General features: G+C 40.3%; 1 protein-coding gene across 1 annotated transcript; it reads right to left on the bottom strand.

The window, feature by feature from the left end:
- Positions 1–26,521: 26,521 nt before the first annotated feature.
- ATP10A (ATPase phospholipid transporting 10A (putative)) lies at positions 26,522–135,873 on the bottom strand. Its single transcript, XM_054272323.1, has 21 exons — positions 135,431–135,873; positions 93,857–94,061; positions 76,451–76,536; positions 69,927–70,033; positions 69,694–69,825; positions 67,210–67,343; positions 65,364–65,616; positions 55,040–55,257; positions 53,336–53,530; positions 51,304–51,865; positions 45,920–46,023; positions 45,622–45,748; positions 43,332–43,516; positions 41,634–41,955; positions 39,277–39,353; positions 35,872–35,997; positions 31,456–31,656; positions 29,181–29,261; positions 28,986–29,090; positions 28,450–28,637; positions 26,522–27,756 (listed from the first exon to the last, which is right to left on the bottom strand). The coding sequence occupies exons 1-21, from the start codon at positions 135,871–135,873 to the stop codon at positions 27,051–27,053; spliced, it is 4,557 nt and encodes a 1,518-aa protein (XP_054128298.1). The 3' UTR covers positions 26,522–27,050.
- Positions 135,874–144,179: the final 8,306 nt, after the last annotated feature.

Here is a 144,179-nt window from a genome sequence, read left to right as displayed (position 1 = left end):
GCTTACCTTGATTAAAGTGACCCCCAGGATGACCTCAGATCCACCCTACCCTTCCTCTGTGTGGAGCAGCTCTCCTAGTGTGCTCTCCAAAGAGCATCTTAACCCTCAAAACTGCAGAACTGCACTTCCCCTGTGAAGAACTTGTCAAGTTGTGCCAGAGGGTAAGAGGGCCTTGAGAACATCTGGGTTATAATTAAGCAGGAATTTCCAGTAACTAGACCTAAGTGGCTTGAACAACAAATTTACTGCTGATAAAGTGAGATGAATTTACCAGTGTAATCCTCTGTGTTTTCTTCTCTCCTGAATAAAATGTAACTTTGTAATTTATAGTGAGGGAACACTGGGAAAGGCTCATTTTCACTTGAGGGCTAATTGCAGACCAAATAAAAGACTTTATCAATGGCAATACCCAGCAGCATTACAGTTTACCTGAGTGCCAGGCTCATCAGAGAAATGTAGGATTTGAGCTGCCAATTAAGAAGTGCAAAACAAGATTCAGGGCAAATAAACCATCACTCATGATGGTTTAAAATATCCTATTAAAGCTATAATGAAAGTATAACAAGAGTTTGCAGCATGGTCTGTAGTTTATTTTTCCAAGGACCTCCTCATTTGGCAGAGGCATGTCAGGATAAATTCCCAGTGGTCAGACTCAACACAGCAAGTCACTGATATGCATAATGTAATATTCATAACATTGAAACATTAATGTTACACCTGAATTAAACACACCTGGGGCTGCTTTCTGGCATTGGGCCAGCCGGTCAAATCCAGCCTCAACATGTTTTTCAGTCTCTTCCTTTTGGAACAGGGGACGAGAGGTACAGCCAGACTGTGCACTCAGAGTGGCTGCTGGAAGTGGCTTTCCCTGACTAGATGGACATGTAGGGGTCCCTGCTGCTCCCCCTGTGAGACCCTGGAAAGGGTAGGCCATGCCTCTTCTGTTGCCTGCTTTCTTACCAAAACCACTGTCTACTTAGTCCTTGGCCTTTTATTTTTCTCTCAGCTACCATAGGGATGGTACAGAACATATCTACACAGGTGGAAATTCCTTGAGGTCTCCTCCTATGATTCACATCTATAGTAATATTAATGCTGACACCTCCCACTTGCCATAGCTCTGCTGTGTTACAGTTAAATGTCATTTTTGATGAACAGTGGACAAGTTTTTTCTCCCTCAAAGCATGGGGAACTGCTAAAGAGGGGGTTCCCAATACACATGAGGCTCTGAGTGGCTGATTTTTAGTGCTGCTCCTGTCTGACATCACACAGCCCTTAGCTGCTGTGTCCTCATCCCCTCCATGGCAGATTCTCTTTGGAAGGAGCCAGTGGACTAATTCAGCATGTCAAAGCTAATGTTGCAAAATCCTTGGGTATATCAACATTTCCAAGCACAGCCATAAATGTCAGCAACTCCAGCGATGAGATGAATTACAGCGAAATTATGGTTTAACCTGTCATGAAGACCAGGCTCTGAAATATTGGTAATCTTGCCTGTGTTTTGCAATGTATGTCTTCAGCTGAGGTCACATTGAGAAGTAACTGATGGATGTTTAACAGAATAAATGGTACACAGCCTGGTGCTTCAAAACTCTTAATTTTTGCTTGTGCTTAGAATATTTATTTATTTATTTTCCCCATTTCATTTTGCAAGAAATGGGAAAATCCCTGCTGTATGAATATCCCTATAAAATGCTGCTGTCTTTCAGCATTAATATCACAGGTACAGGGCTTTGTCTCACTGTGGCTGATCCTGTATGTAAAACAACCCAGCTAACCTTGTAAGGCCATGAAAAAGCTGTTGGTCTTCCCTTTATCACTGTTACCCAATCCATTAATGAGATGCTAATTGAAAGGTCTTCACTTATGGTCTAACTCTGTTCAGTAAGGTCAGGGTTAAATGTAAATGCTTCCTTAACTGAACTCCTCAGGATTCCTTCCCTTCCTCTGGCAAAAGGACTTGTGAGATGGGATTCAAGCTTGATGTCTTTGATGTGAGGAAGAAGTCCCAGCACTTATTTCTGACAGCTTTTTCTTCCAACGCTTCGAGTCCTTCTTAAGGCCCTTCCGAAGGCTTCAGGGGCCCCTTTGCTCTGGTGCCAGCTCTGTGTGGATGCAAACCATCACCTCAGGACACTAAATTGTCTGGCTTGCCAATGTGGAAATCTGTTTCTGCTTCAGAAAATGGGGTCTGATTTGTGAGGGCATTTGGGAAAGAATGGGAGGTGCTATCTTTGTGACTCACTCTCTCAGGCAAAATGCAAAGTAGGGTAAAGACTGTATAGCAGCAACAGGGAATAAATAGATTTCTGTTTTGCATAGCTGTTATCCAGGGATACAGGGCTAGAGCAAACATATTCAGTGATAAGGCTCCTTTTTTTGTCTCATCGCTGGGTGTAAAAATCACTGCTCTAAGAGTGAGCAGGAAGAATTTGATGTGAAGTGGTCAGAATAAATGAAGATACATGAACACAGACCAGGGTGGGTTTGTCCTGAGAGGAGCACCTGCAGTTCTTGTGAAGAGAATGACAGGGAAGTCTCTGCAAATCAAGGTACTTTATTTTTTATTGTAAGAAAATAGAAAACCTGAGTCACAGTGAAATGAAACTCCCCATGTCTCCCTAGAAATGGTGGTTCACACTCCTCCAGAGGTTCTTATTCCCTCGATGGTCTTTGAAGGGTAATGAGGTGATCAGTGGAGGACTCCTTCAGCTGTTAGTCTTCCCTGGACTGAGTGATACTGCAGAGAATTAAAGCTCCCAGAAGACAACAGCCATTCCCATGATCTCAATACATTTTATTTCTGTAAGTAGAAGAAAGGCTACATCAGAATCATTCACCCTTCCCCCACTGCCCATAACTTCCCTTATTGCTGCTGTATAAATTAAAGCTTGCAAGGGTTTTTCTCCTAAGAAGACTCTTAGGGCAGGTGCAAAACTCATTAAATGAAAACAAAATGTTCAACCCTTCCCTGTTATTTCTCTCTCCATCTGGCCTGCTAAAAAAAAATCCTAAAACTGAAATAGAAAAAGGTAGGAGTTTCCTGTTTTGCTCCCTAAAGGGAAAGGCCAAGCTGAGCCCTGGTGCAAACAGTGAGACCATCCACCCAGCCTTCAACTGGGGCTGACCAGGAAAGGAGAAGCAGCCTCAGAAGTGGGTGCAGGGATGCTAAGCCCTGTGCTGGTGCACAAGAGGAACGAGGCATGTATCTCCTCTTCAATGCACAGCCCTAGGCCTCTGCTGGGTGCAGACTATGTGCAGGCAGTGGGTCCAGCAGCAGCTTAAGGTGGCCATTTAGTGACAGCAGATGCACTGAGACTGGCACCAGCCGTGGTGTGATGGAGTGAAATCCCTCAGAGATACATTGGCTTCATGGAAACACGCAGCAAGTTTGCCTCTGCAGTGCTTAAATGGAGTTATAAACAATGGAACTGCAGAAGGGCCTTGAAGGGGTAAAATGGCCATGGAATCCCTAACAGAGCCCTTTACCATTTCAAGTTATGAAAACCCAGTACCAATGAAAATTACAGCAATTTCAGGTTGACTATACAGGGGTCCATGGGTGCTGAAAACAGCAATATTCCTGAATGTAACTTGCCAGCAGTGTTGGTAGGGCTTTGGTAATAACACCAGAGCCCACATGGCAGTTTTTCTTTGCCCTGGTGTGAACTAATGTCTTCATAACTCTCTGTCAGTGAATTGTATGAGCTGCAGTTCAGAGCAATCAGTCTCTTGGGAAGTTACCATTTGACTTTCTCACTTGCCCTTACTAAGTAATACTATAAATCTTTGAATCATCTGGCTGCCTTTGATCTGGCTGCAAGTGTGTGGAATGCTTGGTGACTGGAGTGGAGGAAGGAGGGAGAGAAATGCCTCATTGCTGTGCTAAAGTCATTCAGAGTGTTGAAAAAAGAGAGATGGATATGGCTTATCTTCCTAATGAAATTATTTTAGTTTGCAATGTTGCAATTTGTGTTATCACACTTCAGAGCTGGGGAGGAATAATATTTTTGCAAGCATATATTTTCTGGGGAAAAACAAAAATATGTTTAGTTGTATCTTTAAATAGCTTCAAAATAAGATCTTGTCAATAGCAGAACTCACAGGTTGTTTGTAAATAGCACTTTGAGACACAATTATAAAAAATATTTGAACAAGGCAGATTTGAGGAGACACATGCTGCTTGCAGGTGGATCACCCATGGCAGAACCAGATGATAGTGTAGGGTATGCTGAACTTGCAGCATAAAACCCCTGAGTCATGAGCCCAAGTGATTGCAGTACAGAAAAAGCACTGGATTTCCCAAGGGTGGGATTTATCTCATTGAGTTCAGATCTTGCACAGTCATCTAGAGTCCCTTTAGCAGATAACAGGCTCAGCTCATTGCATGTCTGATGGAACGTGGAGCTGACCTTGCTTTTTGTCCCTAGTTATCTGGATGCTGCTGTCTGCACTGCCCCTTCCCACAGGCCAAGGAACAGTTTCTCATCCCCTGAGCATTTGTTACCTATGTTTTTGTGACACAGTGAAGTGGAAGAACAAAGCCAAATCCTGTAACTGGCTTAACATGGGCTGTATTAACATTTGTAGGAGATATCATCTGGTGGGCAGCTCTCTTGGAGTGGATCAGTCATTACTAATGAGAAGCACAGCAAGGTTTGCTGTGGGAGGTGCTTTAGTGAGAGTAAAGCACCTCAACATGGTCTGTTGAGGCTACACTAGCCCTATTACACCATGCCAATGTCACAGAAAGCACATTGCCCTGAAAACTGTTCAGAAAAATGAGAGTTATAGCTGTGCCAAGCGATATATTAAGAAAAAAAGGAAAAGAAGGGCATTGTACTCAATATTTGCAAGGCCATCAGTCACATCCATCAGCAATCACATCTATTAACATGATTACTATTGATAACATACCCTTCACTTCTGAGCTTCCCTAATTTGAGCATTCATGGAACTCAGGTACCAGCTGAAATGCTTCTGATTTTTTTTTCCCCCGAATATTACTAGATGAGATTATTATCTTTGAAAAATGCCTTCCTCTGAGAATTTAATTTTGGCATCCTTTTTTGGTAATATTTAATACTCTCTGACTGTCTGCAAACAAGAGCAGAAATGGGAGAGAAATGCATCCTTGAGCACACGTTCAGTGCTCAAAATCAGCTGCAGCACCAGATTTGAATGACACAGCAAAGCAGGACAATCACCTTTTACTCCTGAATGCTCTTGAGGTCAAAAAGGAGAAAATGCACCATTCAGCTATAGAGACTTCCAGTTTCTGAGGCAATCACTTCTTTTTTGCTGTTATCAGCTACTTGTGTTACAGTCTGTTATAAAAAATTACTCCCACACCCTTTATCTCCTTGTATTGTGCTTGTTTATGCAGTTCTGCTGAGGCACTTATGAAACAGAGGAAGCTTGAAACTAATCTTCTTATAATATTACACATAGACAACATGTGTATGTGTGAATATAGATATATTTTTCTGGAGGCTGGAATAGTCAGGCATCCCTGAATACATTTATCTATCTTCTAAGAGGAAAAGTGTATCTTACTATTAAAAAAAAAAAAATCTATATCTATACCTGTGACAGTGTTCACAGGGGTCTTAGGTTGAGGGGAGAGACGTGGATCTGACTCCACATTTCAGAAGGCTTGATTTATTATTTTATGATATACATTACTTTTTATGATATACATTATATATTACATAGTATAAAACTATACTAAAAGAACATAAGAAAGGATTGCATCAGAAAGCTAGCTAAGCTAAGAATAGAAAGGAATGATAACAAAGGTTTGTGTCTCAGACAGAGAGTCTGAGCCAGCTGGGCTGTGATTGGCAATTAATTCTAAACATCCACATGAGACCAATCAAAACCCACCTATTGCATTCCACAGCAGCAGATAACCATTATTTACATTTTGTTCCTGAGGCCTCTCAGCTTCTCAGGAGGAAAAAATCCAAAGGAAAGGATTTTCATGAAAACATGTCTGTGACAATACCTGTACCTGTACCTATGGCATAGAATCAAAGAATGACCTTAGAGATCATCTTGTTCCAACCTTTGTTCCATGGGCAGGGACACCTTCCACTAGACCAGGCTGATCAGAGCTCCATCCAACCTGGCCTTGAACACTTCCAGGGATGGAGCATCCACAGCTTCTCTGGGCAACCTGTTCCAATGTCTCGCCACTCTCAGAGTAAAGAATTTCTTCATAATATCTGATCTAATCCTACTTCACTTCAGTTTGAGGCCTGGTACCATCACTCTTGTAAAAAGTTTCTCTCTCTGTCATGTGGGTTCCCTTCAGGTGCTGGAAGAACTCAACCTTCTCTTTTCCAGGCTGAACAATTCCAAATCTCAGCCTTTCCCTGTAGGAGCCTCCATCAATTTGAGAGGGATGCTCTAACCAATATGGTGGCCCTTCTGTGGACTCACTCTAACAGGATGATATCCTTTCTGTGCTGGGTCATACCCCAGATGTTCCCAGAGCTGGATGATATCTATCTATTTCCACAAACACTGAAAAAATACAGAGAAATAAATGTGTGAAATGGACACCCCTATGCAAAGCAGCAGTGGGATCCTTGCCTCAGATCTTACATGGGCTCAAGCCTCTGCAGCACAGAAAGGCTCAGAGGGAAACGACGAGTCCAGTCTATCTCTGTTGTCACAGACATGTCCATAAATGTGAATTATGCAGTGCAGTTTTCTGGTTACCTGCTCCTAAAATGTATGTTGTACATAGGTCTATGAATACCACAGAAGAAAAAGGGAGGCATGCCTTGTGATTAGCTTTCCAGCCCTTATGGGAAATACTATTTTCTGCTTAAAATATACCAATGTTTTGTGGTCTTGAATTTCTTATGAAAGAGGAAGGCTTTTGATTTTCAGAAAGGAGGACTGACTGGAAAACAAGTTTGATTTGCAATTTTTGAGGAAAAATATTGACATTTTATTACATGCCAGGACAAAACTATCCCCTTCCCATTTTTTGTGAGCAGTAGGGAAAGCATATTTTGTGAAACACACTTTAATGTATTTATGCTTTAAGGCAGGTGAGACCCAACACATTGAAAAAATGTGCTTGGTGAAAACAACAGGCAAGAAATCCAGGTGCCAGACTAGTGAAAATCAGGCAATGAAAGCACTTTTCTCTCCTGTAACAGAATCAGAGGTGTAAGTTACAAATACCACACTGCCTGCTTTCCTCCAGTAAGTGGGACTCACTTCTGGGACTGCTCATCTAGGAGCCACATGGGACATTTGGAGAGGGGAAAGGTTGCTTTTCTTTGGGAAGGCAGAGAGCAGATGCTGTGGTGCCCTTTCTACCTGTGTGCTTTGATTAGCTCCTTCTGCAATGAGGAAGTGCTCCCCGCTTCCCACATTTGCAGCAGAGCACTCCCACAGTGTAAAACAAGCCAGGGGATGCAACCTTCAGGCCAGCTAGCAGGATCAGCTTACCAGCCCAGGGCCAGTGTCTGAAGACAAAATGACAGCAGGAGGGTACATGAGAAATACTAATTCCCACTAATGGCTGGGAGCAGAGGCATGTGCAAGTTTGATTTGATGCATTTTCTTTAGTAGTGAAGCAGGTCATCTTGGATCTGCTCCAGACAGCTTATTCTTGTCTTGTAATAGAGTGAATAAATATCACTCCTTGCTTGTAAGGCCAGGTCCAAGCAGGTGACTTTCCCCTGGGGAAGCTCCATCAACCCCTCTGCAGCTCTACCAAGTGCCTTTGATTAGGCTGAGTGCATTATATAGCAATAACCTTCTCCAGTACTTTGGAAAACCTGTATTAGAACCAGCAAATGGGGTGCTGGCAGTCTGGATTGATGGACAGCCTAGGTCTGATCACAGCAGCAACATCAAAAAGAGCAGCAGGATGCCATGCTTTGGCAAATGCAGCGGCAGGACAAGAGTAAGAGTGAGTGTGTTCAAGGAAGCTCAAACAGATTGCTGCAGCTCCAGGCCTCCCATGTGTAGGCACAGACCACGTTACTGAGCAGTGGGAGAGATCAATCCCTAAGAGAGAGGCCACCCCCTGCTTGCCTGGGGCAGCTGCTACCTTGCCCCTGCCCTGGAGCTGCCTCTGCCTCCAAACACCCTCCAGGGTATGGCAGCCACTGCACTGGGGCATGTGCAGCTATCTCAAAACACCAGGCATTTCTGAGGGTCCTTTCCCAAGCTTACACAGCAGTTCAGGATGGACATGCTGACCCCTGCAGTTCCCAAGCACAACCAGATTGCTCTGGTCTGTTGGCCCTCACATCACTAACTTTTTAAATGAAAAAAAAAATCCTCAGAAATGCAGAGTTTTACCTTTAAGGCTCACTTTATCATTCTACAGGAACAGTGGAGATTTCCTCTACAATGAATAGAGAAGCAGGTATCCCTTTCCCGTACCTACACTGCTTGACAACAGCAGGCCACAGCTTTGCAGGAGCAGGTTTTCCAAAGTACTGGAGAGGGTTATTACTACATAATGCACTCAGCCTAATCAAAGGAACTCGGTAGAGCTGAAGAGGGGTTGATAAATAGTTGTGTGGAGCAATTTGCACATCCAAGAGTAGGTGGGAGCCAAACCACTGCTGTGGGGGTCTCCTGGGGGTGCAGCATTTTCCTTGAATCTCTTCAAGCACTCTTGATACTCCTCTGAGGTAGATCCTAAAAATGTTTCACAACCAGCCCAAGGGATGTCCTCCAGCCTTGGCACAAAGCCTGTGACAATTTTGTTTTTCTAACAAGGAAACCCTCTCCAGGAAAGCCTCTGATCTGACACTGGGGAGTAATACTCATCATTTAGATCCTTTTAAAAAGGATGAAGAGCTTTGGGACTAGGATGGGTGCATCTGAAATAAGAAACCTTGGTCCTTTTGAGTGCTTACCTTGGGTGTGTTCTTGGCTGCTCAGCTGGGAGGTCCAGCCAGCAGAATTTTGGAGGCAGGACATTTGCAGCCCTTCAGGGAACTTAGGGTTGAGAACCACTGTGCTGACCAACAGCCCTCATCCCTGTGACACAGGGCTGCCTTCTCCACCTTAAAGGTAATGAAATGAGTGAAAGTCTATCTAATTGAGCTTGGTCTGCAAACAAGGCAGGTTGGGGAAGTCTAGATGGTCCCTAGAGCACCATATGATATTCAGGTCCAGTTTTAATTATTTTTAAAGCAAGTATCTTCAGTTTAACCATGTAAAAAGCTTCTGAATTATGTCTACAAACCAAATAGGTACCAAAAGGAATTCCTGCTACACATGAAAGATTTCTGCTGCTCGTTGCTAAAGGCAATCATCTCTACATCTTTGCAGGACTTGTAGCCTCAAAGATCAAGAATCAAATTTCTTAGTCATGTTTTTGTCTCTGAAATCCAGTACTCTGCTTTTTAACTTTTACCAGCAAAACTCTGTAGTTTCAGAATGCAGATGGCAGCTCTTGTGCCTCTCTAGGCTTAGCCCCTTTCTTCTCCTTCCTTTTGTGTGTTTCTTCCAGTTTTAACATCTCCACCGACTAAATGTTTTATATGATTGTGCTCCATGATGAGCTAAATGTTGCTATAAGTATTAAAGGATTGCTATAGAACAAAATGCCCCTCTGGGTGAAAATACAGTAGTTAAATGTGGAAAACCTGTGTCTCTTCATGCAGTCAAAAAACAATTTAAAGCAGTGAGGTTTCAAAAGTTCTTTAGTTGGGCAAACATAGTGCATACTTTTGTTATCAAAATATACATGGGTCACTATTGCCCTTTGAAATCACACAGGGTCTCTGCTGGAAGATGACTGAGATGAAAATTACTCTGTCTGGGATTTCACATTGTGCTTTGTTTTTGCTCTCAAACTGAAGGAGAGGTTAGAGAAATGCTGATGCTAAGGGTACTGGGCTACCTCTGAAAGTCCTTCAGCTTTTCTTTGATGTTTTCTGGCCAAGGGATATAAGGCAATGGAAGTCAGGCATAGTATTTGCTTCAGGTCCTACTAAGTTGCAAGACACAGGGTTATAGAGATATTATTGAGCCCTAAATTCAGGTTGTTTTCTGAAAATAACATTCATTAATCATGGTTTTCTTCTCTCCGTGGGATATTTGTACTTGGATTTCTGTTATCATCAACTTCTCAAAAATTAAAAAGTTGAAGTGTTTAATGCTTTAACACTGTAAACTTTTAAGGCCCTAATTTTATTTTTTTTTTTTTTTTGGAGGAAAGGATCTTATGAAAGATGTGCATGGCTTGCAAAAATCTAGTTGGAACATGTGGATTTTGGAAAAACCCCATGTCATTTCCAACTGTTAATGTCCCATCTGCCTCCCTAAGACTCCAGGCCCTCTGCAGTTTCTTATCTCATCTCAGTCTTGATGCAGCTTTTTATATGATTGCCCCTGCAGGGACGAAAACAAGCCCCACTGACAAATAACTACATGCACCACAGACATGCAGTTTCTGACCAACCTCCCCATCTGTACTGAGGGCTGAGGGCCAGGTGCTGAGAGCTGGGACCAAAAAAACCAAAAAAGATAAAACTCTGATTTATTTCTTTTCTGTACACCTGCACACAAGAGGGTGCAGAATATCCTTGCCATGGTGATGCAAGTGCACAGGTTGCCAGATAATTTGAAGGCTGGATAATAAGTGCCTAAGTGCATTTTTTAAGGAAAGTGCATATGTTTCTCAGTGCCTCTAACAAGCTGCAGAGGAGTAGCATGGAAATCGGCATCCCCCTGCCCCCGCTGAGCCTAGAAAATGCTATTTAGAGCAGTTTGTTGTAATTTTAGTGGAGAGATTTGCTTTAAAAGCTTGTGCTCTCTATAGTATTATGCAACATATGCCCTGAAAGGCATGTTATTTAATCTGTTTTCTTGTTTGTGTTCTATTTAATGCTAAAGGGGAAAAAGGGAATACAGAGGTTTTCTACTGTCCTCAGCTCAGCAGCTTTTTGAGCAGGACTGAGAAGCAAAAAAGCAAGTTCTGCTCCAGGAAATACGGCACAGGATGGATGCATTTTGGACAAGCAGAAAGAAACCTGAAGGTGTGGAGCCAATCTCTGGCTAGCCCTGCATGCAGGAGAGGAGATTGTGCTGCTGGTTAATGTAAAGAACACAAGGGTTGTGTGGTTTGGCATTGCACAGGCACTCCAGCCATCTCAGGGCAGCTGCTGCTGTGTGGCGCCACTGGTAGCAGCAGCACAGGTCCAGCTCTGCCTCCTCACATCTCAGTGATGGCCTCAGTCCAAAACTTCAGCCAGAAACTAGTGAAACTTGGGAAAAATCTGCTTTTTTAGCACAAATAAAAGTGCAGGATTGCTTCTGTTGCTAACCTCAAGAATAAATGGCCCTGTCTGTACTAATTTATGAAGAGAAACCCACGACAATTCCTGCCATGAATTCCTGTTCATTTTGGAGCAGTGAGGTGCTGCTCCAGAAAAAGCAGAGTTTTGTTCCTTGGTTAAGCTGCAGGATTTCTGCCTGGTGTTTGGTTTCTGGCCTCACCCTGCACTTCTCCCATGGACTGAACTGAAACAGTGACATTCTCAGAGGGCCCTGGGGAGCACCCTCAGCCCTGTGTTCAGACACAGCTGCTGAAACATCTCCAGGGTGGTGTTTTGGGGCTTAAAAATCTCTCACTCTCAGTAAGGGCAGCTCCGTTTTGCCAGCAAAAAGAAAGTGATTCCCAGGAAAGTAAATACATTAAAGCCCTGTTGAAGATATTTTCCCAAGGAGAGACTGGGAGGGCATGGGGTTGAGGGAAGGTAAAAAGGGAAAATACTGAATTCACTTTTGAGCAAGCATTATACAGAATAATTCTTCTGCCACTGTTGGTCTCCAAATCTTCACAGCAGGAGACCCCTGGGTGAAGCCCAGAGATCCAGCAATTTTCTCATCACTGGCCATGACTTCCTCCAAGAGAACTAGTTCTGGCTGGTCACTGCAGGACTTCCCCTCAGGTGTGGAGCAGACATCCTCCTGGGCTTCCTCATGCAGGTCCTGCTTTTGCACTCCACAGCCTGGTTGGTGCACCCCCTGCCCTTTCAGCAGCCCTGACATTCAGATGGTGTAGATTTAAAAAAAAAAAAAAAAAAAATTAAAAATTTTTTTGAGGCATTTCATGTTCAGGAGAAGGGCAGGAATTTTCAGGTTGAATGCAGGAGTCTTGGCACCCTGTATTCTGCATCTGCCCAGGGTGCCCTCAGACCCTCATCATTCATTCATTCCTCAAGAAGGAAAACCTTTGCTGAGTTTTCTCTAATGCTGTGAAGCTCCTCTGATGTTATGGCCCATGGTGGCTTTGCAGCTTCACTCCCCAGCCCTGGCCCAAGCACATCTCACCCTCCTAGAAAGCTGAATTCTTGGCTGTACTGTCACAGCCATTCCAAAAAAAAAAACGACAAAAACCAAAACCAAAACCAAACCAGCCAACCAACCAAACAAAAAACCCAACACAAAAACAACAACAAAAAAGCCCCCAAACAAACAAAACACAAAAACCCCAACAAACAAAAAACCAAACAAACAAAACCAAAAAAGAAGCAGCAAAAAGCAGTGTTTCCCACAGGCTTCCCCAGCTGCATGATGTAGTTGTGATCTAAATACCCCAGGCAGCATTTTCAGAGCTTCATGTAAGCACACAGCTAATAAAGGGATTTTTATTGGCACAAAGGATCCTTTTCAGTCAGTGGCTGAAAGAAATAGGACAAACCTGGGCATAAGGAGGGGAAGTGCTTCAGCTCAAGCCCCCTAAATCCCTTATCTTTTGTCAGATTATCCGAGTGCCACAAGTGACCATACTTTGAAAAACCCTTCTTGTCAAAATTTCTGATAGCAAAATCCCTCTTTAATCTACTCTGAATCAGGTCCTGCTGGCTTTTTTTATGCTGCCAGGGTATTCCCAACAGTGACATTGCCCAGGAGGATGACAGGCTCATAGGAATAATGGCAGCTCTGGTGAGCCAATGCAAAAATGGTCCTAGATTTTGTTATATGCAGAGTGCTGCCCAGAGGGGTGGGAATTTTTTCATGGAGCGAGGCTCAGACTATAGCTTCCTACAGTGAGAGGAGGGAATAAAACAGGGCTCTCATTTTTTAAGAGCATGAGGAAGGATCCACCCCTCAGACAGAAGTTTTCCTTCAATAACCAAGTATGACTACAGGCCACCCAAAAAATAAAAAATGGAAAAACAAGGGAGTGGCCAGGCTTAAAAGCAGTATTTGGGATGAGATGCTTTGTAGTCATGCACTGCCATGTTCTGGGTTCTGGATCTACCTCAGGGGTGTGTTGTGGTCAGTAACTCTCGAGGTACCTCGAGAGTTAGAAAATAATAATAATTTAATAATAATTTAAAAAATGCACAGAAATCAGCTGGCACCTTCCTAAACCAATACAGCTTGCAGGAATCAAAGTAAAGAAAAAGTACTTAATTTATTTTCCTTGGATATCTTTTAGGGAAACAAGCACTTGAAAAGCCTGATGGTATTTGACTGAGTAGATGAATAAATGTGTGGTGGGCTGATCCTGGCTGGATACCAGATACCCACCAAAGCTGCTCTATCACTCTCCTGCTCAGCTGGACACAGGGGAGAAAAACATAAAAACTAGCTTGTGGGTTGTTGTGGTGTGTTGTAATATCCTGTTTTAAACTTCCAGGTCACCTCCCAGGTGTGGCAATACCTCTCTCCCTTCCCCCTTGCCCCCTTACTGAGTGAGTCCTGTCAATCAGGCTTAACATTCCAGGAAGGTCGTCGTGTGGTTGGTCAAGTTCAAAAGATGCCCCTATGCCCAGAGGTCATTGGCCTGTCTGGGCGTCCCTCGTCCGTCCCTTGAGACACTCCCCCTCCCACCTGGTTGGTAACCCACCTGTCCCTTCCCTCCCCCTCCCCCTGGAGCTTAAAAGGTGGATCAGCCCACATGCTTGGCATTTCTGTTGGAGCTGTAACCAAGATTCAGACCTCTGTGACCTTGGAATAAAGCTCTGGATATTAACCCTCCGGCAGAATCCGTCTCCTTTCTCCTCACCGTCGCCTGAAGCCTTCCCTCCTGAGGTAAACAGAGTTCCTAACAAGCCTGGACTTGTTCAGCTGCCCAGCTGCAACCTCCAGCAAGCTAAAGGTGTCTCTGGGGTGATACACCACAGTTTCCGCCTTTGGCCGAGCAGCAAGGGTCAGACTGGCCCAGGCACAATCTACCTGGTAATATTGGGATTCATATTCCAATAGTGGGTCAGGATAAGGCCGGGGAGAAATTACTCACCAGTTACCCTCGCAAGTAAAACAGACTCAGCTTGAAGAAATTAGTTTAATTTGTTATAATTTATTATCAGCCAAATAAGAGTAGGGTAATTGTGACAGTGTTCGCAGGGGTCCCAGGATGAGGGAAGAGACGAGAATGTTTACTCCATGTTTCAGAATGTTTGATTTGTTATTTTATGATATACATTATATTAAAACTATACTAAAAGAATAGAAGAAAGGATTTCATCAGAAGGCTAGCTAAGAATAGAAAAGAAAGAATGATAACAAAGGCTTGTGTGTCAGACAGAGAGTCTGAGCCAGCTCACTGTGATTGGCCATTAGTTAGAAACAACCACATGAGACCAATCACAGGTGCACCTGTTGCATTCCACAGCAGCAGATAACCATTGTTTACATTTTGTTCCTGAGGCCTCTCTGCTTCTCAGGAGAAAAAATCCTAAGGAAAGGATTTTTCATAAAATGTGTCTGGGACAGGTAATGAGGAACAAACCCCAATTTTAAAACAGCTTCCCCTCACCTCTTTCTTCTTCCCAGGCTCAACCTCAGTATTTCATGAACTTCTCCAGCACAAGTCCTTCCCACATGTACTGTTTCAGCGTGGGTGCCTTCCATGGCGTGCAGTCCTTCAGGAACAGCTTACCCCAGAGTGGCTCCCACGCTGGAGCAGGTCTGCTGGCAGCACCTGTGACCCAACGGGGCACCCACATCACAGGTCCTACCAGGGCCCTGCCCCAGTGTGGGCTCCCCCAGGATCACAACCTCCTCTGGGTGTCCTGCTCTGGCATGAGGCCCTCCATGGCTGCTGGGGCATGGCTGCCTCACCATGGCCTTGGTCACAGGCTGCAGGACTTGATCTGTCCTGCTTCACTGACCTCAGCTGCTGCACGGCTGCTGCTCTCACATATTCTCACTGCTCTGTTTCAGCAGCTGCTGCTGAGCAGGGAATTTTGTCCATTCTTGAATCTGTTATCCCACTGTCACCAATGGGCTCGGCCTTGGACAGCAGCAGGTCTTTACTGGAGCTGGATGGCTCATTGGACACAAATGAAGTGCCTGGCACTTTCTCACAGAAGCCACTCCTGCAGTCCTCCATTGACAAAACCCTACCATGCAAAACCCAATATAAAATTAAAAAGAAACCTGACATTTCTAGACACGCCCAAATTAATCAATTAACTTGAGAGAAAGCAAATTAAAATACTGGTATTGTATTTTCTGAGACCCCCATTGAAGGGAGGAATAATGAATCTGACTCCATGTTCTTAGGATAATTTATTATTAAAATAATGTATTATTTTATGATCTATAGTATATAAAAGAATACCATACTAAACCATACTAAGGATACAGACAGAAGGCTAAAAGGTACTAAAGAGAACTCGTGACTCTCTCTTCAGAGTCCAACACAGCTTGACCATCATTGACCAATAAGTAAAAACAATTCACATGTTGGATAAACAATCTCCAACCACATTCCAAAGCAGCCAAACACAGGAGAAGCAATGAGATAATATTGTTTTCCTTTTTCTCTGAGGCTTCCAGCTTCCCAGGAGAGAAATCCGGGGCAAAGAGATGTTTCAGAAAATATGACAGTGACATGCTGGTAGTGTAATAATAAAAATGTCATGCAAATTATTATGAGTTGTGGAAAAAAATTCTGGAGTGCCCCCAGGTTAAGGTAGCTTGTGGAGTGACAGGAAAAAAAAGGATCAAGCTTTCCCCAGCTAACTATAGCTTCATTGTTTAATCAATGTGCCTTCTCAGGTTGGTGGAAAGAGATGGATTATTGTGAACAGGGGTGTAAAAAGAGAAGGGGCGTGTGTGTGTATGTGTCTCTCCACAGATGGAGAGGCTGGATGCTGAGCATAAAACCTTCACTTTCAGGGTAGTCTCAGTCTGTGCGTCTAGTTTAGCTTTTTTTGGTTTTTTTTGTTGTGCCACATCCCAAGCTGACAATCAACAGAAGGTCATGCTTTGGTATCAAGCTTGTTACCTTCTTGGAGCAAGCACATGTGGAACAAACAAGAAGGGGTTGTTCTTGTTGCTGTTGGGTGCTTCCCAAAGGAGAATTTCTGTCTGGAGAGGTGGTTGGGAATTTTGGCCATGAGGTGGGAGGTGGCATGAGAGTCAGGAAGCTGCTCTGTGCCTGCTGGGTTTCATTTCACAGTTTGAATGGGAGTCATCAGTCAGTTTTCCTCTTGGCCCAGTGGCTGAAACAAGCAGGGAGCCTCCATCCTGGTGGTCTGACAGATGATCAGTTCAGTCTATAATTCTTACACGGGCCTTGAGGAAATTTGCTCTGGCCTGCAAATACAAGAGGCAGCCTTGCTGGGTGCCAAAATGAGATGTCAAGTTGTGCTGTGCCTTTTCCAGTGAGATGAGAAATATGCCTGGGACATGAACACATTCATCTTGGCCTGCCTGCAGCCCCCTCAGGGTTTTGTACAAGGGAGTGAGCCTGGCATGTGTGCACTGAGGGGGCTCAACCAGGCCTGAGTGCCCAGCTCCTCTGCACCTGCATTGGGCTTTTATCCACACAGCAGGGAGTTACACAGGCATGATGGCAGCTGCCTCTGCAGGGGTGACATCCTGTCCCTGCCAGTAGCCTGCAGAGCCCACGGCAGCATCTGTGGCACAAGCACATCTTGTCCTCCACCAGGCTCTGCTGCATCCTGTGGCACCCCACAGCATCCTGCTGAATCCCATCTCCTCTGTGCACAGCCTGCTGCCCTGTCACTGCAGCAGAATTCCTTTCCTCTCTCTGGCTGTGCTGGTGCAGGGAAAGGTGCTGCCTTCCCGACCAGCCCTGCCTGGCTCATGCAGAGATAGCAGCCAAATGTGAGTGGAGTGGTTTATTGTTTATTCAGTTGTGGCCTTTGACTGAATGTATGTACTGGGGTAATTTAGTGCAGGGACATGGCTCACTCCTCGGCCAGTGCATCACTGTGTCTCCTCTTGGGTTACAAAGGACTGCAGAGAGGAATGCTGAGTGCCTAGATTTATGGAGCCACACTTTTATCAAGGAGATGAAAAGAAAGAAAGCACCTTACTAAAACTCAGCAGCATTGTGGCATCTTTTCTTTTTTAATGATAGAAAAAAAAATCTCCCCACTATTACACTTTTTCTCCTGGCTTTCGTGTCATTTCTTCATTGGGTCTAAAGCTTGTCTGCTTGCCCTGCACTGCCAAGGCTAAGCTCTAGAACAGAGCCACCCTGCATAGGAAACTCTGAGTGCCTGGCGTGGGGCAGCAGACAGGCTGCCTTTGTGTGCTGGTTTGTTTTGGAGGTTTGTCACAGGCTGACACAGACAGGCACTGCCTGTGCCCAGGCACCACCCAGCCCCTGGCTGTGCCCTTGCAGGGACCCTGGGGACCCTCGGGCTGGGGACAGCTCTCCCAGAAAGCCACTCCCTTAAAAACGGGGGGTGGGGTGGGGGGTGTGGTACAAAAGTAGTAATTACGTGTAGGGTGAGTTAGCAGTGTGTGTGCTATTTTGGGAAACTCAATTTTCAATGTAGTATGGTCTTTTTCCAGATTAACAGCGGTATAAAAATATCCTGATCTTTTAAATAGTCTTCACAAACCTGTCTCAAACAAGTCTCTTAAGGATAAGTCTCCCTTAAATCTGAAGCCAATATAATTGAAAATATTACAGATTTTAGTTAACACTTTCATTTTTGACTTTGTAAGGAGCAAAATGTGGTTTTCCTGGTTGGAGACCCTTGAAGCTGAGCTTTTGTCTCAAGACACCTAGTTACAGGTTTAAAATCTCCACATTGCTTTCAAATAAATATACAGGGGGTTTTTTGTGAACTTTTTTTTCCTCCCTCTATGCAGAAGCACTTTCTCTTTGAAGATAACAAGTGGCTGGAAATGAAAGGCAGGAGTGGGAATAGAAGGATGCAAGGGCTTTTTGGACTTCAAGCAGATGATTAAAAAGAAAAGGCCACAGTGTGGTAATGCAGTCACTTATAGTCCTTGGGTTTTTTCCTGCTCCAAACAAACACCAAACAAAGAAATGTAAATTGCTTCTCTCTTCAGACAACACTGAATTACCTCTAAGTAGTGTTCAAAAGTCTATTATTTAAACATGATGAAGCCTGCATGTTTCCTTCTGCTTTCTTTGAAAAATGAAAGCGTTCTCCTCTTCAAAACACAGCAGTGGGCAGTGACAGCTCCTGAGCACAGAGTCACCCCTGGCCTGGCCCAGCCAGGGACAGTGACTGAGACTGTGCTGGAGGTGCCAGCTGAGGAGCCATCCTTCAGGGTGGACCAGGATGATGAGCTGAAGAGTTGTCCCTGGCACAGGGCTGCCAGGCAGGAGAAATTCCACACTCAGAGCAGTGCTGGAGAAGAGAAGGAGATGGGATGAATCCTATTAATTTTTTTAAGCAGGTTTTCTTTGCACATTCCACAGAATGGAAAATACTGATGGAGCACCTGTACCTGTAAAACTGTTCACTGGTAAAGCACCTCCTGGTGCACACAGATTGAAGACTGATGTCCCAGAGCTGTCCCTTGTCAGTCACCCTTCCCGAAAATAGGATATTTTGTATTTTATTTTTCTAAAGGCCCCCAGGACAAAGAGCAAACCCTGGGAGGAGAACATGGGATGAATGGTGGTAGTGCTATGTGGAGAAGTAATATTGCTGGAGCAAGTTCCCAGTGAATGTTTATATCAGACTAGGATGAGAGCAGGGAGCTGCGGGGAGGAGAATGGTCCATGGGTGCTAGTTTGGAAATGTATTTGGACATGACTTTCCTCTGCTTGTGCTGCTGCCTCTGGAGGGGAATGTGTGGGGTGCTCCATGCAGTGAAGAAGGTGCAGATTTCCAGGGGCTGGGAGAGGGTTGGGACAGTCCCCCACTCCCACTGTGAGCTCTTCCTGCGGACAGGTAGGGACAGAGGTATCCCCTGAGACCCCTCAGCATTTGCTGTGTCCCCAAAACCTCATGGCAGGAGTCACCACTCGGCTCAGTCCTGGATGAGCAGGAGCCATCTGGCAAGAGGGCGGTGGCTGGTGGGCTACAACAGCAGCCAACTGAAGGCACTGAAACCACATGGGGTATTTTTGGAAAAGCTGACATCTTTCTTTCTCTCTTTAGCACTGAATAATCCAAGAGCCTGGCTTCCTTGCACTGTGGGCCTTGCTGAAAGCAGCACTCAGTGGACAGGAAACGCTGCCACCTGTTTTTGATGGTTACAGAGACCACCAGTGCATTTGGATCTAATGAATTAATTCACTCCTAATCTTCAACACAGAAAACTTCAGATGAACTGCAGGTCTTGGTGCCTAATACTGACTGGTAATTTCCATGGTCCCCAGGGGAGAGGAGTCTTTGCCTGTAATGCCTCCCATGATGTCATCATTTGCCCTCAGTTTCCAGATGATGCCAACTCAAACTTTCTATTTCCCTCATCTTACCAGGAGCTTTGAGCTATAATGGTTTTATTGAGTTCTTGAGTGTTAAACAAAACAATCCAGTTATGAAGTTAATTGTGTCTGCAAAATGACAGGGATCTTACAAACTGCAAACACCCAGCCCACTCGGGATAAAAATGGTTCATGCAGCTCTAACAGTACACACAGTTGATTGAGAGTTTGTTGGTAATTTGGGTTTTTTGTAAATATAACCCCCACATTTTCATCAGCAATTTGATTTAAAAAAAAAAAGAAAAAAAAGGAAGAGCTTTGCATTTTCAGATTTTTAAAGGGAAAAGCTCAATATCCCTCTTCTTGCTCTCAAGTTTTCCAGGATTTGCACATAAAGAATGGGATAAGAAGCAGTGTCAGGCCCTTCAGTAGGCAGTTGTGGGGGTGTGAAGGACATGCCAGCCAAAATACTACTTAAACAAGAGGCATCTCTGCTGTTTTCATTAGCACATTTCTGCTTTGTTTCTAGGCATGCTAATGGTGAGCAATGTCTCTGTTGTGGTTTGGGTTTCTGAAAGTCCAAGTAGATTTTTGTGGGCATTGTGTTTTGGGAAGGAGAGTGAGGAAGGGTGCAAAGGTAGGAATTGTATTCAGGCAAGTCTGGCTGCAGGGACAATTCAATGCCTTCATGCATGTAAAATGGGTGGTCCAGGAATAAACTGGAGACTTAAAATTGTGCAGATTTTGGGAAATGTGATGAACAAGCACCAGCAATATACCACGGGGAATTTTGGGCCAGGAAATGCTAACTTTAGCTACAGTAGTGCTGAGTGCGGGGCCAAAGTGAGAGGCCCTTGGTCCAGCTCTGAATCAACACTGCCTCTGGAATCCTGCACCCTGTCCTGGCTAGGGGAACTGCCCAGATAATGAAGAGGAATTTAAATTCCAGCATGAGAATGGGCACTCCACCCAGTTTGAGCAGCTTTTATTCACCTTGGCCAGCTCTTCACTGACACTTTTCCAAGTCTCTCAGAGGGCTGTTTCAAGCATTTTGTGTTCACTAGCAGACTATTTCCATGTTGTGTTTCCATGCTGCAAAAGCCATGAGCAAGCTAAATGCTGATGCCTTTAACCTGCTTTTCAGAAGGTTCTTGTTTAGTTGTACCTTTCACAGGGCCACATCACAGACAGTGCTATGCAAGATGAGCTGATGAAGCAGGACTCTGAGAGCTGACCCAACTAAAGTCCTTCCAGCAGCAGAGCTGGCTGCAGGACCTGGCTGTCTTTGCCCACGCTGGAGAGGATATGCTAAATCTCATTTTGGAAGGATTTATGTAGCACTGCACTTCATGTATCAAGGGAGACATTACTGCACAGAGCAAATATCTGTACTTAAAGCCACATGGAAGCTGCTGCTCAAAATAGAGATAATTCCTTATGCAGCTATATAGAAAAACCTTCCTTAAAAGTTAGTATTTTCTTTTAACTGCTCTTCTTCCATGTAAATAAAGTATAGTCCTCATGGCACTGTTGCCATTTTCAACAGTGGCTTCTAATTCTAGATTTTGAGATTTAGGGGTGGTCAGGCTCTCAAGAAACCACAGGAGATTTTAAAGCACACAAAGCACCATGATCCCCTTGAATGTGTGATACACTGCAGGGTTTCACAGCCCAGGACAGCTGGAAAACCCTTGTCTGGATATGGGTGTCCAGACCCAGAGACATTTGTAAATCTTTACCTGTTAAATACCTCTTAAGCCAGGGCAAAATATTTTGCTGTTGTGTTTTCAGCTGAAGATGTGTGGGCTGTGACCACACAGAGTGTCCTTCCACAGAAAGGAGCCTCAGTGACAGGCACAGGGGGTGAGCAGTGGAGCTGTTGCTGCTGGCAAAGGTGCCTCTCAGCCCTGGGCAGTGCCCTCAGTGCAGGTGCTTCAGGGTCCCTTCAGGAGGGGACTGCCCGTAGCATCTTCCATTGCAGGAGGTGCAGCCATCCCAGGGGCTTTCCCATGGCCAGGATTCATTCTGGAGAGTGTGGGAGAGAAACATGGAGGCTTCTATGCAATGGCACAGGAGATTCCCTATGGAGCAGGAAGTTTCTCTGCCATGTTATCTGTTGATTCCCCACCTTCTGTGGTCTCAGCCTAATGAGCAGTGGAGGGCTGCTTGCCCTGGGAGGGCACCAGGGTCCCTTTGCTGTGGCTCCTGCCCTGGTTTTCAACAGAGGGAGGAACTGTGGGACCAGCAGTGGGACCTGCCCTGGTCCCTGGCATAGGAGAGCTCCTGACCAGGGCACAGCCAGCACATTCCTGTTTGCAAAGCAAGTGCTGACCTGCCTCCGAGTCAGCGTTAGCTCAGTTCCAGACCCTTATCCATTCTCAGCTGCAACTAACAAACAAATTCACTTGTGGTACAGCTCCAGCAAAATTTAAGCTAAATGGAGTCAAGTCCAGCAGCAGGCAGAGAGCAATGTGCAGAACCTTTGCAAAGGCAAAATAAGGCAGTTGGGAAGCTCTGAAGAACCCCTTATCTCTCCACTAGCCATGGGACTTCTGAATAGCATCCAGCAGTGCCTTTCCTTCCTCACTCTGCTACACCTGCATGCCCCTGCTTCTCATGGTTTCTGCAATGTCTTTAACACATACCTGTTACTGTGCCATCACAGTACATGGCTTTATCAGCATCATTTTCAGAACTGCCATGTGTCCTCCCTTACAAGAGCACATGGCTGCATTTAATGCTGGGCTGAAAAATGCCCACAGCATAGATCAGTTTGGATCAAGAACCAGCTGCTGCAAAAACATGAGATTTTAAAAAATATATTTATTTAGTTCAAGTTTTGATGCAGATTTATGTTTATGTTTTATAAATTGTCACTCCATGATGATTCAAGCACACACAGTTCTGACAGTTTATTTTAAGCTGAACATCTCCATTTACCGAAACCAGTATTCATGCAGAGCCCTTTTATGTGGCAACTTGAACGAATAAACCTTCTCAAATCCTCCATATCTTGTGTGTGTGCCATCGGGCAGTCAGTGATGTTTAGGATGTATAAGCCTGAAGTGAAGCAAAAAGTGAGCATGAAAAGTTGGCTGAAGGCACAGCAAAGCAGTGCTTGTTGATTAAGTGGGTAGAGCCTTCAGGAGATGTACTGGGAGCAAGCACAGACTGCTGCCCTGAGCAGTGAATTGGGTGTGAATAAATGGTAAGTCAAAGTTCAATGCAAGGTCATTGGGGAAGTCATGTAATAGAAGCAAGAGCAGTCTCTGAGTAATCTGAAAAGGTCTGAGGAAATTTTATTCAGGGTGTATAGCTGTGGTTTCACAGCCAGAAAAGGAGGGTGGCAAGCAGATTCATGACTGAGCACACGGAACAGTGATGTATAGCTGGAAAAGCCTGGAAAAAACACTGGAAGGTTGTTTTGTTCCTATTTTGACAGTCATATGCCCAGTTCTACTGCCCTGGCATATGTGTGAGATATAATTTCTGAGATTAGAGAGTCATGCTGATAGAACACTCCTGTCTGTTTCTAAAAGATCTTTATATATCCAGAAGGAATTTTGGAAATGGATAAATCACTGAGAAGTTGGTTTACATCAATAAGACTAAGAAGTATGGAACTCTGTGATGCTTAATTCACAACTCTTCTTCTCAGTCATTAATTTCACCTGGGCTACTTCAGCTAGCAACATCAAGCAGACACAGAAGTGCTTGCAGAATTCAGTGCAAATATTTCAAACAGTGTACTAGGGGCTGTTGTTGGTAAAAGACCAAACATGGGTACTGTTCTAATTGCCTTGTGGAATCTTTTCATAAATAGTTGCATGCTTTTTGTGGATTAGCCTCACACATTTAAAGCTTTGTTTTGCCTGATACAACAAGTGCTCAACTGCATCAACAGGAATGACTACAAGTTTTTTCTATTTTATTAAAATCCATGTATACAGCTTCAAAAAGCAATTAGTGTTTATTTAGCTAAAATGTTTCAAATATTAATAGCAGCTTCAAAATGTTGACAAGTCCTAAAACCCAGCAAGTAACATGCTTTGATGTGTTTGTCTTCTGGCTGCTGAAGGGAGAACTGATTAAAAATGTAAATAATTAGTTTGCTTAATATTTTCTTTCCAAATGTGAAATGTTTGGGCTTTTTCCCCCTCCAAACTGTGGTTTAAGTTACAATTTATTGATGTTATTTTACAATGTATCTCCCAAAAGAAAATGGAGACAACTTGCTTGCTAACATCCAGCTGACCTGGTTCTTGCCTTCAGGTGACTCTCTGTGAGGGTTTGGGACATGTTGGCCTCAGTGTGGCACATCTTCCTACCCATCTGTAGGCACAGCAGCAACCCTGTGAGGCCACTGCTCCATTCAGGTCAGCAGGATCATTTGGTTTATTCAAGATCAAATTAATAAATTTTTTAAGGATTGCTGCCACAATAAGGATATGTTATCTTTTAGTATGAAGGGATTAATTTATAGCTTAGGTATTTCAAAATAAATCTCTAAAGATTTTTTTTTTAAATTTTTATTTTGCAAAAATAGAGCAGTTATGGAGGCCTGATTCCCAGCTGGGGTAAGTCATCTTGCAGATACTGGAGATACTATGATGTTGCAGCAGCTGAGGATTGAGATCTAGAGTTTCCCTAAATATATGAAGCAGATGTACAACTCACACCCACAGTGGCAACTTAACACATCTATCTGGCAGTGCATGAGCACCTCTCAGTCCCAAAGGAATCCTTCCACGCCTTACCTACAAAAATAATCTTTGAAACACTGAAAGCACAACAACCAAACCAAATCTTGTACTGCAAAGGCATGGCCAGAGATGAATTTAGGTTCTTTCTGAGGAGAGTACAATGAAATACAGCCTTGAGCCAAACCCCAGTGATGCTCCAACCCTTTCTGCTGCTAGAAAATTCCATGAAGGCCTGTGGGACATCAATCCTGCTGTGAAAAGGAGGTGACTCCTGATGCAGAGGAGTGAAGAAGCTCAGGAGATACTCACCTGGCTGTTAGGGCTGCTACTGAGAGTAACTGAGAGAGGGCACACACCTGCAACATCCCTGGCAAGCTCCTGCTATGAACCCCTGATACTCTTAGACTGAATTTAACATCCTGCAAACCTATGAACTCTGCCCACCTGGTATCTGACTCTGTGTCCTTCTGTGAGATCCTGTTTTACAAGCAGATGAAGGTTTCTAACCAGATGGCAACATTCACACATTTCAAAGTGTCATTTGACTTCTCCTCTGACATTAAAAGACGCTGCATCTCCACACATATGAGTTATTTACCATGGCAATCTCTGCACAGGACATGTTAAATACAGCCAGCTAACCTTGCAAAAAGATTACCTGCAAAGTCATGCCAACAGTTACTATCCAGAGTGAGCAGGCTGGTAGAGCAAGCAGAGATACCTGAACAGGGGCTTTGTCCCTCAGTTAGAGACCTTAGCAAAAGAGGTTTCTGCAGCTGAGCTGAGTCCTGCAGGCTCCTCACCAGTGACTGGAGAGTGCTGTGACAGCACAGCATCTGCCCTGCCTCAGAGGGCTGTGCCAAGACCCACACTCCTGCCTCCTGTTGGCACTGACAGGGCAGATGCCCACCTGCCTTTGTGGAAACTGAGTGGCCACTCAAACTGCCTCATTTCTGTCACAATTTCTGTAGCACAGGAATGCCAGCACATTTTCAGCCAGAAACAAATGAGTCAATAGATGTGCTTTCCTCCACTAAACCCATACATATAAACCAATGTTCCTCTTTATCTCAAGGGTAAAAGGAAGAAGTTCAGCTTCGTTTTTTTTAAATCAATCATGCTAAAAGCTGTTCACAGGAGGCTGCAATAGTGAGTCCCTTAGTGCTTTTCCCCTGTCCCCAGTCAATTCTAATCCCAAAATGCAGTTTAGTTACATGTGGATGTGTCATGTTTCATGAGGGTAACATATTTACAGGCTTACTGCTCTTATTTACATTGCTTTCATCTCTTCCTTTCATCGGCACTTTACAGTATCATATTATCAATTCAGCCTTTGGGAAAGAGGCCAGTGTATATAAATCTCTGAAAAAAAAAAAGATCCTGAGCGAATTAGCAAGTGACAGATGGTGGGTACTGAGTCTTACCACGCTGAGGCAATCCACGTGGCAGGCAGGTTGCCAGGCACAGAGCATGGCACGAACAAGTTGTGGCCTTAGAAAAACTGATGGCAAGCAATAAAAGGCCACGAAAGCCTTCAGTGAGGAAAAGAAGTGCAGCAGATAGTTCACATGTGGTCATGGTGAGCAGGTGTTAAAGAACCAGCAGCATTCCAGGCTAAATCCCCTGGGATCCATCAGGCTGGCAGCCATGTACCCCTGGCAGTCTGAGGTTTACAACCACGTGAGGTGGGCTCAGAGATAATCTCAGAAAGCAGTGCAGCTTCCTGCTTTTGGGACTGGACATAGCCTGCTTTGCACCAGGCTCAAATAGCGCTGCTTATCATGTACCCTCACAGCTGGTCATTCAACTTCACCACACACAAGGACTCCATTCAAGCTGACGGAAACAACAGCAAAGGTGTCTCACAAAATTCCACTCTGCCAGTCCTTCACCCCACCAGCAAGCACAACAGATCTCTTCAACAGCAGTGGCTGTGGTAGTGCTCCAGCACCCAAGATCACAGGCTTCCCAGCTCAAACTCTACAGCAGACATGAGGCACCAGTTCTCTGCCACCAAATCCTTCCTTACAAACAAGCAGCAAGCTTTTTGTACAGCATGATGTAAGGCCATGCCCAGCCAAACACCAGCTACTGCAAGGGAAGGGCTGAGTTACAATTAATGCCAGACTGGGAAGTCACTTTGCAATATGGATGTCATTTATTTATTGTTTTATCATGACACATCAAATGCTATGGCTGCAATATCAGAACATGGTGTCATTTATAAAATACCAGTATTATTAATGCGGTGGTAAGATATTGTTAACATTTACAGAGAGGTGTATAATAATTCCACAGCTTTGTCTCAGTGACAAAATACACTGGCAAGTAGATGATGGATGGAATACAGTGACTCTTTATTATCATGGTTTTTCCTCCTCGATTACTGAATGGCCTATAATGATATCAGTAATTGTTGCTGAATCTAATCCTTTCAAATATGGAAGATAGATCCTTTGCTTTTACAGTATGTGTCAGAATGAAAGAAAAGCATCTGAAAAATAAAGAAAAGGCATTTCTTTACAAAATGAGATGAAAAAATAAAACAATATAAATGGAACTTTCAAGTGTTTCTTTTTATATTTAAAGCTCTTAATAAACTGTATTTAAACATTCTTAAATAATCATTCTGTACCTTTGATTTTCTGTTTCACCTTCGGAAACAAATAGAGTAATCTCACTATAAATGTGTGCAAATAGAAAATATATAAATATATTTAAGGCCCACATCATAAAAAGGTGGTCTCAGAATTGTCATTTTTACAATGATCAGTTGGGGTTCCTTTCATTTTGTCCTGCAAGTTATTTGAGCTCTCTTCTTTTAAACCTTTGAAGTCCACATGCAAAGAAGAGCCAAGCACACACATACTGTCCTGTGCTTCATTTTGTAAACTGCTTGATGACACCTGTAAAACAGTCCCAATGTGACTGAACAGTGGAGTTGATGTGATCCACTTCAACAAACTGAAGTCTGCTTGGTCGACTGCTGAGCTCCACGGGAATGTTGTTCCCACAGGCAACGACTCCACCTCTGCAGTGCCACACTGAAATTCCCGAAACCCCACGGACCTTTCCAGAGCAGCTGCTGATGAGGGGAGCTTGTTTTCCTCATACAGCACAGCACCCTGGGGAGAGGCAGCCGCAGTCTGATCTGTTTTGTGGTCTGCCTTTGTGTCCTCTCGGAGAAGTGACTCCCTTGTTTGAGGAGAGGCTGGCAAAGGAGTGCTTTGGTTATCAGCCTTGTAACAATCACTGGTGTTTGAGCAGAGGCTCGGGGAGAAGCTGTCTGCAAAGAGCCGTGTCTGGCACATTGTCTCCTTTACATTCAACTCGGTGAGGAGCTGGGCACGAGTCTCTGGGGACAGTTTACTCAGCTGGCGTCCAAGCTGAAGCTGGGTTGGGAATAGTGTTCCCTGAAGGGTTCTGTACAGGAACCTGCAAGATGAGAATGGCCATGTGAGAAGAAATGAAAGAAGGAAATACTCAATACATTATTAAGGGAAAACATCCAAGACAAAAGTGCAACACAGAAAAATAAGAGAGTTCTATGTGCTGTTCCTATGCTCCACACCAGAAAGCTTGCAGATGGACAGCTCTGGATGCTGGGCTAATATTTTGATTAATAATTTAATTAGGCAGTGTAATAAATCTGTATGTTTAGCCAGTGATCCACCTTGTGATTACACACAGTCTTTCATCTTTCCTGATGAGGAAAGGCAATAGGGATAAGTCTGCAGAGCCAGTTTCCTACATCTGCAAATAAGCAAGTATGTTCACAACAAACTATCAGAATCTGGGTACTGTGACTTTTCTTTGAGGATGGACTGAATCCAGAAGCATCACAGAAAACCTCACAGGGTAGCAAACCTCTGCATGGCCAGGAGGTTTGACCAACAGACTACAATTATCCCATTCCTGTGGTCCTTGGCCAGGAGCTGTGGTCTGTTCCTGTGGTCAGGAGCACAGAACAGGTTAGACAGCCGGATTTCAAATAATCAGCTGCTGAAAGAAACTCAATTGGCTGTTAGGCAAAACAAAAGCTGGGGAGTGTAAAATGTTCTTGCTCTCCCAATCATATGCATGAAGTGCCTTTACATACAGAAAAAGACATGAGAGAAGATACAATACCTGGGCAGCAATGCAACAACTGGTGATATAATGCAAGTGAAATAGAACATAGGGTCTCCCATCAGCCTTTCCATGGTCCAGTAGGGATTGGATGGAGGATGGCAGACTGGGCAAGAAGCATTGTAAACCAGAGCCACAAAGAAAAATAAAATTATACTGAAGATGCAAGATGACCAGTGGAGAAAAGTCTAGAACAAAAACCAAAAACATTAACAACATAAGTATAATGATTCTTTATATTCTGAGAAGTTTGCTGTGACTTATATTAAAACTTCTTAATTTCTGGAGTCAAATCTATGCACAGCAAAGAGTTTAGAGTCTTGTATATTTAAAAACTCTTATAAATACAACACTACAAAGCTGTTTGCAGATCATATTTTAAAACCCTTTCCATGCTTTTTTAAAATGCCTGCTAAAAACAGAATGTGCTGAGGGAAAGGAGCAACCATCTTATGTTTTTGAAAGGTGGCACTAAGAGAAGAATTATGTCTATGCCAGTGGCTGGCATACATCTATGTAGGCTGTGGGTACCTTACCCAAGTTTTGGTTTCAATAGCCAAATGCAGGATGATGGTGAAAAGAGCTATTGTGGTGATGGGAGTTCCCCAGGAGAAGATATCCACCTCTGAATCATAGTAAGTCTGTAAGAAAGAAGACAGAATTTAGCCCAAGCTGTGTTGCCAGTTCTCCTCCAAATGCTTGAAATAGAATGGCTTAAACCAAACACTTACAAAATAGGGGATGAAGAAGCAAACCAGGCTTTGATACATAGCATCAATCATGTTCATCCAAAACATGTGTGGTTGGTACTCCTGTGTTGTTAAAAAAAAACATAAAGAAGATCAGATCATAATGAAGATTCTCTCTGCCAGGATAGGTATTTCGAGGGGGATATTTCGAGGGCAGTTTTAAGGGCTTGGGAAAATAGCTTCATAACTTTGCCAATCATTTAGCTACCCTGGGGGATGAAGCATGAACAGTCTACCTGCAAGTCACTCTGTTCTGGGATAAAAGTATTTTGCCTCTTTTTTCTTTTTTTTTTTTTTTTTCCCTGGCAGAGGATGTAATTTTAATCTGATGCTCAGGCCAGGAAACATTTATGAAGGTGCCCTTTTTTATGCACTACAGTCAGACCACTAATGAACAGGAATAAATGGGTTCTACATCACATAGGCATAAGCACAAACACAGGGTATTTATTGGCAGAAAACAGTAAATGCACATGTACTTAGAGAACATTCACAACAAAGGTCTTTAGTGGCAATTCATGCAGCAATTTATGCTACAAATATTTATATAAAACATATATATAAACACATCTGTAAGTATGTGCATAAAATTGCTTGCTAAAAACCAATATTAAACTAACATTTTGGTTTACAGAAATATACAATTGCAGGGATATGGATGGTCATATAAGGGACCTAGATATAAGGAAAAATAGTTTATAAATGGAAAAATGGTTATATAATTTTGGTATATATTCTACATCTCCAATAAATAGCTTGATCAGGTCTTCTTCCTTTTGTGGAAAATATCATTGTAGACTAAAAATGGGAATGGAAAGATGCTTCGAAAGAATTATGATGTTACTTGGCCTCCTGAACTAGCATGGTTAATTATTGCATCAGGCTGCTCAGAGGAATTGTGGAATCTCCAGTGCTAGAGACATTCAAAACTGGACTAGATAAAGACCTGAGAAACCTCATCCTGGTTTGAAGCTGTTTTGACCAGGGGTCTGGATCAGATGGCCTCCAGAGCCATCTAAACTATTCTACAATACTATAGGGCCTTTTTGAAAGAGATCCCACCTCAAACAAGATTTTTAGGTTTTTAAAATCCCTTTTTAGGTAACTATAAAGGGAATATGATCAATAGATTTTAAAAAACCCCAAAACCAAACAAAAACCCAAAAGAAACAAGCAAACAAAAAAACTTAGAATGATTTCTGGGCTTCTCTATGAGAAATAACTGTTCTGTGAACCTGGGAGACTTCTCAGTTTGCCAGCTGAAGACAGGCAGACATAACCTCCCAAGAAGCCTTAAGGCATTACAAGATTTCTATCATCCTAAAAATGTGCAAGAGAGGAAGGTATTAATAGTACAGATCTTTCAAGTGCGATGCACTGAAACAGAAGAAATGTAGAAAACAACAGATGAAAAGGACAGAGTTTTGGACTAATGGACTAAAATAAGTTATACTCAAATTCTCCTTTCATCTTTCCAGGAGAGTATCAAGCAATGCTACTACATGTGTGGGGTACCAAATACAGGTGTACACTTGGAGGCAAAAACCACTTACTGTGTCCTCTAAGAGGACAGCTTTGTAAGACATTTTTAAGAAGGCTTTTGCCCTCAAAACAAGGTCCTCCCCATATAGATAGTTTTGCCAAACAGCAAGATTTTCCCACGGAACACTGTACCTGTAATTACCAGGAATGGTTTGGCTCAAATTCCTCCTGCAATTTCATTTTGTTTTCATTGTGCAATTCAAGCAGATGGGGACAAGGTGTTTTCAACAGATATTTCAGCTGAATCTGTCATCTGTGACTACCTCCCTCAGAGACTAAGTTTAAGTGCTTACTACCAAGGCCATCTTTGTCTTCTTTTTGTAAAGGGCTGGGAAGTGAAGTTTTGAATAAGTACTGTGAGGTTATTCTGTAAAAGCCTGCACTAGCTACAAAGTGCAATCTGTTTTGGTTTTTTTTTTTCGTTATTTGTGAGCCTGGACCATGAAGGAGGTGTTCAGTTTAGACTGAATTAAATCATTCAGCCTTCTCTCCTGACACGTATTAAAAATATGGCTGGCTGGGGCTTTTTTTGTTAGTGTGTCTTTTGTTTAGGTGTACTTTTGGCATTTTGACTCAGATAAGAAGTATCACAGAGCAATAACACTAACTTCTCAGACTGTATTTACCACTCATCTACTCTTTGGGAGCAGGGCTGGTTTTCAGTCGAAACTAAAGATGTTCAGGAAAGAAACTGCAGCAATCAAGAAGTTTTTACCTCCATATTCTGTCCGCTTTTATAAAGCTGAGGTACAGCAATTAACACTTCAGCTGGCACATCCTTATCCAGCACACCAGTAACCAGTTGTGGAAGAGAAGAGAAGAATAAATTAAAGAAGATCAGATACCACTGATCAATCATTGATGAGCCAGAGAACCCGCAGTAGAACTGGTACCAGAAGAGAAGGGCCACAAACATCTGAAACAAAACAAGTAATGCTGTAAATATAACAAGATAAGGAGGATCATCATCCCACTGTGTTCTGAAACCATTCTCATTCCAGCTCTGCAAGAACTTATCTATGAATGCTGAACATGTGAGCAATCCTTGTGAGGATACCTGCTCTTTAACCCACTTTCTGATGCATGGACCACTTGGCTAAGCTGCAAACACCTGGCACACCTGCAAGTCTTTGTGCTGCTGCAACCTCAGACCTTGGGCATCACATAAAATTAACTTTCAGTTCAAGTGAAACACTGAGGTGCAATTTAACTAACTGTAAAAAGCTCTCCCAACCACCACTGACTTCTAGGTAAATGAGTACTGATGTCACAGCACTTACACAGCTACTGTAAGAACAAGAATTGCCACAATAATACCCTCTGCTGGCTGGAGATGTTTTGGGAGACTTCTGCAGTCTACAACAGATAAATGCAGGGCCTTCTCTCAAGATCAACATGAAACCAGTAGCAGTAAGGAAGGTGAAACTGTAAGGTTTAGAAAAGTCATCTTAACTATTCAATCTTTGTGCTTTGACACTCAGCAAATTAGCAGTGCTGTAAAGATTCCTCAATCTCCTTCTTCAGCTCAAGGAAGGAATCAGATGCATACACAGATGCAGAGGGGTTCATATACTTGAGCTGGAATCACCCAAAAAGAAACAAACCACACAACTCATTTTTTCTACAATGTCTTCAGCATGGAGAATCCAGAGGGCTCAATAAAGGTGCTGATTTCAGATGCTGATGAAGGACTTGAGGCCTAGAAAAAGATAGCCAGCTTCCTAGAGAAGGAAATAAATTCCTGGGCTTGGTTCCCCTAAGACTAAAATTTTTATTATTCTTTGTAAAGTGATTAAAACCAGAAAACTGTTGGAAACTGTTGAGGGTTTTCCTACTTTAAAGATGAAGATGGGAAATGACATAACCTCTCCTTTCACTTCCTCTTCTTTTTGTATTCTGTTCTCAAAAAGCTTTCAGTCAGATGGAGAATGTTAATCCTTCATGAATTTTAGATATACAGAGGAAAATGCAGATCTGTTCTATCTGTGTGCCCAAATGTGGTTGAAAATTAAACATAGGAGGAAAAAAAAGGCTATGTTGTGCTTAGTCAATGAAAGCTGCTTTAAGGAGAGTAAACCTGTCTTGTAAAGGGGAATTGCCACAGAACAAGAGGAACGTCCTGCAGCACACAAATGTACATATGTGTATGTGTGTGTGTGTGTATGTGTGTATATATATATATATATATATATACACTACATTGAAGTGTCTTGTATATGAGCAGCAAATACAACTCACTGTTAGTGAGCCCATTCTATAAATTACCCTAGGGAAAGTTAAATGGTAGTATTTTTGTAAGCACAACCTCTACAGATGCTTCTGTAAATGTAATTCAAGAAAAATATCTTTCTATGGCCCAAACAAGACTGAGTTACCACAGCTTACCCTCTTCAGTACAGTTGTCTGGGACACAGCAGTTTCATTCCCAAATTGAACATATTTTGAAAATTATTTCTTCTCCACACCAAAAACAACAACAAAAAATTCTTGAGTAATTTCTCAAAAAGAAATTACAATAAATATGTAAATTTATGTACTTTTTTATCACTCTTTTAAAACAATATGCAGCTAATTCTGAAGATACTAAATTTTCTCTCTAGAGCCTTGCTAACCTGTCTTGGAAAAAATTTGGCTCTGACAAAAATAGATAGTTTGATGAAAATACAGTCAGCTGAAAATCTTCCTTCCAGTTCTACTATGGATCTTAATAGTGCTGTTGAAGAAAGCTTTACAAATAAATGAGGCTTAAATAATATTTTTTTTCTCCTGAAATTTTATTTTGTATTAAACAAGTTTTTTAAATTTTATTTCAAATGTTCTCTCTTGCCTCTGTGTACTACCTCTCTGAAAAAGACAAAACAAATTTACATAAAGATTTTAAGTAAAAAATCTTTCCCTTTCTCCCCTGCCAGATGAGACTGTTTTATGAATGTGGTCCCAGAGAGAATTTCTCAGTGAATGAAGTATATGTTAAAAAATTTTTAGTGCTGCCTTGCAGAGACAATGTATAAACAGGAAGATGTGCAGGTAAAATTTGTTTACGTGAAATCCCTTTTCATCAAGCTCAGATATTGCCTATCATGCTATGTTTTAGTTTATATTTTACTTGTATTTTTATCATCTCCATGAAGCTAAACATCTTCTTGGAGAAGTCATCTAAGTTTCAAAATGGCTTTTGCAGCAATGTGAAGTTTAAATTTTAAATTACCTAGGTTCTAGTGGAGAATGGAAAATTTCACAGTATGAACAAATGGGGAAAAGAAACCACTTAAGCAAACAGAAAACTTGCAGAACGTCTGTGGTGCAGCTATCTTGACTCTCTGTAGAGAATCATCCAGAATAGTCTCCTTGCAGAAGATTCAGGTGCTCCTATCTTTCCATTTTTGACAATCTTTCCTTAAGGGCAGGCACTGTGTCAGGCATATTCATGTCTATATGCTGGATATCCAGCTACAGTTTTGAGTCAGAAGCAACAAGTATTTCTCAGGAAGCTTTGAAGGCTGCCAAAACACAGCCAACACAAAGAGATCTCTTCAGTTATTTTCTAGCCTTGAGGCAGTAGCTTCTGAAAATGTCTTATTAAAAATGGCATGAGAAATAATACTTGTAATCAAGGGCAGTTGTACCACAGAAAATGGAAGATTTTACCCAAGCTGAACAAAAGCATTATACTGCTTTTGTATACAAAAGTATAAGCAGCATCTCTGGCTGCTGATTGCTGGAGTGTCTTATGTGCATTACTTCTGGGTTTATTTTTTTAATTTTTAATATAAGATGGCTATGCATACAGCTCTTGGAAGTTCAGATTTGATAATGTCAATGGGTACCTTGGAAACATCCAGCACTGGGGGTGGGAGTACAGATGTTCAGCATCATTCAGGATTAAGCCTTAAAACTGATGGATCTGAACACCACCACGTTTCACTGCTGTACTTCAACAGGTGGCTCTCCACTCAGTGCAGCCTTACTTAAATCTGCTTGCTATTTCCGACTCAAGCAGCAGCTCAGATTACAAAGTCCCTTCATTCTTCTATGTCTGAAAGGGCACTTGCATGCAGTCCCTGCTTTGACCACAGAATGTATTTTAACATGCTTGTTTTAACAAAAAGACACTTCATTAATCCTTTAGCACCCTTAGGTATTCTGGTGATGTTCAAAATTTTGAGCAAATAATGGTTTCCTTCTGATAAAAATTGAGGATTAGATTAAAATTGGAAAGCAACTTTTACAAAACTGAAAGCCACTTTTCTTCTGATACTGAGGACAAAATCCAGTCTCCTGCACACAATTCATACATTGCCCTTTGAAGCAAACAGAGATATGAGAGCTCTATCTCTCCTCTTTTTCTTGCTTCTTCATATGCCTTGCTCCCAAAGTGATTTGTAGCTGTTGCAAGTGAGCAAATATATGTGCCTGCCAGTGACTCCCACCCAGCTGGTGGTATTCTTGGTTTCCTTGTTAGGCTGTTTTCAATCAATCATCTTTGTACTCCAAGATCAATGCAAAGGGCCTTTGTTGAGGCCAAGGAGTTGAGCTGCTTCTGGCTTGATGCCCAGTACTGGATTGAGTCCTGTTTCATGCACCAGGGAGGAAACACAGACCCGTCGTCTGTTCTTTACCACCATGTGCTTCCTTTCTAATGAACTCTTTTGATTAGTTGGAAATAAGATAAATCAAGGAAAAAAACCTTCCCAGTCTCTGCATCTGAGACACAGAGAGGACTCAAATTATCTCAAGGCACCAGGAAATATGTACAGTGATTCATAAACAATGATGAGATACAGTCAGGAAGAGAAAACACTCAACTGCTACTTGGGACCAATGTTGGATGACTTTGGCATTGAAGACTCCCATATCCAGCCAGCTAAATTCTGCAAAACTGCTCAGTAAAGAAACTTTTCTTCAGCAGTGCTTGTTATTTGTGTTACCTAATTTGCACATTCAGCAGCACACTGTAGCTGTTATGGAGTGGGTCCTGTATTTCTGCAAATGGCAGCCAGCTGTCTTTCAGCTCTGCAAATTTCTTTGCAGCTTATTTATAAACCATTTGAAGGCTGACCTAATGCTCACTTAGCACAAAATAAACCCTGGAAACATGTGGTGCCATAAAGCTGCCAAGTCAAACACTTACTGCATTTTTGTAGAAGAAATACAGCACCATGTTGGCGAGTCGGGAATAACACCAGTGGCCATGAACAAGCAAAAGCTTCTCCAAGTGCCTGAACCTCGGGATTGCAAAGTCGCTCGCCATCACCGCCTTCAACGAAACAAAGGTTGGAGTCATTATTGTACAGCATCCCTTCAACACTACCAATGAATCTAGTCGCAGTGGAAGTTGTACTCATGAAGAATGAAATTCATGACAGTGCTTATGAAGTGCAGCTATTGCTGCATGGATGTGAAATACCCACGAGCAAACTCAAGGCAACCTGGTCCTCACCCAGAGGAGATTACAGCCTGCATTGCAGATGGTGACAAGCAACAACAAAGAGCTGGAGGTGGGAGAATGGCTGGCAATTGCAGTTGCACGAGCATGAAAGCCCAGGGTTCATGTGTGAAGACCTTGGTGGCTGTATCTTTCTCTGTAAAAACTACAGTGCACTTACAGGGCAAAATGAATTTCCAGAGAATAAGATAAGAACAGCACAATTAAGTGGTTGCATCATAATGATTTGACTTTAAAAGAAAAAACAACAAAAATATTAGTTTTAATTTAATTTGCAGACCTGGTTTATACAGTTTACTTGGCTGTCCTGAGATATCAGTATTTTGAGGGATTTTTAAAATCACACATTTTCTGTAACTATGTATGAGAAAAAATCACACTAGATGAGAGTCCTCTGGGACTGTGCAGACTGTCAGATGACACTGACAAAATGAATCACAGTTTCTCTCTAATTCTGACTAAATTTCAGGGTACTGTATATCTAGATGAGACCTACTTGTGTTATCAGGGGTGTTTCATGATTTTCCTTATCCCTAAGATCACACTAAGATTTAATTTAGTATTATTTTACATTTCTCTTTCTGTTTTGGTATCACCTTTTTTCTCACAATTCAGTTCAGCAAAAACAGGAGGAAAGGTGAAAACCTCCAAAGGAGCAGTATCTTCCTTACACTCTGCTAGATATACTTTGGCTGTATTTTTAAATGAGAGACATACTTCCTTTTAAGTTTTCCTAATTCTCTTTCTTGGTAAAACATCAAAAGGGCTTAGTTTTCCCAAGTAGGTGCTTGTAGAAGCTAATAAAATAAACTCTAAAACAGTATGCAAGAGAAGGTGTAAAAATGCATTGCAATTTAAGCAGTAGATATATATGAGGACTGAGAAATTTTTTAATATGTTGACACATCCTAGGATTTCTCAGGTACTGAGACACACTTGTTATAACCTCCCTGCACTGAAGTTTGATTTGTCTTGCAGACACACAGCTATCTTGCAGTTTGAGGAGAAAACAGCTATGCTATGTCTGCTTCCTTGTCCTCCACCCCATCTCAGCCTATTCCAATGTCAAAACAAACCCGTTAGCTTCGTTTGTGCTTCTAACACAGTACTTCTCAGCAGGCTCTGAGAAGTGTCACGATTTTTTCTTTTTTTATTCCATTTTTATTATGGTGAGGAACATAGAGAGAAAGATATGTTATCCAATTACATTTGCATGTTTACTTAGGCTCAAAATACCCACTTGATTTTCACATTTATTTTTTTTTACCTCCAGCTCCACATGCTTCCACAGAATGTGAAAAGAAAATAAATCAGACAGTATTGCTGTCTTAGGCATCTAAATGCTCAACACCTTCTGAGTACCTGCATGTGTGCAATTCTGACAGTTGTTCATAATAAAGAGGTCTGTGTGGGTCCTTAGGACTCGCAGTAAGGGAAGGGATCTATAAACATTTTCCACTCTGCTGAACTTTCATTTAGAAATAAAACTAGGTAGTTTAATGAGTTAATGAGACAACAGCTTTCAGACCTGGACACACTGCAAAAGCCAGAGGATTTGAGAACCAGTTATTATAAGTGTATGAGCTGAACTGAAAGTGGCATAAAGGGGCAAAGAGACAAAAAATGCTATGAAACAGTTTATGTCTGCATTAGGAAAAAAAGTATCTGAATTAATACATAGATGATGGAGCTTATTGGTAAGTTCATAAGAGGTGGTAAGACCCAAGAAAAATGTTTGCAGCATATTTTTTTTGAATTTATGGGTTTGGAGGGGAGCCCACAAAACCAGCCTTCTCTGAGCTCTCTGGAGCTTGGACTGCCTGCAGGATTTGAAGATGCATACACATTGAAAAATGCATGATAAATAAGAAAAATATCCACTGACTTTTCTCCAGTGACCTGTCCTAGCTTCTGCTGATCAGGAGTCAGAAAATGCAAAAAGTTGATACCCAAGTTCATAGCTCAATTACATTTTTGTTTTATAAGTTTTTTTGTGTCGACCCAAATAAATTACAGCATTCATGAAATCCCATGAAATAAAATTCTACAGCCAACTTGTGCACTGTGTGAGGGAGGCCTCTCTTCCCTTTTGAGCAAAACATCCAGCCAATGTTGCAAAAAATGCAATTTGGGTCAGAGAACCACCCACTGGTAACTAAGTTAAGGAGCATGCTCATCTGTTCAGGTCCTCAGGATGGAAACACTTCCCACTTTCCTGGTAGAGCTATTTGACATATACTCAGCTACTCTGTTTTCTCTTGCAATCAGCCTGCCCAAATACAAGGCAGGTTGTGGAAATAAGGTATCCTCCTCATTCTCTGTGTCTTACTGCCACGTCTGGTCCTGACACTGCAACTGATGTAGAGGAAGCTGAGATAATACATACATCCTATACATATACATCCTCTCTTCTGGGGATGAGAGAAGTACCTCTTACACAGTGGTAAACGTAGTAAACCCTGGATGGAACACATTCAGGAGACTACAAGGCAAGCACCCTCATCCTGCTATTCCCTGTGACTGGAAATGTGGCCAAACCAAGACTTGCTATAAGGTGTGAGGAGCAGTGGTTCTGCGAAGGGCCACAATTTCTACTTTATTTACTGTTTTTCTGTCTGAATAAGCTGAGTGAGTGAGATGTGTGGGTGGCTGGGCTAAGGGTCACCACCACACTATACAAATAGCTATTACATCAGTTGTACTGGCTTGTGCAGCCACTCCATAGAAGAAGTATACCCAAGCAATACAGGAGAGAGGGGAATAACATGAACCTTTATTTCTTAAATAATGCATGGCTGAGGGGTTTTTTTCTCCTTTAAACAATTATTTAGCTAATTATTTCTTTAATCATATTGCTTAGAGAGATCTGATAATTTCAATTTTCTGAGAAGGCAGAGTGTTTGTAAACAGTCATAGATCTCAGAACATGTGTGAGCTCAAACTCAAGCTGAGAGAGCCCTTATAAGACAAAACTGGCACTCCTCAGCACAACTTGCTGCTTTTCCTTTATTTGTGCTGACTATCCAGAGGCAGTCTGAACAATCTGACCGATAAGAAGTGTTTCATGCCCTCATGGATGAGCAACATTACCTGCATGCCTTCTTGACCAGAAATCCCCACACCAACATCTGCCACTTGGATCATGCTGACATCATTAGCACCATCACCTAAAGATGACAAAATGCAGTTTTGCTGTCACTAGCAGATCAACAATAGCTGGCAGCAACAAAACAAAGGAAAACAGTTGTTATTGAGTGTTGGTTGAGTATAGTAAGAGAGATATTTACTAAGTATTGGTTGTTTATAGTAAGGGAGATGTGCTGTAGGAGAGGATACACCTTTAAAATAAAAAGTTCAAAGCTTGCAAAGTTTCCAAGACATTCTAATCTTTTTAGACCTTTTTGTCACAGGAAAATAACAAAACAAATCCATTTCTTTTTAATAATACCTAAAATTCAGGTATGAGGCTTGAACTGCACCAATAGTAAACAGCAGAATGATGAGAATAAGCATCCCAAATACTTCTGCTTCCTGATTAAGAGTCTGCCTGCAATCAGGTATGACTAAGTGCAAGAAGGCCTAAATCCAATGAAAATGTCTACACTGTAAAAAATACTAAAAAAAGTTAAAAAGTAGATGAATGAAAGAAAAAGTCAAGAGAGTAGAGTTGACCAGTCTGAGATCTTCAGTACATGCAAGGCAATTTAATTGGAATGGTTGCAGAGCCACCACCCCCTACTCTGCTTGCAATCATGATCCCACAAGTGATAGGTGCTGTAGACAGGATACCAGAATGAGATATGTATCTAGTTCTTGTCCTCTTAAATTTACAGCCAGCGTACCTATGGAAAATGACACTGTGTTAGCTTATAACAAGACACTTGCTTTTAAACTTCAGTGGCTGAGGTGCACACCACATGTCATCAGTTTCCCTCCTGTTGGCGTGTGTAAGAGTGGTAGCCACTCACCAGACAAAGCTGATGTCTTTGTGACTGTGTGATACACAATCACAAGGTTGGAAGAGACCTTCAAGATCATCCAGCCCATGCCCTAACCCCTCAACTAAACCATGGCACTGAGTGCCATACCCAATCCTTTTCTGAAGATATCCAGGGATGGTGACTCCACCACCTCCCTGGGCAGACCATTCCAGTACTGTATCACTCTTTCCATAAAAACTTTTTCCTAACATCCAACCTATATTTCCTTTGGTGCAGCTTAAGACTGTGTCCTCTGGTTCTGTCAGCTGCTGTCTGGAGAAAGAGATCAACCTGACTACAAGGAAGCAGTCCTTCCTTTCAGGAAATTGTAGAGAGTGAAAAGGCCACCCCTGAGTCTCCTTTTCTCCAGGCCACAACCCAAATTAGCTTGTGTTAGTTAAAAGGGAGGATGCATACAGCTAGGCTTTAAGCCAGAGCAGGAGCTTAAGCTCAACTCATAGGCTCAAGATGCTCAGAAAGAAAGAATATACAAGCTGCCCAGTCTCCACTAGTGTTTTTAAGCATTCTGGATAATTCAAGTTTATGAGTCAGATGTTTTTTACAACATATGAAAATTATTAACAGTCAGATAGCCAAAGATATAAATTCAGTGGGAGGGAGGAATATTTGAGCAAGATATAATACATTCAGCATGAAGATTGTGATAATCAGCACATATTTGGTGATGTTGATGTACAATTTTTATATGTACTTAGGGTTTCTCATGGGCAGGTCCCACCCATGTGTGTTCCAGATATAATTAACCAACACAGACAGATGAAAACAAGTGTATTTGTGACAGTATATGCTGAAAGCATATCTTCAAATGAAACATGAACCTAAACTTGAGCTAGGGTAAGAAGAGCTGATTGACTTGTGTAAAAATCATAGAAACAGGGAAGATCCTGTCAAACTTAAGAGAGATGGACTGCCAAAATCTCCCCTTTGCCAGTTGAGTGATTAGGTGGGAAGTGTAAGTGTTGTTATGATACCAGTTGTAAATCCACTCTCTATAATGACAAGGCCAAGTAATAGCCTGTGCTTATGGCTGCCTTGTGATGATAAAGACAGAACCTTGAGTTTAGGCATGATTGGGTGAAACAGCACTGAGCACAGTATTTTTGGGTGCAATACAGTGATTGCAAAATGGTGTTTTGCACAGCATAAGATAACCCAGTTCTTCACAGCTGTGTTTACACATGTCAAAACCTCTTCGCATAACTAGGTCCTGATTACCTAACTTCTGAAGGAAGAAATCCCAAATACTACTCCAGAGCTTTATCCTAGTTTTGAGTAAGTATGTTAGAATAAATATATTAGAATTGTTCAACATGTTTTCAGACAAAACTGGAAGGCTGCTTCATTTGTGAGGCAGCTGGGAGGGTCCTGTTGCATGTCAAAAAAAAAATCAAAATTTTCAAGACACAGTATATATCAAGGCAGACTAGTATAAACAGAGGTATTTACCTATTGCCAAGGTCATTGCTTTGAGTTTGTCTCTGACTAGTTTCACTACCATGCTCTTTTGGAGTGGAGTAGAGCGACAGCACAGGACTGAACGGCATCGCTTGGCTAGTGCAAGAAATTTATCTTCTAGTGTGGGTTCCAGGGCATATGCTAGAGTCCTTCCATCGATAACTAGGCCCAAGCTGGAAAGCACAGGGGAAGAAGGTGGATAGAGAGGGGTGAACCCAACAGTCATGTTTCCAGTAGCTCCGTCTATCGTGTTGTTTGAAAATTTAGACTCTACGCATTGCAGACACTGCTCCAGCAAGACAGCACAAGTCTCCTGAAAAGAAATTCAAAATAAAAATGCTTGAGGGAAAGAACATGTATTGAAAGGCTTCTGTTTGCTGTATGTTTAGGCATAACTAATATGGGGAATGTATTATTTGCTGTGCTGGTAAAGTTTTAATTTCTGATAATCTTCTACTTGTTCTGAACACACTTAACTCTTGCAGAAGATATAACAAAAGTAAAGAGTAGAAAGGCTTAAAATCTAATTCTTCTTTAACATGTACTTTTGTATGCTAAATTTCTTTTAGCTCCTTCTCAGAATAACAGTGCTGAGAAATGATATATAATCGGTACCAAGTTAAGTATGGTGATGAACTCCATTATGATGATGAACACCATGTATACACCCACAACTCAGATCAAAGAGTTATGCATTGTTAAAGGCCAATTAAAGGTTATTTAAGCTGAAATCTCTCTCCTAGCCATACTCAACTAGAAGATGTTATTGAGAATATAAGAACATTTAAAAGAAATGCTATTGGTCTTACAGCAAAGTATGACTAAAAAGAAAAACCATGGAAAATTAATTTACCAGTTCAGTTGATACACCCAAGAATGGAAATTGCTGTTATCTTTTCTTCCTTTTTGAAAGAAATTGGAGCTGAATACTGATGGCCTACCTCTCCTCTGCTGATCTGAAGTCCAATTTTATCACCCCATAAAAGGACTACAGCACTATCAGTCTGGTTCCTTGTATGTTAGACCATATCAGTAAACTCTTTGTGACTGCTTGCAACAAGTTGAGCACAGGAAAGATCAGTAATTCAGAAGGATTAGAAAAGGTCTGTTAGGAAGCAAGGCATTATTGTAGATGTGGTTTTCTGCCTCTCACTGTTAGCGTCAAAATTTAAATATTGCTTCTATCTTCAGAGAAAAAGCCACCTGAGAAAACATGAATGACTGAGTTATCTAAATACTACATTTCAGTGGCATAAAATAAAGCACAATTTCTCAACAGGTTATTAATTGCTTTCTTTCTCAACATGTACTTAATAACAGGGTACTTTTAGACCCATTAGTGCCAATACACAGAAGTAGGGATGTTTTGAGAATGCATACTGAAGAAAGTGATTTATGCTGCTATGGCATATTTTCATTCATGGTGGAGTTCACTGCACACAGTTATATGTTTTCAGTAAGGTAATGATACATGAGGCTATGGTTTAGAAGCATGATTCACTGAAAAGTATTCAAAGACATGTCCTACCTGAAAATTATAGCTGAAGCAGGAAAAGAAGCAAATAAAAAAAAAAAAAGAAAAAAAAAGGAAAAGGAAAAAAGCCATCAAACTTTTAATTGTACAAGTTGAAAATATAGCAAAACTAGTAAACTAGTTAATTAGTCAACTTGTATATTGGATCTGCTTACTGGTGATTCAGCATTCAAAGTGATAATTTCTTCATCATGATCTAGTAGCTTGCAGGCATATGCAATATTAACAGCTGTTTCTTGCTTGTCTCCAGTAAGAACCCAGATCTGCAACCCGGCTTTGCGCAAGCTCGCGATGGTTTCTGGAACACCATCCTGCAAACGGTCCTCTATGCCAGTTGCACCTAAGCACACAAAAAAAGTAAAACATTCCATATTAAATGAACATTTAGGGCTGCCCTTGAATTTTAAGCTTAGAATATAAAAAAAAAACCAAAAAAAAACAAAACCAAAAACCCCACAAAACAACCAGACCAGCAGCCACTTTTACTGGGAGACAGCTAAACTGCCAATGGTTGCAAGATTTAGGCAACTTTTGGGGGGTATTGAGGAGGACAAAAGGAAAGTAGCTGTGGTAAACAGTTGTAAATAACAATCCAGAACTCAAAATGTCAAAAGCCACCAGATGCCACTCCTAGTTCCAGAGGTTCCCAAGGCTTATTGTCTCTATGCTCTGTATCTATATTATTTCTCCTGAATGTTGCTAGAGAAGCATTGATTCTTGGAGATAATTTCAGTTCCTAAAGGTCTTAACTGCCTTTTCTCAGCAAGAAGAGAGTGGGTCACTAGAAATTTCTCTTTTGAAAGGGACTAATAGCAGGACTGCAGATTGGCAACAGCAGATTAGACTGCAAGCATAAACCTTTTAGTGCCTTGTTGCTGCTCTTGGCTCTTGCAGAAAGATGCTGGTGCCCAAATGAGATATAGCAGAGAATAAATCATAAATCTGTTGACCATGACGTGACAGTAAAATGTGCATTTTCATGCTTCCAATGCATCTTTCTACCTGTTACAAGACATTGGGTATCTGTTTTAAGCTTACATAAATCAATTGACTGAGACAAGATTTTCATATATATGAGAAGTGGCAAAAAGGCACTGAGGACCAAGCTCAATGTCACCACTGGTACATCAGTGTTCCACTGAGTGTCAGAGAGACTTCAATGTGAGGAAATGCAAGCCCTGCCACTAGCAAATGAGGAAGTGACAGACATACAAGTTATCTGGAACAACAGGAAAAACAAAACAAACTTTTCTCAGCTAATTATTTCTTCTATGATTCTTCCTTGAAAAAAAGAATTAACAACAGAAGTCCCCTTAAGTCTGAGCACCAGCCATTTACATGAAAACACATTCTTAGGGAAATGTTGGGAAAGTTATTGTTATCCAAATAAAGAAAAATATATTCCATACTGAATTTTTACTCCCACAACCTAACGATGACTGATCATTGCAAGTTACAAACCACAGTACGAGGTTCTTAGGGAATGACTGAACTGATCGTTTACTACTGGCCAGAGCTCACTTTTTTTCTTTTTTCCTTCTTTTTTTTTTTTCTTTTTTTTTTTTTTTCTTTTTTTTTTAATCTCAGACTGCAGCCAGAGCCAACAGGTACATCCATGGTGGGATCTTGATTACTCTGGTCTGAATTAGGTAACTGATGCCCCCCTTTAAGTCAGAGAAGAGAACCAAACCAGACACTTTGAGGCCATGATTCATCAAATCCTCAAGCAGATATCTAAGTCAGACCAAATGAACTACACTTTTTTGTCTTCTCTTTTTGTCTTCTCATCTATATGTCGAGCCTTAGAGATCTGCAGTAGATGCATTAGAAGTTGGGCGAGGTGGATCTATCTCCCAGATCCATGCTGGCAATTGGTGAACATCTTTCAACATCTCAACTCAAAAGAGTATGATTTAGCTCTTGCAATACTTTTTTACATACACTGGTTTTAACTGCAACCCCTTGCCACAGAATACACAGGCCCTGAGTGCATGTGCTGAACCTGATGTATATAAAAGTTGATGCCTCTCACAGATGCAGTTTGTGAGCTTTGCTTTGTGTGTCTCTGGTGCCCCTGGAGTTAGGGAAGTCTCCGACACCTTGAAGCAGCACTGAACTAATGAAATTCTGTAGACACCTTGGGCCAAGTGCTCCTCTTCTTTAAAGCAGCAGTTCCCATTTAGGATTTGTGTCAAATTCATCCCTGCTATTACTACACTTACTTCACTAGTGATAAAATGAGGAGGAGCAGGAAAACAGGGTATGTCATTTATGTTAATTATATCTTATTCCTTTGTGGTGCTGCACATGACAGCCATGATAAAGTCCCACAAAAGCCAATTTCTATACTGTCAGAAACAATTTAAGGGAAAGAACGGATTTCATAGCCAAGCTTTCAGAATTTTTATCACATTTTAATTTCATGTCCAGCTCTCATTTCATTACCTAGCAGATGCAGATTCTTCTCTAACCGCAGTGCTGACTGAAACAGAAGTTCTTCACGATTTTCAATAGAGGATTCTGCTTCTAAATGAGTTTTTAACCAACAGCCATACTCTTCCTTGCTGAGAACCTGTTACAAAGAGTATGTGAGGGCACAGTCAACACAATGCAAAGGCATTCATACTTTACTGAATAAAATGAAAAAGAAGTTAGGAATCAAGAACAACAAAATAATAAATACCTTCAGTAATCTTTGTAAAGACTCTCCTTAAAAGCTAAGTAAAAGCCTGCATTTACTTACTCTTTTTGCAATACAGAGAGTCCGCAGCCCATCTACAGCATAAAGATTAAGGTAATTCTGGGTTTTGCTTCGTATTTTTTTTTGATGTTTGCCCCGAGGGTCATCTAGATAAGAATAAAACCATAAATTACTTGTTGAAAAATAACAACAGCTGAATTGCCTCAGAGAATAAAAACTTGTATACAGTGCTTACTGTACCAGCACTTTATAACTGATACTTTTAAAGATGTGTTGATATTTCCTGGGAAACTCAAGTTGTTTGTTTTTTTCTTTTAATCTTTTTGTTCTCTTTTCTGTTTTTCTTCTTTTAAAAAGTCACTGTGAATGTATGTGAGAAAGACCTTTTTTCTACTCAAGTATTTCTTTCACCTGAGTATTTTAAGAAATCACGATAATCTTCACAGCAAACAATACTGTCAGAAATAGAAGTATGATTTCAAATACGCTACTAGCAAATGTTTTTTCTGCTTCTCCACAGCTCATCATGTGTAGAAAAACAACACTTAAAAATAGCACTCAGTCTTCCACCAAGGCTAATATCTGGAAAGAAATGGAAACAGTGCTCTGTTTTGAATATCTAAGTGCATGAAGGTCCTTTTGTCTGTTACTGCTGTACTGATGCTTCCTATCAGCCTAAATCTTGCAAGAAGTTCTGGGTGTGACTGTGATTTCATTTAGAGCAGAATTTGTACTTGCAGACCTCACAGCTAGCTTCTACCTTGGATGCATCAGCAAGACTTCCACTTAGCTTTACCCTTCACATAAAGCCATGTGTAACTACTCAAAATGAAGACTGAGCATCTGTTTCTTTTCTCTCTTTAGCTGGGACTGGTGTAGTGTGCTCACCCTGTGATCAACACAGAGTACTAAATATGATGGCAGCACATTTTGTTCCATCTTATTACATGAAATAATGTCTCCAAAAATTAAAAACAAGTGATAATGCATCCTTTTTATCATCCAGGATTGAGACAAGTTCATGAAAAAGGTACTGTAGTAGTAATCCTTAATAATATGAATTTCAAAGTTAGCACTTCAGTAAACATACAAGGGGGTAAATTTTTAGATTGGAGCCATTGAGTGAGAATGACTGGTATCTTCTGGCAGGTTTCCCTACTCCCTGATGTGATACCCTTTTTTTTACTAAAGTTTGAATATTTTTGGGGGATGTAGAATCACTTCAGGATATAATTCTGTAACTGGAGCTGTTCCTAAGTTCACTATTTGAGTTACTGGTACCTGCACAGTAACCAGTCCCTGAGTCAGGTGACCGCTCCTCCCCCCAAAGTCTGGGCACCTCAAGAGACTTACTACGTACAGCACTGAATGTGCTGATGTGCTCTCATACTGAGAGCCTGTGGGCACTGTGCCACTATACTAAGCACTTAATACAGGTATATATATTTTGAATGCCTAAGTATCTTACTGTTTATAATTTTCAGTGCCCATTTACCCAGTGTGCACTCATACTGATCTTGCTATATGTTAACTGCATACGTATATCTGTCTATAAAGTTACATAGCATTCAGCACTTTCATATTTATACAGCAGCAGACTGCATAATTGGGCTTCCACACGCTCCAGGACAAACTCATACATGTATTGATTTTGTAGAAATAAGGGAACTGTGAGTTTGGAATCCAAATATTTGGTTTTTGTTCCATTTATCTCAACCATGTATCAGAACATTTAACTCACTGTACAGCTAATGTCTCTACTTTAAAGACTTTTCTGTTCTCTCTAGGTCTGCAAATCCGAGAGTATAGATACATAGTTGTTCCTAAGGGACTCTGTAAAGATTGTGGTAATTCCTGCATATGTTCATTTCAGCTCCATCTGATTAAAGTCATGTGGTGAACACTGACTGGTAGGAATATTCTCATAGGCCTGTCCATCTACCTATTAATACTACCTATGCTATCACAGTTGATTGTCTCAAAGGGACAATACAGATATATTATTCCAGAAGGACATGCCTACAAGTATTATTTGCAATTGGAAAGCCCTTTCTTACACTATATATGGAAACAGGCATATGAGGAACCAGCAGCCTAACACAGTTTCATTTTGCTATTTTTCTCTTAGTGCATTATAACCTTTTTGGTACATGTGACTTTGCTGTATAATGTAAGGGGTTTTTTTTCCTGGGAGAAGTATTGAAGCAAAACTTCTTTGAGGCTTCTTGTATTAGTGAGGTTTTTTTAAACTTTAGAACAATAAAGCAGGCAAGAATTCTTCCCAATTTATTGTGATACATTAACATTCTAGAGAAAAATGCAATATTTTTTGCATATCCCACATGAAATTATGTTATGGGAGTGGCTGTTTCAGTGGCTCGCTGGCTTCAAATGATGCAAACTTCAATAGGTGCTTAAACACATCAAAAGCTGTTCCTATCCCTTTAAGGTTAAGTGGTGTTAATCATTTCAGATCTAAATACCACAGGTGCTAATGCAGTGATGATAATGTTAAATACTCATACCTCCTTCAATGAACAAAGACAGCAACTCTCTACAACAAGAGATGTCTATACCATTTTCTGTGCAAGTTCTCATTTCCAGCATACCAATGACAGCTAAAGCCCTTTACAGCTGTTCATATGCCTTATCAGTCCTACCCTGAGATTTATCTTGTGCTCAGAAGTTAGGAGGAGGGAAGGGATATCATGCAGACAAAACCCAGTTGCGGAGATGCTCTTTTTTAGCTCTGAGCAGTGTGACCACATGCCCCATGTCAGTAAAAAAACAGCAAGAAGTCCCCTCCAGAAGAATGATAGAGAGCTAGTAGCCTTCTGCTTCTTCATTTCCTTCCATAATCTCCAGCTGCAGCAAGCCAGTGCAGTCATTGTTTTCTCAATGATTTATGTTCACAGCTCCTGTGCGAGCTGGGTATTGACTCAAACAGTAACTTTCTTATTTATGAACATGGTGACTGTCGAGATAAAGTGAAAACAATACACTCTTGGGAATCACTTCAAGGCTTTTGGAAATATCTGTTTGCTATCAGAATACACTAGGTTCCACAGTCTTAACTAGATATACAGGCAGAGCAAATGGAGTCAATTCATAATATTTTTAAATTTTGAGGCTCATGACAATTTATACTTTTCTGTAAGACACAAGGAAGCTAAAACATAATACTTCTGCTTCTGATTTCAGCTGTTTCTCTCATCATATTCTAAAATACTTATTCTTCCAAATAGGAATCTTTGTTTCATGCCATGTGGTGTTTGAGCTGGAAGATTACAGACACGGTGCTGCCTTGGTCCTTCAGTCTAAGGGTAGAAGTTTCAAGACACATGCTTAACTAGTGTACAGTTCACATGTCCCTAAAGCACTAAGAGAGCAAAGACCAAGTTGTGGGATTAGCTGTCGTGTGCATTCACTTTTTAGTCATTTCCTTAAAATGATAAATGACTGAATTCTTGTAGCATTACATCTCCTCTCACACACATGTTCCACCATCACCAGTGAACTGGATAAAACCAATGACAGATCCCACAATACAGATAACAGCCACAGCATAAATCTTTTTAGGCTCCCTCTACATCCATTGACACTAGGATACTTCAGGCAGAGACAGCAAATTCAGATCCAGGCGTGAAAGATACTCAAGAGAAATGTCAAATGCTTTACAGACAGATCTGCTGAAACATACAGAATTACTGAAGCCAGCAGGGGCTTAAGAGGACTAGAAAAAACAAGGGGAACTGCTTATGGTGTTCTAGTGGCTGCACTTTACATTGCTTGCAAAAGCAAAGCACACCAGAACTCAAGAGTTCAATTTGGGCTAAAGAAACCCCAAACAAACAAAAAACCCAAATCAAAACAAAAGACTTCCTGCACGATTTCAGAACCACTTTCAATTTGCTTCCCTGTTATGATGGTGGAATCTGTATTTGCCCAGCTACAGACACTGCTCATTGCCACAGTGACTTTCAGGAACTCTGCTTCTTCTCTGGCATATATCACCTTTGATGATGTCACCATTTTTAAATTTTCTAACTGGCCTTATGGTTTTTACCTAGGTGGGTCCTAGACTTGCCTGAAATTTCTCTGAAAATTCTTTAATCCATTGAGTCTACTGTGAATAGACATTGTAGCTTTGAACACAGTCTGTTATATGGCGGCAAAAAATTTAAGATCTGGCATAAAATATTTTTTCTTTTCTAAATGTTCAGTTCTCATTCTGAGAAACTCATTTCCAATAATTATTTTCTTGGTATTAGAAATTTTCAGTGCTAAAGATTCTCCATTAATAGTTTGGAAGGAAAGAAGTTTCCATACATGATCTACATGCCTTCTGTAACATCAGATCTTTAATAGAAAATTATTCATGAATATTTTGTTGTTAGTTAAGGACAAGTTGTTCTTAATTTTTTTTGGCTCAGCTTTGATTTATATGGCTGAAACCAGAAAACTAATGCCAACATTTTTTCTGTGTTTCGTTAAACTAAAATTACACAGTGTAAGCCTTTCACAATTGTTTACTCCAACTAATGTCAAAATAACCACAAAGTCAAAGCTTTAGTGAAACATGGGAAGTACCTTTAGCACTTTGGGGCTCTGTCCATTCATATTGGAGTAATCTTTAAACACTGCATGAAATTCAGAGTTGAAAATACAGTAAATTAGATGCAAACTGATTAATGCAAAGTGAAACCCATGAGTTTCCTTTAACTTCTGAAAACTTACAGAATTCTTCTTGAAACCAACTGATTACAATTAGCTATTTAAAGTTGTCCCTGCTTCCTAGGACATTCGGGTGCTGAAGAATTCTCCATGCTTTAGGGAAATTCCATGTTCACAGCTACATGTCTGTTTCTTGCTAGTCAATTATGTATTTGAAGCCAAGATTTCTTGTCTGAACAGCATCTCTCCGTCTTTTGCACAACCTTTCTGTTTTGATGGCTGATAGATTCACACTGCCCTTTGGCAGCATAGTTAAACACGAAAAAATGTGCTGCTTAATGCAACATATTTCAGCAAATGGATGTAAGGACTCACAAATGAAACAAAGGGAAATAGGAATAAAAAGTACTTCAGTTTCATATAAAATATTAAACTGTCCAAGCGTTGTCAGGCAGGTTTTTCTAAAGAAATGTAAATTGCTTTGTCTGAGTTGTAAGAAATTCCTTTAAAATAAAGCTTGCAAGTAGAAGACCTTCTACAGAAATTATCTTCATTCTTGTGAAGTAAGGAACCAGTAATTTGTTATAGAAAATCTGCAATAATTACAAAGTATTATAAAAGAAGAGTAATGGTTGCCATTCTACAAAATTAAAAGCATGCAAATCTACTTGCTAGACAAGGCATTAAGATATTATGAGTTCTTCAGCAACTGAGTGGCTCCCAACCCCCCAAAAGGTAAGTAAGAGGTGTACCTGAAGAGCAGGGGAGAAGAAGATCCATGACAACTGAATCTGCTCCTTTAGTGTAAACATTTATTTCATCTGTGAGAGGATGCCTGACCACTACTGACATCCTCTTCCTGACGGAGTCAAAGCCCAACGTATGTAACACTTCAAAGTTTAAGGTTCCCAGGTGAGGTAGCTCCACTGATACCTGGTCAGACAGCCTTCCAACCAGAGAACAGTTATATGCCCTTGCTGCATAGACGAGAGCAGCTTCATCCGGACTCTCTGCTTCATAACGGAGTTCCCCTTCCTCAGGTGCGCCCCCCAAAGCTGTCCTGCCTTGCTGGGAGCTGTAGCCATTGTTATTCATCTGTGCAGAGTATGCCAGCTTCTCTTCCAGTTTTAATAAAGTGCTATCCGTAGATGTAGATGAAAGCGTGCTCAGACCAAATCTGTGCATTGATTTGCTTGTAGCTAGACTAGAGGAACTGCTGCTGTTAGATCCGGAGGTCAAGCGACTTGGAGTGAATCTTCGTATGAAGTCTTCAATGGTTTTTACTGGAGATTTTAGTTCAAATCGGTCTCTAACCTTGAGACGAAGAAAAGCCACCAATGAACAAATGCCAAAGAAAAGTTGAACGAGAATTCTGACACTGATAGTCAGTCTAAGCATCTCCAGCTAAAGAGTATAATTTCTTTGAGGACAAAAAGTAATGGTATTTGTATTTTGAGAAACGAAAGTAAATGGGCAACACTGATATAACAACAACAAAAAACTCACTAGAACTTCAGAATTATACCTGTGTGTGAAAGCACATATGTTTGTATTAAAACAGTTTTTTCTTCTTTCACCTCTTCAGCTACAACGAACGGATAGTCTACCAATGTTGCACCATCACCATCAGCAGTGCATACTAGAAGCTACCATTAGTATGAACTTGTCATCCTTCATTCATATTCAGAGAAGGTAGTGAAAGAAAAGTTTATGCAGAATTTTTCTATTGAGCAGGGTGGTATCAGAAGTAAAGTTTAATGAGAATATGCCAACGTTGAGAATATTCTGAAAAGACACATGTTGCGACAAGTAATTTCCCCTGTCGCTTTCAGCATTGAAGCATTTTGCTTCAGACTTACCATTCATCTCAGTTCACACAAATCTGTTCTAAAGATACAGTAGCAACCCTAGTAATAGCATATTCATAGTAATATATATTACATTATTGTATAACAGTGTAGCATTCCTGAAACAGCCAAACTGAGCATTCTCCAAATGTTTCCTTGGCACAAAGCCACATCATTTTGCAGACTAGTTCACTTTTTATTCCAATCTGGAACAGAAGCAAAGCACAGAATTTTCTCCAGAATGGAAATTCCAGCTGCTGGCGAGCTTTAATATTACATTCCATTATAGTTTTGTCTTACAGATCATCTTGGGAACGCATTCTTGAAAGTCTCATTCATCAATTACACTAGTTAAAGGCCAATTTAAGCCCTAACGATCATTATTTCTCATAATGAGCTTAAGATGCATCTTTTACATAATTTGAAAGTTTTAAGTGATGTTTTTCAGGTATATTTCTCTTTTTAAACTTTTAAAAAGGGTCTCATCATTTTCTTAATTTAATCCATATATATGAAATATTTATTCACTGACAGCTTATATCCCTTTCTGGTAAGTTTTGCACATTTACAAATTAGTTTCCACACATGCTTACATATTTATGCTTATTAAATGAATAAATTACAAGAAATCTGGAGAGTTTCAGAGGTATCTTGATATTGTCAATGAAAGAATATCTTGTCATGGAGGCAAGTGAAATAGCTGACACACTCCATTCAGCTAATGCATTATTAAACTCACTCAGTTCTATAAGTCATCACCACCCTAGCTGTTTCTCAGTAGAACAGGAGGTTTTCATTTCCCTAGCTTGCCAGGGATAATTTAGTAATTGGCAATAATTAATTTGACAATTTAGTATCAAGGCAAATATAATAATTTGATAATTTAGTATCAAGGCAAAAGAAGCCTGAACTCTCTTCTCCTTTTTCTTTAACTTACCTTCTGTCGGGGCTGATTAGGTGCAGTAACCACGACCGTGTTACAAATAGTCAAAGCTATGAAGAAGTCGAAAACGTCACACAGTTCTGGACTCAGATGGGATAACGGCTGCTCGTGGCTCCTCATGACCTCCAGATGCTTTGCACATTCATTCACCTTTTCTAACAACCTAGGGTCAGGTGTGATGTCCTTCTCCTAGTAACAAATACCAGTGATTAATATCTGTGCTTCTACATTTCCAAAGCAGCAACATGCAAAGCATCCAAATTAAAGCAGCAACATTAAAGCATCCAAAGCAGTGTCAATATCAAGAGTTTTGGGGTGGCCTTACACCACAGAGTAGAGGCGGAGAGAACTGTAACACACCCATTCTAGACAATAAACAGTTAACAATGAGCCTACTGGTAGAAATGATGTGAAATATTTATAGCAGCAATATTTACCTACTTTGGAGGTAGTGGAAAGGAGGAGAGTTACATCCTAATTTTCCTCCCTCTTTCCTGTTTAATTCAAGACATTTATTATCTAATACTAAAGTATGGCACACTGCAGAGACCAGAGGTGTGGAAAAAATAGACAGCAATGACATTTAAAGTTTGGCTTTACATCAGCACAAGAAAATAAAACCATCTTCAATTGTTTCTTAGAGAACAACAACCATCCACACATTTGAAATTAATTCATGAGGGTTTTTTACACTGAAATATTGAGCCCTTTCAAGTCTATTTAATCGGTATTTTCCACTTATTTAATATAATTCTTGTCAGAGCAAACTCCAGTATTTTGTAACACAGAGGGAGGCAAGGATACAAAAGATTAAAAGATAAACTGATCTAAGCCTTTTTTCTCAGTAGAATATTATCTCTTGATGCTCAGCAGCTGATGAATATGAGCAACCAAAGAACTCCATGTATAAAATCTGCAGCTTGGAATTTTATCAAAAGAGCTTACTCTTCTTGAATGAAATCAAGAAATTCACCAGTGCAAAAAGCATCTTTCTTTGTTTATATTTGTAATTTGCTTTAAGGGTGAATTTTTGTCAACAATGCAACAATGCAAAATCCCTGAATAGACACAACTTGGCTCCTCTCTCCTCTTATTACCTTTTAGCTGATGTAAAACTTACACAGAGTCACAGCAGTATAAAATAAACCAAATGAAGTTGTAAGGACATAAAGTAGCCAACATTTTGAAATGTAAAGACGTTTAGTTTTCAAAATACAACACATGCAGTCGACTGATAACTACTGAAACACACTAAAAGTAATGCTATGGTGTATGTCAACAGTGTCTAAGAATTGTAATACATGGTGTCCACCCCAGCACTTGATAGTTTTAAAATTCTCTGACAAAATAGAAAATAATTTGCATATGCAAACAATTCAAGTCCTTGACCTCAATGCTATTCTGAGCTTCTGTAGATAAAAGGAAGACATACATTTTCTTTCCAAACTCAAATGATAACTCAAACCAACGTTTTCAGATTGTCTTTACCTTCAGCTTGTTTGTGCAGACAAGGCATTTTGATAAGATCTATGCCAACACTTCATTGGTTTTGTACAAACAGCTGTGACTACAGAAGGAAAACACCAAGATGAAATCTATAGTCACACAATGTGCTATGGATTTCTTTGCCTTTTCCTTTCCAAGACACGGTTCTATTACAAGATACAGGACACTGTGCATTTAGTTCTCATGACTTACCATTGGGCTACTGAATGCAGTGTGCTTTGAGAGTATGCTGGCTCTTTTTGCTTCAGCTCTGCTCCCCGTGCGCCGGTGGGTTTTGGCGCTCTGGCTCCTGTGAATCACTTTGATGCTCTGATGGCTGCAGATACTGTCCCGCTGGGACAGAGTTCCTCCTTTTGGGGCTGCCTCTTCTTCTTCTGAATCAGGTTCTTGGTACATTGCTAAGCGTTTGGCTATCAGTAAAAAAAAAAAGAGGGACAAATGTTGCATATGTTAAAAGTGGCTTAGAAAGAGGGAGAGGGACATGGTGACTTTTTTTCAGGTGATCTGATTTTATATTATGCTGTGCTTTCTCAGTAATAATCTCCATTATTACCAGGAGATAAAGTGTAGTCTTAATTGAATGGTAGTATCTAATGGAGGATGCAGATAACATAATTAGAAATGTAACACAATGCACTGTCTCCCTTATCATCACATTCTCTCTGAAAGGCAGTTAAGACTCTGCAGTAATTCAGTGCATCCCTGAAGACTATTCTCCAGCTCTGCCTGATGAAATCAACCAAATAATTTGGTCTTCACTTGAAATCTGAGTAGGAAATAAACAATCCAGAAATTTTTCATGTCATTTCCGACACAAACTTCAAATTAAGTATTTTCCAGCCAAAATGCCACATCTACAGAGTACCAGTTACTGACACCTGAAATGTACCCAGAAGACCACACCTACAGAGCACTACTGGTTTTGTTTTACACACAGAGATGAGGTACAGACAGCATTAAAGCCTTGCTTAAGCTCAGGGCCATTTGCTGCAGAGCGGAGACATGAACCCAAATTCCAGCCTAGTGTCAAAACCACTGTGGAGTCTGTGCCTTCTTCTCTGCATGACAGGACAATGCAGCATGCAGTATGAAAAGCAGGGGACCGTCACCTACTGCAACACTTGTTCCTATCACCATCTGCTGCAGTGATCAATTCCTGGTTTACACAGAATGAGTTTTTCCAAATGATATATTTTAGATGAATACTTCCTCAGTGAAGAATCCAACCAAGCCAAATAATACTAGAAAACAATCCTGGCAGTTAGATATAGAGAAATCAAAAAGGAAACAGAAAGCAGAGCTGTGAAACAGCTGTGGAATCCCACCCCTCTAATGACAGGCTGTATAAAAGCCTGTTGTACAGGCTATATACAAAAATACGTACAACATATTTTTTCATTCCTAAAGACCGTGGACATTTAGTGTCTGGATGATTCATCAGGCAGACAAATGCCACTCTAACAGCTATCTATTTATTCCTTCATTATGTATTCATTGAAAAGTTTTTCATTATGCTTCCAAAATAATCCACACCATACAGTACAAGTTACATACTTGTGGCTCAGTTTGTTTCGGTTCTCCAGTGTAACAAATTAGATTTTCCTAATAGCAAATGATAAATCACTAGCATGTAAGTTAATTATTCAGGCCTTTAACAAACAAAGAAATTATTTCAAAATACTTCCTGAGAATAATCTTGTATTTTATGGGGTGAGTTTGGCACACGATTGCTTTTAATGTAGCTAGCTTTACAAACAAAGAAAAATCCACCCTCACTATCCACTGCAATTTCCAAACATGTTTTAGCTGTCAAAAAGCAGTTGGAGGAGTTGAAAGCAGACCACACACAGTACATGGTGATAGCTCTATCACTACAGTATTATGCATCAGAGGTTTTTTCAACTCCATTTGAAACACGTATAGGCTTTGTCTGAAATCCAGGAAACAGGAGTTTCTCAGTCCTGGCTGTGTCTGCTCACCTGGTCACTGCTCTAACTCTGTGCCCAAGGATGCAACTCCTCCACTGCACTCTGGCTCCTCCTGGCAAAAAATTCAGGCCATGGATGTAGAGTGGATCATAGCACATTTGCAGACAGAAAGGACACACTGCAGTTCACTTCTGCCGTGCAACTTGAATAGAGCCCTGCAGCCCAGGTCCTGAGGCTGATGGTGAATGACTGGAGAGTCTCCTTCATTAGCATTATTTGGTGGGATACATGTTCCTCTGTGTCATGTGGCAGGAAAGAGGTTGAGCAACATCACGTTCACTGCTGTGTAGGCAGCTGCTCCTTGAGGCACACAGCTTCCAAGAGAATACCACAGCCCTGCTGCCTTTTCCTTTCAGGACCTGCCTAGTTCACTGATTTGTATTACAGAACCGACAGGACAGCTCAAAGAATTAGGGAGGCCACTGGTCGCCTTGGCCCTTTTGTTGCATAGTAATTGGCTACAAGCAAATTAAGTTCATTTCACCTCCCAAGGCTGCTTCCTGCAATTTCATGCAAGTGCTTTGGGCCAGTGCAGTTCTAACCTCTTCCATCACTTCTGCCCACTAGTTCCCACTTTCTTCTGCTCTGCAAGCTTCTGTGTATTTTCCCAGTGGAAATGCAGATCCCTATAATGTGAATTTAATTCAACTGATTATAGGTTTGTCTCTATCAGAAGCAGTCTACACTGAGGGCCCAAACTGAACGGCAACACCTACTAAGCAGAGATCCAGGCCCTGGATCAAGAGGAGAAGCAGACTGTGCCAAACTGCTCACTGCTCAGGAAGGGAGGAAGGGGCCATGTGGATATCACAGTGTGTTAATTTAAGATGATGCCTCAAGAACCAGAATGGAGCACCACACTGAAGAGCTCTTGTCCTTCTCTCCACTGGGGAGGTATGATGGAGTGCACACCCCAGGATGAGGCCTGTGTGAGGGCAGTGCCCAGTCAGACAGAGCAACCTCTGCCTTCATGATCTTCTGCAGGCTTCTTGCTACACACTGCTAACCCCAGGCTGAAAAAACATTGCTCAAGATGACACAGCAGTAAGCTTTTCCACACTTTACCAACATTTAAGATTTAAATCAATTGTAAGAAAAACATTTCTGTGGCTCATTTTCTCTAGAGCCTTCAGCAGCAAAACCAGCCTCAAGCAGAGCTGGTGCCACATTTGGACATGGCCACTCTCAGGAAAAGCATAAGAAAAGTTTGGATTTGCCACAGGGACAATATTTTCACTATAGATGCTGGACATTTGAATGCTAGACCGAAATCTGAGCTGCTTCTTGTCATAACAGGTAACATCCCTTGACAGGGAAAGAGATGTTGCAATTACTTCAGCTTTACAAAATGTGCCACTTAGTTGTTCCAACTCCCTTATAAGCAGAGTTTTTTTTTAAAAGGATACATTTTCTTTAATAATCACACCTACTTTAGGTTTCTGCTCTGAAAATATGTCTTGAGATATAAGACCTCAAAGATCCTGAACTGAATATAATTTTATTCCCTGTATAAAAACCCTATGGTTAAGCAGAGAATTCATTTCATGTACAATACAGTTATCCCTGCATACCATATCTCTGGATTCCTCATTGCTCTTTCTTCCATTTAAACATATTTTGTTTATTCAACATAGCAAAAGCTGTTTCCTAATGCAGCAGTTTATTTATTAGCATTACACTGATAGTGTGGTTCTTTTTAGTCTCTATAATAATAGCTATCTCTTGCTCCCTATACAGGTTTTATTGTAACACATCCATTTAATTGTCCTTGCCCCTGAGAAAAAGGAGGAAAAGGGAAAGTAGGAACAAGACTAGAATCTCATTTAACCAAATCAAATGCAATTCTTTTGATACAAATGGTGTTATTTCAGTTTATACCAAGGGAAACCTGACAGCAACAACAAAAAACAAGCCTGAGCACCTTTAAACATTTTCTCAAGTGCAGTCTTACACATTATGCAGCAAGAATGAAAGAGTTTAAAGAAATAATGAAGCGCGGTTCAATCGTTATGCTATGGCTGAGGTTCACACTGCTTCAGCTGCGCAGTGCGTGCCTCTCTGGGAACATGCTGTTCTCTCCACCCACTCAGCTCCTTCCAATTGAGAACCTTTTCCTGTGAACATTATAACCTGAGAGACATTGTTGTGGGATAATTTTCAGTTTCAGCACTAAAAACTGATGGCCTTGATCGTTTTTTCTATCCAGTTTCTTATTAAGGGCAAAGACACAAACAACTTTGGTAACACAGCAATGCAATTTATGAAAGTCAGACTGCACTATCCTGTACTCCACTTTATATTTATGACACAAAGAAGAAACAACAGTTAATACTTATTCCATTAACCTTCTTTTATCTTTCATAAGACTGCAGAAGCTATAAATAAAACTCCTGTAATAGCTGCCAAGTATTGAGAAGATAAATTCTTTATCTTCTTGAAGATAAATTCTTTAATTTTAAAAATCCTTTTCTTTAATTTAATTTTGATTTTGGGTTTTTTTTTCTTTTTTACCTTCCATGCCATATATGCTCTGTGACAAGGAGCCCATTTCTCAGGCTGACAGAGACTGTTGCCACACAGCCAGATGTTCCACTAACTTGAAATGTGAGATTGGGAACCTGTAAAGAATTTCCCTTCAAGCAGCATGAAACTGCAGACCCCTCAAGCCAGGATACTTAAGCCACTCATTGTGTGGGCACTATTTCACCACGGAAAAACTCCATTTTGCTTCAAACCAGTCAATAAGGCTGCTACTGAACTGTCACTAAGTAAATCTGTATGTGCAGCACTTATACCATCACACCCCCTTATTTACTTATTATTTTTAAGTGCAAGTTTATTTCACTCTGAAGTGCACTCTAGTGTCTATGTAAAGATCGAGAGAAGCAGCTAGAATGCTATAAATTTGTACAAGTTGGCTAACATAATCCTAATTTATTTTGCTAGAACTTGCCCATAAGAGCAAGCCTTGAGATAAGAAAGCACCAAGATTTCCCTTCCTCTAACCTTTTGACCTCCCCAGGGGCTTAATAACCTTAAGTCCTTTATTAAGAACCCTTTACTCAGAAACTGAGATGATTCCTTTTTTTCCTGAGATTTTTCAGAGAAAATATCAGTGTAGGTATATGGTTAGAGAGAAGTAGAGAAGTAGTACTTGTCTCTAGGGATGAGTTATTCTGTCTTTTATAGGATTTAAAGTGGGGCACTCACTCCCTATGTACTGAGTTCTACATCTGCTCATACTGGCTCTCTCCTTAGTTACCAATTAGAAATTTTTAAAAAGCAGTAAGAAAGGTAAAGAGAAACGACAAAAAAGCTACACAGAATGCGTGAAGCACCCAGTTCCGCTAAAGATTTTCAGCTTTCCAGGAAAGGCTAGATGGACTATCCTGGTTTCTAAAGCTCGTCAGATATTAAAGGTGGCAAATGAGAAATCCCTTTGGAAGCAACCACTGCATTTATGGAAAAGGTTTTTCAATTTCTATATCCTAAAGAAAAAATAATTCTCTAATATGCCTGGACTATGCAAGCTATGTTCTCATGACTGCACACAAAAAGAGTGAGAAAATTCCACTACAAAACAGCCCCCTGAAGTAGGAAAGATTTTTTTTAACATAATGTATTTTCCTGTAAAAATTACTTGCTAGCCAACCTTCATCAAGAAAAACTGGACAGCAGTAAGAAACTCATTCTCTCTCAGATTTAGTGATTGAGAAACTTTGTTAAACAAGAGAAAATCACTGAGATTTTTATCATCTACCTTCACTTCCATAAACATTTCTTACTGTTATGTTGTCTATAGTTTTTTCAGTCATTGGAAGGAAAGGGGAGGAATTCAAAGAATGAAAAATTCAGATTTTTCAGATTTGTGTGGTTGTATTCATGGAGATTCAATTTGTGTTTTGTCAACAGCTTCATACAATGGGTAGCTAAAACTAGAAAAACAGAGATTACATCCCATAGGCAAGAGGGTGATTAATGCAGCATTTGGAAAACAATTACGACAAATGTCAGGCCAAGACCATCTGGTTGTAGCTAAATCATGTAAGGACTTTCAGAAGCACAGTGGGCTTTTGGACACCTACTGTCTCTGGGATTAGCAGGCAAACTTGGGGCATGGCCAGTTCTAAGAATTGTTAGGAGCTGCCTCCTAGCCTGAAAGAAGAGTGCTGGTATGGTCATGCAATTTGACATATAAGGAAACAACACATTTTCTCCTTGTTTTTAATGCTAACATGTTTTGGGCTAGAAGATACTACTGATTGGAAGAGTAATTCTGGCATTTAAGCAGAGTATAGTGCCAATGGGTATTCTGTAAATACCCAAGACACTTATGAATGGGAAAATCATTCTTCTACATGGAGTGGTCCATGGCATACCCTGCTCCTAAATTAACACTCTGCCAGCCAAGAAGAACCTTTGGAGAAGATAATAGCCATACAGACATGAGGTGGGAATTCTCTTTGTCTGTACAGAGAATTCTACACCACAGAGAAATAGGTATGATGGTACTAGAGAACCATCATAGATATCTAAAAAAAATCTGATAAATTACATCCCAGAAATGTTTAACTTTCTCCAGTAACTGTAAACGTATCAGACTACTATCCTCCACACAAATATCAGCAATTAGGTAACTAGTATCCCATCCTTGTCAATATAGTCTCCATAGGAACTAAATGTGCAGTGCAAATTCCCTTAGTTTGATCCAAATCAGTGCAGAATCCACCACCAAAATACTGTAAATGGCCTCAACAGTGATGGGTATTTCATAGTGCTTCCATCATGGAACTATTATTACATATGCTACATTCCTGGATTCCTCTTCAGTGCTAAGCTTCTGCAAAGCAGAACCTATGAGTAATACTTTGTATCACCTCCAGCTGATTCTGTCTCACACTAGTGCAATTTATTGCCCTCCATTATTTATGCTTTTGTCACCTCTTGTCTAGACTATAACAATGCAATACTCCTAGGCAAAGCGCCATCCACCAGCCATAAGAAACTTGGAGCTTATGGAGAATTCTGGAGGAAAATGTTTTCTCCAGAACATTCATGAAAATTTGCTTCCCATGCCTAAAAATGTATTAAGCCTCATTCAGGGTTTCTGTTTTTATGTTAAAGCATGTAATAATTGCTTCAACCCTGCACAAGGTCCGCATAAACCTCTGTGATGAAAATCATAATTAACAGGTCCATGTCTGATGCAAAACAGAACTCTCCCTCATAATCATAAAGCTCACCTTTCACATGGGGAATTTGTACAGCTTTGTGGTGTGAATTTACAAGGAAAAAAAGGATGGTCCCACCACTCAAGAAAAAGACATGCTGCCTCAAGTATGCCAAACTGAACACAGCATAGCATACACCTTTAAAGTAGCTCCCAAACCCCCAGAATTGTGTACTGCATGGGTAGGGAGAGGAGGAAGGGGAAAGATCAATCTACATGTCAGGGAACTCATGTGCATTGCTTAATGCACTCCCTGAGTGCAAGGAACTGAGATATGACAATGTCAAATGCAGTATAGTAACAAGTAGAACAGAAAAAAATGGGATAATTTCTCATAACTCTGAATAAATTTTAGGGAGAAGAGCTTATAAAGCAGCATAGAAAAAATTTATGATGGCTATTCACAATCTGTTGGTTGAGTAATTAACAGATATGCAGTAGTCCTAGATTATGCAGAAAAAAAATGCCTTAAAAGAGAATAAGAGTTCAAAAGTTCGGAAATTTCAGACCTCAATTTGCCAGTGTAGACATTACTCTCCTGCTCTGTGTGTGTGCATGGCTTAGCCCAAGAACATAGGGCCTCCAACTGACTTCAGTGGAAAACTCGCCAGAAAATCTTGCCATGGGAAAAAAAGTCTGCTACATCTCAACCTTGTTCTTGGATATGGCTGAATGGTGCTGTTATAACTGAAATTTCTCTCCTAAAATTTATGCCTGAGGCAAACGTCTGGCATGACAAATCTGAAAGAATAGTTAAAAGTTTTGTCCAGCTATCCAAAACTGAAAACAGGATCTTATCATGAGCAGGGTCAAACAACTGGAATGACAGGCACTGCTACCCCACCACAGCAGAATAACAACTTAAATGAAAGAGCTCAGAGCATGGTTATTTCCATCCTTAGACATCTACTTTTACAGTTCAAAATGACCTGTTATTGGCAGCTTTTGCATCCTGAACCATGTACAATAATTTTAAATTAACTTCTTCATATAGACTGCTACTCAAAGTTTGATTCCAAGAAATAAACCACTGTGCAGAAAAAAAACCAACTTGGATATGTGAAGATGTAGTGTCATCTTTGAAACAGATCAAAAAAAGCAAAAGCATTTTACTTGATTTTCTAGCATATATGGCAGACTCAGATCACTCCCTAAGTGAAAGATTTTAGAATTTTCTATTTCACTAAATGTTCAGCAAAACCTGAGGTGCAGAGCAGGATGGCATCAGTTATAATGTATACAGGAAATTCAGATACTCTGGTATAAGACATAGAAAAGTGGCTGACAAATAATTTGCAAGTAAGCACACAGCAATGAAATGTTGTTGATGCCCACCCTAAAACCAGAAAGAGCTGTGATAGACATTTTATCATATCTAAACAAGAACGCTTCAGCAGCAGAAAAGATAACAGATGGTTATAAAATCAAACTGCAGATTAGAGCTAACAAAATACTTGAATGAAGCACAATATTTATTATGGTATTTATACTGATTATAGAGAACAAAATAAATAGAAACTATCACAATTTATATAAAGAATTATAGAGAAAGACCCATTTTCCCTTGGAGGGAAAATAACAAAAGAATAAAATGCTGTGTAAATGTTCTGTGTCAATTTAAAAATTATATTTGTCTGAAATTTTATACTGACTGGAGTTACAATGAAGCCCAAACAAAGCCATAGGTGAAAAGAAGGACTGAAAAAAATCAATCAGTTTATGTATCTGACACTTTTGTTTGTACTTACATTCACTCTGTTTTCTTTAACTTTTATATTGTAATATGGAATCATAAGAGGAAAGCATGCCCAAAGATAGATTTCTGTTAAATTCACTAAATCTGAAGAAAAAAGATCTGAACATTCAATATTCAAACTTAAGGGCCTGAGTTCAGCTGACATATCATCAGATGATACCAAGCTCATAAAAATACCTTTTCTGAGCTGTTTTAATTGGCAATAACGTCATTCTTGAGAGGAAAAGAACACACTCTGTGTGTTTATACTCTGAAATCAGTATAAACAAGCAAACGATCAGTGGAAGAGAAGAAGCAAAAAGGAATGAATTATCAAGAGTGTCACAAGCAGATTTAGGAATCCAGTAACATTCTCTAAGTTCTAATTCTTTTCTCTTTCTTACATACTGCACAGAGGTAGAAAGTCACAGGTTCTCCTTCAGTCCTTTCTGTAACACTTGTAACACTACCCAAAGGTCTAGTTTCTTGGAAAAAAAATGTGCCTTCAATGGAAGGTCTCAGTACTGCTTTAAAGTAGGAGAAAAAAAAAGAACAATCCACTACTTCAAAATATCTTTTTCCTGTTTAAGATCTTGTCATCTTTCTAAAGCATGTTTTAGAGTTCCCAGTCTATTTTGATTCTTTACCTTATTCTGCATCTTATTTGTAAGCTGAAATTCTCTAGTGTTCTTTGAGAAAACTTCCTAATCAGAGATATTTGTGTTGTGTAGAATAAGAAACTTATTTTTTGCAAACAAGAAAATTGTAGTTGTCAACATTTTCTTGCATACAGAATATGATTTGAAGAGTTAAGATCTGTTCTTTCAAAAATTATAATGGCAGCATGTTAGAGAAAAATAGCACAAACTACAAACATCATAAAATAGGAAATTATAATTTTAAAAGGATGAAGAAATAATACATGGATGACAGCTCTCACAATGCCTTGTGAAAAATACTAATATTTTAATGTTTTAAGAGGCTGATACTTGAATGTGGATATTCCCTCCACTGCACTGTTCATAGAGCAAACATACCTGACACAGACACTTTTCACACAGGAGCACTGAAAACACTCTGACAAAAGTAACAGAAAATATGCAATTCTATCCAATTATGTTTCTTGTTAATATGAAAACTGGTATCTTTGCATTTATTTCTCAGTACAGAAGAATAATGTCATTGCAGGTATTCAATCAGACACTAATCTGGCTGTATGCTTTAAAGCGTTATTTTACACTGTATACTTAAACACACCAAAGAAGTGGGATACCAGCAGCACCATTTGATTTTCTTACATCAGCCATGCACTCAAGTGCTCTATTACATCAGGAGCTAAAGCCAGAAGCTTTAAATGTCTCAACAACATACTGGAGATATTACAGAACACTCTGGTAAGACTGTCATTGCTAGCTGAACACAGCCATCGAATTACACTGATCTGACAACAGCTGTTAAATTTCTTTTGTTTTCCTTTTTGATTTAAGATTACAGCAACTTTTATGACTACTTCAGTTTGCCCAAAGTACAACTGTTAGATAGAAAACGAGACCATGAGCTCACCGTTATCATCATGGGAATACTCTATTCCAGAAACAGTACATCTTCGGAAAACCATCTTGTTTTCTGTCAGTGTCCCAGTCTTGTCTGAAAAGATAAACTGCACCTGACCCAAGTCTTCTGTGATATTTAAAGCTCGGCACTGCAGCTGAGAGTCTGTTTCTTCATCATATAAATCTTTATCTTGATGAATAAAGTATACTTGGCAGATTTTAACTATTTCAATAGATACATACAAAGAAATTGGAATCAGAACCTAGAGTACACAAAAGGAAAGAATTAGGAGAAAACAGAAGCAAGAACACAATTATTAAAGCTAATTAATTTGGTACTCGACTGTAACATAAAGAGGGTATGTACTTTAAACATTTATACTAAAGTTATTATCGTGTTTAAAGGGTTTATTTACTATGTTAGATGAGGAAAACCTATGTTGAATTGCAGAGCTGGAATGCATTATTATGTCTAGAAAACTGATTATCAAAACATGGACAGAAGCAAATATTTCTTAGGCTAATAAGCTGAGCTTTAAACTAGTTGGGGAAGGAAAAGAAAAAAAAATTCCAACCCAAATCAGATCATACAATCAGAATACTGTAGATGTGAAAGGACTGAATAAAATTGTTCTGCATAAATAGACTGTTTACAAATTCACTTTGCAGGAATACAAGAAACAATGTGAGAAATGTTAATCTTTTCATAGGAACAATATCTTTGGCCTTGACTTTTGTACTGCAAATTATTTGAATGAAGATCACATTTTATAAGTGCTGAAGAAGGAGAGATGAAAATATTTTCAACTGTTTCTTGAGGATTGTCAAAACTACATAAAATATCTAATTTTTACATGAGCTTTTCTCTGCAGATTTTTTTCAGGATAGAAATGCTGGACTGCATACATTGTTTAGTTTTCTGAATTAGATACATGGGAGAAATTATAGCATGGCTGTGGGTGGTGAATGCGGTCATTTAAACAAAAACTACAGTGAGATGTAGGTGTTTAAAGAAATCAGTAGTGAAATTTTTTAACCAGTATCATAACTCAATCCCTCAGGGTAAAAATTATTTTTACAGTCTTTTTCATTCCCTTTTATAAACAAGTTGCTGCCTCCAGTAAAGCAACCTCCTCCAGTGTCCCACTAGGCAAACTTCCATATATCTCAGTGACATGAGGTTCTTTTACTTCTCTGAAATTAACCACCTCTACCATTCAAGATGTTTCTCCTAGGGACCAAGAAACTTTTAACATAGTTTGTTACCTGGCTGACATACGGTTTTGCTAAGAGAAATATATCTGAAAAGCTGTTAAAAAGTATAAAATTTATTTGCATAGCAGAACACTGTGCCCCAAGGGGCATCCTCAGTCTTTGAGGTGCTGTTCTGCAGTAGTTAGATAGGAAGAGTAAAGCTTGTTTTCTGCTTCATGGGTTTGTCCCTCCCCAGGTGCAGGACCCTGCACTTGCCTTTGCTGAATTTCAGGCACTCCTCCTCTGAGCATCTCTCCAACCTGCCAAGGTTCTTCTGAAGGGCTGCACAGCCCTCTGGGGTACTGGCCACTACTCCCAGCTTGGTGACAGTGAACTTGCTGAGGAGGCATCTGCCCTTCATACAAGTTATTGGTGAGTAAGTTAAACAACCCTGGGCCCAGTATTGAACCTTGGGGGACATCAGTAGTGACAGGCCTCCAAATAGACCCTGTGCTACTGATTACAACCCTCTGGGATCTTTTTAGTGCTTGATTAGCTTCTTACATGCCTTAGTGGTGAAATGAGTACTACATATATTGCATGTATGTAACTTTATTGCAACCAACTAGGAAGAGAGGTGACAGCATGTACAACTTGATTACCTGAAACACTATGATCATTGTCAGAAATAAATACACTGAAGCTGAAAGAGGTGACAAATATTTGCCATCGGGCCCTGGAACATCAAAAATTGGTTTCTTCTTCTCACCATATTGCCATACCCATAGACCATGACCTGCAGAAAAATTGGAAGAGAGAAAAAAGCAAATTAACTCCAAGCAAAAAGGCTTCTGGTATGACTTTGTTCTTAAGAGTTATGTGGGAAATTGTTATTTGTTTTCAAATATTCTGCATGACTTCTGAAAAATGCCCCAAATCCATGGGCTTTTCTTCCTTGGGATTTGGAATTTGAGAAAGGGCTTTGGCTGTCCTTAAGCCATGCAAGACTAATTTCTCATAACTTTATCTAAATAAAGTGAGCTGGCTAGTCTAAATTAGTAGTTTAGACTGTTTCTTCATCACCAAAGAAAACGACACTTCTTCAGAAAAAGATCTATTTCAATGATATGCTGTGTGTTAAAATGAAAGAACTCAACTGACTGGACTAGATATATGTACCAGTCAGCTATCAGTAAACTAGCTTTAGAAGAAACTTTAATTTTACTGTGCAAATTATATCCACCACATGCACAGAACTAATGAAATAACAGTATCAACAGAGTCAATATCATGAAAGCTGAGGAATGAAGAGCAAAAGAAATTACATGTCGTGCTCAAAATGTTTTCTTTTTTTAATTGACTGTGCTGATAGCTAAATAAATATAAGATTTTTATTGTTTTGGGAAAATTACATTTTTGGTAGAGAGACAGAACGTTGCCTTTTTAAGTATAGCATTAAGATTTAAAATCCTAAAATCCCTAAAATGGTATGCCTGATGTTTTTAAGGCATAAAAAACAAAGAAGAATTCTTCTGCAACAAAAAGCATTCAAACTATCACTATATAGTGAAAATTTTTCTGATTATGAAAATCAGAAATAAAGGACAAAGGTCTACTTCAAAAATAATCTTCTGTAAATCATTCTTTGACAAGATCCTTTACATATTGATGCATAAACCCAGTACACTGAGTGCCTGAAAAATAAAAACACATAAGTGAGCACATTATTTTGTCCCTATCCTATCAATATGAGATCACACACATGATGTCTTTATCGATGTATGTATTTTTATTCTTGAGAGCAAAAATAGAAAGCTCCACACGAGAATGACCTACATTAAGGTTTGTTTTATAAATGTCCTTATATTTTCGAAAGAATTAAGTGTCAAATCTCCAGTTATACTTTATAGACAGAAGGTGCGAAAATAGCCTGATTTCTACAGAGCACCAGGCAACTCAAAGGGCTGGAGCAAATTTATTTCCAGCTGTTTGCGGCTACCAGCACCGCGAGCAGTTTGCTCTGGCCCTCTGCTGGCGGCTCCCAGCCCTGTAGCAGACGGGACAGCGGGGAAGGTGCACTTGTCACCTACTGAGTGCCACCTCGGGGAGCCCCAGCGAGGCTGAAGCCACTCACAGGGGACACCCGCTGCTGCTGCTGCTGCTCTGGGGACACCGCACAGGGCGCACTGGCAGGAGGACAGCTGCAGGCAGCCTCACCACGACACTTCAGCCCTGAGGACTGGGCTCCCCAACACTGAAACTCTACAAAAATGGGCCATGAACTCAGTGGAAACAAACAAGCTGGCTGGTTCACAACTGGAAATACTCATCTTTAAGCATTTAACAATACCTGGAAAAAGGCACAAAGAGATATATTAAAGTGGCATAAGATTGTTATTAAACTACACCATGGTTGTTAAGAAACATTCTGGTGTTTATCCCACATGACTCACATGCAAACATTACAGAACACACAAATATTAAGGAAATGGAATTCACATGCCGTATATAATTTTTTTTTTGTGCCAAATGTAAAACTCAATTCTTCCTCACAAATGAACAGAAAAAAAGGCCTGAGGAGACATAACCTGAACTGCAGCATTTCCTTAAACCCTCCCAGAAGTTTAGAGAGTATTCTGCTTGGATTTATGCAGACTTTTGCTTATTTCTTCTATGTTATGACTGCAGCCTTAGGGACAGTGAGTCCATGTTGTGCACTGTGCTCTCAATTTAATAAGGAGTACTGGGGAATACCACTGTGCTGATTTTGTTTACTCTCTGCTCATAAATTACTCTACTGCCTGATTAATGGCAAGTTACACTTTACCACCTGTAATTTTGAGGAGACTACATATAAACTGGGGGCTTTTTTGGGCTTGACATTTTTGGATGCTATCAAGGGTAGTATAATCTAAGCCTTCAGATCTCTGGTACTAACAGCATATATTTTATTGAGATTAAGAAGGTATTTAGATCAGGTTGCATATCAAGACATTTTAATTTTTGACAAAAATAAGTATGGAGACAGCTTTATGGATTTTATGTGTTGGCAGACGTATGTTTTTGATAAAGCTACGTGCATGAATCCCAAGACAGTGTAATATTTAACTTAAATAGCAGTGTTTCTACTAGTGAAGAGCACTTACCAATGGCAGAAAACAGACACATGATTAGAAGTATGAGGACACACCAAAGGACATCGGCATTCATCTGCCTTTCCAACTTACTGCGCTTGTAACGTGGTCCATTATTATTTAACAAGGCTTTGGTCTCATGCCCTGCAGAAAGAATTGCACCAAACATGTCATATGGACCTTGGCTATTATTGTATAGCTATAAAAAGGTGGTATGTCCTGTAAAACAGAAAAGCAGCTCTTACCTGCATAGATTACTATTCCTGCAACTTCTTCTGTGTTTCTAACGGTACATCCACGTAACAAAAGATTCTCTTTGAACAGTCCATCCTTTTTTCCACTTCTATGAATACTACAGAAAATTTAAAAACAGAACAAAATACAGCATGTCAAAACATTAAGCTTGTTACATCATACTTGTAATATAAAAAGCCCAAGATCTTCAGCGTTTAAGAAGTTTTTCAATTTGATGGCAAAATATTTCATTGGATCCTCCTCCTGGGAAGGTTCTCTGTTGGATTTTGAAAACTGAGATTCCTTACCCAAGGATCCCTGACATGCATCAGCCCAGCTGGAGCAGCACCAGTTGCTGTTGGATATACAAATGTCTTGGACAAATGCTCACTAGAGATATGTGGGCCAAACTGACAGCATGTGTGCAGCCTAGCTAATGCTTGGAAAATGCACTGGACTTCCTGTGCATGTGTAAACTGACTGAGCAATTACAGTTAATCCAGTCCACCTAAAGGCAGCTGTGTACTGGATAGAATTAACCCACTACTCACATGTGCTTACTAAAGAAATCCTAGAAAGCAATATGGTGAAATTGGGAAATGACTGTGCTTCACAAGTAGCGATACTGAGGAAGATGTGCCAGGGGTAAGACACATCAGTTCAGTGAAAAGAAAAGGAAAAGTATTCCGTGTTTTTATTCCATGTATCAGTGAGAATAAGAGAAATTATTTTCAGAACTATCTCACCAACTATCTAAGAACAGCCTGCACCCTGAGGATTCTTGTTGACTAACACCAAAACACAGGAGAAAAATGGAATGAAGTCACATTTCTACTACAACTTATTATCTGCTGGGCATGGACTGACTGGAATTTCAGCTGACAGAGAAATACAAAAAATAGCCTTATGAGAATTAACAGGGAAATGCTAAAAAATAATAGTAATTAAAATTTAGAATTTTTATTATGTAAAAAAGACAAATCAAATAATAATTTAAAACTAATTTCAAAAGAATAAAATTTCATTTTATCAACTGAAGTACCCCAATGCCTCAGGGAAGGCTAAAGCAAGTCTGGATTGTTTAAAAGTTGCCCTCACTTTCAGACCATCAAAACCATCACACTTTCAATATGCTACACTAAAATTAACATTGTGCTGCTGGAACACCAAATCTTATGTCTACCTGGATTTGAGCACTTAAAATCCTCTGTCCCCTGAAATCTGTAAACTGGCTTTTAATTGTCCTTTTCATGTAAAGGTGGAGTTCTTTTTATTTGCTTCCTATTTTCTAAGCCTTCGCATCTGGGTTATATATATATGCTTTTCCCTGTTAGGTACTTCTCTTGTACTAAATGAGGACCAAAATTGTAATTGAAGTACATACTTCTAGGATCTCAGGCCTAGGAGCTACACCAAATATGCTGAGATTTGTAAGAAGAAAAGCTTCACATTGGTGAGTTCTCTGTACTTGTCCCAGTCTAGTAGGACTACTTGCAGAATAATCTGTAATGCTGGTTATGCTACATAACCTCAACAGTCAATGCTTTTAGTGAGCAGAATGTACCTGTGTGTATACACACACATATATACAGCCTTTTTTAGTTCAGCACAATATATCATACCCACCCTCTGCTCAAAATATATACATATATATTGAAAGTATTGGTGCTTCAACAAGTATGCTTAGCTTTCCTCTGCAGGGATGGAGAAGAAGCATTTGGTTTGACTACTCAGGTAGCAGCTGCACTGATAACATCTGACTAGACGCCAGAAACAGAGAAAGAAAGAAGTGGATAACACCAAATTTGCAATTCTAACATGAAAGTCAAAGGTGGTTTTTTAGTCAGGAGACAACTTCCCCTGCTCAGCCCATCCTCCCTGTCAGTCTCAGACAGAACAGAGCTTTTACTTCTGTTCTTTTCAGCAAACCTCCTTAACCCACTGTCTCACCTTTTGCCAAAACAGTATCAGCTGGGGGGCTGCCCAACATCCCTCTGGCAGAATGTCAGTAGGTGTCAATTTGTCTGTGCTTGAACTATGGGAAATAATTTCTTAATGATTCCATACTGTCAAAATTACACTGCTACCAGGATTCTGTCATTCCTCTGACTTTTAAGGCTAAATTCTGTATTAGGCTTTCTTATAAATCATGAGAATGTTTGAATTTCCAATAAAGTCTCCAAATGACAGTTATGATTCCTGTTGATAAATGAGACTTTGTAGAGATAAACCTTCCTAAATGGTCCTTGCTCTGGCTTATTGTTTTATAACCTTCATTAGTTTTTTTACACTTAACAGTAACAGTGGACTGTGCAAGGTATATTGCACATGGCAAACTTCATATACAATTACTTGTATATTTGTTCTATAAAATGATATATTTGTTCTTACTATCTTAGAGTACAAAACAACTCCAAAACAATTGTGCAACATCTGACGTTAACCTGTAGGTGTTAAAACCCCAATCTACCGCCCTCACCCACAGGCTGAGCCTTCTTAGCACATCTCATCCTTACATGCATTTGCTACTGCTTTTTACTTTTCTATATCCAAATGAAGTCAGAGAACTCAACTGTCACTCACCAGACCTTTATAAAATATGGATTAAATAAAAATCTGGAAGAAAGAAGTCAGCAGAGGCTGGAGGAAACTCATCATTTGCCTCTTGTCTACAGTCACTCCCAGTGACTCAGTACCACAACATACACATAAAACAGTTGGGCACTGATGATAAAAGGAAGGAAAAATTGCAGACATGAAGGTCTGGATTAAAAAATAATGAAAACTAGATTTAGATAAAACTGCTCACTTTGATAACAAACCTGCCAATTGTAAACTTTGGTTGGAGAGACAGCCTAGTTCCTATTTCTAGCCTTGCAGAGTTATAAACCTCAAGCCTGTTAAAAAGGCTGAAGAGTCTGTTTTCCCCTTTCAAGATTTTGGCCAGTGTAAGTTACAGGCAGAGAAGGAAAATTTTCTCTGTCATTCTTTAGAACAGTGTCTGGCTGAAGCCACTCAGATGCTTGGAATGCAAAGGCTAAGCTGTGAGGAAATGCACTGGCAAGTGCAATGGGTGGGTGCACTGTTCTTTTTCTCTGCAATTTCTCACATGGATGACACTGCAAAAATGTGGTATCTTCACATCTAAAATACAAATGCACCACAAATTAGGAGAAGTGGGCAGATCATTTGCAGTTAACTACTATTACACTACAGTACTCTGAAAGTCTTTATACAGAAGTAAGTCTCTGGTTTAATACAGCAATGCAAAAATTAGCTCACTTCAACTTTCTATTGTTTCTATTCAGCTTTCTAACAGTTTCAACTTATTACTTATGTGTCTTGTTAACTTACTTGTTAACTTATGTGTCTACCAGCATTAAATAACAAGGTAACCAACGATAACTGTATTCAAAAGAGAGTATTTTCTTACAAATTTTGGTTTATCAAGTGTCTTACAAAGGAAATGGTAGAGCTGGCATTACTTTCCAAGGCTTGACACTCCCAAAGAAAATATTCAACAATCTTAAACATGACATCAGTTAACATTACCAGACAGAAACTTCCTGACTCTCAATTGATGCAAATTAGTCTAGGTTGCTTTGGGCTTTTATTGCAGGATTGGATCTGTTACTATAGCCATTAAAGAGACATCACTATAGATTTATATTTGTTTTTTCTTTAAAAAGTTGTAACATGGTTTTCTATTAATTTGGTTTTGTTACATTATGACAACCTTTCAAATAGAAATACACACATGCATTCATCTCCTTCTTCTTCTTACAACTCCAAGCTATACTTATTTTTGTATGATCAGATAAAATTTTATGTTCTTGTCTAAGAATAAAATTATTATTTTCAAAAAGCTGAAAAGTCAGATTCCCAATTACAACTTCTCTTTTCCCCTTGCCCATATACACACAAAAAGGTACAAACAAGATTTTAAAGCAAATATTTCTATTTTTGGAACCTGGAATTGGATTTTTGAATGTTTGCCATGCATACTGTACATAATCTGGCTAGACACATATGGGCAGGGGGCATGTTAGGTTTTGTTCTATTCCCTTACACAGAATATGCTTATAAGGGAAATAAAAGTGAGGGGATGTGCTTGGGTTATTTGGGGGTGCAGAAACTGTAAAAGAGAATTAAAGCAAGCACCTGAATAAAACTGGTAGTCTGCCTGTGCATCTGCACACCCCAAGTGTGTTCAATGCAGATTGTGCCAACACAGCTGAAGAATTCAGATGCAGTAATGTGCATGTACACATTTTCAGATACAGGACAGGGCTAGGCCCATCTCAATGCATTTTGCATTGATATATTTTTTTTTCATTATAATTTCTCCTTTTATCCTGGCCTGCCTCTGTTACATTGGCTACCAATAGTGATTTTTTTTCAGGAAAACCGTGGACAACAGAATTTTTTACATGTTTACAGCATACACACACAAAAATATTTCTATTTCCTGAAAGATTTGTCAGCACAGACATTAAAACCAAAGACCACATTTCATATAGGAAAAAAAAAATCTGAATCAAACCTGGAAACCTACTAAGTAGTCAAAATGTCAAGGAAAATTTGGTAGTAATGTTTCAGCACAGCTTTCACATACGGATTGGTTGAAAGTCTATTATTTCATGGGATTCCTATTTAATATTTTGGTATCATTTCAGTTGAGCTATTATTGGCTGGTAGCTATTTGATCCATTATTTCAAGCAGCAGCTACCAGTAAAATTTTGAACAAGAATTAAGATCTGAGTTTGACATGACAATGCCATGTTTCAATTTAGATATGTTAATTGCTATTCATCTTGTTAATGTATTATTTGAAATAGACTCCTGATTCCATTATACTAATGAAGGAACTCTAGAAAGTGTGGGGGGGAAGCCTTCTTCTGTGATAAATTAAGGGACTGAGAATTTATTTGTTGAGGGGTTGCTCCCCACTCTCTAATTCTAATGGCCCATGGGCCTTTAGCTGTAAATCTCTTGGAACATAGCTGATGAGAGCTGGAAATCACCTGATGCTTTCTGCCAGATTCAAAATTTGTGTCGAAACATATTCACATCATTTGTGAAACTACAAAATACAAAGAAGATTAAAAATAATCAATACTAAACAAAAATGTTTTCTGCTATGTAATTCAAATGGTTCTGTAACTTACATGCCACAGCCTTTTCCACATATAGCAAATAAGTAAATATATAATGGAAGAAAAATTTATGCATATTTTCTACAGTATTCTGCTCAATATTTTGGGGACTAAGATTCACACATAAAGTGTGCTAGAAAAGCTGCCAAACTTTCCATTTCCATATCTGGAAATGGCATGTCTACAGTAGAGCAGGCTCTCTATTACACACCCTCATGCAGTAATGTCTAATACTAAACTTTTTTCTTCACATGAACTGTAGAGCTTTGTGCTGCTAAATAAAGGAACACATTTTCCCACACTACAACTTGATGTAGTTTAAAGAAACTGTCCTGATTTACACCAGTTGACAGTACATCCTACACAATCTGTGACATCTGAGAGTAGTAACTATGGTGGTAAATGGCATTACTATAAAAAAACTCCCCAAGCTCCAGCAATTTACCTTGTGACATTTACACAATTTAATACTGCTTATCACTCCTAATCAACATGGGTGGTAAATCACTGTATTTGAAATGGAATTAGTGTCAGTTTAACTCTCATCATTAAAATTTGGGCAGAAATTATGTATCCTGGGCTCTCACTCTCCACGAGGTTAACAGACTGTAGAAAATAAGTCATGCAAGAGTGCATTTCCTAAGCCACCACAATCAACATACCCTTACACTACAGACCAGGCTCCATAAGAAGCAAATCCTAAAACTTTTGCACATCCTAAACCATTTGTTCTTGCACATCCTAAAATATTTGCCTCTGAGCAGGACCGATTGGCAAGAGATGAGCACCCTGTTAATGTAGTTCTGTTTATTTAGAATTAAGTCAAGTGAGCATAGGTAATATGGTAATGTACAGGCATACCCATTGTGTGAGCCAATCACTTCATTTTATCTGAATGATAAGAAAGGAATAGTGCCATAGCTGGAGAAATATCAGTTTTGCCTTCTGATTTTCCTCAATGACACATGTATTAAAAGAAACATGCAATAGACCCATCTTCATGAGTGTACAACAGATTGTGCTTGTTTGTTGCCTCTCTTGGACTTGTTTTCTATTTCTTCCCATTTCCAGATGGGCTTTTTTGATCCATGGAGGAAAAGGAGAAGAGTGCCTGTAAATGCAGTGCTTCATACATTCATTTCTGTAGTGTAAGCTGACTGAAGGTAGCAAATAAATCCATCCTAAGGAATGGAAATATGAGGTTCCCATCTCACCTTGAAGACAGGATCCTCTAAAAGAGCCTTAAATATGCAGCTCTATTTAGATGTGATGATGATGCAACTTACAGAAGACAGAGCAAAGCAAACAAGCATTTGTTTTATTCCATATTAGAGAAAAGGAGTGTATTATAGTGAAAGATACTATATGAAATACTCACATGTAACCTCGAAACCTACTTAAGTCATTGTTTGGCTTCTCACATTCAATCACACTGGTGAACTTCAAGGGGTCAAATTCTGAGTCCTGGAATAATAAGAGTGTTCATTATTTACAGCAAAGACATGAAAATTATATTCAAAATAACTTGCTTTTCTAATTTTTGTAATATGATACAGTCCATTTTTTTCCCAAAGGCAATGAAAGCAAAGATGCAGACCACTGGCACTGAAAATCAAAGGGACCTGAGGAAAAAAATTCCAAAGATGACTCCCAAAATCTCCCACACAAGGATTGCTTCTGTTCTGCAACTGGAATGTAGCAAATGATTTTGATCTGCAGTGGAAAAATGAAATTTACCTGAAAAATCTCAAAATCTTAAACATTATCATTATCCTTCATGTTCAGTGAAGCTAGTGAAAATTGAGAACAATCTAAGTCAATACACTGCCAATTATCAAAAAGCTAAGACGAACTTTTGAAATATTAGCAAACCTTCTTAATTGCTTTATGCCAACTGAGATGAATTAGTCTACTATAGTAAATTACACATTTGACAGAATAACTTTTTCTTAATTATCACTTAAAAACCTTCTTGATTGTATAACTCATTACTCTGAACTGCTACTGTTGCTGACTCTTTAAGTTTACCTGTAGTTAGCACCTTGTTGTGTTTGAGGAAAAACATCATATCACAGCAGAATTACCTTGTTAAATAAAAATCAAGATTCTCCTTTTTTTTCTAGCTCAAACTACACATTGAAAGCAGACATATCTGATCCTGGTGCTGCAGACAAGGCTGTTTATCTTCATCAGTGAAGACAACTTCTATAAAACTGCTTTGCATGCCATTTGAAGCAAAGAACTAATCATGAATTATCATATTATTAAGTTTCAATAGTGACACCACTTCATATGTTATATTTTATAATGGTTTTGCTGAGCTGCTGGAGACCCCAACCACTACTTTTTAGAGTACACTTGTGAGAATGGTTGACTGAGAACCAGTAATCACAGGACAGACACAATCTTATTGCCAGTTTCTCTGAAACACACAGGCGTCTCTGGGGTTTTTTGATGTTGACTCTATTCAGGTGAAAGAAACCAGATTTTGAGTAAGAGATAAAAGAAACTAGAGGATATGTCAGGATCAAAACCAACACCCTCCATTTTTCTGCTGGTTACACCTGGAAGAAAGACAGACTTACACTATATACGTGACAATTCAAACCACCCACACCTGAGACTTTTGAAAACCTTTTCTGTATTTTCTAGAAACATGAGATGATAAAGAGAACTGTGAAAATGGGCTGTCACTTAGAGACAGCTACAGCCCACTGGAGGAATGAAAAATTTTGGCGTGCAGAATTCAGCTTGTAAACAAGGAGAAAAAAAAGTAGTAAAAACAAAGGACAGCTCTGAGTTGAGACTGCTTTGCTGAGAATCAGACTCCCCAAATTACATCAAGCTTGGCAGTCAAGAACCTGAGCCTTGGCAAGAAATAACACCTGCCTGTTGTCCCACATGATCTTTTCCTTCCTTGCCCCAGTATGTTCCTTGGCAGAAGAAAAAAAAAATAAACGGTATAGGAAAAATAATCTACAAATATCCACCACTGTAGCTTAAATTGCATTTATAAATTGGATGGAATGGGAAACATTTCTTTTCTCCTTATTATAACATAACATATATCTAATACATTTAATTTAGCACAAATTTTTTTCAATGGTCTTAAAAAAGAAAAGAAATAAATCCTAACATCTTTGATGAATGTCTGTGAGGGAATCCTAGAGACACCTAATAATAAACCCCAATGTAATCAAATGCAGGTTTTGTATGGCTGCTGAACTCAGGAGAGTGAGTGTGGTTGGACACATTACCTTCTAGGACAGCTGAGTTCCCTTTCTGCTAAGAAAATCTGTCACTGTTTATATTTCACAAATAAAGATTTAAAAAAAGTACTTAAATCTAGAGCCTCCTAAAGTCTTCAAAAAAAAAAAAGACAGATCTTGTCAAGATCAGAGAGGACTACATGTACCCAACCTCCCCATCAGTACCATGCAATATTGTCTTTCTCCCTCCTTTGTTTGTGAATCTCTTTTCACTTATGACTCAGTTTTGGAACTAAAAGTCCTTTATCATTAAATCTGTCTGTATACTTGTGTTCTGTTACAACTAACTTGAAATATGTGATTATGGTCTTTACCCAGATAATATCTGGGAGTGAAAATCCAATTAGAATAGTAGTTTATGTAAGGAAAAAAAGCTGATGAATTCTGATTTATGGTTTATTAATAAATCAAATTGCTTCATCTCTTCTCTGAAGAGCGAGGGCAAATATACGCTGTATATTCCAACTGATGACACTGTTTTGATGTGAAAATACCTTTTGGTAAATGAAAGAACAAATATGTTAAACACAGCCTGTGTGTGACTGCTTTCAGTGGTTACAAAGAATCACAAATTTAATGTAAGATTTCACAATGATCAAAGTATAGCTCTTTTTAATGCTGATACTCACACTTTGACAGCAATTGAAACACAAACTGTGATGATGTTCTCATGTATTAGCAGCTAAGAGAAGCTGCAGTTTGACAGAAGTTAAAGCCAAAATCGTTGCTTTTACAGCATACAGATTTGCTCTTTTTTCTTGGTAAAAGTCCATGAAAAAAAATTTTCCACCACTATCTTTATTTTTCTCTTACACTGAATTTCTGCATCACTGTTAAGACACAAGAAACAAGATCAAAATATGGTCAAACACTGAACTGGCCCACACCTTTGTGCAATAGTTACCTGATGTGCCTGATTTTGTGTATCTTCCCACTTGGAGAACTGCTGGGCATTAAAGCTGTCCCAGTATCAAGGGGGATGAAAAACTCCATGCCTAGACAGACTGCAATCTGAGATGAGGCTTTCCAGTGCCTCATATCCCTGAAATCTTGACTTCTGGGGTGTTCTCATCATCCCACTGTGCACATCAAAAAGGCTGGGTCATACAAAAAAGCAGCTGGGGGCATTTTTTAATTTTCTGAAGACATGTATCATTTTTTATCGGGTACCTTGGCAGCTGTCCCAAACTTTTGACTTGTGCACCACTGGCCTGAACAACTGACTCTGGCTGATAAAAACTGGGGAGAGATTCACTGATTGCACAGAAGTTCCCCAGAGTATTTTACAAAACTGTAGGGTAGAAAAGGCCAGGGCTAACTTCTGTTCATGTCAGTCACATTATTTCTGTCAAACAACCAGTTCTACTTTTGCTACAATGTACATTTTTCTTGCTATGACTATTTCTAAAGATAAGCCCACATAAAATAAAGTAAAGCAAAACTTACTGCTTTCACTCAAGGTAGATATTTTGCTACTAGGTAGAGCTTAAGGGCGCTACCCATTAGAGCCCAGACCCATGCTCTAATAATCTACTATGCTTCAGAAGAGTATTAAATTATGCTTGAGATATATTGGAGGAGTAAAATCCACTTCTTGCTCAACTTCTTTTCTGCCCTATTATGTCATATCAAAATGAAAAAAAAAAAAAAGGAAAAGAAAAAAAAAAAAAGAAGGGCTTTGATTGAATAAGAAACTGACTACCATAAAATCCCTGACTTCACTTTTTGATTTTGCCAAGATAGCTTTAGTCCGCTGCTTTTCTTGGAAAAAAAAATGCTGACTTCTTAGGAAGTCAGAATACCTTCATAGGTATTTCTGAAAGTTTGAAATTTGTCAAGAGGACACATGGTGATACTTACATTGGGTATTTTATATACTCAGGGATTCCATGGAATGTATTTCATTTCTTCAGGACTCTTCTTGCTAGAAAAATGTTTAACATCCTATACATATATCCTATTTCTTCCACTTTCTTAAAGCCTTGGGAAATTCATTCTTAGTCTAAATGCAGCAGTGGAAAAGCTTGTTTTCCTTACATAAGCAGACCTAGTCAAACTGCAAAAACCTACTAAATATTGATTCCTTCAAAGTTGAATTTCAAATTAAAGTTAAATTGCAGATGCAAAGGGTTTTGTGACTAGCCTTTTAACAATGCACTAGCTAGTAAATCTGACAAAAAGTTCAATTTAAAACAATATCTTAGGTCTGCAATAATTGTGCTGTGTCTTACACCCTAAAAAGATGAAGCATTGAGGGGAAGAAAATGTTACAATGTCTTTATAGAGTGGGAAACCAACAGGTAGACAGATGAAGACAGTATAAAGATTTGTCACAAAAAAAGCAGACTGAATTTAGCTGTCTCCAATATGACTTTGTAGCTTCAGCTGTAAGATGATTCTGAATCTCCACAGTGAAATGCCAACCTTTTCAGTTCTGCTGGCAACCTCACGAAACTGTCATAGCTCAAGAAGCAAAGCATGCCAGATGAGTCAGTTTGACAATTACACAATGTTCAAACAACATATTTCCCTTCATTAAATGCCTGTTGTATGGGTGATTTAATAGCCTGCTAGTGATATTAATAATGCATAGTTATTAAAATGTTTTCCTTTATTCATCTGCCCTACTTTACTGCTGCAGAAACCTGACTTTGATGTTCAGTCCTTCCCCCAGCAGGACAGCAGTGGGTGCCCAGGATGCCCTTGGGTGACAGTGACAGCTACCCGCTTATCACATTGTGTTTACTGCCTAGGCTGGGGATCTTATCCAGACTTCTCCCTGCAGTGCAGGGCTGATGAGGGCTCTGGGATTTGTTTTGGCGTGTGTGTCTGGAGGAAACAAAAAAAGGAGAAATGGAGTCATGGGGACAACTCAAAGAAAATATTTAATAGACAAAAATCTGTCTGAGCCGGAAAAATAGTTTTTCCACTTTAAAAGCTTTTGAGTGCACTAAGAACTCAGCCTGCTAATGCATTGGTCCATCCTGTAACTGCTTTATATAGCAGTACCCTCCCTTTATCATATATAATTAATCTGACCTTTTATTAGTGTGCAACTGGAGTTACATACTGATGTATCCAAAGCATATGAACTGTTTATATACTGGAAGAGTGAAATGTTTTCACGTCTGAACTGTATTAGTCTCTATGGTACATTTTATCTGTGCCACTAATTCACAAGAAAAGGAAGAAACAGTTGGATCTATGCTGTTTAGGAACTAAGAAGATCCAGCTGTACATCAGAATTTAACTATTCTGTTTTTCACACTTAAAATTACTACTATAATTGGATTTTTTTTTCATTATTGTTTGTTTAAAAGTAACACATGTTCATTACTCAGAAACACTGGAACAACTGAGCAAGTCAAATACATTTTTGGGAGCTGATCTTCTTCTGGCTGACCAAAGTTTTCCTCTTTGTAGAAAATAATATGAGGGAACAGTGCAATATCCAGGGTGCAGGACAGAAAATGTATTGCTTTCAAGGCCTAGGAAGATCTCAATAATTCTGTAACAGGCAGCTGAAGAAATGCTGTTAGTCAATCACAGAACAAAAGTACCAAAAAAAAAAGGCAACAACACTGAAAATACAAACATGCAAGTTTTAATGTCCCTCAGGCTGATGGCCACCTTTAGCAATGCACTGAAAATTATGGTGGTGTGAATGAATTCATTTATGGACTATAATAGTGCTGGAGAGTGGTAAGGTAACAGTGTGTGTCAAGGCTGAAATACAAGCCTTGATCTGGACAATTTAGAAAGTGGTATCTGCCGGTTCCAAAAGCCAGTCACTGAAATAAATGAATGGGTGCATAGTCTTTAAGAGCCAACCTCAGTATTAGCTCAGTGCTTCAACTAAACCACAAACCAAGATTCTCAAGGACTCCCAAAACTCTGTGTACAACCCACGGCGCTACTGCAGAGGCCTCTCGCTTCACGCTCACAGACAGATGCAACTCTCCCCACCCTCCAGTGCCTTCTCCTTTCTGGAAAGATTTCTAGCAGTCTTTCTGCTCCATTTCTTACGTGCTGGAAGAAAACTTCCTTTGATTAGTGGCAAAAACATTGCACGGTCATTTTAAAGTACTAGCACAACAGCTCAGGTCAGCTTCTGAAAATACCTTGTCCTGCTCCTGCTCTAGTCCAGACTGCTGGACAGTCTGCCTTCTTGTGGGATGAAGTTCTGCCAGAAGAAATGGCTATGGGAAGGACTAAGATCCTTCACCCAGAAGAGAGAAATGCCAAGCACTGCTCTTACATCATTCCACAAATAAAACCCAAAACACCACAGTCGTGATGGGAAAGAGAGTGGTTAGTAATGCAAGGGTTTTCTTGCGAACAGTAAAACCTATCAGTAGCAGCTGCAGCGTCAGCATGCAGTTAAACACACCAAAGCCTGATGACCCTACCTCAGTCTGGAGACAGGGAATCTGGATAAAAGCACCTTCACCTTACAAAGTATCATCTTAAAGAAATGTCTCTAGGATGTGAGGGAAGCCTGTAACATACAGCAATTGCCTAAGGAGCTGAGAGACTCCAGCCCCTGGTAACTGGAGGAGGGCACAGAGAGAAAGAAGCAGTCCTAATGAAAAGACACCTTTTATTCTAAATACTACAGGGCAGTGTTTATATCAGCACTATCGCAGTTTTGTCAGCCTTTGCATGAGCATCTCCAGAGTGAGAAGGTGCTACAATTGAGTGAAAACTCCCCAAGTTGGACACTGACATGCTGTCTTCTCTTGGATTCATATTTTTTATCAACATTTACCATCACATGCCTGTCCTACTGCAAACATGGCATTCAGAGTGAACCTTCTCCACTTAATCCCAGCTGTTTCTGTTCTTGTCTCTTAGCTCTGTGGAGAGGGTGGAGGTGCAGCTGTGAAGATTAACAGTCAGTCTGAGGCCAGCAGGCTGTGGTTGGCATACACGGAGCAGGGGGGAAGTTGGGATGGCTGCAGAACTCTTTGGTTAGCAGCTTCCCTTCTGGTCTATTTTCATCTGCTATCTATTCTACAGAAGAAGCTGCTTTGCAATCAACATGTTAAAGTTACCATTAGCAAAATGAAGAACACCTTCTCAATGAATTCAATGGTGTTTTATTTTTCAGACACCAGCTGATTGCATGAATCTTATGAAAGGAAACTCACAATGGTCTTGTCAGTTCCAAAACTAGTACATGAGCTGAGGGGAACAAAAATTTATCGTTATGGCAGAGACTGAGGTTTGCTTCCCTTTTAGCTCTCTAGACAGCCTCATACTTCAGGCAAGCACAAAGACTACAATGTTCCTGCATAGTCTTGTCTTCAGTAGTCTGTATGCTTTGTTCAGATAAGCGGAAATCAAACATACATGAATATGTATAGGAATATGACCTGTTGAATTAGATCATAGCAGCATAGCAGAGTCTATTGCTCCTGTGCAGGCTTTCCTCACCACCTGTCTTACCCTCTGTGTAGAAATCAATGACCTGAACTTCTGTTTTGATACAATCTTCTGTCTTGATTTGGCCTGTTAGATGGGTAAGGAATTGGCTGGATGGCCACGTCCACAGATTTATAGTCAATGGTTTGGTATCCAGATGGAAACCAGTAATGAATGGTGATCCTCAAGGGTTTGTATTGGGGACCAGTGCCATTGATCAGTGACACAGACAGTGGGATTGAATGCACTCTCAGAAGTTTGCAGATGACACCAAGCTGTGTGGTGTGTTTGGCATGCTCGAGGGAAGGGTCTACACAAACCTCATGAATAAGGCCATGTGCATGTGGGTTGGGGCAATTACCAATATCAATACAGAGTGGGGGATGAATGGATTGACAGCAGCTCTGGGGAGTAGCACCAGAGATACCAATGGATGAAAAATTGGACATGAGCTGGAATTCTGTGTGGCAATCCAGAAAGCCAGCTGTATCCTGGGTTGCATATCAAAAAAATGTGGCCAGCAAGTTGAGAGACGTGATTCTTCCCATCTACTTCACTCTCATGGCACCCCACCTGAAGTGCTGTGTCCAGCTCTGGTATAAGTAAGACATGTAAAAGGTAAGACTGGTTTCACAAGAGAGCCACAAAAAGGATCCAAGGGCTGGAACACTTCTCCTATGAAAAAAGGTTGAGAGAGTTGTGGTTGAGCCTGGAGAAGGCTCCAGAGACACCTCAATGAGACCTTTTGATATATAAAAGCAGCTTTTAAGAAAGACCAAGACAGACTTTTACCAAGGTTTGCAGCAACAGGACAAGGGGCAACATTTTTAAACTGAGAGTAGATTTAGATTAGACAAAAATATACACTTTTAACTAAAAGGATGGTAAAATACTAAAACAGTTTGCCTAGAGAAGCTGTAGATATCCCATCACTGAGGTTTCAGATTCAAGTTAAACAGGGCTTTGAGAACATTGATCTAATGAAACATGTCCCTGCCTTTGGCAGGAGTGTTGGATTAAATGGTCTTTAAAGGTTCCCTTAGAACCCAAATTACTCCATGATTATATGATTCTTATGCATATATTCATTATTATAAGCATGCAAAAAATGTGAGCTGTTGAAGGGCAACCAATGAGAAAAATATCACACAAAAAACCAACAGGGAGAACATCAATTGATGAAACAGTTTGTTTCATTTTTCTTCCACGTCATTATCAGTTATCTAACCGACAATCACAAGCTTCCTATGAAGTACCAGGAGACAGCTTTTTGTTTCTTAGTAGCTGACAGGACCCACGTCCATGCAGCTACTAGCAAGACAGTCCTTTTTAGCCTTTCCTATTACACTGCAGCAGCCTGTAAGTCAGATCCCCATGGATCTCAGCCATGCAGGCCACATTGCTGTACAGGTATATGAGGCCATTTGAGGTACAGTTTTCAATCTGTTTTTAAATCGAGTCATACCAAAAGTATAGTTTGTAGAGAGGCCTGGAAAAGTTAATGAGAGGAAAGGAAAATGCTTAAGATAACTAATAAGCATTTTTACTCAAATTCTCTTTGTCCTGGAAGCCAAAAGGCTGTGTTCCCTGCCTGATGTAAACCAGTCTATTTTCTGTACCATTAAGAAAGCTGAATTAGGGTATTAGCACTTCTGTCTATAGATCTCCATGCACTTCTGATATTTTTAATTCAACACCAAATAGAAATGTAAGCATTATAGTGCTGTGGGGAGAAGAGTATCTTGTCCAGTCACATAGCTGCAGGACAAGCACAGCTCTCTCTCTGTCATGAGCACACATATGTAATGGAAAGTATCTGACCATCACAGAGTCATAGCAGAGCTGGAAATTATGAACCCAAGTATAACCAATGAACAGAAATGTTCATGGTTTCATTGAAATATCAGTTTTGAGACATACAGCCAGCCACTTCCCATGTAAGGAACATTTCAATGCAAATTTCTAATGACCACCATAGCTTATCACCACTAAACTGTGTAAAAGACTTGGAGGTTAGCAGCAGGTGGAGAAAAGAGAAGTGGGATGAGAGTTCACATCCTTGATGCTGAAATAAATACAGGAGTTCCTCATACTGTTCCTCTCCCTTTTCTGGCAGAAAAGCAGACCCCTTCTCCACCTCAGTACTCTCAAAGTGAGACCATACCAATGAAACTGGGGTTATATATGGCTCAATACTGAGAACCCTTCTGCTCTGGAAAAGAAGGTCTTTCCATCCCTTCCTAACCACTGATACTGCCATCTGGGGTTGTGGTTGCAGAGACCAGTGTAACATGACGTGTTTCCAGGTCAAAAATTCTGGCCCTAAAATCATGAGTTCTCAGTGCTACACTGCAAAAACTCATTTCCAAGAACATATATTCCAGGTATTTCCTGTTCTCAGGCCAATGAATGGCTAAGGAATAAACAGTTCTACAAAGAAACATTTATTCTGTAAAATTGAATTAGGCTATATCAGAAAAGTCAAGACAGAAAAAAAAAAGGAAAATATCTTCTTAACTTGCTTTAAATGTAAATGTTTACTTTTCTATAACAGGAAAGCAGTATAGCATTTTATTTTCTCTATGGACCTGAAATGCTTTTGTGTTTTCTAATACTTTTTCAGAGAAACAGCAAAATGGAGAAATCCTGGGTTATTGATACAGAGAATGAAATTTCCTGCCTCTACAGAGCTTTAATTCAGCACAAGCACTGACATAATACATTTCCTTACATGGATTCACCACTGTTCCTTCCACCAGTGCTGGAAGGATTACCCTAGGGATGAGAAGTCCTCCACAGCCATGACACTCAAACTTAGATTCATCAATTTAGCCCCTTTAATCTATATTTAAACACAAAACCAAATAACTAATGCTAATGGTAAAAGTCAACTACTCAGCACTCTTCAAACTCTCATGACTCTTCATCTACGGTCCCTCTCCCTGCTATTGCTTAGATTACTATAGCCAAAATTTTCTCTTACAGTTATTCAAATTCTTTGTCTCTCTAATGAAGCACTCTCAAAATGCAAACTTGTGGCTTGGACACCTGTACAATGGAAACTAGAAGGAGGTGATAACGGTGCCCAAAGCTGACCAAGGAGGAAGTGAACCATCATTCTTGAGTTTTTTTTATTTCCCCATGTCTTCCAGTGTGGCACTGCTGACAAAGTGCCATGGTTAGATGTGGAGTGAAAAATTGTTCTCAGCCTTCCTTTAGCACATTTGGCTCAGACAGTTTGCCACAGCACCGACTTGGGTCATTCTCTGCACCAGGTCGTTCTGCACACATCTGTTACATGTTTGTTTCTCTGTTAGAGAGACAGCAGTTGCTTCCTCTTCAACTAGACATGTCCACAGTTCCACACAAGTCATCTCTGAAGAAGATACTATCCAAAAAAAGATACAACAATATAGGCGTAGAGATTTTCATAACAATTCACACCCCTATCAAAGAAACCTACTGAATGTTCAAGGCATTACCTCAGACAAAAGTCTTTCTCAGGGTGCAACATGTTTCAATCTTGCACTGACAAACACAGGACTTTTTTCTCTAAAATCTTCAGCTAAACTGTAAAACTAAAAACCAGTAAGTTTTAATTTAATATTCTGTTAGTGCATCGCAAAAAACTTTGTTTACTTTTGCTTGGTTGGTTAATTTTTTTCAGACTTTCTTCTCCCTTGGGAAAATTAATTTTGGCAACACCTGTGGGATGGAGCACTAATCCAATGTTTTAACATGTGCATGTCTGGAATTTTCAAGCCAATTTTCATCACCTTCTCATGAAAGTCTTCTCAAAATACTGCAAAAAAGGGCTACACACGGAATAACTCCCAAAAGATGCTAGAGAGACAATTGCTGTTATTGTGGCCTGATTCTACCTTATTAAAATACAGTCAAAACAACACTGAGTCAAACAACAGTGAGTATGCTGATTAATTCCCATCTACTAGATTATAATAGTGTACTATTCACACTAATTGCAGGTGGATGGTTGCCTGAGGGTACTAGTCAGACAAGAAGTAACAGGGAGAATATAGCTATACCTCTCTTTATCTTGCTGTAGAAGACTCCTTCAGACTCTTTGAGATAAGAAGCTCATATCAAGTTGAAAACTAGTCTGCCTAGAAGTTGAGCTGGTTTAACTTCAACTGTTCTCTCAAACTGGGCTAGTTTAGACAATGCATATGGCTGCACAAGAAATCTTAGCTCAGTTTAGGCTGAACTAACATTTGAAAATTGCTTTATTTTCTCTTTCTTAAAAAAAATTCTTTGAGTGTGTAAAAAAACTGAATGCAAAAGCAACATCTACACTGAGATACCAAGGCTGCCCAGTGAGCTGTTTACACACAATCAGCATGAGTTGCCCTTGCCAAAGTACCTCATACACAGAGCAGTCTGGATTCACCAAGTCAGGCTTACAGTGAAGCCCTTCCAGAAACCAATCATCTCTTCTGGGGTAGCTTTTGCCTGGGACTCACAGGGAAAAAAAGAAATTGTATAAATGGCTTAATGCTTCAAACAGGGAGCTGTGGGACTGTTTCTCTAAGTCCAGCTACAACCAATGTATTTCCAGCACAGTGCAGGACCAGGAAAGGCTGGAATGAAACCTGGATCTGTCAATTTAGCCCAACTTCCAGGCTGGGACTGATGAAAAAATATGCCTGCAGTAAGCATAGGCTCTGCATTTATACATATTCCAGAAGTGTTCGCAAACTGACTTGTGAGGAAATCAGATTCATCAGTTATTTTGGTGCTAGTCTGCATGCAAATGAGCTTCCCAAACAGGCAGACACCAAATTCAGATGTGCTTCTCAGACAAAGTAAATAAGCAGTCACAAAGCAATTTGCAAGGCTTATCTAAACCTGTTTAATCATGCTAGTAATAAGTTTGTTTTGAACGAAGTTCTACTCTTAGGAAAAAATGAGAAGGAAAAAAAATGCATCTCCTACCGCCCAGCAGCCCCACAGGGACACATGCACCTTCTCACAGGGGATGGCAGCCGCTACATTTAGCTTAGCTTTCAGCTGAACTGAAGCTTTCCACATAAACATCCAGGACAGGGGCAGTGGTTAATAAACCATAAGCTGCTCCAGAATCCACAGTGAGTCTTTGTGGATTTTGTTAAAAGGCATACTGAGTAAAAACAGTGGAGCACGGAAATGTAAATGTTTTTCATGAGTCTAGATTCATACTATCAAAATATCCTAAATCAAGTTTATGAAATCTGAAAGGGAGTTTTGAGCTCTCGCAGCCCAAGCTGTATCTGCTTATCCACTCTCTGAAGAGCGACTGACATGACGTCTCAGATGGATGGAAAACATTCCATAAGCAACTGCAGAGGGTGTGGTGGCACGGCAGCTTGCAGAGTAGCACAGAAAACACATTGATTCCTCCTGCCTACTGTGTCTCCTGTTAGATCCAGTGCACCAGAAATGGTTGCTGTGACTTGGCAGCAGTGAGGGTGGGTTTGAAATTAGGAGGAAATGGGCAGAATACCCAGAATACCCCAAAGAGTGGGTTTGGGTTTTTTTGTTTTTTTTTTTTCAAGAGATGTTTACTGGCCATGGCTAACATTGTTAGACCACAAACAGTGGGGTTTAGCACAGTGCTTTCTCCTAGCTGCACTTGCCAGTGAGTCATGCTACACACATGAACCTGATCTGTATTTCAGGGTGAAGACAGTCCACTATCCTGTTCGTTTTAAAAACATAGCATGCAGAAGTATGTCTATGGCTATTTTAAACATTTCTAACACATCCTGTTGCTGTAGTAGCAGAATAACAAGAACACAGTATTTAAAGTCTTGGAGGAAAAAATGTCAAGGCCTCTGTAAAATCTCCTGTTTTCTTTTTTTCTTTTTTTAATCTACTCACTGAGTGATTTTCTTTTCTCTTGTCTATTTTGAGACTACAACAACAAGGTATAATTCAAACTGGTGTCTTCAGACATGGAAGCCAGAGGAATGTATCAGTGACTCTTCTCACAGCTTGTGCATTGATAAGGTGTAGAATCACGTACACAAAGTACAGGTTTATGTCTGACAGACTGCATTCGTTAACAAACATGCAAAGCTAACAAGCAGTATGTTCCCAGTCTACTATAAATTACTCAGACAACTCAAAGCAGCACTAAAAAAAGCAGTATTTATGGTCACTTGCTCTATAAAGGAAAATAGTTTCCTGGAATTCGCAAGTGGGGAGATGCAATCCAAGCCCACAAATGCTGATCCTGGACCTTCTGAACATATGTTCAGACAAAAGTAATGCCTGCAAAGCACCAGAGACAAGGATAGAGAAAAGCTTCTATAATTTCTTATTGCTTCTGCAAGAATCAGGCTAAAAAGGTTTCAGAATGCTACTTTTCTGAACAAAGGTTTGGAAGAGGGAAACTGTAAGGCCTTTTCCTTTCTGAGACTATGGACCTTAAATGCTGTTACTGCTGAAAAGAAATACACAAAGATCCTTCAGAGGATGCTGGAGGAACAGTGGCCTTTCCAGAGGACAGTTGTACCCAACACAACAGTGCTGGCCTTGCTGGCCTTTGGAAAAAATGTAGTGGCTGCAAGATGCCACTTCAGCGACCCCAAATTGGCAACCAAGCTGTTTGAGAGCTCAGCACAGACCTGTGGGGCTGTAAATTGTGTGGGTGCACACAAGGCAGGAACAGAGTGAAGAAAGCACAGCATTAGCTTAAAACAACAGTTCCTGCTGCCACCCCCACTCCATTCCCATGCCCAGCTGAGTGACAGGTTTAGAAATAGCTATCCTTCATTGACCTGCTTCACAGGCATGTGCTCCAAAGTTATCAGTTAGCTCATGTATGAAGCACAGACAAGGCAACCTTTGTAAAAGTTCCTTTTAAAAACTTGAGAACTGATACAGAGACATTATTCAAAACCAGCTATTAACAGCTGATACTTTGAAAAGAAGCTTCCCAAAAATCTGTTTTTTGTCCTGTGATAAGCCACATGACAAGGCACATCATTCTGTAAGGGAGGTGGGGAAAGTGTTTAGCAGTGTGGGAAAGAGAGGGTCATAACTACATAATTTATTTGTTTGTTTTCCTGCTTGAACAACAGGGCTGCAGAATGACACAGAACAAGCTATAAACATAACTGAGAGTTGTTCTTCTGCGCAGACTGTTAATATAAAAATAAAAAAAATTCTTAGCCAATGCATGAACAGGCTAGGATACAGGTCTTGTAAGAGACTTGGGAATAAGCTTCTCTGAGGCTTGGAAAGAGCGGTTAGCATTAGGTGCAAGAAAATTTTGGTCATCCGAAGTATTTTATGAGCTCTAGCACTAAGTTCTCTCCAGTTGTGACAACTTAAGACATATCCAGAGAGGAAGTGAACTTCAGCCCAACAGACAGGCATCACCTTATTCCATGCTACTTGGCTCTCCTCCTACTATTCATCCAACATTTTCTCCAAGCACCTCCCTCCATCCCGCTGCTGGGTGTCTCTCAGCAAGGCAATATCTTCAAGAATCAGTAAGAGCCTATCCTTACTAGTATAGAGTGTGAAAGCTAATGCTGCTGCATGAATTAAATTAACAGTATGCTTAGAGAGGTTTTGGCCAGGATTTTAATGAGGATGGCAAGTATTCTGCTGGATAACGTATGGAGTGCTGTTACAGAGAGATTCTGTGATGCTGCAGCTGCTGAAGACTTCTTACTTGCGAGTGTGCACTTCGCCTATAACTTAGTTGATGTAGGAACCCAGGCTTGGATATTTCCTGCTTTCTCAGCTATTTTAAGAGAGGGGAGGTAATCACATGTGGTTTTCTTACAAGTTCTCTTTCAATACTTGCCTCCTTGAGGACCAGTCCTGTTTTCATTGGAATGAATGAGCTTTTTGTCACTGACCTCAGTTTAACCCCTGACAATTTACTATGGACCTCACAGCTACTGTAGCTTGGCACCTTGTGATCTACAATTTATTTTTAAAAAATATTTATCCACATTTTTCAGAGCCCACTTCTGAAATAGAAAAGTTCCATAATCATCTTATGATACAAAGAACTAAGATATGGAAGGAGGATGGGCTGGAGATCCAAGGTGTGCTAGGTGTCTACAAAGCTGACTGCAAGTATCTACAAGGCAACTAAATTCCTCAGTAAAGCAGGGTATGCTGAGCTAGCCATGCCACAAACACTGTGATGTGCTCGGCACATAGAGCTAGCTATGCTTCCCTAGGCAGGAACTGTTTCCTCAGCCTTCTTCCTCAATGAGGCCCAATTCAGTCTTTGATAATCTAACCTGTTTGAGGAGGAAATGGCCACTCACTTCCACACAACAGCCTAAAGGTTGCAGGTCTTGCCAAGCTGTACAAACTGCAGAGCTGAAGTCTTTAGCTGTCTGGTTTGGATCAGCAATTTAAACCTCATGGAGTATGCCTCAAAGATAATGTTGCTGGGGTACTCCCTCCTGGTTTTCCTGCTGTGTTAATGCATGCATGGGACTGCTGGTTGAAGACACAGAAGTGACTCCACAAGTGATGGGCTCAGGCACACATCTAGATGCCACAGCTCACAGGAGCAGGGCAGTCTGTAGGGCTGGCAGGTGTCCTCTCAGCCTGACAGCTTCCAGGAATACTGAACCAATACCCTGCTGCCATGGAGCTGGGGATCTCAAAACAGTATAAGGAACTCCTTTGGGCAGCAAGGGTCTTCAAAGCCAGTTTTCTGATAATTTGTAGTTGGACATATTGATTCCTTTCACCATGTTTACCAACACCTAATGATGTGTGTCCAGTGGTCTCAGATTGCAGAAATCCAACCATCTGCTGTAGATGAGTGAAGGACCTGGTGCCTTCCCTTTGAGACAGAGCTGGAATGTGGCCTTAGCTTACAACTGTACCCACAAACCCACAAACACCTGTTCAGTTACCTAAATGACATCTACAGTTTTTGTCGTACATAATGTACCTGAAGTCACATAAGAAGTCTGCATTGGCAGAAAACTGATACATCATCTGAGCACCTCCCTGAAGCTCTATCCAATGGGAGAGATTTCCTCTCAGCAGGAACAGGATGGGAGGTTTGAGCAGCAATTCAATTAACTTTGAAACAATAAGAGTCTTTGAAACATTTGGCCTGTAGCTGATTGAGCTTGTTGCCACAGTGGTAAGTGCCATGTCCTATCTAAATTCTGTGTGGAAATCACTGATCATTAAACAAGTCCTTATCTCACATTTTCACAAGTTATTTAGAGAAAAGGTCTACCTACCATAAACAATTATTTGGAGGACACATTGACTTTCATCCTGTTGGTTGGATAATAACTTCATTAATGCTGATCTTTCTTAATACAACCACAGGCTTCTGTAGTTACCTTTGATGACAGTGGTAAGGGCCACAGCTCCCATTGTTTGCAAAATCCCTCAAATTAGAAGTGCTACTAGGAGAACCAATGTATCTGAGTTCTAAAAAATATTTTTTTTTCCTGACAAATACAGGAAGCTGGAGTCAGCTGGTAAGAGGGATGGGAGAGGAGGGCATACAAATAAATACTATTTCAATAAGATCATTAAAGCAAGTAAAACTTCAGGTAATTTCCTCTAATTCTGCTGTCAGTAACTGATCTGGATTATGTTTTGTTTCAAAATAGTGCTGCTGGGGAGAGATAAGCACAGTGAGAGAGCAGTAAAACAGTTTTTGAGCACAGATACCTCCAGAACGAATGCCTGCTGTCCCTTTAAATCTTACAAGCTTTAATGCTCCAACTGCTGGAGGGATATTCTCTAACACAGAGTTTGAGGCAGATTCCTAATTGAAACTGATCTGGTTTGCAGGCAGGAAAAGTACATGTTTATATTTAAGTATCTTCTTGGGCAGTTAAAATGTGTTTTCAAGAATCAAGCTACAATAGAAGCCATTAATATCCTCCAACATATTCCAACCACGCACACTTGCCCTAAATAATTCCTATTCAGATTCAAGTGCTAGCATTTTAATGACAACCATAACAGTAGTTCATCAGCACTATTAGATCAAGCAGCTTCAGCTGGTGTGGAGCATATTGGTAACCAGCTACTTTCTTGAAAGAAATTCTTATCTTAAATGTGAGTTAGGAATGGAGACTTACCAGCTCTAAGAACCTCCTCACCACCTGTCTTTGTTTTAAGTTAGTTTCACCATCCAGGTTGGCTGTTTCTATGTGGCACAGCCCATCAGGATCACTTGAGGAGAGCAGCAATATGTCAGCAGGTATAATTTCATTACAGCGAAGCTGCACAAAGTCTCCAACTTTCACTTCTTTCCAGTATCTGCTTATATATTTCTTCTCAGTTCTGAAAAAAAAAACAACATACAAGCCTTTTAGTGAAAAAAAAATTGCACAGATTGAGATGCTTCTGATAAATCTGGTTTGATTTGTAACAGGAATACCTGTTACAGGAGTGCCTTTGGAAGATCAGGAACTCTCAAGTTACCCTGGGAGAAGTTAATGCAGAGTGCCAAGAGGCCATTTCCCAGTGACTCAAAAACAGGTCTGAGTTACCAAGACCCTCTTTTAAGATCCACAGGAAAACATGTTGATGTCAGACTTGACTAAGCAGGGTAAACAGGAGCTTCACACATTCTTCTTTCTCTCCCTGTATGCTCTGAGTCACCCATATCTTCCCAAGAAGGAGAGGTGTGCCCATACTGTGTAAAAAGGAGTCACTTTTAGGAGACATGAGAACAGGTCTGGGCCCAGGACACCTGCTTGGAATGGCTCCTGAATGGTCTCCCTTCATGTGCCACCTGCTGATGCACCCTCACTTAGCTTCCCCTTGTTCCCTTTTTCCAACAGGGAGAAACTCTGTATACCGCTGCACATCATAGCTGGACAAAGATCCCTAAATGAGAGGAATTTCATCACTAAATCTAGAACTAAAAGGACATACTGTGTGGTAAAATGCAATCCTAACTACTCTACTGGGAAAGGAGACTCTAATTTCTTTTGAGTATTTCTGCTCTATTTCCATTCTAGCCAGAGTGCTGTCTGTTACACAGCTGATTCCTGCTTAGTTACCCTGAACCTTTCATTTTGGAGTACAAGCACTAAATCTCTTTTGTTTAAAGGCCATGCTATTTTGCTACTTATTTAGTTTTTAACTTTTCCTTGAGAGCAAGAGGAAAAAGGAACTCGTGACTGCTTAATTCATTTTAGCTAAAATATCAGGTTTTAGTTTTACAGCAGGCACAGACTCATGTACTTTTGTGGCATTTGCGGAAAGTGATTTATTCTATTGTGATTTTGAAAGAAATCAATTTCAAAACAGCCCCAATATTGACTTGTTAAAATACCTCCTGAAAATGGGAAGCTAATAAAACAACACTTTTCTAAGCCATTAGAAGGCTTTGTGCTGTGTGAAGACCAAGATAATTGTCAATGCTGGCACTGTCACCAGAGACTCTCCTGGGACAGAACTTTAACTGGCAGAATGGGATAATGATGAGGGGTGGGGAGAGGTGGCAGCAGCTGTTTTATCTTGTTTAAAGCATATTATTTTTAAAAACATCACTTTCAGCAGTAATGTGAATAGATTTGTAACAAAGTGAAACAGGGAAATCCTGACAATGTTGTTACTTTGGAGTTACTGATAGTTATGCCTTCACTAGTGTTAGAGGAATTAGTAACTAAATTGGCCTTTATTCATATATTTAGCCAAAATCCTAAACAATAAAGGATCAGGTATCAGATCAGGTTATATTCCCCCAGAATTTCTTCCCTTTAACATCCAGTTTATAAGGGGAAGAATGAAAATTATAATTGTGATTTCTATTTTGATGAAACCTGAAAAGAATTAGTACATACCAAGTGTAAAACATGATAACCTCTAACAAAGGCAAGTAATACACCTACTAGGTGCTGAAATTACACATTTTCTTTCTAATCAGACTGAAACAAACATTTAACTTTCCCTGCTAATGAGTATGAATTGCTTTGAAACCCAGCGTGCCATAATACAGTACAAATACCGCACTGCAGATCTGAAGGGTTTGTTAGCTCTGCAATCTGTAACTCCAAATCCCTTTAAATGTGTCTGTTGTTCTTCATCCTTTTTAATTTAACGGTGAAACTGGGTGATGTACAAATGCATGTACAAGGAGCAGCAGCACAAAAGCACGACCAGGATAAAAATAGCAAGTAGTCCCATACTATGCTATAAGCACTACTATTTTTTATTTAATTTCTATTGTTTGAAATAGCATTGCTATTTTAGCATTTCCTCATCCCTCACATGCTTAGCAACTGCCACAACTATATACACAGTGGCAGGAAGGGTGGGTATTAAGCAACACAAGGCCAAATGGCTCTGCTGGAATAAGTGAAGTTGTTCAGCCTGGAAAACAGAAGGCTGCAGAGTGAGAGACTACCTTATTGTGGTCTTTCAGTATACAAAGGGGACTTGTGAAAAAGAAAATTATTACCAGTGGCGATAGCCACAGGACAAGAGGTAATGGTTTTAAACTGAAAAAGGAGAGGTTTAGATGAGGGAGAAATAAAGGAGAAATTTCTTCTGGTGATGTTGCTGGGACACTAGAACAGGTTACCCCGTGAAGCTGTGGATGCCCCATCCCTCCAAGTGTTCAAAATGGGGCTTTGAGCAAACTGATATATTGAAGAGTGTCCCTCCTCCTGGCAGGAGTATTGGACTAAGTGATCTTTAAAGGTCTTTACCAAGCCAAACCATTCTATGATTCAATAAATCTATGAGTGTAAGACCTCTCAGATACGCACCAGGGCCCAGGGCACAGCCCCCTTCATTAGGCACACGGGAACAATTTGGCCCCATATTCCACTTGATCAGCTCTTTGCTAACAAGGGTCAATAGTGGATGGGAAATTACTGTCTTCATGGAAAATTACTTCCTAATCCTCTTTACACTGGGTTGCTCTGTGTCCTCTAGCAGAGCTCTGAACTGAGACTTGTCTCACTGCAGCCAGTAAGTGGTCACTGCGAGCCTTCTCTGCAGAGTATGGCATGATACTGTCTTCACATGAGGTGGTTCAGAAACTATCTGGACCATGACTACATCAGGCCCTATGAAGCTTTCCTCTAACATTCTCAGCCTAGTCCTCTGAACATGCAGGTTAGCTCACCTTGAGACAGCCATCATATTCTGCAGCCAGTACAAACACACCAAGTGACCCCATTGATAAGGTTAAGCTTTTTCCATTGATTCTGCAGAGACAGGACTTTGTTGTCCAAGTTTTATATTACCTACTAAATGTTTATTCTTGCTGTTATATTGTGCCAGTAAGATTATATAATACAGAGTTTGAAAAGCCAGACTTTCTACAAGAGAAGGAGCCCAAGAGGATGGCAGTTCTCTGCAGTCTCAGTACAGGGCTTCTGTGGTGGTGCATTCCCTACCCCCAGAGGTCTGCTCTACCTCCTCAAGCCTGTGCTACAATTTCAATAATTCTCATTAGGCCTCGGCTTTTGCATAATGAGTTGGGCAGTGAAATGTCCCTTGACCATACCAGGAACCCTTGCACAGCTGAGATGGAGTGGGACTGTTCATATCAGGGACACGTTCTGTCTGACCAAGGAGGGCAATGAGAAATAATCAGTCACCCCTCATACCCTTGGAACATTACCCACCTGAATCATAACTCCAGTGAAACTGGGCTTTTGAATAATTTCAGTAATTATCAACTTGGGTTACAGTCAGGATGGAAATGGACTAATGAAAAAAACACCAGTCATCTTGTGACCTTACAGACAGTGGTCCTATGTGAGGCCCTTTGAGTTGTACCAGACCACAGCAGACTGTACCAGCATGTCCCTCAGAGTGGGATGCCACTCAGAGCTTGCAAACTACCAAGACTCAGAGGACTGTCACCAAAAGCTGATGAATTGGCCTGGGCTGACACCCCCAGTCCTTGACACTCAAGCCTCTCCCATTGAGAAAAGCCAAGACATTCAATGTGAGTAATGCACTGACACTGCAGTGAAACAAAGTAGAACTTTTAACAAGTACCTCTGTGCCTATATATAAATATATACACACATGTGCACACACATCTTTGTATCTGTGTAGGTGTATATATGAATTGATTTAAACACCCTACAGATAACTGAGTTACTATTTTGATTACGGTTAGTCCTAATTAATCACTCTGTAAACATTAAATTAGTCAATTACTGAGTGCTGCTAAATCCTTCAGACATAAACCATTTCCCAGGTCTGATGCTAAGACTGGACTCAGCCACACCCAGGCTGCATCTGAAGTCTAGAAAGCAAGGGAGTCCATTCTAAATCTTGTAACCCAACAGCAGGATTTCCGCATTAAATCCTTTAGATATCCCATGGATGAAGACTGAGATGAAGTTTGGATTGAGTTGCACTTAGGCTTCTCAGAAGTTTAGAAACAAAGGGGGCCCACTCCATAACTCATTACTCAATGGGGAAATCTCCCTTACCCCATGTACTCTTACCCTGGTCCTTGTGTAAAATATGCAAAATTCATTATAATTCTACTTTCCCTGTATGCTTCCTCTCTGTAATAATAGAGTGAACATTGCCATCAAACTCTTTTAAGTCATGCTTTCACAAACATATATTAAAACCTGCTTTTGGTGACTGTTACTCTTGAAGTGGCCCAAACCACTCATTTGTGACAGCTGCAGGCACTGTTTGCAGGGACTTGTTAACAAAAGCTTTTGGCAAATTTACTTTATCAAACCTCCTGGAATATTTTGTGGAAAGGCTCAAAGAATTCTGGCAGGAACACAGGAATGGGAGGCAGCATCTCAGTGAGTCCAGTCCCCTACAATGGTCACAGAAAACTGTGCCATGGAGATCTAGGCCAGAAGCTGACACCCCACAACTCTAGCTCATGAGCCTGAAGATACATTTTATTACCTACAATATACTTAAGGCTGATGCTACAAGAGATGAATGCTGCAAACCATGATGAAACACAGGTGGAGGTCAGAGATACTAAATCTTTCAAGCTTGGAAAGTTAGATAAAAGTCCTATAAATCAATATGCTGCCTTGAACTAATGCCATTCTGCAGAAGGAATAGATATTGTTGTTATTCTCTAGTTAAATCCCAATGATGAGCTATTAATTTCAGACACACTATGCCCAGCTACTATAATGTGTCCTGTTGAACTCAAATATTAAAAATGTGCATCCTCCTGCACACAACCTAATCTTTATCAATACACTTGCACACAAAGAATGTATCTGTCAGCCGTGGTTTAAACCCACAATTACATCAATCTTCATGCTTGTGTCTGCCACAATTGGAAGTAGAACTTTCCAGTGCTTTCACATTTCTGAGCATGTTGTTACAGGTAAACATTGACAGAAATCTAAAGATGAATAGCTCAAAAGGCAGCTGATACAGCTGCACTGACATCAACACTTTTGTTAGCTAACAACAAATGTGGCCCTGACAGGGGTCAAATTGTAATGATAAAGTGCCATTATCCTCGCATATCTGCTCTTGAATATACACACAAAAAGTCTGAAACATCCTTTCAAGTGTATGACCACAGAGAAAAATACTTTCTTTGCTATTAAAAATTTGAATTAGTCTACCATTTGTCTATTGCATATATTTGGCCAATGCTCTGTTTTGAAGCAGAACAGCCTGCAGGTAAATTTGAGTGCCAAATTTGAGACTTTGGTTAGCAGCAGAACTGCTACTTTGTTCAACAAAAACTGAACAAACCAAAATTACTGGTTATTTTTTAAAAAAATTACATTCTAATTTAGAAACGCAGAAACTCATAAATGACATTGTCTTTTCAAATTAGTTATGCTTTTTTTTCTTCTGGTCTCCTTTGCAATATGAGCTGATAAAGATCATGCTTATAATTTTGCTTTCTGGACATGCAGACTGTCCAGAAGACAGACTGTCAAGTGGCGACTTGGTATCTACAAAAGGCTAAAGATTTTCAAACTCTCTCAATTCAGAAATCACAAAAATAACTGTTTACTTCTTTTGAATGTATTTTAACTTTTTTGGCACAATAAGGAATTTTTAAAAATTATTTAAGATAACATATATATATATATATATGTATATAATAATAAGATAAAATGTGTCTTGCTTTTTCTCTAGAATTTCTTTTTTAAGTTTGGAAAAATAATCATAATTGATACTTGGCAAAGAAATATGAAGGCCATGCAGCTGTAATCTGTTCCACTTGTGTAAGGTCTGCATGGTAGAAATTTTATACATTAAATTGAGAGGATGGGGACTACTAGGTAATAATTTCTTACTTCATGTACTTCTCCACTGACAGAAATTATAGTTAATGAGTGAGAATGGCTGATGCAGATTTGCTCCATCAGACCCAGTGGCTGGGGCACCCATGCTTCTAAGTAGTGCTGCCCTAGCTTAGTCCCAGCACAGGCTCCTAGATTCACCTCAGCAGGGCTTGTAAAACACATGTACCAGAAGTTTGGAAGATGTTCTCTTGTACTTTTTGGGGTGTCCAACCTGTTTGACCTGGCATATAGAGCATACACCCTCCTGCATGCATTCCAGCTGCAACCCAGAGGTTTTCAAGCCTCTCAAAACATCTAGATAAAATGTCATTTCCCAGTCCAAGCCCATCCGCTGACCTGCTTTTGAAGTAACAATCCTCTTTACTTCAAAAGAAATCTGACTCCTTTGCCTTCCCTGCCAGCTGAGGTTGGCCAGTAGGATTTTAAAGAAACAGCAAGAAATTAAGTCTGTGGAAGAGGAAAAGCCCTCCACAAAAGACAGTCAAAGAGCTGTTGTGCATGTACAAAGCATACTTTGTACCTGTTCTTGATGTCAGCCAGGTCCTTCCTTTTCATCTCAGGAGGTAGAAATAGATTGGGGTAGCACAAAGGAATGATTCAGGTACATCACTGCTCCCAGTGATTTAAAATATGTTCCAATCAATTGCCTACAAGTGCTGTGACAAATCTTCTGGTTAGGTACAAGCTAACTAAAAAAACTTGGGAGCTAATTAGCAGGGCCCAGACAGAGCAGCATCTTCTGAAGGAGAACCTCAAACTAATGCAAACACAGAAGTGTCACATCAGGCCAGACTATCTTTAGGGAGGCTCCAGCATCGAGCTTTTTGTCCATAGGTCCTTTATGCTCATATGGTTTTCCCAAATCATCAGTTCTTTCCCTTGCTTGGTCTGGAGCCTTTACCTTCAGTCCCTAGACCTGCTGGTGTAGAAAGGGTTCCCACTAAGGGAGCCTATAGCACTCTATGAACACTTCGGTGGCAAGCAGAGATGTTGCAAAATTCACCACAACTAAAAATTAAGAGCTGGTGGACAGCACTGAAACGTGTGAACAAAACTGCTGTGTTATACCAGTACTGATTATGATTTGAAAACTATGGGTGTAGCAGATCTCAGAGTTTAAAAACAAGTGCTATCTGTGAGACCAAGGCATACACTGTACAAAGTTTGAACATGTCAAGTATCTATGGAAACATGTTGAGAACCATTTGGGTACAATTACAATGTTATGGCAAAATGAAGGAAAAACATGTAGCATAAGTTAATGCCAAAGGAGATTACATAATGCCCAGAATATGTCTCCATTCCAGCACAAATGATAACATCTGTTTCTATGAAAATAAATCACTAAGAGACTCTGAATCTGATACTAATCAGACAAAACAGATTAGTAGAGTGTGTTTTTGAGAAACACTGAAGAGAATTAAATCTCTCCATAACTGAAGTTTCTAAATAGAATCCATAATCTTCGCATTATTTTAGGGGCATTATTTTCATGCACTTCAAATATCCTTTTTTTCTTTTGGATGAGCATGTGCAAATATATGTTACAGTTGCCAGAAGCAAATCTGCATCTATAGTGGTGATGAGGTATAAAGGTGCCTTTTATCAAATTCATACTTTCTGGAAACTGCTAATTTTTTTGCTACTAGTGAAACTTTCTATGAAAAGCCACCCAGGGAACCTCAACAATTCAGGTTTATAACATGGAAGTAGTAATTCAATTTCTCTTGGCAGTGTTATCTCCATTATACTTCATGTTGAAAGAAACCTCACTATTGTTAACTATAATGAAACATTTACTACCCGGAATAAATGATTTTTCGGCCAAGAAACTTGTTGTGATATGAAACATAAAAGCAGAACATATAATGAGACTTTACACAAACTGAAGAAAGCAAAGAAGTCTTCTAGAACTTGATTTTAAAACAAGACTGTTCCAGAGAGACATTTAGTATTAGGGTCTCTCTAAGTGGCATGATTCTCAACCTCAAGCATTTTTGCTGCCAAAAATGCTAAAAAAATTCTATCACTCTTCCAGTAAACACATATATTGGGAGAGAAGAATATCAGTTGCTTTATATATAGCAGGACAGACAGCTCATGGTTAGTACTGAGGCTTTCTAAATGGTATCACACAAGGAGGTGTGGAAGAACAGAAGCGGAAGAACAACCTGGATGTGATCTGGCTCACAGCCAGGTAAGATTCTCATCCTGATTTTCAGAGCTAGCACAGATATTAACATTGAATATTTCCATTAAAGTGCTGCTCCAAACCACTGTAAAAAGATTCAGCAGAGCTTGGTGTTCTGAAAACAAAGAAGAAGAAATAATGCCCTGCTGAAGGGAACTCACTGAAACAGTAGAAACCCAATGACACAAACCTCCTGAATCTGTGCCTGCTGCCTAAACAATTAAAGAAAGAGCAGGAAATCTTCCTAGGGAGAACTTAGGTGCCAAATTTTGATAAGACTTGAGCTCTGTGAAGGAGCTTTCTAGGGTCCTTGTTCTCTAAACGAATAATTAATGCCTTGAGAAGACTTAAGAATACTGTCTGAGTGCTTAAAATTCAGGTGCAAGATAGATGAACAAATCTGGTGGACTACACCCTCCTTTTGGTGCATCTCCACTACATTTAAGGCAGTGCAATCAGATGACCATTCCAAAGGAGCTCTTCATATCTTAAAGGTACATTTTAAAAGGTAAATTAAGCATGGCTCTGCCCAGTTACTGAGGAAAATGCCATTCTTTAAAAGTTTCAGACACTTCAGTGGAAATTTTATTCCTTATCATTCCTCTTGTTCTGCACATCTGCCTCATTTGATCTCAGGACAGCTTGACCCAGGACATAAAAAAAGCTTTAATATATTCATTAAGTATACACAAAAAGCCATTTACAAAGACCTTCTAAAGACAAGTACTTCTTAAGAAGTGCAGCTGGTTTTATTTGAAAAAAATTATTCCCGTTCTTTTAAATAAACATGTAAAAACTGAAAGAATTTTTATCAGGAAAGGTATTCACTGCTAATTACGTTCACACTCCTGATGGAGTTGTTCAGTGATACTCAGCTTGGGAGACTATTTTTCTGTATGTAACTGTGCCATACATCTCCTTTAAAACTCTGAAGGCCACATTTTACCTAATTACTGCAGTAAAGCACTCTAGAAGTTAATACAGTTTGGCTATTTAATGTTAACCAGAACATTAATAATTCATCATTTTCACATTTAACAGTCAAAGTCAACATCTCAGACCAAATATAAGCATTCAACCTTCTCCAGGTCCGCCTAAAACTATTAAGTTCTACATTTTCCGTCCAGTTCTGTTCTTGTCTAGGCAACATCCATCCATGACATCCATCTTATTTGGATGTTCTCATCTGTGTTCATCTGGACAATCTACAGTAGAGGTTGAGGGTAGTAAAAATACTGAGTACCAGCTGAGATCTCAGTGGGTTCCAGAGTGCAATGCTTACATTCAGAACAACTGAGATTCTATTGCTGCCTCAGAGTTTCCTCTGGCAGCAGTTCCAGGAATTAGCTTTAGCACATACACCAGACTTTGCTATTACAGTGCCCCACAAAATTAAACTGCTTAAAGAACTGGTATTGATTTAAAAAAAAGAGGGAAAGGGAAGGGAAGGGAAGGGAAGGGAAGGGAAGGGAAGGGAAGGGAAGGGAAGGGAAGGGAAGGGAAGGGAAGGGAAGGGACATCTGTTTCTGATGTTTCTGAGAAGAGACATCTCTATCATGGTGACTGAACCAAACACGGAAGAGCAGCAGGTTCCTGCAGTGCTCTCACCAGTGCTTGCACTGGTAGCCAGAGAGCTGCTTGACATTTTACATTTAGCTCTATGAAGTCACTGTGTGAGAAGAAAGACACTGAGGTTCTGGACTGTCTCCAGACAAGTGTAGTGGAACTGGTGAGGGCTCTAGAGCACAGGTAGCATGAGAGGAGGCTGAGAGAGCTGGCATTGTTGAGTCTCAAGAAAACAAGGCTCAGAGGGAATTAATTGCTCTCTACAACCCCCTGAAAGGTGGCTGCAGCCAGGTGGGGGTTGTCCTCTTCTCCCAGGCAGTCAGAGACAGGACAAGAGGAAATGGCCTCAGGCTGTGCCAGGGAAGTCTTAGGTTGGCTGTTCAATAAGATTGGTTCAGTGAAAGGGTGGTTAGGCATTGGAACAGGCTGCTCAGGGAAGCAGGGAGTCACCATCCCTGGAGGTATTTAAGACATGCAGATGTGGCACTTGGGGACATGGTTTAGTGATGGACTTGGCAGCGCTACACTTGGACTCAACAATCTTGTTCAATTTTGGACAAAGTTGGACTTAATGATTCTATGACAAATCCCTGATCTGATGCACGAGCACTGTGACCCCCTGATCTGAAGCAGAAATATCTCCAGCATCAGTACATTTGCAAGAAGGAAGGAGTAAGAGGCACTACAACTCAGAAGAATCCTAATTTGTCATGTAGCTGGTAGAGAACAAGCCTTAACTTGTACTTCAGGCTGATCTGAGAAGCACAGTTGAAGTTTTAAATGTAGTGACTTATCTTAGGCTGTATCTGGCCAATTTTTCTGTGTTCAGCTGCTCTCATAGGTTATACAGCCTGTCTTTACATTTCTGGATCACTGCTTGCCCCAACAAGACAAGAATACAAATGCAAGGAAAAGCAAACAGCCTCAGGCTCTATCTTAGTACTAAGGCATGTTTAAATTAGCATATTGTTCTCAAAACAAAATTTAAAAATATGAAAATCTCTAAAATTCTGGTATAAAATAATAATGATGTATTTCCCAAAAATGGTTTCTTAATGATGACCATAAAAGTCCCATCTAAACTGGATCCTGGGAGCACTTCCCAACAGTCCTACCTGAGTACACAGACTGGGTTGGATCCTACATTAGATTGAAATCTGGGTGTGTGTAAGCCTCGATTTGCTATGCTCTAAGTCCTAATGCAATTTGAATACAGCCTTATATAAGGCCATCTTACAGAAATTCACAGAATATAAAAATGTTCCTCACTTCCATCAAAGAAGAATTAGAAGACCAAACTCCATGCAAATCATATGCAGTGATATGAATCTTTGAAGGTTTGAGTCAAAACAAGTATGCCTAGAGATGCAAATTTTATATTCAAAATTCTTGGTGAAAGTAAATAATAGAGATATTGAAGAAGTGAGAACCAGGAAATGTAAAATCCTACTATTTAAAGGAAATGTAGGTTGCCTTTAGTAACATTTGAGTAGTTCAGATTGAAAACTAGACTGATAGTGCAGGTATCTACGTTAAAAAAAATCAGGATAAAAATTCATTTAAAGCTTTTTTTAATGTCAACTTGACTGTTTTCACACTACCTGCTGTTTCCTCTGAATTAAGGATGAGGGTCTTCATCTCATTAATATTCCAAACATAGCCAGTCAATGAGTACAGTTGAATATGAAACACTAAGCTAGAATAATACTTTTCACAATAATGTTTTCACAGAGAGAAATGTAGTCCTTTCCTGTCCCACTGATTTACAATCAAAATGACTATGAATTATGTAGCTCATAATTCCAATGGCATTATGAGACACAGTCAGCTCACAGAGACAGTACATCTCAACCTGTTAACATAGTTCTTCAGAGACCTTGTAATTACAGAGTTCTGCAGGGAAGCACGTCATCTTTTTCCACTTGTCCACAACTACTGAACTATCATAAATAAAAAAGCTAATTTATAAAGAACAATACACCATCAGTACAAATTTTGATAGCCTGTTCCCATCACTTTACCAGACAATACATTTTCAAAATGAAGTGTATGTTGCCATAATAATTCCCACAGCAATTATCCACACTTCTAAAAAGTCATTGTCAGCTATAACCCAGATATTTTCAAGAGCTTGTTAGCTGACAGATTTGTACATATTTAAACAAAAAGCTTGTAAATATACTCTTCTTCACTATTGCCCTATTACAAAGAAATAGTATCATCTGTGAACCCTGTTTCACAGGAATTCTTTTTTAATTAATTTTGAAGAATTTAAGGAATGGATACTGTCCTTTGTTTCTTTTTACGTGAAAGGCTACTTCATCAAGCTCAGTCTTTCTTGGAAGTGGCTGAATTAATTTGTTGGCAAATATTGTTCTCACATTTAGTAAAACATTTAAAAAAACATTTTCCATGCATGATTTTCACTTATTGTTCAGTGAACTCCAAAACCAGGCTACAAATCTTGGCTCAAATTCAGAAACATATCTAAACAGATGTCTAAACTCAGGCAGAAAAGCACTCTTTCTGGCCAAACTCCATAATGACAACTTCTCTGTAGTTCACATTCATACCTTCCTTGCGGGAACAATGATAAAACACTGAAATTCAATATCCTAGGAAAAACAAAATAAAATTCGAGGTCTTTTTTGTATCCAGAAGAATAAAGTGACTAGTTTTTGAAATATCCAGAAACTGAGCTTAGAGCAAGCAATGTCAAAGAGAATATTTATTCAAAGGGTTCGAATCATGGAAGGGGAACAAGCAGCCTAAAAGAGGTGCTAAAAGAGCTCCAGAGATCTGAAGCACCTCAGCAAGTGGCAGCCACCCTGTTCATAGACAGAAAAAAACAGTATTAAGCAGCCTGGCAGACACAAACCAAAACGTTTGTGTCACAGCCTCTAATCAGAAGCTAGTTTAAAGGTGAGAGTTCTAAAACTGAACTTCAATCTGATCTCACAATAGAATATTCCAAATTAAAGCAGTCTAGTCCTGCAGATAAAAGTTGTGGATTTAATGAAAGCAATTTTTACCCAGAACCCTTCCCCACAAGTCTGAAATAAACTCAAAAGAAATGAAAATATTTGAATCTCAGCTTTTTAGGGCTGGCACATGACCATTTTCAACTCTGTTACGCAAAGCTGTAACTGACGGTTATTTTTCACTCCTAATCCCATCCAAAAAAACCCCACACCTTAAATGTGTACCTTTCTTTCTCTCCCTTAAAAAAACTCTTATCAAGACATTCACTTCCAGTCTTTTCTCCATCCTTTTTCCACAATTGTTTTGCTACATGTTCCTTCTTTATCTGCAGCAATTAATGGCTTTGAACACTCTGGCTCCTCATTGCTACATCCAGTTGAGTGCTAAATCCTCTCCAAAACACCTTCTTCCTCCTTATCTAGCAATTGCTATATCTCTAGACAGCGATCTTTCTTGCTAGTACCTCCTGATTGATTATGTATCTTTTTTTAGGACTCCTCTAGTGGATAAAACATTTTTCCAGACATTAGGTGGATTGCACTTAGCTCCATATCTGTGAGGTTAACTAAGGAGAAGCCTTTGTAAAGAAGATACCCCAGCTTGTAAAATTCCTAAAACTGAAAGTCATGGTTACAATCCCCTTGTGATGTGGATCTTACTCATCAGAGGAAAGTAATTTTTCATCTGTAGGCATGAATTCAGACCAAGCTGCTTTGTAAACGCACAGCACAAATTCTGTAAATGCTTTCCCGACTACCCTCCCTCGACACAATCCATTTCTTTTGTAAACATATGTCAAGAGTTACTTCTGCCACCAGGACAGAAATCCAGTCTAGACATGTTCCAAAATACATCAGGTCACTCTGTCAGCATGCTACTGGCCTGCGTGCTGCCTACAGCTTGGTCTGTCTACGGAGACAAAAGCCATACACCACTGGCACTTTCAGAAACCTGACTTACATATAAGCTATGACATCAGAGCGAGAGTGTGGTATGAGAAAGATGTATAAATTCTTCAGGGTTAAGATATCTAAATTTTTTTTAATGTAATCAAAACAAGCATTTTTCCTAGACACTTTTAGACTTAATAGTAGTTTATTCTGCATAAAAAGAAGTAGAATGTTTTACAAAGCATTCAAAAGAATCTTTAATCATTTTTTGTTTAAGATGAGTAAAAAAAATTGCTGTTGGCTCAAAACCTTGTTTGAGAACTCTACATACAAAGCATCATTTTCCTTCATCTTTTCAAACAAGACACAGCAGAAATAGTGACATGATCTTAATCTGGGTGGAAAGTGCTGTGGGCATATCCAAATACCTCCTGTGACTACAGAGAATGCCTTCGAAAAATCCAACCTAAAAACAAAATCCAACCACTGAGTTCTGAAAAGGTTAAAGGGCTTGTTGCATACATATTAATTTCTAACATACAGTTTTTGTTAGGACATATTAATGACAGGAATATTTAGATTCTGGACACTAGCAAATGGACCATTAGAGAAGGAGGCATTCTCTAGCAAACAGGTTTTACAGCTACTGCCCATAAGCTGCTCCACTGCAGCTGGCAACCCACTGCAGACCAGACCATTGTTTGTAATACAGAGTTAGACTGAAGCAGCACCAAATGAGAGACCTGCAAGAAACTCCATTTGATACTTTGTGCAATGAAGGCACATTTGGGAGAGGTTCCTGTGGAATCAAACTAGCAGTTAAAATGCAACTACTTTACAATTCAGACTAAAAGAGGGCTTCTAATCCTTCTAATCCTTAGCCCTTGACTATGAAGAATGAAGAATTTCTCTCCTTTCTTACCATCTTTGCATCAATAAGCAGATCCCTCCCAGGATAGATCGATATCTTTCTAGAACTCTGATTTTACACATATGTCAGACACTGATGAAGAGACAGACACTGGAAGAGTGTGCTAGAAGGGAGCAGAGAAATGAGAAGTGTATGAGAATTGAGAAGAGGTACATGAGATACACACAGAAGAGAAAAGTATGAGATATATATGGAGGAAAGTGTAAAGAAGGTTAAAAGCAGAGAAAGGGAACTACTGGCCACTTGAAAACATAGAGGAAGGAACATTAAGAAAATAATTTAACTCAAGCAAGATCACAGAAGTTTCGGTTTAGGAAAAATTCAGTCCAGTTTGAAAGTGGGGAGAAACTAAGGCTAGTTAGTAATAAAAGATTATCTCTGTGACTTTACTTTTGCTGGGGACTTCTGAGCTTTATTGCTTAACCTGCAATACAGGGCAGTACTGTGCAGCTGTCTTCTGGATCTGCTGTGAGTTTTTGAGACCCTAGCAGTTTGTGGGCCACAATGGTCTTCGGAGATGTAGACTGTGAATTAAACTTACATGCTGAATATATAGTGAGGGCTGCACTTTTGGAGTGACTTTCATCCAAGTCAACAGGAGACAATAAAGATAATCTCAATGGACTATTCCCATTCAGTTTCACATAGATGGCATATTAGTTTTCAGAGAGAGGCTAAAGCAAAACGTACTTTACTAAATGTGCAAAGATCCACCTCAGAGCAGAGAGACTTGTTTAGTTACTCCCAAGAAAAACAAGAAGGTAAAAGAGATTTCTCTATTTGTGTCTTTTACAGCCAGCCTTAGTTCACTTGGTAAAGCATCTTTAGTTCTGTACATTTAATGATATATAAAAGTAAAGGAAACAAGAATAATTGTATGCCCAATACATACAATAAATCCTATTAGACTTAGTTATCAATCACACTTTACTTCCATATCACTTCAATTGGGAAACATTACAGAAAATTTATAGATACATTTTTCCTGCTTTGATTTAGAATGAATTTGAATGTATTCTTAATCAATCTGGAAACTGAGGCTGATAAGACTAAAAAGTCTTGCCAAAGGAAAGAGGTAAAATTATATAACCCACAGATTGGGATTTTAAAATAATATTGTTTATCAGCAGACTTGTTCTTATTAGAGTGAATTTTATGTAAAGAAATCCAGCAATCAAAACCAAGATGAGGCTGTATCATTCTAGCTGGTCAGCCCAGATACAGTAGTCTCTGGGTTTCCTTCAATCCTAACAGAGACACAAGTAAATCATGGCAGCATGTGGGAAAGCAGGAATCCAGCAGGATCCCATTTTTCTGTGAAAATATTTTGTCTTTTCACATGCGCATATTGATATCTGTCTTTGAGTTAGAAAGCCTCAAATTATTTAACCTGGCAGTGGAGTGAATGTTCTTTACTAACCTTAACCTCAAACTTCAGTGCTGAGCTCAGCAGAGCTCCATCAGCTGACCTAGAAAGTTACCCAGTATTTAGCTGGACTCAGGTACCTGGCACTCAGGCTGGACTCAGTAATTCCCCAGCAAAATATTACAAGACATTTCAGGCCACACAAGCCCAGACTGGACTGCAAAACCTATTTGTATCATGATAATTTATTTGAGCTGGCATGCGTTTCAACTGCTTAAAAACGAAAGGTTTTAAATATGGGTGTGGGACTCTGGCAGTCTTATGTTTATCACAGACTGTGAATCTGTCCAGTAAAGCTCTAAAACTGAGAGAGCCTTAGCCAAACTCCAGCATCTACCAGCTACAGAAGTGTCAAAGTAGTGACAGGCTGTGCTTAGAACTGACTGCTTAGCCTAAACCAAAATAAGTTATGTTTGGCACAAGGCTAAAACCATCATCATCTGAAATACAGAGAAAATGAACAAAGATGACACCTTGACACCTTGTTTTCTAAAACCAACAAAAATATGAAATAGTAGAAAACAATCAAAGTTGCCAGATCATAAAACACTGGAACAAAGTATTTTAAAACCATGTGATCTCACTTTAAACGAATCTGCATAAGTAGGTTTGTATGTTCTCCTCAGGTGGCAGATCTCCCTATCCAAAAAAACCTAGGACATTTTAATGATCTTGCTGTCATTTTGCTTTTAATGGAAACTTGTTTTAAAAGCTCCCTGATAGACAGAATGTCTGTATCTCAATAGAGGATGGAATACCATCTCTAAGCATCACTAGATTTATTATTCCTAGTCTAACAAAATCTATTGCATATAGCTCAGAAAATATAAAAACGTGTTCCTCTGAGGTTAATCAATTATTTTGACCAAATCTAAGAAATTAGCCAAACTTCAATATAAATGTCTACAGTCTATGGAGGTAAATATAAATTCTCTGATTTCTTTACACTAAAAACCTATGGCTCCTATTTATACAAAGATATTCAATTCTTTCTTCAAGCAGAATCATATGCTATTTTTTAAAAATAGTTTAGTGGAAAAATGAGAACATATATAATTGTCTACAGACTGTTTACAGACTATTTAACTGTTAACACATCTCATTCAACTCTGTGCCTACAGTAGATGACTCAGCAAAGTTACCATGTATGTCCTTGGCTATACTAATAAATCCCTGTGAATAAAACTCCTGATTGTATTGTACTGATTATTATTTTATAGTGTCTGGCCAATTTTTAACTCAAAAAATTTTTTTTTGCAGTCTCTGAGAAACTGGAGCTTATGTAAAGATGTGAACTATTATGGTGGTCAAAATGACATCTGTTAACTGAAGTGGTATTATGAGAGATGTGAGTCTAGATTTTGTTACCAGTAATAGAGTATACAGATACACTCAAAACCTTCTTGGGTTTGGTTGGGATTTTTTTTTGTTTAAAAAAAGACTATGAGTTTCAAAACTTGCAATCATATTTTTAGGGTGATGGTATAACACATGAAATACATTAAATGTCAGAATGAATAACAGCATCAAAAGAATCACAGACTTCTCAAAGAGTTTCATGTCACAATTCTCACTGATGACAACTGCAGATTTTTGGCTGACCTTTCTGGCATTAAACAACTGCAGAAAAACACCTACAAGGGCGTAATTCTAAATGTGATTGCATTTCCAAAAGCTTTAAAGTACAAAAAGAAAAGACAAGACATAAAAGTCCAACTAAGTGCTGTCATCAATATAGTATTTCACAAAAGCTTTCTGAAAATGTTACTTTTAATAGTATCAGGTGTAAAGAGCAGTGTAATATGGCTTATAAATTACTGGAAGGGCTGTTGACACAGGTTAATAATAAATGACAGCATATGCAGTAGAAAGAGAGAGTCACAGAGGAATGCTTGCTAACTCCAGTTTTAGTCACCATTAAAGCTAATGATCTGTAGGCAGTGCATGCATCATGGTAAACTAGACCTATCAAATACAAAGTACAGGACCTACTGAGGTAAGTTATCTTCTATCTGCTTTATTACACAGGCACAGCCATGTTAAATTAAACTGATGGTTTTATTAGCACTAGACTGTACAGAGTCTGGCGTTAAGACAGCTCCTTCATTTCAACTCTCTCATTTCAGAAAGGGGTTCTTAATTCAGTGCTTGCAGAAAGATACAACTGCTCTCCTGAAAACCCTCTGAAAATTATGCATATGAAGAAGAAATTAAATAAACTCCTAAATACAACACCTAAGCATGGACTTGCAGACCACGTGGGGAAGAGGGCTGTGATATCCGCTGGTTATGTCACACGCGTAGATGAATGACACAGGGGGTAGGACATGAGAACACACCAAAGCATGAGTCCCACTCACACAAGCGGAGGGTGTGGATGGAAATGTTACCTTAAACACAGCAGTTGAAGGTCAGCAAAATTTGTAGCTGAACACAGAGATAATTCCATCATAGCAGGGATTTCTATTCCTCTGACTGCTTTGCAGTTTGAAATATTGCCAGGGACCTCAGCAGTCCCTGGAATGAAAGGGATGAGAATCTGGGCAGAGTTCAGAGAACACAAACATGGCAAGATCTTTATTAGGAAATATAAAAATAACTCAGTATGTTGTACAGTGCATTCAAATCATTTGCAGAGGTGTGATAACCTTACAAATACTGGAGCTGTCAAGTGAAAGAGGGAAGGCATTTTAAGTGTGGTGCAAAGAGGCAAAGACAGAGCAAAAGAATGAAAATCCATTCAGAGGACCATCTGCTGTATCTGGGCAGCAAATACACAAATATTAACCATTAGACTGGGGCACCAAGACCAGGACTGCTACTGTGCCCAAGTAGGACAACATCCACACATGTTGAGAGAAACTTACTTTGTGTTATTTCATGTTTGCCCTGTGCTGCTTTAGAAGTACAGGGCTTTGCCTGCTCTGAGTACAGCTGGGGCAAGTTCAATGGTTACCCTCTGCAGCTTACCACAGACAGCTCACCACTGCCTTCCTGTAAGATGTGACTGATCATCACTTCAATTTCTGGAACAACTGCTGCTTCTTAGGTCAGGTCAGTTAGAAACAAAATACAATTCCACTGTCAGAAGTGCTGGAGTTTTTCTGGATCATTTTGACTGAACTATGTTAGGAAGAAACTTTAAGAGCTGCTAAATTGAGCAGCTGAGGAAGTGCAAGGGGGTCCTGGGGGCAACCAGACCTGCAGCACTCAGCTGAAACTGGAACAGGATGTGTAACCACACTGCTGTCCTCTGCTCTCTGTCACAGAGGATGTTTCTGCTGGAGGCAAGCAACTCTTTCTTCCAGCCTGTGCAAGCCCTTTTGGCTGAGAAAGGATCACAGTTTCCAGTAATTATGGTGGCCTGTCCACTGCTCACTAAGCTAGGACCACAAACTATCCAACACCTCAATTACTACCAGCAAATAAGGAATGCTCCTTATTGTTACCACTCTGCACAGGATTAAAAAAGAACCCTACAAAGAAAACTAGACTATCTGCCTCAAATAAGAAACTCGACCATGTGTTTATGATACCCTGCCTCATCTATTATTTTACCTTAACTAAGTATGACATGAGGAAAACAAAAACAACCTCCCTGACCCCTCCACATTCTCCAAGAGTTATTTTCTGGAGGTTTACTTGGCACGTAGCTCAGAAATGAGGTGTTGAACAGAACTGCAAAAGGAAGATGTCTGTCATGGACAAGCATCTCTGAAACTGTTAGTACAAACCCAACCCTGACCACAGTGACTTCCACTACACCTACTGGCTTTGAGAGCTGTGACCTTTCAGTGATCCAGCTTTGTCCCTAATGCACTATAACACACTCAGAATGCTCTGTTAGGAGGATAAATGAGTTTAATGAGTAGTTCCATTCTGGGAGGCTGCCCCTGCCAGTATATTCTGGGCTGTGTGGCTCATTTCTTAAACTAAAATATTCCCTAGAGAAAAAAAAAAAAAAAAAAAAAAAAAAAAGAAGGACAATTCTTGGCTGCAGGGTGGATACAGAAAGGTGGTTTTCCTAAATAATAAATTAGGTCAGTCTTTAAATAAGTCATCTCCTTCTGCCTGGATAAATATTTACTCCTTCCAAACTAATATTAGGTTTATGTGTCTCCCAAAAACTTCTTTCTTTTCTGGTTTTCATTAGGAGTTCTGGAGTCAGTCACAACAGAAATTAACTAGATGGCTTCAGGGTATTAAAAAAAGGAACACCAAAATAACAAACCCACTTGGGCTTCTAGTTTTCAATAAAACCAGCCACTGTTCATTCAGCACACAGATAAGTTATTTCCCCAACAAAAATGACAACTGATCAAATTAAACCCAAAATTTTCTCAATGGAACTTAAACATTGGAAAGCAGCAGTCTGCATTTTCAAAACCAGCTGATAATTTACTACAAATTGAATATTAGAGAGGCCTTATTCTTCCAAAGCCCAGTGCTCCAAAAGCTGTTGTGTCAAAGACAGGTAGAGAAGGAATATTTTGAGGATAGAAGGCCCTGCTGTATATACACAGGGCCCAGGGAGTAGGGGGAGAAAGAAGGCCAGCAAAAAATTAGCATTAGAGAGTCCAGAGGAGAGGCATGAAATTATCAGAGAAGAAGAAAAATGATTACCTTAGAATGAAAAATTCAAGAGAAGGCTCTTTCACAGTACACTGTGAATCTTAAAGATACCTGATGGCAGACAAATTGTCATTTTCACAAGCTGGATGCTTTTCTGGTTTACAGTAATTTTTGTTTCAAATTACTGTTTCCTAATGATTTTGGTTCCTCATAGAATCACAGAATGATTGGGGTTGGAAGGGACCTTGCAGATCATCTCATTCCAAGCCCCCTGCCATGGGCAGGGATGCCATTCATTAAATCAGGTTGCTCAGGGCCCCATCCAACCTGGCCTTGAATGAACCTGACCTTCATCCAGAGAGAGGAACAACTTCAAGTTTTTTAGTGATCCTTTTGTGTTCATTAGAAAGCTTCTGGTTTCATTTTAACTTTTTAAAATGATCTAAAAGTAAACCAAAGAAACATTTCTTTTCCACTATGTTTGGATTTCTTGGGGAAGAAAACAAAACCAAGTGAGTTGCTTCATTACTCCCATCAGAGTAAGTTTGAGAGGAAGCAAATGGGTGTTTAACCACAAGAGGGTAAATCCTTGGATGAGACCAAGTACAGAAGTGTCCATGAAAAAACTAAGGCTGGAAAGAATGGGATTTCTGAGGACTGGGGGATGGTACAGGAGGGCAGTGGGTGCACAGGCACTTCAAGGCAGAGGTCGTTTGACAGGTAGCATGGACAGGGTGCCATGAGCCACATGACATGGCATGCCATCTCAGTCACACAGTAACAGTTTCTGAAAACGAAGACCCTGACATCACAGGGAACCCTAGACAGCCCTGGGCTTCTACTGGCAGGCAAGTTTCTGTCCTTACTGAGCTCAGTAAGGCATTGACACCCATGTCTTTATAGTACTTTATTTCCCGATATAAAGCTGAGCACCAACAATTTTAAAATGCTCAGCTAAAAGGAACTTATCATCAGGCATTGATGCAATTCACAGCTCCTCCCTCTACAGAAAAAAACCTAACAAAAACTTGAGGAATGTAAATTTGATCACTTACCCTTGAATTTTAGGAACAACAAAACAAGAGAATCTACTAATCTCTATATATTCTTCCTTAAAACTTGGAATTATACGAGCAAATAGACCTGGTATGAGAAAGCCTTACATGCCAGAAAAGCCAAGCAAGAGCAACCTTAGACAGGTTAAGATCTCCGTGCTTTTTATGAAAAGAGTTTTGAATGTAGGTTTTCTTGTTCTGGAACAAGTACAAAGCTGTACTTGTTTATCCCTTCTGCTATAGAGTGTGTGCATAGCTGAAGCAGAACAATCAGCTTGAGGAAACATTCCTAAAAAAGAAAAAAGTCTGATTTTTTTATTATTCAAAAGAGGGGAGAAAAACAAACATGTAATTTCAGTATACGCCCAAGAGCTTTTTTTCCAAAAACATTTTTATTTGTTATTAGATCAGTAAGTATGCTTTGCTGGCCACATCAAAGCTCTTTAATTTATCTGTGATCAATCAGGAGTAAGCTCGTAAGATAATTTTTGTTTTTCCATCAACTAAAAAGAATAAGCAGGAAAAAAAAATATCCTAGACATCAAACTAATCAAATTATACATGTTATTGGTCTCTAACAGCTTCTTAAAAGTGATTTTAGAGAACAAAGTGGTCTGCTTTAAAATTACTTACAATTAGAAATATTTGCCATTTATTTTCCTTTCAGGAAATTCCAGTGCTTTATCCCAAACTAACTGATGTCACTGAGGTTTTTCACAATGATTTCTGTGTGCTTTGGAGCAGATTTCTGCTGCATTCAGACTTCTGTCAAGCAAAAATCTCTGAATTAACCCCTACGCTAGGATGGGTGGGAATGTGCTCAGAATATCTTGCACAATGTCTGACACTGCAAATTTTCCCCTACATTAATAGATGACTGGCTATTAGGCAAAATATAGCAGTGAAAACCAGAACATGTGCAAAGTAATGTGTAATCTCTGGTCTTAAAACATGACAAATAGAACAATTTAACTTAACTGTCTGCATTTCTCCTCATTCTTATGGTTTTACAATGCAAAAAGAGGAAACTAATCCTGCATTCATTAGGAATACTGAGACTTGTGCTATTCTGTCCAAGAAGGACAAGCCTCTAGATTCTTTTGGAATTATTCATAATTTGGGTTGTCAAGAATCGACTACCAGTTAAGTGAAGAACTTTGCTTTGTAATCTCAACAGATAATACGAAGCTGTGTGGGAGGAAAACCTAGCTACTCCTTGACCTTGTGCATAATGGAGATAATGCCAAGTTTCTATACCATGGGTCAATTAAATTAATTAATTAAGGACAAGAATTGACCTAATCAAAACTTGTTAAGAGGTATTCAGTGCAGGGCTTTCTGAGGGAAGTGATGAGGCAAGGAAAGAACAAGGTGCATTGGTTAAGAACTAAACCTAAATGAAGTTCAGACAGAAAACAATGTGCAAGTTTTTCATTGTACCAACAGGATAACTTCAAAACAATTTGCATTCAGTTGTAATCTTTAAGATAAAATTTTCCGCATCAAGCAGCAAATGATGCAGAAATCTTTTTTAAAAGTTGCATCCCATGTCTTGAAGACAATATAATTATCAGACAACAATTATCTTGATATCACTAACTGTAATCTGTTTTCCATGGTGTACTGCCTTTATATTTTTTTGACTTTGATCAAAACATAGGTTTTTGTACCTGGTATGCCCATCAATGCTAGCAATATGCTATGCTCCATCATCGAGGTCTTGAAACTACATGTAAATGACTATTTCTAGTGACAGATCAGAAATAGGAAACTCTTAATTTGTAGGAGAATGTCTTTAAAATTCAGGTTCCTTACACAATTTTCCTTCTTAATTAGGAAAACAGTAGTGAAATTAGGCATTTGTTGATTGTGATTCTTAGAATTACTGGGATGCCTCTGCAATCTGAAAGGTTAAAGCAGCTTTCTTTCAAAACACCTGCTGTGTTATTACTGGAAACAGTGCTTTTCTACAGCAATTCGCACTCTAATCACTTCCCATCCAAGGAATGTCTGACTACCAATATTATCCCTCAAAAATTGTAATGAGATTGAAGCACAGTGTGAAAACGAAACTTGTACAGATAGTTGGAACACTTCCATTTTCTGTTTATTTGTTTAGCGCTTTTTTTTTCCCAAGAGAAAGCAATTAAGTACTATCTGGAGTGAAGAGGCTTTACTCATCACCCTTACCTGTTGAGTAAAGATCTCTCTACTTGAGGCATGCCACACAGCCCTCCTTAAAGAAAATGTGCAAGTCAGCGTAGGTTGCATTTACAGAATAAACTTACAGCTTCTCACCCTGAAAAAACACCAAAAACCCCTTTTGTTCAACACTGTCCTATCTGGAAATAAACAATGGCATGACAGCTTTAGGTGTGATAACAGAAATAATTGAGTACAGGGGTTTTTTTCCCAGTAGAATGTACTAAATGAGATTCCATCCACTTGTTACATTTGCAATGTTCCAAAATTGCACAAAGGGTGCTGGGGCAGCAACTTAGCTGAGATGAATCAAAATAGCTGAACTGGATAGGATCAAATAAGGTGACTGTCTCATAGTCTTTGCAGTGTTCAGCCCCCAAACTGGAAGTAGTTGCAGTCCCAAATGGAAGACAGCAGGAAATTTACTCTCTTACTTGGCATAAGTGATAACAGAGGTGTTTGTGATTTCTCTTATTTTTTACGTGCAAGCATTTTTCTCGTGAAGTACAGACCCAGCACTTCAAGCCTACTGATAACAAGCTTGTTTTTATCTTTCATGGAACCTGTGTGTAATGCCTCCCGCATCTCCTGCGATTTGTGTAGATGCAGGTGGAAAATTACTGCTGGGTGCATTTCAGGAGATGTCCAAGAGCACACAAGCTGACTGTCAGAGCTGGGAAAAGGAACAGACTCTAACACTGCTGAGCCCCAGCATTTGAGAACTTCTATACCTGCACTGCTACAGTCCAAAGCCACTCTACAGGAGTGGTAGGACTCAGATACGCTCACAGCTTTTGAAAGCCTCTGTTTCTTCAATGAGAATGGTGGCAGAGGTACACAAGAAGAAAGGTTCCATCCACTAGTAACATGAGGCTGACATTGGAGGGCTCCCTTGGCACCATGCTGATCCAGGCTGGGTCTGCACTTGCTGCTCGGTTTGCTAGCGTCAATCACACTTGATAGGAAAAGTGAGGCCAATCCAGTGAAAAATGAAGCATGACAACTTCTAGAAAAACAGCAGTACACTAAGAAAAATACAAGAGTATTGACAAAATTTGGCCTCTAATGGAGCACAGGATTTAGTACTACAAAGTATCTCAGTGATACTTGCAGCTAATTGAGAAGATCTGTACATCCCAGCTTGTATAAAGTGATAGAATGGCACTAATTAGGCCCAAAACTTTTAATATTTAGGATAAATAGATGACTGGTAACAAAGTTTGATATTTACAACAAACAAGGCATGGGCTGTTAGTATGATTCAATATTCTAATCATCAGTATGAAGGTAAAATATTATCCTGTTAAGACCACCTTTATGCACATCCACATCTACCCACCTGGTGACACAAGGTTTTCATTCCACCTTATTCGAGCTGTCCAGATGTGAGGGAGCTCATCTGTCCTACTTGCTTAGTTGTCTCCATATCAGATGGCAAGAGGGGGGAGGACACCTTTGGTGGGTGATTCTTCCTAGCAGAAAATGGATAGGACCAACAGCTCTCTGGAGATCCCCATCTTTTTGCCCAGGACAGTGTGAAGGACTACAAGTTTAGTGGGACTGGGTGCCTAATATCCAAATGGCTTAAGACTTGCAAGAGAAATCTCAGGTTGATCTAGGTGGTTTCAGAGAACACCAAGCAACCTCAACAGTATAAACATGTTTGGCTGGTGGATACAGAGGCTAATTTATGATTTAATCTCATGCTTTCTGAGAATCCCAGCTTTCCCTCTGAGCAGATATTCATGTTCAAGTAATTTATTTTGCTGCATATAATTAGAGAATGGTTTAGACTGGAAGGGATCTTCAATGACGATCTAGTCCAACCTCTCAGGTGTGGGCAAGAGATGCCTTCAACTGAACCAGGTTGCTTAAAGCCCCATCCAACCTGGCCTTGAACACTTCCATGGATGGGGCACCCACAGCTGCTCTGGGCAACCTGTTCAAGTGACTTACCACCCTTAAAGAATCTCTTCTTAATGTCTAATCCGATCTTGGAGTTTAAAACTGTTGCGCAGTCCAACCCTAGGGAAGGTAAGTGAACTCTGAATTTGGCTTAGCATTTCCCTCACTTATCAGCACCTTGTTCAAACAAGCTTTCCAAAACCACTCCCCCTTGTTTTCAGGCTGATGGCATAAGCGATCCACATGCCTGAGTGTTTGCAGAACTCCTCATTACCTAGAGTTAAAACCTGTAAGACTATTGCATGAGAAAAGTTTCTCAACTCCTGAAATATTTTCAGAATAAACATTCTAGAGACAGTTTCAGTATTACCCTTTTTGCTTTCAAGTCTTTTTTTATTTGACCTTTGGAACAAATATTTCACAGGATTATTTGTAGCTAAGGAACATGATGGAGAACTTGAAATATTCTCTCTTTCTGTCTGTAATTTGTTACTGTACATACTTTTATTCTTAATTGCACCTCCACTTCCAAAGTGTTCCATCTCTACCAGCTGGCAACTGTTATTGCGCAGTAACATTTCTTCAGTAAAGAGGCATTTCTAAAGTGATTATTTCTGCACATGGCACCTCCAAATGTTTTGCTTTGTCTTAACTAAATGCCCACCCTTTTTTCTGGGGTGCCTGACAATGACTTTTTAATTTTTTTTTATTTCAGAGTTTCCCTGAGGATTGTGGGAGAAGTACAATAATGATAATCCATTTACCACAGTAGTGTTGGTACTCATCTGGCCCTTACAGGTGGTAGATACAGATTTCTTTATAACTGAAACTGTAATTTTCCCATAACCTATTTGCTACTCCATTTGAAATGGTTGTGAAATCAAATCACAACCCAAAAATAAAAAAAAATTTAAAAAACCCCAGACATTTTCACATAAGATAGAGGATTTGAATATTGCTGGAATGAGAAAGTCAAAACTCTGAACTCTTATTCAGCTTTGAGGGAAATCAAATCACAACAAAGACCTCTTTTAAAAGTCCTGCCTCAAACTGCAAAAACTCTATGAAATAAATCACAGTTTTCCCATTTTGAGGACTATGACTTTGACACACAGGAACACACAGGAAGGGTCATACAACTTGCCTTTTGAAGACCAGGTAACTCCCTTTAAGTGTCTTTAAGATTCAACACTGTCCCCTTTCCAAAAATGATTGCCAAATCCTTTCAGCAATTCAGCAAGACAATAGACTAAACAAGAAAAGGAAAAAAGGGGCAGGAGGGAACACATTTCTTGCACAAATGGGTTACTTAAAAGTGTTCTGGGTAACAGGAAGGAAACAGTAAGCACATCTTCATTCACTGATGCCCTTGAAGCTCTGACTTGGGGGGAGGATGTAGCTTGCCTTGGGACCTCTCATTTTTGCATACAGGTGATGTTCCCACCCTGCTGCAAGGAGAGTTAATGTGCTTGTGAGGTGAAGGTAATTTGTCATGATATAGACAAGTATCCATCAAAAAAGAAATCAAGGGTTAGATGTAAATCAAAACCCCAGAGCCCTAGTTTACTCACAGGGCTCATTTCAAGACCCAGATATAAAGCATTAGGAATTAATTTTACTGATATTAGAGGCTGGAACCACATTTGTCTTTTCCTTAGCTTTTAGTTTATCTTAACATCGGCCTTAAGGGGCCTTGTAATAATCAAATTTTGCATATTTTTCTTCAACTTCCATAGCTGATCTCTACAGTACTAACTAAAAAGCCATTGGTTTTTCAATCTTGCAGATACAATGTCTTGTTCTTCCCACAGCAGCTGGGAACAAGCATTCTGTTTGTGAAAACATGTAAGCAGAAAATAAACTCAAGGATTCTGATGCAAAAAATAACTTGTTTTGGCAAGTTAAAGTATTTTGTGTGTGTGTATCTGCAAGGTGTTGGTAGGAAAGCTAATTTCTAGTTCATCCAAAATATTGTAGAAGAATAACCAAAATAAAATGCAAAACCCCCTAAATACCAGTGCTTGCCAAGTGGTAGAAAAACAAAACAAAACAAAACAAACCTACTGGTAGCAAAAAAGTATTTATTTCCTAGCATCTAAAGTTGTTATGGGCATTAGAGAGCATTTAGGAAAATGCCTTTTAAAAAACCACTGAAGTGTTATTTTAATAACTTGAAACAGGAGACAGAGTCAGTGCTACTGATGCATGAAGTTTGGCTCTGTCCTTCCTTCTCCCAGCAGGTTGAATTAAGGACCGCCCGTGCCACCCTTGCAGAGTGATCTCTTTGTTAGCCATCTGGCCTCTCTGTGCCAAGAGAGTTCAAGACACAACTTCAGAAGTAAAGTGCCTCTCTTGGAAATGTAAAACCAGGACCAAATGTTTGAGCTGCACAAAGAATAATCCCAGGATATGACAAAAATATTGGATTTCCAACTTCTTGGCTGTTGTGTGTTGCCTATCTTCAATACCATGAAAACACTGGTTATTTCAGCCATCAGTTTCTGGACATTGAAGGCCTGTGGAAAAAGACCTACCTCTGCTATTTTATCATGGCTGTTTGTTGTCTATTGCTCAGAGACTACTTGATACAGCGCAGCTATGCACAAAGACAGCTGTCCCAGCATACAAACTGCTAACTTGCTATGTGTGAAGCCACATTTTCTCTTGACAAGACAGCAAAACTGTCACCCTGGCCATTTTCTCTTGTACCTACCCAGTTGTAAAGCACCTGACTGATGTTTAAAAAACACCCTCTGCTTCCTTACAGAGAAAAAACTATGACTACACTTATATCCATTTAAAGACTTATTAAACTTCCAATCATATTTTTAATACTTTCTCAGTCCAAGGACTGTTGATTTCACGGCGCTATATACAGCTGTAAACATTGTAACCTCAATATTTCTACTTGCTTGGTGTATGTAAACCAGGCTCAGAGAGTCTTCTGAGGTGCAAAACAATCCTGAAACTCCAGTTGGAGACTTTTGAACCAAGGGCTGTGCCACAAGCTTTCCTCTCCAAGCAGTGTGACTGTGCCAAGGCGTTCCTTGCCTCATGCTGGCTGTCAGTGCTTGCTGAGCAGCTCAGAGATCTCATCAGAGGCATTCTGTGCACACCAACACAGCAGCCTGCTGCAGCACCCATGCAGACCTGCAGGGTGGAATGAATGTGCCCCTGAGTTCCCCACACTAACCACCAAGGACTGCCCCTACAATAGAGACAGATGCACACAGACACCAAGTATAAAAGCCAGTGATGTTTAAGGCCATGGAACGTGATCCTGTAAATCTTAAGGAAGGCCTGACTTGCAAAAAGTGTCTTATTTCTGAAAGCCAGGTGAAAACTCATGGCTCAAATAGAGTTCTCCTGCAGACTTCTTGCAGGGTAAACATTATCTGGAACATGAGCTGCCTACGCTGCTGTGACATGAACAGGCGACTTTTTTGAAGCTTCATAAAACTCCTAAGAATGTTGTGCTGCATTCCTAAGAATTTAACAGCAGCTTTTCCACTTAAGTTCTCAGTAAAAATGAATTAAGATGGCAGAAATATGATATAAGGATAACAACTTGCAGTAGCACTTGCTTACATCTGCTTCACTTGAATATCTTAAGCTTATAGCCAGCTTGTTTCATTTGCTTTTCAACCCTTAATCATCAGTCTCCTGGTAATTTGGTATGTGCTGATGTAGCAAATCACACTTATTATCTGTGTGTGTCTTAAAAAGAAAAGTACTGTTCGACAGGATTTTATTTCATAAAATTTACTTTCTGATCCAAAGTTATTAAGGAAATAGTGCTGCATTAACTGCCAGATACATGGTTTGCTATCCATTTGCTCACAGTTAAATTGAAATAAGCCTCTCCAAATTAAGCAGAGTCATGTAATGTGTATATGCATTTACTGAGCAATTTTTTCTTACTGGGTTTTATCAGTCTAAGGACAATAAATTAGAGGAGGGTGCAGGCTTGTCCCCACCAGCTGTGCCCCATCCACACACAGAAAATGTTAGTCATGTGAACTTGGCTGTGTTTGAGCTGACAAACCCTGCTAAGAGACAGGACAGCAGTAATGACCCAAATTGCTTCCAGAGCAGCAAGCACCTCTGCATGGGGCTCTGAGGGTGTTGAGATGCACCAGCTGGGACAGCTGTGATTCGTGCTCAATGTGTGCTGCAGAAACACACCTTTCACAGCTGACAGTTTTAAGAACTAGCACTCATGTAACCAGCTGTGTAAGAAGTCACACTTAAAAGAACTTGACAAACCTCTTCTTCTGGGTTTTGCCTCATATTTGAGTTAGACTTGGGCAAAGAGATGCAAAGACAAAGCTTTCTAAATACCTGGTGCATATTGCACATTGCCTTAGAGCTGCCATTAACCATGCACAGGTGTAAAGTAATTATAGCACAGTAATAAAAGTTACAGAAAACACCGAGAACCTCTCCTACACAGACTGTGTTTTAGAATCTAACTGGAGCTCATGAGTACAGGTCAGAAAGAAGTTAAATATCAATGACGACATATCCCAAATATATCTTGGGCATATGGGATGTATGCTCAGTAACTGGAAAAATAAAAACTGCTCCCAAGTGCTCATCAATCAGGTTTGCATCTAATATGAATACTGCTCAACCAGCAGGGACCATGGATCACAGGTCTTGACCACTTCTGTGTCTACATTTGGCTGTCTTTCTACACTTCCTACCAGTGGTAAAGAGTATGCCTTGCAGTTTTCTTGCTTGAAACTTTTTGCTAGGGTGCAGCACTGCCAACTCAGGCATGCTTTCTGCAAATGCAAATAGTCGTTAAAAAACCAAACCAAACCAAAAAAAACCACCCAAACTTGAAAATCTTTCTAGAAGTTGCCAGATAGGAGAGCTGAAGGGAATGTTATTATGACTAAGAGGCTGAATTCCATGCACAAAACAGCTATTTCTAGTGATAAAGCATAAAGGTTAAACAACTAAGGACAAGACTGCCAGATGTAAAATGGAAAGTTTCCAATTTAGGAGCAGCAGAGGAAGAACATGAATTAATATAGAAAGACCAAATTAGCATTATAAAAATCCTCTAAGCCAAACCAAATGCCATTGAAAATAAACTCAGGAACTCTCCCCCTTTTCTGCTCCCTGCATTCCAAGGAGGATTGAATTTAGAACAACCATAGGGAATTTTAGGGAAATCTTACACTTAAATGCAAAGCAAAGGCTTTAAAAGTTAGAGACTGTATGTGCTACAAAAACACTATTAATCATTCTAGATTCTTCTTCAGTACTGCTGTTTAAAAGAATTTAAGTATTTTGGACATAAGTCTTCTCATTAGTTTTATCTTTAGTGAAATTGGTAAAGATCAGGCTGATTCTTCAACAGTTTTGAAACTGGGGTATTAAATGATAATTTCTACTTTTTATTAACTGGAAGAAAAAACAAATACACACACAAAACCAACAAAATAAAAACCACATTAACAACCAAACACTTTGCAAATAGAAAAAATCCACAGGTCATTGGGTTTCCAACCTAGACTACATTTCAGAGCTAGCTTTGTTAGCTCTACATGCAGAGACACACTGTCAGTCTGGGTGTCCTGCAGTGCAATATTCTGTGCAGATGGCTCTTACTTGTCTCACACACACTTTTGTGGCAGATATCAGTCTACAGTGGTATTCCTCAAACTGAAGATATGTCATGGATTGTTCAGCCCTAAAAGTCTATTACAGACTTTAAATTGGACTCCTGGAACCTGGATGTAGCAGACTGAACATCAGCACTGCTAGACTGATGGCTGGCTTCAGGCTTTTCCGTTGAGCCTGAATTTAAGAAAGCTCCCTCAGGATCTGACAGCAAGAAGAGCTTCCACACAGCCAGGATCCAAAAAAAAAGCAGACACGCAGGGAACTACACTGAAAATAAATGAGGGATATATGTAAGAAAAACCTGATAGGATTCAGGATATTTAAGCCTAAAAGGATCAGGAAGAGCAGAGTGTCAAATGCTGCAATTAGATGAACAGGCTTCAGGACTGAAGATAGCAAACAGTGGCATGATGTCTTATGCCACTGCACCTCTTATATGGCTCCATGGTATGTCTGCAGGAGCCTGTGCTCCTATATAGATGGAGACTGAAATTCCAGCATAAAAATTGGTAACCACAGGTAAGGCAGCAGTACTCAAAATTAGCAGAATAATTTCGCCATTGATCCCTCTGATTGAACCCCTGATCACCTAGCAACATCACCTAAAAGTCTGAACATCTGAACCTACTGGGCAAAACCCAGAAGCCTTATCTGATATTTATGAGACACCCGACAATGAAGTCCCACTTTTATTCTTGTAGCATCCATGATTTTGTCAAACACACAACTGCCGTCTGCATTTTAGAAGTTAAAGAACAAGTAAGATCCCCAAAATACCAAGATTGCCTAAGTTGTGAGGACAGTCTGAAAAACTCCAAACATTGCAGAAATGCAAATATAATCAGTCATTCAAAGAAGAAAATTATTCATTGACAACATCTTATATTGTTTCTCAACACTGTGATACATTTTATGGGTATGAACACTAAGTGAATGGCTATTGCTGAAGGCAGAACGTGGCAGGAGATGAAACAGTGGATATTTGGTTAGCCCCTTCACCTGACAGGTGAACTTACCCATACCTGTGACTCTCAAATAATAGTTCTTAAATAAATCATTAAGTATATTGAGTAGGATAAGCTACTTACTCTTCTACAGTCAAAAAATCATAGGCAGTGTTAATTGAGAGGAAGCAAAATCTATTCCTTCTAAGTTTACCAATGGGATTCAGCTCACCTAAACTTAGCTGTGTAAGTGACCATCGAGTTCAGCTTCACCTGTATCACCACTGGAGTGTGGTAAGAACCTCTTGATTCAAACTTACCTAAGGTAAGTGTCTCAAATAAGCTGTAAAGATTTCCCCTTCCTCCCTGAAACCATTCAGTGCTCTCCACGGATTTTGGCACAAGCGTGGGTGATTTGGTCAGACGGGACATCTACCTTTTAGCTAAAAGACACGTGACATAAATCTCACCTCATGTTCCAGAAAAAATATTACAAATTCCTTTAGGAAAGGCCCTTGTCAGGTAAGAGAGAACCTCATTAGCACTTAAGAGGGCTTCTTGCAAGGGAGCTACAATCATTTGCTCACTACTGTTTACAGGGAATGCAACTACTGGCATTTGCAGAAGAGTCAAGATGCAAATCAGTGGCTCTGTTGGGATATAGGTATGCCAGTCCATGCTTCTCTGATAAAACTGGAACCTAGGACTGTGAAGGAAGAAAGATCTACATGCTCTCAAACATGCAAATAAAACCAATATATGTCTTTATTCTGGTAAAGGGTGTAAGATCAGGCTTTAGCTTCACAGCTCTACAGTTATACAGCAGAGAGAAGTAGAGCAAGGAGAAGCTGACAATGAGAACAAGGGAATCCTAAAAAGGGAGGAAAAGAAAATACAAGAATCATCCAAACCTCCAAATATAATGCAACGCAAAAATAATGCACTACAACTGCGGGATCAAACTTAGGAGGATTATACTTTATTTCTTATAATCTACTTTCACCCAAAACAGGTTACATCTTTCTAACATAGTTAATGAACTATGCGGGATCAAACTTAGGAGGATTATACTTTATTTCTTATAATCTACTTTCACCCAAAACAGGTTACATCTTTCTAACATAGTTAATGAACTTTCTGCATATCTAAGCGTTTGACTGATAATCTGCCTGCTAAAATTTCAAAATTTCTTCACTGGCAAATATTCTGAGGCATCTTATTCCATGTCTAGATATTGAGAACATATTCACAGATGTATTAAGGTGATTGCTGTTCTGACCTTCCTGTGTTAGCATCAATATTTTGAGAGATTTCACAACAACCTTCCCAGTGACTTACTAGTGAACACACAAAATTAGCTAACATGGCCCAAACAGGCATATTCAGGTTGCTACTGGAAGGTGGGAAGGTGAACAGACAGGAGCTGAGGATATAGGAATATGGCTGTGAGACCCAGAAAAGGCCCATGAAGCATAAGATAATACACAAAGATAAAAGACCTCTGCTTACAAAAACTGTCACTTCAGAGTGGACTTTCTCTTTTTAGTCAAAAAGTCAAAACTAAAACCTCCATGGAAAATACAGAAATACCAAATATTCTGCAATAGTGTTCACACACTCAGTGTTGATGTGACAGCACAAACATGTAAGAACTGAAGTCAGTTATCAGTCAAGGAGTTAAAATCTTCCTTGAAGTAGGTCACTATTTCCAGACAACTAGAACATAAAAACAAAACAAGTGACCTCCATGCCTATTAAAATAAATCTCCAGCAGAGTCTGGGTTTATAAAATGACTGGGCATGATGCAAATGTTGGCCACTGAACTGAAGACTGAACTGAAGAGTAGCCTACTTGTCACTCTTGAGAAATTGTGGTCAGACAAAACAGCACTGGAGATGGAAGATGTTTCCTACCCTTGAAAACACATGCCTTGCCAGTTCAGGACTGTCCTTTAACCAGCGCAGGATGTGGGCTAACCATGGCAGAGATGTTCACCTGCAACTGTTCCAAAACAGTTAAAATACTGCTCCTGTTGGACAAAGAGCTAGATGGTAGTTTGACAGCTCCTAAGGGGTAGATTACCCCCAGCAGCTCACAGGACAGAACACTCTATTAGCTGGGTGGCTAGCCTGTTATGGACAGGCTGTGTATCTGCATCCTTGAAAGAGTAAAAAAGAGAAAGATGCTCCCCTCAGCTCACGTCTGACAGGCACTGTAAGCTCTTTGAAGCCCCCTCACTCCCACTTCCTGTACAGACAGCAAAGATAAAACCAATTAGCTCAGAAACATGCAGGTCATTTCCAACTAAACCTGAGGTTTGCTTTATCTGATTTTTCAGAATCAAAGATATACTTGGAAACGTACATTATCTCAGTTGATCTCAATGTTAGGGCTATTCATGCTCCTCCTTTGCATTTCTTCTCCCCTGCACACCACCACTAGCACCTGCTTAGGAGAAGCTATAAGCTAGCATCTTTCACAAGTATGCTTTCATTGTGGCTGAATTTTGGCAGTGAGTCAACTTTTGTGCTTGATGTGCAACAGAGGAAGCTGCTGCCCACAACTACCAAATTTACCCATGAGAGGCAACTGTCCCGGTTTTTAGCAGGCTCCTCACTTTATGCCATTCACTGAAATGCACTCTCCCTGGTTCACTGCATGGAGAATCTGTCTTACTTCCACATTCTGGTGAGAAAGAGTGAGGCAGTGCTGGTGGGTACAAATCAAGTTCCTGCTGTGGATCTCTTCTGGGTACAAACATGACTGGCTGCTACCACAGCCACATTAGTGACAACTGCCAAAGTAAGAACACTAACGCTGAAGATAAGCCATGGAAACTGGTTCACCTCTGCAACTAAGTGAAGTGAAAGAAATTGTTCTGCTTTTCATGTACTTAATTGCTTTCAATATATGCAATTGCTAAAACCAAGCCAGCACAGCATAAATCCTGCAAACTAGATGCAATCCTGAAGCTGTGCATTTGGCTTCTCAGTTGCATTGACCTTACTGTGTCCCATATGCAAAAGCACCACATTCCCAAAAGGCCTGGTGCTGCAGGGAAACAGGAGAGATATCCCTGAGACTGCTCTTGCACAGAGTAAGTACCCCACAAATTGGAAGCATGCTGGATTACAGAGCAGGGAGATGCAGCACTTGGACCTCTCCTGGTGCTGCATCAAGGTAAGCAACCTGCCCATGAGGGTTGTGTAAGCCTGGAGCAGGTACCTGTAAAAGTCCTGCCCAGTGACAGGGACCTTTCTTTCTCTAATTATTACTTCTGGAGGACTAATCTGCTTGTGAGAGGAATGTCCTGACCAAGTTATGCCATGCTAGCTAGCAAGCAGGTTCCATAAATATTAATTTTTGCATGGCTGTCAAGGGTTTCAGTTCTGGTTTTCAGTTCTGCTGACTACATGACACATGGAAGGTGGAATCATAATACCAGGCAGAGTTTAACAGTACATGCAATTCTTTTCTCTTGTGTATTCTCTTTGGAAATGCACTCTGACAGAATCAAATAGAGCTGCTATTCTTTGGCCACCTCTAACAATAATCATGATCTCAAGTTAATAAAGACACACAACAGCAAGGAGATCTGCACACAAGGTGGCCACCTATAATTCTGAGCTGTGGTCTGCTTAGCACAAGAGATTATGGTGTCTCTCCGGAGAGGCAGCATGTAACAACAAAAATTTATTTGGGGACATCACCAGGTCTTTCAGGGGAGATTAACAGCATCTTCTTTGGCAGTCAGCCAGAGGCATGTGAAACAGCCTACAACAGCTTTCATGACATCCAATACAAATGAAAGAGCTTAGCAACAAGAGTCAAGCATTTTTCTTTTCCAATAAGGAAGCTCAGGCACTTAGAAAATTTACCCTACACTGAACAGCAAATAAACTGCATACATACAGTTGGACAGAGAGATGGGCTCTCTTGCGCATTCCAGCTGGCTACATCTCTGAAGATTAGCACAGACATCCCTTGCTACTTGGATAAACTCTACTGCAGAATAAAACTGCTCCCTGTCAGTCTAACAGAGGAGCCTCTACTACATCACTCACTGAGTTTATTCACTGCCATCCTGGCTCAAACTGAAGTGAAGCACAAAGACACAGTAAGATGAACAGAGATGCATCTTTCTGAAACTCAAGGAAGGAACACTCAAGTCAGTGTTCAGATTCAGGCCACTACTTCCTGCTTTCAGCTCTTTGTACACCAAATTCACTCACAAAGGAAACTGAGTAATCCCAGGTAGTTTCCTTTTGAATCACATCTAGTGACATTTGTGTTTTCGACAGGGGACAAAGTTGCTTCCTCTACTGAGAAATGTCTTATCTGCCAGCACATTTTGGGACAAGAACCTGCTCTTGACTACAGTAGTAGTAGGAGATACAACCTAATTTGACTGGTGCTGCTAACAAAATAAGGCACCTAAGAGTGAAGTGCTTGCAAGCAAGTCATCATCTCGCTATTTTTGAGGCCACGAGTGGGATCTACTGTGCATTCGTGAGGATTTGGTAATACTACTGTATCCTTTTCCTCCAAGGCTGGAATTGCTTTCACAGCTGGGTTGGCAAAGGGAAGAAGGGACTGTATTTTTGAAATTATAGGAAATGTTGCCCACATCAAACTCTCTGCTCTCCGCCCCTTCAGTTTTGCAGAAAAAAATTAACATTTAATGTAAAACAGCCTGCTTTGATAGCTGTCTGAATGCCCCATTAAACTTTTTCCACACCTCAGGGGTGACAAGTATCCGGTCATAAACTGCAATTTTTCATGGATTTTCTAAGTTACAGTTTGATACAAGAAACAGTTATCACTCTCTGATCAGTATGTAGAGGAATTACACTCTTTAGCAGTACTCTGATGGACACAGCAAGAGTTAAAGAATAGATTTAAAAAGCAAAACCCTTTGGTTTTGAACATATGGCTCATAGAAAAATGTTAGCAGAGATTATTTCACCAGCACAGCCCTGAGACAGCAATAAAATGTAATTCCATGATGGACAAGTACCATTATTTGTTGTGATTGTAGTTATCACTATTCATCTTCCATTTACATGTCATGTAAACATATACCATATTTTGTAACAGCACACTGAAATCAAAGCTTCTGCCCCAGTGACAAATTCAGTTCTAGCAAATTTAACAGTAGACATTTACATGTGCCATGCACAACTCCAATGAGAGCCGGTGAGCACTGGAGGATATAACTGCAAAGAAAACATCACCCTTCCATCCTCCCTAGTCCAAGATAGTAACACACATTTCACTGTTAGGATTGCAAATTTGTAATCTCCAGTCTTCAACTCAATCCATGGGTGATAGAAATGAGGAAGAGGAACTAAGAGAGGAGACTAAGGTAATCACAGGTTTTCAAAAACAATTTTCTGCAGGCTAGGCCTTAATGCCTTTGTAACTTCCCTCCATTTAAATCAACTAAGAGTTCTGGCTGTCATCCAGCATTCCTAGCTTAAGCACCTGTATAGAATTGAAATTCTAGGTGACCTGTGAAGCCATCCTCCTAAAGTGCCTCATTTCCTCTGTATCGCCAGATGAGAGAGGTGCCCTAAAGGCCTCTGGAAAGAGGCCTTATTAGCTCCTCCTGGCTAAGAAACCTTCCTCAAAACTCTGCCTGCTCTTATAGACAGACCTTCAAAGTCCATCACAGAGCAACACAAGTCTGCAATTCTCCTGTGCGTTTCACTCCTCGACATAAGCTGCCAATTCAAACTCAATAGCTTCTTTCAATTTATTCAAAGAATCAGGTCTTTTCCCTTTCCATCTGACTCTAGAAAGCAGCAATCTTCTGAGCTATTTTCCACTCTCCACAACATCCAGGATTCCTAACTGAAAACGTCTTCTTTCTGTCAAAACAAGCTGCACTGCTCGTCAATTTCTTACTTTAGGTTGCATCATCTTTTGCTGTTTTGCTGTCTCATAAGTGTTGCCAACTCTGAGCCACGGAGTCATTGATTCTGCAGTGGCTGTATGAGAACGGGTCATCTGAGTCCACGGGGCAGGCCGGAGGAAGAAGGCCAGCTGTCAAGCAGTGCACAGAGCAGGGAACAGTATTTTCCAGCAGACCAGTCCTTGACATGGTCTGCTTGTGCAGGCTGTGCCAGAGCACCAGGCAGTGGACACTGCTGGAGCCATGTAGAACCTCCTCCTGATGGGCTGCCCTAGGCTCTGCCTATCCCTGCATTCTCTCTGTCCTGTAGCTTTTGCATTACTAAAAGCTGCCTGCATCTAACACAGGACAGGTACTTCAGCAGCCAGGAAAGCATGTATGGATTATACATAAAAAGGATACATGGCAGAACACACAGTATCCAACCTGAATCTTTACTTGATGACTAAACAAATTGGAACATGAAAGAGAGGGCTTTTCTCTACTGCTGAAGCCAAAGTCCCTGTCTCCATTTGCTGACTTATAATTCAATGTTATTTTGCTGCAGTGTGTTTGAGTGTTGCAGTCTGTATTTGAGGGGGCTCTAGCAGCTGTATGGAAGGCTGGCAGGAAAGGGAGCCCATCACAGCAGAGTCCTAGAACTCAGACACATCCCATCTTGCAGAAGGCCTCTTTCCAAGCTGTGAACAACTGACCAGCAAGAGCTACTGCTCCCTGACAGTGCTTGGGCAACACAGGACTGCAGCAGTGTTCATTAACCCACAGCAGCATTTCTGTCGAGGACAGCATTTGCATCAAAGTCTGCCTCTACCACAAGGAAGTGGCAAGTAGGGGGAGGGAGAGACAGTCTGGTAGTAAAACTGATAAGGGATCAGCATTAAATCCATCTGATGAGAAAGCTGTCATTTATTACTTCCTTACGTGACACGCTTCAACATTCTTCCAGAAACAAAGAGACTAAGGAAACAAAGTAAATATCAGGATCAATCCCTTGTGTTTCTCCTGGCATGACACCTCTCTAAGAAAACAGCTTTTCTGAACTCACGCCCAGCAACTTCAATGACCTTGATACAAATCTCTCAATCTTGGTACCCCGTCACACGAGTTTGCAAGAATCTTAGCTCTCATCTGCAGAAGTAGCAAGTTTCTAGTCTCACCTCGCTCACTGGAGCTGGAGGGTGTTTAAAAAGGTGACTTGGTGAAGTTTATAAAAAGCTACAAAAGAATAAAAAGTGGGCAGATTAAAAACATGTGAGCAAATTACTTTAACCGCATGTTTTGACTGTATTTTTTAGTTGTGGGAGGGAAGCCTTCCCTAGGGACTGCTGGAAGGTGAAAATGGGTGAGCTGCTGCTGGGGACCACGCTTCTGTTGCAGGCTGTAAGCACACACCATTCAGCTCTGCATCCAGCCAGAAAGCTGTGTCTGAAGAGGTGACAGAGCTCTCACACTTCCATGTTTGCTGCCCCACAGGGATTTGGCCGACATGGGCCTTTGATGCCAATGCAAAGGAAAACCACTCCCAAATTAATCTGTGTAAGTGTCACTCAGCAGCAATCTGAACTCTGCGGTAAAAGGAACAATTCTGGCTTACTCTGTAAAAGCACAAGCATGACAAAGGGTAGTGCACTTAGCTGGGACTCACAAAAGACCTCAAGTGATGTTAGCATCAAAGGTACACCTCTTCTCATAGTCACGTCTGCTTTTTGGCAGCAGAGAGGGATTGGAAAATCGCTGGGGGAAAACATTCCAGAACTAATATCCCAGCACTGGCATTTGTTAATATTTTAAACATCTTCTGCACTGGGCACTTAGTGCTTTTCAGCCTAGGAAACACAAGAGCTTATTTCTAAGCTGATTTTGTTTGGAAAAGGTTAGATTAACCATCCTTATTATCACTGTTTTACCTTCTGCATAAATAGCCCCTTACAAGACCTTCTGCAATCAATCTTCCTCAACACCAGAAGTGTTCAGTTCTACAGACAAGCAAGGCAATAGGCAAAGGCACAGGTTGGCAGCAACTACATGTGTGATTTGACTGGGTTGGTTTTGGTTTAGTTTACAGAAATAAGGCCATTTTACTTATGTCTTCATGCATGCATATCTACTGGTGGAGGAATATCCCTGGGTGAAATTTCATACGTGATACAAGTTTGTGAAATAACAAGCTGAGTCTGCTGATGTCGGAAAAGCAGCCTTTTCTGAGTTCTTTTTCAGTGTATTTTTTTTCCTCATGCCTTTCTTGCAATAGCAGAGTTGCTCTCTGTCTCATGCTTACGTCAGCCCAGAAGACCCTCCCAGGCAGTCTGTGGAATCCGAGTGTAAGTTTCTTGGCACGCGTTGAATTTCTTTTAGACTTAGAAGCATCAGAAATGAAACTGAATCTGCTTTCTCAGAAAATATATTCTTCTCTCATTCCCCAGGAAACCTTAGCCTTAGACTACTAGGAGATGACTGGCACTTGGAGGAAAGCAAAACAAAAGTTTTGCAAAGCTGGCTTCTAAGCACATAAATGTTGATGCAAACGTCATTTCAGTCTGATTTACAAACCGTAAGGCAGTGCTCTAAATATATTGCCCAGATGATTAGAAAAACTAATTCTGAGAGACATAAATGACCTAATGCTCCATCAGATGCACTGGGAAATAGCAGTCACAGGGAATGATGACACTTGAGATGATATTTAAAAAACATTCACTTAAAAGTAAATGTTCAATGGAAAGACTGGCTCATTCTTTAGAAAGGCAAAGTTTGGGTTCACTAATTTCATGTCATGAAATCTCACACACCTAAATGAAAATTCAGAAGCCTCTGGCCTCCATCCTTCCTTCACTCATTGAAGATTTAATAGCAGACTGCGTGAGTTCTCATGTTATTATAATGAAATTAATGCCTGAAACTATACACGAGTGTAATTTACTGCACACACTGGGAAGCGTTTGCATAAAGTGATTTACTGCCAGACCCCACCGGTCAGAGCGGATTCACGTCCACCTGTAGGTACAGGACTGCATGAACTCCTGCAGTTCTGAGTTAAGAGTTGGCAGACACCAGTTCCACGAGAACTAGGAGCTTCTTTGCACTTAAAGTGGAAACGAAAGGCCTCCACAGTGGAGCTGCCCAGTGCTCTCTGAGTGCTGGTGCCAGGCGGGACCCCGGCGCTGTGTGCCACCGTGCCCTGCCCGCACCCTCTCTGCCTCACCTGCTGTACACCAGGCACTCCATGTGGTTGATCTCCTTGTCGGAGCGGTAGCGGCTGTAATCCTCCCACAGGTCCTTGATGGCGGTGACCGCCAAGATGAAGAGCACGGGGGCCAAGGCCAGCTCCGGCTGGAAGGCATTGACGGCCGGCACGAAGTTGAGGAGGGCGATGAACACAAAGTAGACGTTGGCCAGGCGGTGGAACTGCTCGAAGAGGTTCTTGGGCAGGAAGGACAATGCCGTGTACTTGGTGGTCTTGAGCCGGTTGCAGGCCAGGACCGTCCCCTTGGACTTCTCTGGCTCGGCCTCAGGTAACAGCAGGCTGGAGCGCACCAGCCGCGTCTTACTCTCCTTCTTCTTCCTCCGCCTCCTCTTCCTCTGCCTCTCCTTCCCCTCCGGCAGCACCTGGGGCGCTCCCTCTCCTCCTGCCGTGCCCTGGGACATCGCTGCCGCCCCGGCGTCCTACCCGGGCAGGGCGGGCAGCTCCCACGGGCAGGCACGGCCCTAAGTTATCATCGTCCGCCGCCCGCCACGGCTCTCCTTTCCTCTTCCCCTCCGGGGGCGGGCGGGGGGAGGAGGGCTCTCTCGAACCCGCTCCCAGCCGCTCTGTCGGGACTTCTCTCGCTTTCTCCTCCTCCTGCTGGCCGGGGAGGGGACGTGGGCAGGCGGGGGGCCGAGCCCTCCTCCCGCGGGCCTCTCCCGTGCCGGGCGCGGGGGATGCGGGGGCCGCCGTGCCGCGGGCCGGGCCGGGGCAGCGGGAAACGGGAGCGGCCCTTCCGCGCTCAGCCTGCCCCGAGCGCCGGCCCGGCCCGCCGAGCACAGCCGGCAGCGCACTTAGCGGCGGCTTTTGACTCTGAGTTGCGTGTGGGACGGGGAAAGAGGTTCGAGCGGGGAAAGAGAAAATTCCCGCTGAAGCGTCGGCGCTGCGCGCGGGCCTTTATCCGCGGTGCCCCAGCACAGCTGGTGGGAGTTTTTGCCGGCTGACTCAGGGCGAAACTCCACGTTCTGCCTGAGTCCGTGTGCCACGTTGATACCCATCCCCGTGCCGAGCTGGAAGCCACAGCACAACATCTCCCGGCTCTTCGCGTCTGTCTGGTGCGCCGGCGCTGCTGGTGGCGGCCGTGGTGCCTGGGACAGCCCCACAGGTGGGAACCAGAAAAATGAAATTTCCAATGGAAAACATTCGGCACTGCCACCTCCGCACACGCCCTGGCAGCGGTGTGCTGTAACGCACGTTCGCCTCTGTGGATTTTCCTATTCCCTCGTGGTAGGGTAGGTCTTACCAGCAAGGACTGGAAATGCCAATCTCTGGCTCTGTGGTTTACGCTCTGTGCTTTCTGGAGAAAGATACGGTTATGGGTCATGATGGATAGACAAGAAATACAGAAAAGAAGATAATTTAGATTGAAAGATTTAGTCTAAAATCACAAGTGAACAAATGTAGTGAATCAATGCAGAGATTTAAAAAACGCATAATAAAAAAATAAACTTTTTGCTGCTAGGTGTGACATGAGTCTTTACTGCATGGTTTTAGGTTGGGATTTAAGAGCAGACCCTTTGGATATGGGAATCCACAGATCACTCCAGGCTGTGTCTAACCTGTAGCACAGATGCATTTTATGGAGGGACCCTTGGTCCTGATCCTGTGATATCCCAAGGTGGGATCATACTGAGTACAAAAGCAAGCCCTCCATACCTGCCAGCATGTTTCTTGTTGTCACAGAAAATAGGCATAGAGTATAAACATCTAGTCTTGATATAAGGTCAGGTCAGGACAGTACTGGGGCATTTTTTGGGAAAGTACCTAGTCCCACAACTGATGCTGCCATGGCAAATTCCATGAAGACCAAGAAGTGAAAGCCATTTTACCTGAACCTCATTGATTGTGTGTGCTGCTGTGTTTTCATCCTTCCTTCTCCCATTTGTTGTATGTTTGCTATTGCTCTTTGAAGTGTCCGGTTAATTGGGAGCCCTTTTCAGCCCCGGAGGCACTATGTGAGTGCTAGTTCAGCCCATGACCTGATACTGGCACTGTGTGAAGCCACAAACCCTCTACTAATCCTGCTGTCTACTCTTCTGATGCTACTTCAAACTTAGCAGGGATTTCCTGGGTTTCTCAGCTCTTGGAATATAGACACAACAAAGTTTTAGTTAGTGCATGGGGAAAAGGAAAAATTGGTCTGTTTTGGTTTTGTTTGGTCTTTTTTTTTGCAAAGTCTGCTCCATTGTTGATAGGGGAAAAGTACAAAATGATAAGAGAAAAAAAACAAGACAAATTTAAAAATCCCTCCTAATTTCAATTTACTGTAGTTTTTTGTTTGTTTGTTTGTTTGTTTCTTTGTTTCTTTGTTTGCTTGCAGTTGGGTTAACTTAAAGGGGAAGCTGGAATGAACAAACATCCTTTTTCTGTGTGTTGGAAATGCTGAAATGGGATGAGGAGGACATTCTATCACTGTGCAATATTCCCATAAACTGAGCTTCATCCATCCAAGGGCTCCTTGCAGGCAGCAGTGGATACTCCAAAAAGTGAATTGCTGGGTTTTTAGCCACTGGCCTGCCAGCCACTGCAACCTCTGTTTTGTAGGTTCTCTGGTTCATCCCAGGCCTCCAGGAGCTGAAACGCTGTTCAGGCTTCATTTTTCCTCTAGATGGCCCTCCAACTTGTTTACACAGATTGGAGGAGAAGCAGCAGTAATATTTGTTCCTTTCTCTTGCCAAAGCACATCCCCTCTTAGAATAAGCTATTCATTTCTTTATCAATGCCAGGTGACTCACCTGGCATTCCAGGTATACTCAAATGGTTTGAGTATAGCACATCTGAGTGGGAAGATGGTGTACACACAAGTGTTGTGGAGTAGCGAGTGCCTGTGCTGGCAGGAGAAGTAAGCCAGTTGCTCAGTCACTGAATCCACCACATAAAAATGATGTGTAAATCATCAAAAAAAAAATTGGTGTCTAGATCAGGTTTGGCAGTGCATATTCAGCAAACTTTCAGTAACTGCAAGTAAATTAAGGGTTATATGTGTAGCAACATTAAATTTTCAGACAGAGTGCTCAAGACAAGGTAAGAAAAGACAATTCTCACATTCCCCTTAAGCTACTTGTTTAAGGCAAACACCTGTGCAAGTTTGGAGAGCCTAACCTGGGATACCATTTGTGGATACCACTTGCACCTAATGGTATCCAAACCTGTGACACCAGATGTCCTAAAATTGTCAGTTACAATCCCACAATTATAAGAAATGGTCTATAAGTCAGTGGGTTAGACTTGCAAACCTGTTTTACTTGCACAGTTTTGGAGTGCTCAGGATTCACATTAACAAGATTTCTTTTGGAACAGAAAAACAGGAGAGAAACTTAAAGATTTGGAGAACCTGAAAGTTTTAATGTAATTCCCATGAGCTGAGTTTTACAAACAGGTATAGCAGCAGAAAGAAAATAAACAGTTGCGTGGGAGCCTCTGAAAAATTATGCATTTGTTTGCTAAATTGTTTATTTAAAAGCAATTTAAAGCCTTTGTATTTGAGTATGTATTGGCAGAGTTAAGTGCCGCCCTTGGAAAGTTTCACTATAAAAAAAAAAAGTAGAGAGTATGCCACACCCCACTGGTCAAGAGCTAAAAAGCTCTTCTCATATCATTGACCAGGACTTTCTTTGTTGCTAGTAAATTGCTTTTTAACTGATACAGGCAAGCTAAAGTATTGCAAGGCAGTGCCACGTGGAGAGGATGTGGCACCCCTCTGCTTTCTGTGTTGCCACATGAGGAGTCCAAAATTCTGGATATTTGTACTAAAACCTGACAAAATGTAATCCATGATAAATAAAAACAAGAGTTAACCTTACTTCAAAAAGCCTTTAAAAACTAATGTTTGTTAGGCTTTTCTAGCCAAAAAATTTGTCAAAATTTGTCACTCCCAAGAATTTAGTCCTTCATTTCCATTTGCAAATAATGCAGAAAGGGTTTGAGAAAGCATGAATATTTGTATCTAAACTCACATCTGACCCCTCCCTGCCCACACAGTTCAAGTATGTGAGGTTGGAAATAAGAGGCAGGCAGGCAGCAAATTCAGCTTTCAACTGATACAAAATACACATGCACAAGTCTGGCTTTAGCTTTTGAGTACAAAAGGACAAGTGTGTTGCTTTTGTTGTTAACTGCAGTACACCTGCATCTTCTTTTTATGGAGTCTTCTGGAGGAAAGGAGGTGAAAAGAAATTGGCTTTAAATCATTCTCGATGATTCATGGATCCTACAAAGTATCACCCTCAAGAAACAGAAGCAAACTGTTTTGAAATGCCAGAGGAGTGAAGAGCCAAAGGCTAGATTTACCAGATAACCTGAACTAAAATGTGGACTCTTTGCTAAACTAAAATGTGGATACTTAACTGTTTTTCAGGGTCATTGGAATGATGCACTAAACCCAGGTGATGTCTGCAGATTGCTCCGTGCTTTAATTGCTCCCTGCACCCATTGATGTCTCCTTCCCACCCAGAGCTCTTCCTTTGTTGTCACATGGCTTTTTCTCAGTGTCCTTCATCTCACTCCATTTTCCTTGATCTCTACATCTGATCTCTAATTTCTCCTGCCATTTACCTGAATCCAGCCTCTGATGCCCAAATCTCTTGAAATGCAAGCTCGCTCCAGAGCCTTTCCAGTGCCTGACTCCTTTTTTTCAAGTGTGCACATTTTCTTCAGATCAAAGACTAAAACTGAAAAGGAGAGATGTTCTCAGCATCACTTATGCTGATAATATACCTAGTGAGCTCTTTGATAGCCTGGGCCATTAAAAGCTGAGCCTTAAGGTGTGGCACTGCCTTTAAGGCTAGAAGGCACTACAGGATTTTCTGGCTCAAGATACTGTATTAACTTGGCCTTTTGGATGCCACACGTGCTAGAGCTTGCAATCTTTATTGAATTGTTATGTGAACAGGCTGGTTGCTCAGAGACCAGATGACCAGTTTGATTCCTCTTCTCAGGGTCCTCAGCCCTGATTACATTTGAACTATTTTAAAAGGCATGAGGTTTTGTCAGTATGCAAGAATCATTATATCAACCAAAAAATGCCTTTAGCCTGATGGTTGTGTGAAACAGCTGGAAATTGGCATCCACCTGAATGCCAAGGATGAAAACACCATAGACATAGAGATAAGATCACATATACATTACTGATATAATAACTCCTGATTTGACTTGTCATGGTTTTAGAAAGCTTGGAGTTACCATTATTCCATTTGAACAATTTAGCTTCTTCCTATCATAAGAAAGTGAAGCAAACCTAATTTTAACATAGTCTAATTTGCTAGGCCACTTTTGTAATATTTATATGATCCTAAAATAAAGATTTCCCATGTTGGATATTGCCAGAAACATCTGTCAAATTACTTGTGATTCTCCTTTGGTCCAGAGAAGTTATTTTAATATTAACATGCTTAATATTATGGGACCACCCAGAGGCCTTAGTTGGAATCTAGGACTGTAAGAACTATAAAAATAACTGTAAAGACATGGTACCACACATCAGACAAAATCTGTTCTGCCCTTTGCAGATGAGGCATATCCCATCTGGCTTCCTGTAAAGGGGACAGGCATACATGTTTTGAACAAGCAGAAAAAAAGGCAAGAGGCTTTCAGTGTGAACAGCCTGCTGAAAATGCCAGAATTTGATGAGGCGAGACAGCAGCCAAAATGGCCTTATTCCTCATTTCCTTTTAGTCTGCAGGAGATACGTAGATACACACTCATGCACATACAGAAGCTGTGTGTATGTTTATGTATATATACACCACAAGCAGTCTCATAGAATGGCTTGGGCTGGAAGGGACCTTAAAGATCATCTAGTTCTAATCTCACTGTCATGGGCAGGGATGCCACCCACAAGAAAAGGTTGCTCAGGGCTCCATTCAAATTGATCTTGAGCATCCTGCCAGGGATGGGGCATCCGCAGCTTTTCTGGGCAACCTGTCTCAGTGCCTCTGTAAAGAATTTCTTCCTAACACCAAATCTCTTGGTTTTTAGTTTAGAACTATTACCGCATGTTCTTTCAATATTTGACCATGTAAAAAGTCACTGTCCTTTTTTATAAACCCCCTTTAAGTACTGGAAGAATCCAATGAGGTCTCTGTGGGGGGATGGAATGTAAGAGAATAGAGATAGTGCAGAAAGCAATCTCTCCCCTGAGGAGTTGCAGCTGAACTAATTACCAAAGATTAGGAACAGGCTTGCCTTTAATAGGCCACAGCTATGTCCAATAAGGATGAGTGCTATAAAAAAGCTGCTCAAGAAGAGAGCTGGAGTTTGCTGGCTGTCCTATGAGGAGCTGTCCATGAGAAATGACTGAAAAGGTATGGAAGTTTTGTGACAGGACAACAACAGGTCTCCCCAGAGCATTCTCTTCTCCAGACTGATCAACCTCAACTGTTTCATCCTGACTTTTTAGAAGAGGTGCTCCAGCCCTCTGATGATCTTCATGTCCCTCCTTCAAACAGGTCCTTGTCTTTCTTGTGCTGACGACTCACTCCAGAGCTGGAGACAATCCTCCAGGTGGAGAATTGCAAGAGTGGAGTAGAGGGGCAGAATCACCTCCCTTGACCTGCTGGCCATACCTCCTTTGGTTCAGCCCAGAATGTGGTTGGCTTGTGGCTGCAGGTGCATGTTGACAGGTCATGTCCAGTTTTTCCCCCACCAGAACCCCCTAGTCATTCTCTGCAGGGCTGCTTTCAATAAGTTCTCAATAAGATGTACTCATCTCTGGCATTGCTCTGGCCTTGATGTAGCACCTTTCACTTGGTCTTGTTGAACCTCATGAGGTTCTTGTGGGCTGACTTCTCAAGGTTTTCCAGGTGTCTCAGGATGGCATCCCCTCCTTCAGTCGTGTCAACTGTACTGTACAAATTTGTGTCACCTTGGCGACTCAGTCTCACTATCCGTGTAATTGATGAAGATATTGAAGAACACTGGTCCCAAGATAGAGCCCTGGAGGACACCACCCATCATTGACCTCCACCTGGACGTAGAGCCATTGAGCACAACTCTGTCTACCTCCAGAGAAATCCCACTCCTTTGTTTCTCAGTGGGCAGAGAGGGGACATTGGTGTCCCAGGGTGAGCGGAAGCCATGTGACAAGGAGGCGTGTTCAGTGTTGCATCACTAAGGGAAGTCGATCCTGTTCAGGGCCTGAGCAGCCCTGCTGGGCCTCTTCAGTGCAATGGTAAGACATCATTGAGGAACAGATTCTACCTTTTGGAAGCCAGAGCAGTGCTACCTAGCAAACCTCTCACATTCTGCATACATTTCACTGAAATGTTTCTCCTACCTACCATGCCCCAAGGGCACCTGCATCTTGCATTCTGCCAGGTACATGTTGCAGGATCTGCTCACCAGCTGTTTCTGATGAGGGATTCATAGAGGCTGTCTGGTGTGCAAGGGGCTGGAGGGGGAAGGAGGCTACAACACTGTGGAATGCATACCTTTGATTGGTGTCTTGTGTGGAAAGAAGCCTGTTCAGAGAGTAGAGGGCTGACATGCCCTTTTCTCCATCACCTGAACAGCCACGTCCATTCTATGACCCTATTTGCATGCAGACCCCTGGCAAACAAGCCAACTGACCTATTAAGCCTCAGGAATGGCAGATTTGGAAATTGGTAGTCCTGTATAATAAGCTAGATAAAAAATTAGTCAAGGTGCAGGAAGGACAGCTGTAAATCAAAGACATGAAGCATTCAGGTATCTGAAGTTAGCTTGTAGGCATGGTACTAGTGAAAAACTTTGCAAATGCTTAATAACTAGTAATATTTGAGATGTAAGGAATAGCCAGAGCCATTGATCAGCATTTAGAGCTTTCAAATCTGGAAGTTTCCTCTAGTAATCTCAACTGAAAAAATGCTGCCTTAATTGGTGGAGAAAGACTGTCACTTCTAGGACATCAAGAACATCCCAAAATGTGTCAGTAGGTAAATGGATCAGTGAAGCCCATGCTCAAAAAAGCGCTTCATTTTCCACTGACTGCAGAAGTCATAAGTGATTATGGCAGAGGAAGGTGTTTCCTTGGTGGTATCCAAAGCTAGGCAAAGTAAACTTGTTCCTTCATATCTTGCCCAAGCCAGTCCACAGCAGAGCAACCAACACTCCACTGTAAAAGACAAACCTGAATTGCGTGGGACACTCAATATACAAGATGAGTGCAGGAGAACCCCCAGCCATGTGAGAAACCTCTGGTCACTCAGCTGTGCCTGGCACACCAGCCAAAAATTATAATACACAGTGGCAAGTTGTCCCCTTAAGCAGTGGGAAATCAGAGACAGCTCTTTACCTACTTAATCTCCCCACTCGCAGAAATGCTTTTTTTTAATATCCAAGGCATTTACAGGGGGAAATCCATAAGCATTGCTTCAGTCCATCAACTAACATATATAGGGACACTGCAGAAGAGGAAATGCAGGAAAACCTATGTAATTAACTGCAGGAGTCAAAGCAGACATGCTATTTATAGAAACTGCAGTTTGTGAGGAAATGAAAGTTAATATCCTTACTGTGGAGCTGCCAACTCTTGCTATTTCATGGTGAGTCTCACAGTATTTGTTGCTGTTCTTAAAGCTGAATGTCCTTGCATAATGGGATCTTGCATCAAGCTCAGCTTGCTAAGGCAAAAAAACATGGTTGGAAAAAAGAAGCAGAAAATAAAGAAGAGACTATAAAAAGACTTGAGTTAATGTTTTTTGGAAACACTCTGATTCTTCAAGCAATTCTATGA

This window comes from Melozone crissalis, unplaced genomic scaffold (assembly GCF_028551555.1).
Source record: "Melozone crissalis strain CALT ecotype California unplaced genomic scaffold, PUWL_Pcris_2 ptg000013l_1, whole genome shotgun sequence".
In the NCBI taxonomy this organism is placed as follows: domain Eukaryota; kingdom Metazoa; phylum Chordata; class Aves; order Passeriformes; family Passerellidae; genus Melozone; species Melozone crissalis.
This window is presented reverse-complemented; position numbering and strand designations above follow the sequence as displayed.

Coding starts and splice junctions, on each gene's coding strand:
- ATP10A (XM_054272323.1), bottom strand. CDS start 135,873: ATGTCCCAGGGCACGGCAGGAGGAGAGGGAGCGCCCCAGGTGCTGCCG. Junction 41,956..43,331: donor CTTTGAATGCTGAATCACCA/GTAAGCAGATCC, acceptor ATTTCTTTTCAG/GAGACTTGTGCTGTCTTGCT. Junction 39,354..41,633: donor AGCAATGACCTTGGCAATAG/GTAAATACCTCT, acceptor TGTCATCTTTAG/GTGATGGTGCTAATGATGTC.